Here is a 121,896-nt window from a genome sequence, read left to right as displayed (position 1 = left end):
CGAGCGAGTTCTCCAGTTTGTGGTGGGGGCGGCGCACGGGGAGGGAGTGCAGGGTCAAGCGCTGCAGAGCTCACCCTCCCCCGCCAGGTAGGGCAGGTGAGTGGGCGAGGCCCGGGTCCGTGCCGCGGTGGCGCAGTGCGGCGGAGGTGTCCGCGCGGGGAGCCGGACGGCACTGGACGCTGTCTCTGCGGCCACGGCTCAGCCAGTGGATGGCCTTGTCACTGTATCCGGCTTTATCCAAAGGGGCGGCGTGCGCGACGCAGGTCGACTTGCTGCTTAAATTCAAGGACAAGGAGAGACAGTCATTCGGTGAAAGCCCTCCCACCGCGCGAAAACGAAACTTCCAAGGATGCCAGACTTCCGGTGCGACCGCGCCGCCCCTCTCCCGGGGCTCCGAGCCCTGAACGCCGCCTCTTCCAGCGCGCAGCTGGGGCGCAGCCAGGCCCCGCCCCCAGGTGAGAGCCGCGCCCGGCTCCTCCCCGCAGCCAGGCCCCACCCGGCGCCAGGCCCTGCTCTGCTCTGTTCGGCGGCCAGGTGAGTGGTGCCAGGCCAAGGCCTGCTCTGCCACCAGGCCCCGCCCCACCTCCAGGCCCTCCCCCATTCAGTCCCGCCCCACCACCAGGTGAGCAGTCTCAAGCCAAGTCCGCCGGGCCCCGCCCACCGCCCTCTAGGCCCCGCCCACCGACTGCAGCGCCTGCGTAGTACGGCCCGTCGGGCCGGGGCCGGGCGGTTCGGCCGGTGCAGTCGGCGGGCGCAGTGCGCGTGCGCCGTGCGGCCGGGGGCGGGCGGCGGCGGCCGCGGAGCGGGGGCGGGGCGGCGCCGTCTGGCTCGGTTGGGCCGGGGCGGGAGCGCGGCGCGGGACGGCAGGGCCTGCGGGCTGCCGACGGCGGCCTAGGTGGCCGGCAGGTGAGGTCCGTGCGCCGTGGGGAAGCAGGCGCCGCAACGGGGTCGCGGGCGGGGCGCGCTGAGGGACGGTGGCGCCCGGGGAGCAGCGGGCCGAGGCGCATTGTCCGGGCGGCGGGTGGCGCCTGCACAGCGCCCCCTGCCGGCCGGGCCGCGGGCGGGGGCCTCGGGCTCTGACCGCGCGCCTTTGTTCGCCGCCCCCGCCAACATGGCCGCCGCCCCCGGCCAGGCCGGTCGGCCCCGCGCGCTTTGTTCCGGAGGCCTCGGCACACAGTGGGCGGGGGGCGCGGGGCGGGGGGGGGGGGGGGCAATGCGGCGGGCCCTGGCGGGGGGCGGGGCGGGGTGAGTGTTGCATAATCCGGGCTGGGCGGGGAAGAAGGAATGGGACCCTCAGGGCTTGAGGGGGAGGGGTTCGAGTCCCCTGGGGCGGGGGTGGGGACTGTATCCCCGGTTGGGTGGGAGGGGATGTAAAGGGGGGAGGGGAACGCGCCCTCGGGGCGTGGGGAGGGGCCGGGTTGGAGGGTGGGAAAGGAGGTGGGGGAGGGAATGGGGCCTGCTCCCTGGAGCGAGAGGGGCTCTGGACCGAGACCTCAGAAAGAGGAGGGGGTTCTCCGGGTTCGGGACCCCCCTGAGGCCTGGCGCTGGTCTCCCACCCAGGGCTGTGTACCTACGACGGCGTAGCCTCCCCGGCGGTTGCCCTGGGTCCTGCAGCAGTAGGCTTCGTGGAGAAGGTGGTTTTTCGGGGCTCCCCGTAACACCCCCCGCCTCATTTCCACCGCCCCCTTGGCTGCCTGTCCGCGCGCCCTGGTCAGCTCTGCGCGGGACTGGCGGACGGCGGGGTGTCTGCACACGCACACTCACACACACACTTTTCTTTTTCATCACGAGTGACCTTGAACGCATTCCGCGAGCATTTGCTGAGATTGATTGCACGGCGCGGAAACTGCGCAGTGCCTTCGGTTTGGCTCTGTTCATCTTTCCAACTGCGGATGCGTCCTCGACTTTACCGGACTCGATTTTAGTGATGGCCTCATTAATAAATGCCACGAAATAGGCACCCCAAATCTGTTTACGCATTTGCTTTACGTTTATTTGCTATTTCTGATTTGTGGATTGGGATTCCTGGTTTTGGAGAGGGTTTTCCATGCATGTTGAAGTAGCAAATACGGATTTGCTGTACGTTAAAAAGCAACACCAAATACATTTAAGTGTTAACGGATTACACTGTATAACGTGACTTGTGCCAGAGACGACATACCTACCAAAATGCGAATTCCTATATAACTTCTGTTGGAATTTTCTGGAAGGAACTCTACGGTCTGAAAGCATTGATGCAGAGTACAGTAATTGCTTTCTACACAGCTTTTGTTAGTAAGTGAAAACTAAACCTACACTTGAGGGTGTATACCTGGACAGATTGAGTTTGTGAACATTCTTAAAGGTTGTGAACTTTCAGAGGCTGTGAAATTTCAGATGGGGGTCAAGTGAAATGAGGAGGGTTCTCCCCCATCCCCCCAACTTTGGTTAATGTGCAAATACCAAAAAATTGTAGTAGGTACTGGTTTACAGAACCTTTATTATCAGACTTGATAATTAAATGTAAGAGTTGCTAAATATGTTTGTCAAAATTATGGGTAGTAGATGTGTGTTTCTTGTGAGAAATAAAATTGAATTTCTTTATTTTGACTCTTTTGAGTAGCAAAATGGTTACTTTATTTTTCTTAATATTTATTTGTTTATTTTGGCTGTGCCGGGTCTTAGTTGCCACACACAGGATCTTTACTTGCGGCATGCGAACTCTTAGTTGCGGCATGCGTGCAGGATCTAGTTCCCCACCCAGGGATTGAACCCGGGCCCTCTGCATTGGGAATGCGGAGTCTTACCCACTGGACCACCAGAAGTCCCACAAAATGGTTACTTTAAAATGCCGTGAAATGGGTAAGGAAAAGAGGCCCTCAGTCATCTCTATGATTGACTTAGCATTCTTTTTTTAAGATTTTCTGTGGGCCCCAGAATTTTGATAGTACTGTTTCTGACAGTACCTTTATTTACCAATTCAGACCACAGTAACAATATTTACTTAGTTTTGGAATATATATCTGAAGCAGTGTCTAAGGTGGTATTCTTGGTGATACTAGTGCTAAGAAATGCTTCAGGAAAAACAGAGGGGTTCTTGGTTACCTTAGTTTGGGAAACAATGCTTTGTCCTTTTCCTTCTCCCCAAGGGTCACAATTCACATTATCAGGTTAAGGGCTCTGAGAAATAGTACCAGCAGTGTTTTCCGTATTTGGCCCCAGATCCCTTCTTGTTTTGTTTTTAGTGTAATAACTAGTAACACTCTTGAAATCCAGGTAATGGTGAAATGTTGGTCATTGGTGTCCTTACTGGTAATGGTACCACTCCCATAAATTGTGGACTGGGAGGTTGATGTGATTTGTGTGTGCCTGTGCATCCTGTGGGAAAGAGTACCTCAGATTTGGCTCTTATCACACTGATAGTGTATAATTATGAGTTATTAATTTGAGGCCTTAACTAGAAGAAATTTAATTATGTAGTGTTCTCACTTCCCAATGACTTACCTGATTGCATACAGTTAAACTCCACTGGCTGCACTCCTTAATTGTTAGCATTTTTTTCTGCCGGTATGTTAGAAACACATAAAAAGGATACCTGTTGTTCCTGAAGAATTACTGTGGATTATTTTAGAAATTAAAAATAATGCTGTTGGGTATTTCTTTTGAATTAGCTGTTAGCAGGAGTCTATAATTTGCTGAGAAAGAACAGTTAATATATATCATGTAAATACTTTCTTATATTTATTAGATGCTTAATTGTGTTTTCTTTCTCTTTTCCTTGAATGAAAAGAAGTTGGAAGCAGGGAATCAATTGTGAAAAAGATAAGAGCTCTGGAGTTGGACATGGAGATCGAATGGCCTTCAGCTCAGAAGAGCCTGGGTTGAAATCCAGCCACACTCCTTACTGGTCCAAAGCCACATACATGATTCATCACATAGCCTTTTTAAGCTTTCTATTCCTTAACTGTAAATTGGGATGAAACCTATCATATAAAGCTATTATGAGACTTAAATGCAGTGGATTTGTAGAGTTCTCAGTACAGTTCCTGAAGTGCAGCAGCTGGTGCCAGTCATCGTTGATTTCCTTCTCCATCCTGCTTTTGAACTTTGCTATAGTTATTAGCATTTATTTTTCAACATCAGGTTGCTTAGTTGTGCTGGTCTTCAATTAAATTTTTTTTTATGCATTTATTTATTTATTGGCTGCATTGGGTCTTTGTTGCTGCGTGTGGGCTTTCTTTAGTTGCGTCGAGCGGGGGCTACTCTTCGTTGTGGTGCGCGGGCTTTTCATTGCAGTGGCTTCTCTTGTTGCGGAGCACGGGCTCTAGGTGCGCAGGCTTCAGTAGTTGTGGCACGCGGGCTCAGTAGTTGTGGCTCGCAGGCTCTAGAGCGCAGGTTCAGTAGATGTGGCACATGGGCTTAGTTGCTCCGCGACATGTGGGATCTTCCCAGACCAGGGCTCAAACCCGTGTCCCCTGCATTGGCAGGCGGATTCTTAACCAGTGCGCCACCAGGGAAGTCCCAATTAAATTTTTAATTAAATCTACTGGGTGCTTATTATATGGCCTTAAAATTGCCATAAGTCGTGTATGGACATAATACATAAAGATGTGCCCTCAGAGACCTTACAGCTGGGTAGGGAAGATACCCATACATATGATGAGGAAATTCGATGCTTTTGATATCTGGGAAGAGGGGATGTTCCAGCAGGGTTAAGAATATACATTAGGAGAGGAAAAAAGTCTAGATGGAGGGACAACAGGAGCAGAGTCCTGAAGAGAGTGTTTGAGACCATTCTGGGTTTGAATTACAACCAAAAGTTTGCCCTGTATTATCGGTTACTCCTGTGTGACTGATTCCTAGGGTTCCTGGACATCATAAGTTCTCTGTGGGTATTGATCATACCACTGCTGGCACCACTTATAGTTTGTCAGGGCCAGTCTGTCTAGGGATGCATTTGGGGCCAGATTTTAAATAATTGTACATACCACATTAAGGTGGTTGGTGTTTATCCTAAAGGTGAGGGGAGCCATTGAAAGGCATTAAACCGTATGAAAGGTGCATTGGAGGAATCTGTCAGTGTAGGAGCTCTAGTTTACAGAGTGTAGGCTGTTCAAGAAGGCAGATGAAGTCATTTGAAGCAGGGGCAATTTGTCTGGAGTCCCTAGAATTTAAGTGTGTTGACATTTTTGGGGGTGGGGGGTGGGTGGTAGAGGGAGGAAGGATCCATTCATCATGGATATTGTTTTATCCAAATGTTGAGAGTAAATGAAGAGGTTAATAAAGCATTTTCCTACCATTTTATATGTTTTTAGATTGTAGTAAGAAGGCATGACAACTTTTGAAACTTAGATTATATTTGTTTGTTTATATTTGTTGTTCAGCTTGCTTATAGTTATATCCTTATAACCTAGGTTTAATTTTTGGATCTGTCTGCAAATGATCCACGTATTTATCTATAGATGATCTATGTAGTTACAGACACGTATATATGACCTGTATATCTATCTGTATATTAACTAATCATGTATCTAAGTTAATATTCCTAGTGTGAGTTTTAGGTCCTGACACAGGATAAGAATGTTCTTTTTCCTATGTACAGGGTTGATTTGTTGTTTCTTTTTGCTTTCTCTCTTTCAGGATCACTGTGGACCCAAGGAATTTTATGTATTTGGTGTGTTTTAATCAAGTAGTCATCATTCTTTTCCCTCAGCTTGTTCTAATTTGGGCATGGCTTGGTCCTTCCAAACTCGTTCTCTTCCCTTGGATGCGACCCCATTAATCTTTGAACTGTTTCTTGGTCATGTTACAAGATGTCTTAGACTCACTTTGTGCTTTTCCTGCCCAATATCTATCAGCCAGTTGTTTTAGCTCTTTTTATCAGGCAGTGGAATTTAGATAACAAAATCTGGTGCTGTGTGTCCTTACTGCTACTGAGATGCCCTTGCTTTCATAGGATAGGCTTGGGAAATAATAAATTTTGATTTTGTGTTGATATTTCCAATTCACATTTAACTTTATAGGGTTTTTACTTTTTTATCCTTTCTTCTCTAATGTTAAAAATTTGCATTCTTAGCAACAATAGTTACTTTCCTTTATCCTACAGTATAAATATAGTAGTTTGAAAACATTAATAACAGTAGAGTGATTGTAGGTTTGTGTTTTATTCTCCTTGTTTTAAAAATGTATCCATGCAAGGATGTACAGTTGACATTCTGAATTATAAAATCATTTGAAAACATTTTCCCTCTGATTTTTGTAACCAATTTGATCATTAGTTTGGTTTATTTGAATGAAATCTTTAACTTTTTAAGGATTTCTTTAATGTTTTAATGTATTTTTTCAGTGTGTAAAACATTTATATAGTTCCAGAATCAAAGCTGCATTACAAAGGTATGTTCACATTCTCCCTTTTCTTCCTATCCCTGCACTGTTCCTCTCCTGCCCCACTTTTATTAGTCTCTGGTTTATTTTTCCACTGTTTTATTTTTGCAAATATAAGCACAAGTATGTTTTGTATCTGCCTTTCTTAAAAATAAGTTTGTGTACACTGTTGTTTCTTCCTTTTTATTTAATATATTCTAGAGATCACTTCGTATACACTCTTTTCCATTCTTTTGTGCTTGTAGTTCATTTCCTAATTATGAACACTTGGGTTGTTTATATTCCGTTGCTGTGAATAACCTTGTGGATATAGTGTTTTGTATTTGTGCAGGTATAATTTCAAGATAGTGAGATTGTTGGGTAAAAGGTAAATATGTTTGTAATTTGTTAGTGTCAGAAATTACCTTTTAAAAAGGCAGATCTGATTATGTCACCTTTTATGTAAAACCCTCAGTGGCTTCCCGTTGCTTTAAGGACAGAACTTCAAAACGTGGCCTTAAGGATGTGCATATTTCTTATCCTTTGGGGCCTTGACCTCACCTGTACCACATCTCCCTTTGCTTTCCTTGCTCCAGCCATGCAGGTCCTTCTCACATCTCCCGTGCCCATCATCATCTCTGCCACCAGGGAGTGTGGCACTTGTTCTTTCCCTCTTCCTGGGATGCTTTTCTCTCCGTGTTTCAGTTATTTCTAATTTCATTTAGAGCTTGTCTCAGGCATCACCTTTTTATGAAATTCGTTTTGTGTGAGTTTGCACATTTTATAATAAAGGTAGACTAGGGAACTTCGATATATCCATCACTTGCTACAGTAACTAGCAGTTTTCTTGACTTTACTGAAGTCAAGTTCTTCTATTAGAGACATTGTTGTCCTTCCTGGTGCTTATCAAAATTACAGGGTTACATTTGTTCACATGACTTAATGGATTTTTGTTTTCTCAAAAAGGCTGAGCTTCATTAAAGCAGAGATTCTTCTTGTTTTTGTCCATAATTACTTTTCTTGTCCTTAGTTCAGTGCTTGGGTTGTGAGTGCTCAAATCCCCTGGGCAGTAGCTAGAATTGTCCAAGGGCAGGTTGAGGCTGTGTGGTTAAATGTGTGGTCTGCTGCATAGGGATCTGTCAGACAGTCTTATTCAGGGATCTCAGTTAACACAGTGTAGGAGCTGACGACGCAGCTCGTTGATAAGGCTGTTGTCTGTGTGCCTGATGCTGGAGTTTGCAGAGTCCATAGGACAGGCATTTGAGAAAGGAAGGTGGGTGTACAGTGGGGGAGAACCCAGACTGGAAGCCACAGCAAGACAGACGGAAAGCTGTGTCAGTTCTGTTGCCTCTGACCTTGGTTGTGTGTGTATCCTGAAAGAGCTGGGCCCTTTGTCATGGAGGTAACCACACACACTTGGCCCAGGAGGCAGAGACTCTCAGGGAGCCTAGGGGAAGGTAGAGTAGATGTTGCAGCCTCGCATCATTGAAGCAAATGGGGAGTTCAGTGGGTGCAGGCTGCAGATGTCCTACCAGATGTGTGCCCCTTCACTTGCTCCCTCCGCCTGCTGCACAGTAGTCTCTCTTGTGGCCCGCCCAATCTAGAAACGAATGGGAGTGGAAATCTTGGGGAATGCGATTTAGCCTAGCCAAGTGAAAACGTTGCAAAGCAAAACGATGAGTTCAGGGTTTTAAATTACCAGGTCAGGTTCCACATAAGGGACCTGAAAGTTTCTACGACTGCCCTAAAACTGCAAATTGAATTCCCCGTTTGTAAGTGAAAACATTGGTTGGTAAGGAATGGGATCCTGAAAATTGGATTAGAGGCATATGGTCAGATTCTGATTTAGTTGGAGACCTTGAACACCTAAATTCTGCTGGGCTATCTTTCCCAGTAGAAGCAGCCTTTCCATTCCTTGCCTGAACTTAATCTCCCTTTGCCTGAAAAACCTGCGTTTGGCTTCCCCTAGGATCATCCCAGGAGGCCCCAAAGGGTGAGGTGCAAATTGTGACCCATGAAGAGGTAGGTCTACCCTCCAAAAGATTGTCTAGTTTGCCATGAGAGAAATAGGAACCTGGGGAATATTTATGGGAATGGATGTTAAGGGTGTGAGTTGAAGGTAAAGGGAATGTAAAGTTGGGTTAGGCCAAATTTATTGATGTGGACCCATAAGGAGAGATTCTGGATTCAGTGTTATAGCTTGAGGGCTTAGAAAGGGCTCTGCTTGGTTGATTGCCTGAAACAAACCAAAGGGTGGCCTGTACTAAGTGGAGTTGAGATGTCAGAACTACCTTGGTATACTGTAGAGGAAGGTATCCCAAGGCTTAGGGAGATTGGAGTGTTGGAGTGGATTTGTCATGAAAGACTTACCCTTCCTGGGAAGGTTCATGACTCAGGCCTTATCCCACAGCCATAAGACATCTGCAAGACATCTGAACGTTTGGTACGATAAACCCCAGTACCCTTGAGAACTCTGGTCACTCTTCTCTGTAGATCAGAAATCACAGTGGGAACTGCTGACACTGAACTGGAATCTGTAAATGCTGTGGTGACAGTTGGATCCTGGGTTGTCAGGTCTATTAAATGGTCTTTTTTATTTAGAATCAATCTCTGGGTTGTAACTACTGGTAATTTTTTGGTTACTCTGGTATTTTTGTGTAACCCTATGAAGTTTTTCCTTAAATTGACTCAGTAAAAGATAAAAGCAATTTTATATACTTTCCGTTCATAATTACTCTTCACCACAAGTTTTAGTCCATAAAGTAGGGTTCATCTAAAATACATGAGCCTTTAAATATATAATTTATATGACTTGTGGGACTATAATTTGGTGCAATCTTTTTGGAAGGTGGCGTCATTGAAACAATATAAAATGCCTGTACTCTGTTTGGCCTAGCAATTCCACTGCTAGGACTTTATGGTATAGATGTATTTGCACAAATGTACAAACCTGTATGTGTAAGATTTTTCATTACAGCGGTGTTTGTGGTAGTGAAAAATTAGAAACATCTGTCTAATATTGAAGTTAACAGTAAAGTAAGTGATCTTTGTATCCATACACTGGAATGTTCTGTCACTATTAAAAATAAGAGGGAAATAAAAATAAGAGGAAAAAATTTCCTATATTGCATGGAAAATGTAATGTTTAGTAAGAGAAGCAAGTTGTAGAACTTAGTATGTGTGTGCATGTATGTGTTTTAAGATGTTTGTATATCTATACTTACTATGCTTTAAGAATTTGCATATGTCATTAGATTCACAGCAATCTTTAAACAGTGGTTACCTCTGAGGGATGTGAGAATGATGAAGGAAGGGGGAGGAGGGCTCCATGTAAACAGTCCGGCTGCATACAGCTTCTTCTTTTTTTTTTAATTTATTTTTTTTGAATTTTTGAATTTTATTTTTTATACAGCAGGTTCTTATTAGTTATTTTATACATATTAGTGCATATGGGTAGCTTCTTAATCTGAGTTAATAGTAAGTAGCAAATTCCCCTTTGGTTTAAGGATAGTTGACTTTTCAGAGTCTTGCCTTTTTGATTTTTCTTTTTTTCTTTTCTTTTTTGGTGAAATGTTCTGAAAGTACAGAAGTAGTTACAGATCCATGGTTTGTGACATACCAACCGTGGAACTCTACTCATTTTGTCATTAATTTCATTCACTTGGTCGTGTATAGTTGTAGTTTGTTTATTCATGTAATGATTTATTCATGTATTATCCATGGTAGTAGTTCATACTCCTGTTGATAAATATTGGGTTGTTCCCAGTTTGAGCCTGTTGAGGTTCCCCAAGGACAAGAAGACAACAAGTTGGGGTTAGATTTTGCTGTATTGGGAGAAATACTTGTGAGAAAGCCAACAGCCCCTTGCAGGACTGATGGATGTAGAGGAGGAAGAGGTTGGAGGGAACGTTTGGTACGATAAGTCTTCGGACTTCAGTGCAGTTCTAAGAAAGTTTAAGCAAGGCCAGTGACATGTCCTCCAGCCAAAGTTGGGGTCAGAGGAGTTCCCTGTCCTGCAGGAATGGACATGCTTTAGCATCCTGCCTGTGGCCAGTCATTGGCTAGAACAGCCTGTGGGAAGTGTTGTGCTGGGGGAATGGTGATGATGGATTCAGAACAGAGCAGCTCCCCATGTTAGGTGATCCAACGGGCTCATTTCCATGACTGTCACGGGGCTCATGTGAGCAGACATGCTGTGAACATTCAGGTGCATGTTTCTTGTATGCTTTTTTGTTGGGTAGACTTAGGAGTAGAATTGTTGGATCATATATTATGCCTATGTCCGGTATTAGTAGATAATGCCAAACTTCCAGTGTGGATATACCTATCAGTTTCTATTCCAGCTACAGCAGGGGTCCCCAACCCCCAGGCTGCGGACAGGTACCCGTCCGTGGCCTGTTAGGAACCAGGCCGCACAGCAGGAGGTGAGCGTCAGGCGAGCAAGCGAAGCTTCATCTGCCGCTCCCCATCGCTCACGTTACCGACTGAACCACCCCCCCCCCCCCCAATAAATTCTCTTCTGTGAAACTGGTCCCTGGTGCCAAAAAGGTCGGGGACCGCTGGGCTACAGTGAACGCATTCTTGTGACTCCACGTCCTCGCCAATGGTCTTTTAAAATTTAAATCATTTCATTGAGTGTGTGGCAGTATCTTGCTTTAGTTCTTGCCTCCTAAGTTAGGTGTGGTCATGAGATTTGTCTTGGCCAGTGAAGTGTGAACTGAAGAGACTTGTCACACAGACTTTAAGAGCAGTGGTGAGATATGCCACATTCCTTTCCTCCTGCCAGTGATCATGTTTCCAAATGGAGCTTCTGGCAGTGCAGGTCTTTTTGTGTCTAGAGCAGGGGTCCCCAACCCCCGGGCCATGGACTGCTGCCAGTCCCTGGCCTGTTAGGAACCGGGCTGCACAGCAGGAGGCGAGTGAGCCAAGCTTCATCTGCTGCTCCCCATCACTTGCATTACCACCTGAGCCATTCTCCCCCCCACCCCCGTCCATGGAAAAATTGTCTTCTGCGAAACTGGTCCCTGGTGCCAAAAAGATTGGGGACCGCTGGTGTAGAGCAAACAGAGAGCAGAGGGTGGGGGAGAGGGCAAGGGTGGAGAAAAGAGGGGGAGGGAATGGGTGGGGAGTGGGAATTTTTTTCGTCTTAAGCAGCTAAGATTTCTAGGGTGGTTTGTAACCATAGCATACTCATTAACCTATCTCGTCAGATAAACTTTTTTTTGTTGTTTTAAATACACTTTATTTTTAAGAGCAGCTTTAGGTTCACAGCAAAACTGAGTAGAAAGTACAGAGTTCCCCTGTACCCCCGGATCCCACACAAGCACAGCCTCCCCCGTCAGCAGCATCCTGCACCAGATTGTACATTTGTTAGAATGGGTGAACCTACATGGACACATCATTATCATCCAAAGTCCATAGTTCACATAGGGTTCACTCTTGGTGGTCTATATTCTGTGGGTTTTGACATTTATAATATGTATCCGACATTGTAGTGTCATACAGAATGGTTTCACTGCTCAAAGAATCTTCTGTGCTGTATTTGTTTTTTTCTGATTTCTGTCTTCATTTCATTGTGGTCATAATACTATATAAAAGCTTATGAAATTTTTTGAAGCTTGCTTTATGGTCCAACATACGATCACTTTTTGTAAATGTCCTGTGTGTGCTTGGAAAGAATGTGCTTCTGTCTTTGTTGGATGCAGTGTTCTGTATTTCTCAGTTCAACTTGGTTAATTGTGTTAAATTCTTCTACATTCTTACTTTTTTCCTTTTCGTTTGCTGGTTGTATTGGTTACCAAGAGAAATGTATTAATACTCATATTTTGCATTTGTCTGTTTTTCCTTACTTGAGATAATTTTTCTTTATCTATTTTGTGGCTATGTTACTAGGTGCATACAAAGTTTAGCATTGTGTATTTTCTTTACCAGTTGAGTCTTTTAAAATAATTGTCTTTCCTTAAGGCAAAAGTATTATTAGAGGTAAAGGTTGATTAGCTTAATATTAATGTAGTTGCATTATCTTTTCTCTGATTAGTAGGTGCAGTGTATATCTTTTTTTTTAGCCTTGTACTTTCAGTCTTTGTACTATGTTTTGGACGTTTCTGTTGTCAGCAGTATATAACCGGGATTTAACAAATCTAGTCTGACAATATTTCTTATAATTGGAGTGTTTAGTCTATTGATATTTAAATTCAACCCAACTGTTGACATAGTTGGGTTTAAGTATGTTGTCTTAATAAGTGCTTTCTGTTTATTGTACCTGTTTTATGTGTCTTTTACTCCTTTCTTGGCTTTCCTTGGATGCCTTTTTTTTTTTTTTACCTCTGCTAACCTCGAGGTTACTTAAAACATGCATCTTTGACTTGTCAAAATCTAGTATTTGGTTGTTTCCCCCTCTTCCTGGACACTTAAACTCCATTTATTTTAGTTTCACTTAACGTAGCACAGTTTGTGCTATTTTAATTCTGTGTATATTTTGTCTTAGGACATTATTAATTTGTACAGTAGTAGCCATTTGGATTTACCCTTTTCATTGCTCTTTGTTCCTTGTTGTAATTCCAGTCCAATCCAATTCCATTTTCCTTCTGCCTGAAGAACACTCTTAATTTCTCCCCTGTTGTGTGACTCCTAATAGTGAATTCTTTGAGTATCCCTTTTGAAGGATATTTTTGATATGTACAGAGTTCTAACTTGTCAGTTTTCTTCTAAGGTGTTGAAAGAAGTTATTAAATTAGATTTTCAGCTTTCATTTTTTTTCTTAAGTAAACTGTCAGTTTAATATTTGCTGTCATGGATGGGATCTATCTTTTTTACTTCAGGCTTTTATGGGTTTTTTTTTGTTTGTTTATTTTTTTGGTTTTTGGTTTTCAACAGTTCTTATGATGTGTCTAGGTATATATTTCTTTTAATTTATATTTTGTGTTTATAGGTCTTACTGTATCTGTGGTAATGTTTTTTACTCTTTTGAGAAGTTGGAGGCATTATCTTTTAAAGTATTTCTGCTGCCCTGTCCCCCCTACCCTCCACTCCATTTAAATGCATGTGAGGCCTTCCCAGTCTCTTACCCTTTGCATGCTTCGTCCTGGGTATTTCTTCTGATCTCTCTTTGTTCACTAATTTTTAACGAGACCAGCCTATTGATAATCTATCCATTGAGTTTATTGTATTTTTTCACTTCTGGAAAATCTGGTTCTGTGATAGTTTTCTACCAAAGTTTTATATCTTATTTTTCTATCTCTGAACATAACAGTCACAGCTATTTTATTTTTCATTTAATAATTTTATTTATTCCTGTAATCTTCTTCCCGTAGCTTACTTTAAATTATGATTTTGTAACTGCAACACCTGGTAGCCCAATGGGTCTGCTTTTTTTTGTTGTTTATCTGTCGTTTCTGCTAGTTTTTATTTTGTCTCTTTCTGGGCTAACTCGCATGGTTGCACATGTAGTAGATTACATTTTTTAAATCGTTTGAGATAATTTGGGGTCAGGATGATATTCCTAGAGAGGATTTATGCTTGCTCTGCCAGACGTCTGAGGGAGCTGGCAGCTTGGGATCACCTCTGCTAAGTTTTAGGGTAAAGAGGAGTTGCGGCTGGACTTCTTACCATTCCCCCAGCTCCAAAGAGCAATTCAGGATTCCATTTCATAGAGACGTGGGTTCACCAGCCCCCTCCTTCCTTTGGTAGTCCCTGGGTTCTGGTCTTTGGCCCCTCACCTTGCAAAGTTGTTAGCCTATAGCTGCCCCTTAACACTTGGCAGTTACTCTCAGGGAGAAAAGTGGTTGCATATATGGGGTTTACCTACCACTCTAGGTCCTGCCTTTGGAAGCACTGCTGTCTTCAAGTTCTTTGATGCCTTCAAGCATATGGTTAGTGTATGTGTCACTGTGTGTGTTCAAGTTTTTGTTACGGAAGTTTTCAGTCATATACAGTTGTTCCTCGATATCTGCGGGGGGTTGGTTCTAGTATCCCCAGAGGATACCAAAATCCATGGTTACCAAAATCAAGTCCTTTACATAAAACGACGTAGTTTTTTGCATGTAACCTATGCACATCCTCCCATATAATTTGTCATTTCTAAATTATTTATAATATCTAATGCAACATGAATATTGCATAAATGGTTGTAAATGTAATGTACAAGCTGTGTAAATAGTTGCCAGTGCTTTCAGGAACTTTCTGGAATTTTTTTTCCCCTGAATATTTTTGATCTGAGGTAGGTTGAATCTGTTGACGTGGAACCCACAGATATGGAGGGTGAACTGTACAATAGTCAAGAAAATAGTGTAAAAGATCCCTCTTTGTCTCCGTGACACCATTCCAGTGATCTTCCTGACCTTGAAAGCTTCCTGGCTTCTGGTATGGCAAGATGTTCCAGGCTCTTCGTATATTTCCTCCCCCTCACCTGGAATTAACCTTTTCTATAAGAAACTCTGCTACCCAATAGTTTTTGTTAAGGGTGTTCTTTTAGATTTTATTTTGATATTCTAGCTTTCAGGAGAGTGGTCTAAATTACCAGTCCATCACTACCAGGATTGTCCATTCTTTACATTGATTCCTGCAGGTGGCCTTTAAAGACACATCAAAGATTCAGGCTTGCTTTTTGCCAGTGGTTTTAGGCAGGGGGGGTTGTGCCATGGACGTTTTCTCAGTCTGGTGAAACCTATGGATACCTTCTCAGAATGTTTCTGAATACAGTGAATAAAATACAAGGGAGCAAAGAGGAAATGTTATATTTAAATAGTTATTAAAATATGAAAACAACGTTAATTTAGTAGTATGGCTTTTTTTGTTACTATGTTAAGTGACAGATAAGATATACAGAAACAATTTCATATCTTAAGGTACTAAAGTGACAGCTCTTGATGTTTATCAAAAAGTAAATTGAGGTGGTCTTTTATCTCCTTTCACATATTGATCAACAAATAATTGATGATAGGGAATACAAGAGAGCATAGTAGATCCGTGTGTCACAGCAGTGTAATCCTGACACACTAGCTACCCAGAGTGAGGTCAGACTTTATAGGCCGAACCACTGTCCTCCATAAAACTGCCCTCACTACAGACACCAACAATAGACTTGGTGGTCCACAGGCCACCCACATTTCTGACCACCTGGCTACGAATTCGGGGGTCCTCATGACCTTCTCATGTTTGATAATTTACTAGAACAACTCACAGAACTCAGGAAAATGCTATACTTATGATACAGTTTCATTATAGCAGAAAAGGATCCAAATCCATGACCATCCAAAAGAAGAAGCATGCAGGACAAGGTCTGGAAGGGTTTGAATGGGAATCTTTCTTCTGTTTTCTTCTGTGGAGTCAGGAGTATCACTGACCTGCACATGGATATGTAATGGTGCATGGAGTTAGAGTATTGTTGACCAGGGAAGCTCTCTCCAGCTTCTATGTCCAGAGTGTTTATTGGGGTTTCGTTATGTGAGCATGGCTGATTGAATCATTGGCCATGAGGTTGAGCTCAGTCTTTAGCTTCCCTCCCTGAAAGTTGGGCTGCTATCAGGGGATTCAAAGCTCCAATCCTCTAATCCCGTGGTTGGTCTTTTTGGTGTGGCCAGCCCCATTCTGAGTCATCTTGTTAGCACAAACTATCTAGGAGCCCACCATAAATCACAAACACTCCTGTCATTTAGGACATTCCAATGATTTAGAAGGTACTTCCCAGGAACGGGGTGGGGGGTGGGGTGGGGGGGGCAAGGTCCAACCAAACTCTTTGTTTTACAACAGTCACCAATTCTGTTGTCACAGTTGATGACTAATGCCCTGATGGCTGATCCACTCCGGTCATGTCTTGTTCTGTGGCAGGCCTCATAACTTAATTTAGAAGTAGTTGATGAGGGCTTCCCTGGTGGCGCAGTGGTTAAGAATCCACCTGCCAATGCAGGGGACATGGGTTCAATCCCTGGTCTGGGAAGATCCCACATACCGTGGAGCAACTAAGCCTGTGCGCCACAACTACTGAGCCTGCGCTCTAGAGCCCACGAGCCACAACTACTGAAGCCCGCGCTCCACAATAAGAGAAGCCACCGCAATGAGAAGCCTGCGCACCTCAAGGAAGAGTAACCCCCACTTGCCGCAACCAGAGAAAAGCCCACATGCAGCCACAAAGACTCAATGCAGCCAAAAAAAAAAAAAAAAACAACGAAGTAATTGATGAGCTTAAAAGCTGTTTTGAGATCTGTAATAAATGCAGTGAGGTGGAAAGATCTGTGATTTCTATTGTTGAGAAAGTCAGGGATACTGGTAAAATCATGTGGTTTCATATGCTCATGATGGAAGGAAGTGCTTGCTATATAATTCAGGTGAAAGTTAGGAAAATGAAGATAGAATTTTTCCCTCATCCAAATTCATGATACTTGTGAATTTTGTCCATCCTTAAGAACTCCTATATTAGAACTTGGTGGTTAGATGTCTCATGATTTAGGCTGTTTAATAATTTTGCTTTTTATATTGATATGAGAGTTTGGGGCCCTGAAGGCCTTCAGATATACACTTGGTATGTACTACAGCCAAACACTGGATAATTAACAATGCTGTGTTCAAACAGCCCTTCGTTTTAATCTTGAGGTTTTAGCCAAAGGGACAGCCTACGCTGGAGACCTCTGGAGCACTGTTTCTACATGCCATCCATTGAAACATTTGTGACTGGACTTTCTGGTGAATTCTTTTGGGTACTTAGGAAGGTTCTGAGTTGTAATTACAATGTTTTTTCTTTCCAGATTTATATAATCTAAAACTATTGACCCTTTTTCTCTCAACATTTTATTGTGAATATTTTCAAGCATATAGAAAAGTTGAAACACAGTCGAACGTTTGTATACTCACCATCCAGATTCAGGAATTGCAAATATTTTGCCACCTTTTTTTTAAAATAATTTTTTAAAAAATTTATTTTATTTATTTTTGGCTGCATTAGGTCTTCGTTGCTGCATGCGGGCTTTCTCTAGTTGTGGCGAGTGGGGGCTACTGTTGGTTGCGGTACGTGGGCTTCTCGTTGCACTGGCTTATCTTGTTGTGGAGCATAGGGTCTAGGCGCGCGGGCTTCAGTAGTTGTGGCACGCGGACTCAGTAGTTGTGGCTCACGGGTTCCAGAGCACAGGCTCAGTAGTTGTGGCCCGTGGGCTTAGTTGCTCCGCGGCATGTGGGATCTTCCCAGACGAGGGCTTGAACCCGTGTCCCCTGCATTGGCAGGCAGATTCTTAACCATTGCACCACCAGGGAAACCCTACCACTTTTTCTTAATCTATTTTTAAAAATCACATCTTAGGACATAAGCTACAGACTTTTGAGTACCTACAGTAAATCTGTGTTGTTGCCACCGATTCCAAATTTTGCTGTTCTTCTCTCTCTGCTGTTTTCCCCAAACTTTTTAAATGAAACTTGCTATACATTGAAAAGTTAAACCTATAGCTGAGTTATACCTGTGTGTTTTCCATTGAAACTCATTTGCTGACATTTTGTTATACTCACATTTTTTGTTGTTAAGCCATTTGAAAGTTGCAGTAAATTGCAGACATGATACTTTTAAAAATGAGGACTTTTTCTTTGTAACTACAATATCATAATTAAGAAATAAAGAAAATTATTTCTTGTTTAATATTCAGGTCCTTTTCAGATTTTAGCCATATGTCGTTTTTCACATAAATATTTGTGATAACATATATTCCTCCCCACACTTTGAACCCTTTGTGACGACAACTTTAAGACACTTGTTGGCAGCCCAAACTTCAGCTTAACACTTGATGTGTTTAGCCGTTTGTACTTTTCCACTAGTGCTGAGACTTCTTTGGAACATGGCACTTCTGCTTAAGCAGTTTTATAAATTTATTTTCTTTTTATAAATAACACTGTTTGATGATAGCAGCTGGCAGCAAATATTTTGATATGTAACTTTTTTTTTTAATATTTATTTATTTATTTATTTATTTAGGCTGCTCCAGGTCTTAGTTGCGGCATGCATGTGGGATCTTAGTTCCCCCCAGGGATCGAACCCATGCCCCCTGCAGTGGAAGCACAGAGTTTTAACCACTGGACCACCAGGGAAGTCCCTGTGTTTATTTTTAAAATAAGAAATTTATCTCAGCTATGCTACTTGCAGTCTGTATGCCCACGTACGTTTTAATTTCGGTGCAGTAGGTTTTTATTTTTTATTATTTATTTTTTTAACATCTTTATTGGAGTATAATTGCTTCACAATGTTGTGTTAGTTTCTGCTGTATAACAAAGGTGCTGTAGGGGTTTTTTTTATATATAAATTTATTTATATTTGGCTGTATTGGGTCTTCACTGCTGCACCTGGGCTTTGTCTCGTTGTGGTGAGCCAGGGCTACTCTTCGTTGTGGTGTGCGGGCTTCTCGTTGTGGTAGCTTCTCTTGTTCCGGAGCACGGGCTCTAGGTGCGTGGGCTTCAGCAGTTGTGGTACACGGGCTCAGTAGTTGTGGCTCGCGGGCTCTAGAGCGCAGGCTCATTAGTTGTGACTCACGGGCTTAGTTGCTCCACGGTATGTGGGATCTTCCCGGACCAGGGCTCGAACCCGTGTCCCCTTCATTGGCAGGTGGATTCTTAACCACTGCGCCGCCAGGGAAGTCCTGGTGCCGTAGGATTTTAATTTCCAAAATGGAACAGGTATAGTGTGTGCCTTATGGTGGTTGTGTAGAGTCTGAATTGATGCATGTATAGCAGTGTGTGACATACAGCATGTGCTTGGGGACACTTGTTTGTGAAATTGTGAGAATCTTGTGATCCCCTTTGAGATGGTTATAGAAATATTTTGAGTTTCAAAACTAAATTCATGACATGTTTTAAAGATTGTTTAGCCAAATTGCATGCTTGGATAGTTGATTATATTTGATACAGATGGACTTATAGCAAAGGGAAATAAATCCAGGATCTTCTTTTCCCCAACTTTCTTTATGAAAAATTTTAAATTGAAATAAAAGTTCAGAGAATAACATTAGTATGTTCTTTGTATAGATTCAAAAATTAATATTTTGTCATTTTCACTTTTTTGTTTGTGTATGTGTCACTTTCTTTCCGTGAACTATGTGAAATTCACTTGCAGACATTAATTCAGCCTACCTGTAGAAATTTCAGCATGTATTTCCTAAGAATAAATATATTCTCATGTATAACTACAGTGTCATTATTGTGCTTTTAAAGGTTAATGGTAATTCCATAATGTGTCATCTACTATATAGACCCTATTTAAATTTCCCCAGACTTCAATGTCTTCTATAGCTTTTTCTCCTCCAAACCATTCATTCAGGGTTTGCTTGCTGTCTGCTTTTAGTCTCTTTTAATCTAGGGCAGTATGTCTACCTTTTTTTCTTATGACATTGACCTTTTAAAGAGTATATTCCATTTGTCTTGTAGAAACTTCTCACATTCTCTTGTATCACCTGTATTTCTTAAAAACTGGGAATTAGGTCTAGAGGCTCAAGTAGATTTAGATAAAGCATTTTTGGCAAGAATGTTTTATAATGATATGATGTACTTTGCATCACATCACATCTGGAAGCCTCTAAAATGTGGTTGGCTCACAATTAGTGGTGTTGAATTGTTTGATCCCTCCATTGTCAAGAAGCATTTATAATCAACAGGTAATTTGGGGTGATTCTTTGGTACTGTGCAACATTATTGTTTAACAGCCTTTCACTGAATGGTGTTAGCAATCTGTTGGGTTTAGTCCTGAATACAGAACTATCTTTTTTATTGGCTTCAATTTAAGCTCCATTTGACAACATTTTGTGTAATATTTGAAAAAAATTATGACTCCTGCTATCTTAGAAATGAGATTGTGCTGTCTCAGGATTTAAGATAAGATCAAGCAGTTGGAATAGTAATTGCAACTCAAAAATGGGGAAGGACTTTTATCTGGAATTTTGTTTTCTTATATTATTCAGAAAGCTCCTATATCCTTCTCTTCTGCAACTCTTTTTTTCAATCTGTGTCTTATACTTTTTACAAGTATTATAACAAGTTCAACCTGAAAATTTTAATGAAGTGGTAAGCAGTAGAAAATCATACCAAGGTAAGCTTCAATCTGCTAGTGAGAAGGGTGCATACTCTTTAGACCATCAGTAAGCTAAAATTTTCATGTTATAGAACCAAGTTGATTTAGTAAGTTAAGAAATGTTGATACTTGTGTAGATTAAAATATTCTTCAGTCTTTGAAGCAGCTTTGTAAAGAGTGTCAGAGAAAAGGAGCAGAGTCATGGGATGTTTTTAAAATTGGGAAATACTGCATTATTTATTGTATACTGATGAGAACAGAAATTGATAGAGAAGATAGAGATGGGATTGATAAAACATATGAAAGGGTTGAATTTAAACACAGTTTATCTGTTATTATAGTAGCGGAGGCTACCAACCAGCTGGTGAATTTGGTGGTGGGAAGATGAGTAGTTCTCTTTTGTTTGCTTCTGTCTAACTAGCAGAAAGGAACCGTATCTGCTGAGGGTGGGCTTGGTATTGTCAAATGCCCACTTGAGATATGAGATTATAAAGCTGAAGTTTTTCAGCCCCATTTAATGGCTGAAATTGTGGGTGCAGTAGGTAAGGAGTTGGGTTAGGGTTTTGCCAGAAAGTGACAGGAAGAGAAAAGCAAGGGAGTCACTATAGTGGTTGACCATCTGTGGAATCTAAGCTGAGTAATGAGGGAAGTTAGTCCCCAAGGAAGATAAAGGTCAAGCTGTAGTTTGGAGGTAGTGGTTGCATCAGACTTGCTGGAGTGGGACTGCTGGTGTAGGAAAAGTGGAATGATCAGAGGTGGTTTTGTGTGTGAGATGCTTGAAACAAAGATTCCAGAGGTATTGTAGTCATTGGTGACGAGAAGGTTGAGGTTGTGGCTATGGAGATGGTTGGCTGGAGTTGGGTAGGTAGTTTGAAGTGAGGATGTCAGAGAACCAAGGGGGCACGTTGTTCAAAGGATCATATGTTGCCAAGAATGTGATGGAAAACAAGATCTTCAAGAGTGTGTGCAGATGACTAGAGGATTAATAGGTAGATGACTGCAACGAAAAGGGGGGCCTGTTACTACTAGTGCTATGGCACTTGCCTCCACGTTGGGGCGTTGGGGTAGGAGAAATTGTGTAAGTAAGGTTGTTTGGGGAACACAACCACTTTGGAGAGAGCTGCTGGATGGAGGGGACCCTAGATAGACTTTTGCTACAGACAGACTGCCTTTCAGAAGGCAGCAGAGAGGTTTGGGCAGATGGGGGAAGAGGGCTGTAGGGTTCCAGTAGGGAAAGATACATCAGAGTTGGAAGAATTGAATGGGGAAGCTGAGATTTCTGGTGCCGAAAGAGGTAGACTGATGCGAGGCTTACATATCTGTTGGGTGGCCTTGGGAAAGACGAGTGTACTTCTTTGTTGTCATGACAGCCTAGACTTTGTTGTCATGACAGCCTAGACTTCGTTTCCTTAGCTCAGTGGGTGGGGAGGCAGGCTGGTTGTAGCTCCTAGGAAGAGCACAGGAACCTTGCATGGGAAAAGTCACCTTCAGAAAAGGTGCTGCTTCCATGTTTTTTTCTGTACAGGCGTACCTTGTTTTATTGAAGGTTTGTGGCAACCTGGCATTGGCAGATGATGGTTAGCATCTTTAGCAATAAAGTATTTCTAAATCAAGGTATGTACATAGTTTTCTTCAGGTATAATGCTACTGCAAACTTAATAGACTACAGTATAATATGAACATAACTTTTATATGCATTGGAAACCGAAAAATTAGTGTGACTCACTTTATTGCAATATTTGCTTTATTGTGGTGGTCTGGAACTGAACCCTCAATATCTCTGAGGCATGCCTGTATAACTTATTGCCACTTGAAATACTGTCTCTTTTCCTTACTTATTTGTGTACTGTCTGTCTCCTCCTACCTAAGCTTCAAACAGTAGGCATTCTGAATATTCATTAAATGAATTATAAAAGCCATTTGTTTTTAAATTTCCCTTGAAGTTTTATATAGTTAAGAATTTTTACCAGTTGAAATGATTCCTCTCTCCCTTGTTATTTAGGCTTTTTAATTATTTTAACTATTTTGTTGAATTTTAGTCTCTAGAAAATGCATTCTCTTCAATTCTTAAACCTGTGAATGCATGGCTGTACGATGTAGACATGATGACTAATAACGAGAACTGAACGTAGACATGTGGTTCAGTGAAATTTGTGGTGGATATTTTTGTGTTTTATGAGAATACGTTTCCATATATGTTTTAGTACGTGGACTGTAAACTGGACCCAAATTTCATTTAAATGATAAACTGACTTAACTTTTTTGCATGGGTGTGGAAATTTCTTTGAGGCTCCTCCAGAGTTACTGCATCTTCCGCTCTGGTTTCCCGAAGCTTGGGAGCAGAAAGGGAACTGCGAAGTCTTATTGGCTGCAATCCCTTCTTTTGCCCAAGGCTGCTGGTTTACTGACCACACCTCTAGCTGTGGCTCAGACTTGAAGTAGTTTCCAGTGCTGCCTCACCCTCCAGCTGTTGTTCCACCATGCACCTGCCACACCTCTGTTGCCCGCTCCAGTGCCTTGCTGGGTCTTTTTGTGTCCCATCAAGAATATGGGCCCTGCCAGTCTAAATCTTTTCTGACATGCCGGTGTCTACCCTTTTCTGACTTCTGCCAGCAAAATGGATTGGCTGCCAGCAAAATGGGTTGGGATACAATGGGGGAAGCCAGATGCTGTATTATGTTCAGTTGACCCGTGAGGAACTGCACTTTTCCTTGTTGAGGGGTCTAGTACCTCCTTTTCTCCTGCTCCTCTGTGTTGTCCTTGGCACTGAGTTCTGAGGAAATAAAGTTAATTGCTTCCCGGCAAAGTGTATTTTAGCTGATGTTACGTTTAAAATTTGTCATGTTTGATGGCTTACTCGGAGTAGTTTGCTTTTGTGATGCTCTAGTAATGAATGAACTATTATTTCACTGTCTTACAGAGTACTTAGGATTTCACGTATTTTTGCTGAACTTATTAAAAAAAAGGCGCTTGGGATGATGGATTAACAAGAACATTGAAATTCTGTGAAAAGTTTCAAATTGGAGCATACTGCATTTTCACCCTAGTCCAGCAGCTCTGCTGCTCACTTAAATACAGATGAATGAAGACCCCATTCGGGAAGACACCTGGCCAGCGGTCCAGAGCTGATGCAGGTAGGCAGTGCAGTTCTACACTTTAGTACAATAAATTTAAAACAGTTGTAAAAGTGAGAAATGCTCTCATGTAATTCCTAGTGGTTTGCTATTCCTAAAGCTTTGTGATTTCCAGTATTTTAAACACATACACATGTGAAAGAAACAGGTTTAGGTTTTGGAAAGGTAGGGATCATATTAATTTTTTTTTTCCTGTGGTCTCTTGCAGTAAGTTATAGCTGTCCAGTAAATACAGCAAGTGAATTGTAAATACTTATAGGATTATAGTAAACAAAGGGTTTATCATTTGTTTTTGAAAGAAGATGTGAAAGTGAGATGACTAGCTGAGTATTAGATTTAGTGAGATTTAGGATATTTATAGGGAAAAAGGTAAGCTCAGTTTTTTGTGTATTTATATGAAAGAACTTTACTGGAATGAAATGTATGGAAATGAAATGAATATTTAATAGAAATTAATTCTTATTTTTGTGGCACACAGCCGATACTAGAAGTTTAGACTTTGCATGATTTTTGTCCGCCCTAAAAAGCAAAGGTAAAAATCTTATAGGCTACAAAATAAAATAGGTAAGTAGTATTTTCTTTAAGATTTATGTTTTTCTCCGTTCCAGAAATACATTTGAATATTGGAAAAAACCTGTCATAACATATTAAGGTTCTTTGATAAATGAATCTGAGAATTCTGCTAGGAAAATTACTATTAATCATACAAGTGCTTGCTATGTGATTTAGAATTTATTTATTAACTGTAGTGTTTGGAATTCCTTTGTAGAAGAGCCACAGGGATTAAGATTTTTAAGTTTCTCTTTTCTCTTTGATTTTATTTAGTTCCTCTCTTGTAAAGATAATATTGATTTAACTGTTAAATATTTGTCAGTAAGATTAACTTGCAGTAGTGGCAACTGACTGAAGTGTAAGTCACCTGAGAGGTTACTATTTAAATTCCAACTGGGCTCATCAGCTCTGTCCTGCTCTTTTATTAGCTGTATAAACATTGGTGCATTTTGTATCTTCTTAAGCCTTGGTTTTTCTCACCTAAACAATGGGACTGTTATGGTATGTATCTATTGGGGTTATTATGGAGAATAAATGTGTTTATGTGTGTCAGGTGCTTAGGTAGGTGCCTGGCACATTATAGCTGCTCTGCAAAAAGCATTTTTTTTTGTTGATCGTACTGTTTATAACGAAAAGTTTATTCTATCTCATTAGTTGCAAAAATTGCTGTCAAATTTTTGTTGATCAGTGAACGCCCCATGTTTCTGTCATTTGAAATAGTAATTCGTACCCTCAAGTTCTTTTTATGCACACCATTCTAAATTCAGCACTCCTATTTTCTTCACTAATTTAGTCAAATTCTTAGGAGAGAGAATTGATTAAAGTGATGTGTAGTATGGTGTAAGTAATTGAAGGAGCTCAACCAAGAGATGTTACTGTTAAGGGAGAGATTGTCTAATCCTAGCCAGTACTTTGATCTTACATTTTCTTACTCTTTGATATTTTTTAGAGCATATGGCATAGTGCTAAAGACAAAGTAGGTACTCTGTAAATTCTAATCAGCCTATTGTTGAATATTTTAACATAAGAAATCCTGGGGTCATTTATTGTTTTTCACTGTTGTGTATTATACTCTATTTTAGAGAGATTACTGATGCCTTGATCAGTATTACTTATAAACTAGTCTTAATCATTTTTCCTGTTAACATAGACAAGGGCTTTGTTACTTTTAAATCCCTGTATCAGTAACAAATGTGCCCATTTACAAATAAAGAAAATTCACACACAAAGGGGGGTTTCTTTTTCTCATGCAGCAAGAAGCCTAAATAGGCATTCCAGAGTTGGTATGGTGCCTCAGCTATGCCCTTAGTCTGGTGCCCTCTGAAAGGCTAAAGTGGGGGCCTTCAGTGGATAAGGCTCCTAGGATGTTTCTCTTCCTCTGTGGGCCATTGTGTAGCTGGACTTACTACATGAAGGCTCCCAGAGCAAGTATCCCAAGAGAAACAGGCACAGTGGCATGGTCTCTTCTCTTGGAGCCTTGGAAGTCATACAGGTTCACTTCTGTTGCATTTTGTTCATTGAAGCAGTCTCAGAGGTCTGCCCAGGTTCAAGGGAGTGGGCATGTACTCTGCTCCATGGGAGAAGTGTCAGAGAACTGTGGTCATGTTTTAAAACCACCACAGTGGGCAACTCCTAATACCCGACAGTGTTTGACATTAGGGTGTGAGTGATCAATAAAAATTTGAAAATTGAATTTTTGACATTCTCTTTATGTACCTATTCAACATATTAGGGATTTCTATTTTTTTTTTTAATTAATTAATTAATTAATTTTTGCTGCGTTGGGTCTTTATTGCTGCACACGGGCTTTCTCTAGTTGCGGCGAGCGGGGGCTACTCTTCGTTGTGGGGTGCAGGCTTCTCATTGTGGTGGCTTCTCTTGTTGAGGAGCATGAGCTCTAGGTGCGCAGGCTTCAGTAGTTGTGGCACGTGGGCTCAGTAGCTGTGGCTCATGGGCTCCTGTAGAGCACAGGCTCAGTAGTTGTGGCACATGGGCTTAGTTGCTCTGCGGCATGTGGGATCTTCCTGGACCAGGGCTCGAACCCATGTCCCCTGCATTGGCAGGCGGATTCTTAACCACTGCGCCACCAGGGAAGTTCCAGAGATTTCTATTTTTAAAATAACTTAGGTTTATTTATATAAATATGTTGGAATTTAATTGGTTACTAAAGTGGTAGTTTATATATACCTAATGACGTTGGGCAGCAAGTCCTTTTATACAGTAAAACTTTTTTCATATTTTTTTTTTCCTTTAGAAAAGTTAGCCTTCATTTTTACTAGTTTACCAAAGGTTGCAGATTTCCTCCTTTTATGACATTATACTGATAGGTACAGGGAATGGTAGTAATAGATATCCATGTGCCTAATACTCAGATTAACAACTATTTTTGCTATGTTCAAATATTTTTAAAACCTTGATTTTATTTTTATCAAATCAATAAAAATTCATGGGTGAAATGTCAAGTAGTGCCGAACACTTATATCAAAAAGTAGGCACTCCATTTATTTTGATGTTTACCTTCAAAATTTGTAAATGAGTATACAAATTTCTCTTGATCTGACAAATTTAGATATGTATTGAAACCTGTTGAGGATGATGGCTTTTTCACATAACATCTTTTTCTCCCATTAACCTTTTTTTTTTTTTAAATAATGAAGTCAATATTTAATTTTTTTATTGAAGTAAAGTTAATTTACAATGTTGGGTTAGTTTCAGGTATACAACAAAGAGATTCAGTTGTGTGTATATACATGTACGTATGTATGTATTCTTTTTCAGATTTCTTTTCCATTATAGGTTATTAACAAGATATTGATTATATTGGGACTTCCCTGGTGGTCCAGTGGCTAAGACTCCACGCACCCAATGCAGGAGGCCTGGGTTCGATCCCTGGTCAGGGAACTAGATCCCACATGCTGCAACTAAGAGTTTGCATGACACAACTAAAAGATCCCGCCTGACACAACTAAAGATCCCGCATGCTGCAACGAAGATCCCGACTGCCGCAACTAAGACCCGGCGTAGACAGACAGACAGATAGATAAATAAATAAGATATTTTTTTAAAAAAGATACTGAGTATCATTCCATCTGCTATACAATAGGTTCTTGTTGTTTACCTATTTTATGTATAATAGTGTGTATATGTTAAGCCCAAACTCCTAATTTATCCCCCTCCCCCATTATGTCTCCTTTGGTAACCATAAGTTTGTCTTCTATGTCTGTGAGTCTATTTCTGTTTTGTAAGTAAGTTCATTTGTGTCATTTTTTTAGATTCCACATATAAGTGATAGCATATGATATTTGTCTTTGCTTCAGTTAGTATGATAATCTCTAGGTCCATCCATGTAGCTGCAGATGGCATTATTTCATTTATTTTTTTATGGATGAGTAATATTCCATTGTATATACGTACCACATCTTCTTTACCCATTCATCTGTTGACGGGCATTTAGGTTACTTCCAGGTCTTGGCTATTATAATTAGTGTTGCTACAAACATTGGGGTGCACGGGTTGCAGTATCATTTGGTAGCTCTGTTTTTAGTTTTTTAAGGAACCTCTATACTGTTCTCCATAGTGGCTGTACCAGTTTACGTTCCCACCAACAGTGTAGGGAGGGTTCCTTTTTCTCCACATCCTCTCCAGCATTTATTATTTGTAGACTTTTTGATGATAGCCATTCTGACTGGTGTGAGGTGATACCTCATTGTACTTTTGATTTGCATTTCTCTAATTAATGCATGTTGAGCCTCTTTTAATGTGCCTGTTGCCCATCTGTATGCCATCTTTGGAGAAATGTCTGTTGAGGTCTTCTGCCCATTTTTTGATTGGGTGGTTTTTTTGATATTAAGCTGTATGAACTATTTGTATATTTTGAAAACTAATCCCTTGTCAGTAGCATCATTTGCAGATATTTTCTCCCAATCCGTAGATTGTCTTTTTTCATTTTGTTTATGGTTTCCTTTGCTATGCAAAAGCTTTTAAGTTTAATTAGGTCCCATTTGTTTTTTTTTTTGCTTTTATTTCCATTACCGTAAGAGACAGAGCCAAAAAAATATTGCTGTGATTTATGTCAAAGAGTGTTCTTTTCCTCTAGGAGTTTTATAGTATCCAGTCTTACGTTTAGGTCTTTAATCCAGTTGAGTTTATTTTTGTATATGGTGTTAGAGAATATTCTAATTGCATTGTTTTACATTTAGCTGTCCAGTTTTCTCAGCACTACTTATTGAAGAGACTGTCTTTTTTCCATTGTATATTCTTGCCTCCTTTGTCGTAGATTAATTGACCATCAGTGTGCGGGTTTATTTCTGGGCTTTTTATCGTGTTCCATTGATCTCTACGTCTGTTTTTGTGCCCGTACCATACTGTTTTGATTACTGTAGCTTTGTAGTATAATCTGAAGTCAGGGCGCATGATTCCTCCAGCTCTTCTTTCTCAAGACTGTTTTGGCTATTGGCAGTCTTTTGTGTTTCCATACAAATAAAATTTTTTGTTGCAGTTATGTGAAAAATGCCATTGGTAATTTGATAGGAATTGCATTGAATCTGTAGATTGCCTTGGGTAGTATGGTCATTTTAACAATATTGATTCTTCCATTCCAAGAACACAGTATATCTTTCGTCTTCAGTTTCTTTCATCAGTGTCTTACAGTCTTTGGAGTGCAGGTCTTTTGCCTCCTTAGGTAGGTTTATTTCTAGATACATTCTTTTTGATGCAGTGGTTAATGGGATTGTTTCCTTAATTTCTCTTTCTGATATTTTGTTTTCAGTGTATACAAATGCAAATGATTTCTGTATATTAATTTTGTATCCAGCAACTGTCAAATTCATTGATGAGCTCTAGTAGTTTCCTGGTAGCATCTTTTAGGACTTTCTATGTATAGCATCATGTCATCTGCAAACAGGGACAGTTTTACTACTTCTTTATTAGCCTTCTAAGTTTTGGCTAAAATGGTACTTATTGTTTCTATCATGATTACTGCATAAGTACTGAACTTTTGAGTCAAGTAATGCAGTATGATTATTTTTTTGCACATTATGTTTTTCCTGGAGTTTAGTGATTGCTTTAGTTTTTTTCTATTTGTTTAAGTTTCTTTGCAAGTTGAAGTCTCTTAAACCCTCCAACAGCTTTAGAAAACTCCTCTCAGTATAATTTCCTGCATGCCAAATGTGATAGATAATCCATCTGTCCGTGTTTTTCTTAGAGGATTTTTTCCTAGCGCCTTCTGTCCTTTTCTAATCTGTTGATTATTCTCTCGACCTGATGCAACATTGTCATCCTTGGAATTTCTTTTTCCTCTTTTGTACGTTAGATTCTCCTTTCCTCCTGGTTCCCATGCATTTTGTCTCTTAGTGTGTACTCTTGCCTAGGTAAAGCATGTACGTCTTCGAAAGTTTCAAGAGTAGGCAGTGAATGAGTTGATTGTTAAAGCTGCAAGTGGAATGTATAGTGATTCATTCATATTCTTTACTTTCCACTTCTCAGATTTCCTGAAATTGTCTCTAATAAGAATTTTTAAAAATGCACATAGAAGATGGAAGTTTTTTTGGACCTTGTATCAACATTGTTGTTATTCTACTCTCATGCTTTATATTTGGCAGGGAGAAGATTCTAGGTTGGAAATAACTTTTTCTTTCAGAATTTTCCAGGCATTGCTCCTTTCATTGTCTTTGAGATCCAGTGTTGCTATTTGGGGAAGTTGTATGCCATTTTCATTTCTGAACCTTTGTATGTGTCCAGTGGTTATTTTCCCTCTTCTCTAGAAACTTATTTTTTTTTATTTTTTATTTTTTGTAATTTATTTATTTTTGTTTATTTATTTTTGGCTGCATTGGGTCTTCGTTGCTGCATGCGGGCTTTCTCTAGTTGTGGCGAGCAGGGGCTACTCTTCGTTGCGTTGTGTAGGCTTGTCATTGCGGTGGCTTCTCTTGTTGTGGAGCACAGGCTCTAGGTGCGTGGGCTTCACTAGTTGTGGCATGCGGGCTCAGTAATTGTGGCTCACAGGCTCTAGAGCGCAGGCTCAGTAGTTTTGGCACATGGGCTTAGTTGCTCCACGACATGTGGGATCTTCCCGGACCGGGGCTCGAACCTGTGTCCCCTGCATTGGCAGGTGGATTCTTAACCACTGTGCTACCAGGGAAGCCCCTGTAAGTTGCATTTTTAAAAAGCCTTTCTTGAATTAGCTCTGCCTCTTATGAATGTCTTAGTGTCTCTTTGCTTTTTGTCTCTATTTGTGAATGTTTTCTCTTGTGAATGTTTTCTTCAGAGATGGATTTTCAGATTTCCTGCTTGTATGATGAGAGTATTTAACACCTCTCAGATTTCCTGATTTCTCCCTTAAAGTTATAAAGTCATACTCTTTTTCCGTTTGTTGAAGTGGCACCCCCAGAGACCACTGCTGGTCATGTAAAGCCAGGCTAATTAAAATTGCTGATCAACAGGGAGACTGTCACCTTGACAGCCTCCCAGGGAAATTTCACAAGAGAGAAAGGTGCTCACAGGGGAGGAATGAGTGAGTTAATAGGATTGGAGGCAATGAGTGTGGTGTGTAGGGGGATTGGTATTTTTAATCCAAATGAGTTGCTGGAACAGACATTGGTCTTTATCCTTGGAACATTTGAGTCCATGCAAAGTTAAGTCAAAAGTTGGTTATTTTGGAGCATGTGTCTGAATGAGCTTGTTACAACAGTTTGAGTGTATATAGTTTTACTTGCCTGTCATGGTTTAGTACAGTTTAAGTAATGGTTTGGTGAGTCATTGAACAGTTCATTTTGTAAATTAGGCTTTTTTTCTCATTTCAATCAACAAATAGATGTAGCTACCTAATAAAGGGTCTTGTTCTGTTTTCCAGTGGAAAATCTGTGATCCTCAGATGGGTGATATAACCCACCATTGACAACTAACTGACATCGGTGCCCAGTGAATATATACACACCTACCTACTCTTCTGTTATTTGCTTTTTCCACTTAACAGTATGTGTAGGTGACCTCTTCTTAGCAGTATATAGAGAAATTGCTCATGACTCTTTACAACTGAACAGTATTCCATTGCGTGGATGTACCAAATTAGTTTGTTCAGTAGTCAGTTATTTGGACATTCAGGTTGTTTCTGCTCTTCTGCTATTAGAAATAGTAACTGCGATGAAGAGCCTTGTCCATTTGTCTTGCCAGTGCCATTAGGATAGATTTCTAGAGGTAGAACTGAATCAGATCTTAAATGTGTATGTAATTCTGTGAGATGTCACCAGATTCCCCTCAATGGGCTCTGTACCGTTTTGCATTCCTACCAGCACGTAATATGTAAGTGTTTCTCACAGCGTCTCACCAGCGTTGTATGTTGTCAGCAATGTAGATTTTTGTCCATCTGATGGGTGGGAATGATATCTCAGTGTACTTGTACGTGTGAGGCTGCATGTCTTGTGTTACTTGTAAATGCCTCTTTGGCCTTTTTCTGTTCTTATCTCACCCATTTTTTTCTTCTCTACTTGCAGAAGCTCTTTTAATGTCAGAGATATTAATTTTTGTCTGTGGTTATGAGTAATTTATCTTATACTCTCTATTGTGTGGAGTCAACTTCTTGGAGAAAATCTTCCTTGAGTCCCTTGTCTCTTGCTCCCATCTGTATGGGTCTCTTAGCCTACTTCTCAGAAGCTGCGCTGAACTTCTAACATGGTTTCTCAGATCCTCTGTGTTTACAGTGCTTCCCTCTCAATTTCTGGAGTATCCTCCAATAATTTTGAGAGATTTGTTTAAGGTTTAAATTTTGAGCCCATACATGACTGTAAATGCCAGTTGGTAATTTATCTGGTTACGAGTTCTGGATTCAAAAAAATTTTACCTCAGTTTTGAAGGCATCACTTAACCTCTTGTTGTCTAGCCCAGTGTTGATGGTCGAAGAATAAGTCTAGTACCTCTTTATTTTTTTTCAAGAATTAAAGAAAAATAGACTACTTTTGTAGAGCAGTTTTAAGTTATAGCAACATTGAGCAGAGAGGGTACAGTGATTTCTCATGTACCCCCCACCTCTCCCCAGTGCTCCCCAGTAGCAGCATCCCACACTCCATTATACGTGTGTTACAGTGAAGGTACTACATTGACACATCAGCATCATCCTAAGCCTGTAGTTTGCCTTAGTGTTCACTCTTGCTGTTGTATGTTCTGTGGGTCTTGACAAATGCATAATGACACAAATCCACCATTACAGTATCATACAGAATGGGTTCACTGCCCTAAAAATCCTGTGTTCCAACTATTCATCCCTACCTCCCCCTTAACCCTTGGCAACCACTGACCTTTTATTGTCTCCATAGTTTTGCCTTGCCCAGACTATCATATGGTCGGAGTCGTAAAATTTCTTCCTGTCTTTTCATGGCGTGATAGCTTTTTTTTTTCCAGTACTGAATAATAGTCTGTTGTCTGAATATAGTACCGATTATTTATCCGTTCACTTACTGAAGGACATCTTGTTGCTTGCTTCCAAGTTTTGGCAATTATGAATAAAGCTCCTATGAACATCCATGTGCAGGCTTTTAGGTGGATGTAAGTTTTCACCTCCTTTGGATAAGTGCCAGGGAGGATAATTGCTGGATCATATGGTAAGAGTTTTGTGAGAAACTTCCAGATTTGGATTCCCACCAGCAACGAATGGGAATTCCAGTTGCTCCTCATCCTCTCCAGCATTTGGTGTTGTCAATACATATTCTGGATTTTCACCATTCCGATAGGTGTGTTAGTGGTATCTCATTGTTTTGAGTTTGTATTTCCCTGATGACATCTAATATAGACCATCTTTTCATACATTTATTTGCCATCTCTGTATCTTTGGTGAAGTGTAAAGGTTTTTGGTTCATTTTTTAAAAGTTGTTTAATCAGTTTGTTTTCTTGTTGCTGAATTTTAAAAGTTCTCTTTATGTTATGGATAACAGTACTTTATCAGATGTGTCTTTCCCAAATATTTTCTTATCGTCTTGACAGTGTCTTTCACAGAGCAAAAGATTTAAATTTTAATTAAGTCCAACTTATCAATTATTTCTTTCATGGATTGTGCCTTTGGCATTGTATCTAAAAGGTTCTCAGAACATAACCGAGGTTATCTAGGTTTTCTCCTGTGTTGCCTTTTAGGAGTTTTATAGTTGATGGTTTTTTGTTTTACATTTAGGCCTATGATCTGTTTTGAGTTCATTTTTGTGGTGGGTATAAGATCTGTGTCTAAATTCATTTTTCTACATGTGGATGTCCAGTTGTTCCAGCACCATTTGTTGAAAACACTGTCTTTTTTCCATTGTATTGCCTTTGCTCATTTGTCAAAGAACAGTTAACTGTATTTATGGGTGACTATTTGTGGGCTCTTCATTCTGTTCCATTGATCTCTTTGTTCTTTCACCAATACCACACTGATATGATTAGTGTAGTTATATAGCAGGTCTTGAAGTCGGGTAATGTCAGTCCTCCAATTTTGTTTTTCTACTTCGATATCCTGTTGGCTATTTGTGTCTTTTGCCTCTCCATATAAACTTTAGAGTCGGTTTGTTGATACCCACAAAATAACTTGCTAGGATTTTGATTGGGATTACATTTAATCTACAGATCAAGTTGGGAAGAGCTGACATCTTGACAGTGTTGCTTCTTCCTATCCATGAACATAGAATATCTGTCCATTTATAGGGTTCTTTAATTTTTTTAGTCTTTGAGACTAAAGAGTGAAGCAGTCATAAAGCGCAATTATGAAGTTTATTGTGGGGTGACTTATACACAGGCAGGATCAGCTTGGACGACCATCCATAGGTGTTTGCAGCTGCACTCCATACCACCAAAAGGAGTATAGGGGGATTTAAAGGAGCCAAAGCTAAAAATGGAATCTGATTACTAAGGGAGAAGCACACCCACACAGATGGGACTGGGGTTTTTCCTCCCCGCCTCAGGGGTCTCATGTCCACTAACCATCTGCATCAGCAAAAGATATTCTCCCAGTTTTCATATCAGGTGAAGGCAAGGGTAAGAGTTGATAGGAAACTTAACCTGCTTTGGGTGCATTTCTTGTGAGTAAGCTAAAGCTCAGTCATGCAGAAAGGGGAGGGGGTGGGACTGTGGGCCTAAGATGGAGCTGACAAAGAAGAGTCAGTGTGGTTCAGCCACACAGAGCCCTTGGCCTGTTATTCATAGTTACTTTAAGTTCTCAGTTGGATAATTCCAGCATCACTGCCATATCTGAGTCTGATTCTGGTATTTGCTCTGTCTTTTCAAACTGTGCCTCACAGTTATTGATGAAAGCCAGACATGATATTCTGGGTAAAAGGAGCTCTGGTAAATGAGCCTTAAGTGATATGGTGGTGTGGTGTGGGAGGGAGAGATACACTATGTAGTTCTGTGATGAGGTTTTAGTCTTCAGGGAGTCTGCCTCACCGGGCTGTGACCTTCACTTGTGCTTCTCAGTTTCCTCCCCTCTTGTGTCCTACAGGGTGGCTAGGGGGCTGAGCCTTGAAACTCCTGTCACACCAGGGGACAGCTAGAGAGTTGGAGTTGGGTATTTCCCTTCCCTCTGGTCACTTAGGCCCTGATACAGTAAGGCTCCAATAAAATAGTTTCTCTCAAGGGCAGGCCTTGGTAAGAACAGAATACTTGGGTGTATTTCAAAAGGGGTACTTCTCCCTTCCCTCTGCTGAAAGCAAACGGGGGTTTTTCTCTGCTCTTCACTGTGAGAACCTGATGGTGCTTCTGGAGGTAAAACTTACAAAAATGTGGAGCCCCTTCCTTCCCATGACTAGGTCCCCTGGAGTTTTTATTTTTCAGACTTGTCCACACCAAGCCTCTAGCAGTTGGTCAATTGCCTTTCAGGTTTTCCTACCCAGGTACTGGTTCCTGCAGAGGATTCTGCTACCGTGAATTGTGATTCTCTGTATCTGCTTGTCTGTGTCTCCAGTTTTGGGGACAGTGATTCCTTGTAACCTCACTTCTCTCACCAATCTAAGAAGAGTTGTTGATTTTTCAGCTTGTTCAGCCCTTGTTAGGACAGAGTGATAACTTCCAAGCTCCTAACATGCCAGACTGGAAATGGAAAGTTCTCTCTCTTCATTTATTTTAATTTTCAAGAGCTCTTGTTGTCCCTTTTTATAGCCACTTGTTCCCATTTTATGACTATAGTATCTTCAGTTTTCCTGAGGATACCAGTTCTTTTATTTAATCTTCATAGGTCTTGGAACTACAAACAGTGATGCTTATTTTTATCTTTCTCATACCACTGGGTTTTTTGTTTGTTTTTTTTGTTTTGTTTGACTATTGATCATTGTCCATTCATACTTAAGAATTAAGGATTAATTACGAACAACTTACCTTTTCTTGAGTGATCAGAAGATTGTTTTTGTCATGGTACTCATCTAAATGGGAAAGTCAGCTTTGTGGGGAGTGTGGCGATGTCTGGGGCCTGTTAAGTGTCTAGGATTCAGGGAGCGGCGTGGGTGTTAGGCCGGGGGCGTACCAAATGCTAACGTCAGCTGCCCTTCCCTTGTATAGTTAGTGTGGAAGGGAAGGGAAGGGATCCTGACACCAGGTACAATTCCAGTAGATCTTGATCGAATCCTGTATTTTCACGTCTACTTTTGCATTTTTTATATCGTTATACTCATCTACTGTAAGCCTAGGGATGTTCCAGGGATGCTCTGGATAGATTTGCTCTCTGTTCAGTCTGTATCTTATCTTCATCTATGAGCTGCCCACTTCATGCAGTGTATATAAGCATGCTAGGCGAAAGTGGGGGAAAATGGCTGTCTAAGCAATCGGGGTAATGTCTCGCTGTTTTTATCTGTGAAGTAGAATGGACAATCTTACACAGACCAATTGACCATATATCTCCTTTTTCATTTAACGTCTTAGAATTGTAAATGCTATGTAAGTACAGAAGTTTATGTCTAAAAATTGCATGTCTTAATGTAAGGCCAAGGAGAGCGAACTTTGCAGAAAACCCAGAAGCCTTCTTCCTCCACCCAGTTGGATCTTGTTACTTAGCGTGAATTTTGATCAATATAGTAAGCATGCTTTTGCATCATTCCACAGATATTGATAGGTTGTTTTCATTTTCATATTTTTATTCGAAATATTTGAATTTTCATTGTGATTTTGTGTTTGAACCATGAAGTTTTAGAAGATTGTTGTTTAATTTGCAAATACTGGGGTGTTTCCAAATACCTTGTTATTTATTTCTGACTTGATTCTGATATAGTTAGAGGACATACTTTGTATGATTTCACGTTATTTTAAGTGTATTGAGGGTTTGTATTCTGAGTAGCATATGGTGTATCTGGGTTAATGTCCCGTGTGAACTTAGAAAAGATCTTTATTTTGGCAGTACTGGATTGGCGTTCTGTAAATGTCAGCTAAGCCTAGTTGGCTGTTTGTGATGTTCAGGTCTTTTATATCCTTTCTGATATTCCTAGCCACTTGTTATATTAATTACTGAGAAGCGTTCATATTTTTAAATATAATTATGTCACTTTCCCTTGTCACTTCTGTCAGTTTTTGCTTTATATATTTCAGTATTCTTTATTCATTTATTTATTTATTTTTGGCTACGTTAGGTCTTCGTTGCTGTGCGCAGGCTTTCTCTAGTTGCAGAGAGTGGGGGATTCTCTTTGTTGTGGTACACGGGCTTCTCATGGTGGCTTCTCTTGTGGAGCACGGGCTCTATCTAGGTGCACAGGCTTCAGTAGTTGCAGCACGTGGGCTCAAGAGTACAGGCTCAGTAGTTGTGGCACATGAGCTTAGTTGCTCCGTGGCATGTGGGATCTTCCCGGACCAGGGATCGAACCTGTGACCTCTGCATTGGCAGGCGGATTCTTAACCATTGCATCACCAGGGAAGTCCATATATTTCAGTATTCTATAATTAGGTTCATATACATTTAAGATTGTTATGGCTTCCCTTTTTTTGTTTTGTTTTGTTTTGTTTTGTTGGCCGCACCCTCACAGCTTGTGGAGTCTTCGTTCCCCCACCAGGGATTGAACCCAGACCCTCGGCAGTGAGATCTTGGAGTCCTAACCACTGGACCACCAGGGAACTCCCTGGTATGGCTTCTTGATTGATCCTTTCATCGTTTCGGAATGTCCTTTTTGATCCCTGATAACTTTGTCCTGAAGTTACTTTGTCTGATGTTAATAATCGTCTCTTCCTTCTTTATATGGTCTCTTAATTGATTCACTTAGATTATGTTTAATGAAATTATCAATATTGTTGGGGTTGGAAAGATTTTTGCTACCTATAGTATTCTGAATCCACAGGTAGGTTATTTTGTTTATCTTAGCAGCACCTTAAAGATTTATTCCACTGTTTTCTGGTTTACATTGTTTCTGACAACAAATCTGGAGCCAGTATTTTCTGTTTCCCTAAATTTAAGGTGTGTTTATTCTTTGTCTGCTTAAAATATTTTATTTGTCATTGGTTTTCAGAAATTTGATTAGGATGTGCCTTGGTGTGGTTTTTGCCTTTGTCTTTATCTTACTTTGGCTCCATGGTTATGTACTTACACATCTGGAAAACTTTCTGCCATTATTTTTGTCAGACTTTTTCTTCCTTCACCCCTCGGTCCTCTCTTTCATGGAGTGCATTTCATTTATGTTGGGCTAGTTGATATTGTCCTACAGGTCACTGAGGCTGTTTGTTTCCCCCAGTTTTTTCCTTTGTGTTCCATTTTAGATATGTTGTACTGTAATGTCTCACATTCACTGGTCTTTTTATCTGTGGCGTCTAATCTGCTATTAATCATATCCAGTGATTTTTTTTTTTTTCTTTCATTTTGGATCATGTATTTTTCACCAGTTTCATTTATTTATTCTCTTTTCCCCACCCCACCCCCATTTTTCTATTTTAAGTGTTTATGTCTTCCTTTAGCTATTTGAGCATAGTTGTTAATAGTTCTTTTAACATCTTTGCCTGCTAATTACATCGTTTTGGTAGTAACCCGCTTGGTTATGGGGTTACAGTCTGCCGCTTTTCCACAGGTCTAATAATTTTAGTTGGGGTGTTGGACATTTGAAGTGTGTTGTGGAGCACTGGGTTTTATTGATGTCCTTTAATGAATATTGGAGTTTGTTTTGGCAAGCAGGTGCTAGGATGGGTCTATAGCAGCTTTTATTCTTAGGGCTACTTCATCCTTCTGGTTAAGGGATTATCTTTTTATGGTTTTTACTGACTGCCCTGTGTGTTCAAAGAGGTGGCTAGATGGACTTTGAACAACTCTCATGCCTTTGCAGGTTAATATCTAGCCAGACTTAAGACCACCCCTCCCCTTCCAGATGTTTGGAGCTCCCTCTGAGATCTCTCTCCTTGCCAGCACTCAGATCCACAACTCCCAGCCACCTCGCCCTCCGCAACTCCCATCTGACTCTCAGTGTAGCAGAACCACAGTGTTCTTGGTCTCCCCTTCATGAACCATCATCCACAAGTCGTTGTCGGGATGCACTTGGTTGGTGTGGGGGCCCCTGCGTGGGTTTTCTGCTCCCTGGTTCCATAGTCCTCTGCTGCCTGTTGTCCTGATGTTTGGATCCAGGTGTGTCATATCTCTTGTCCCATTTTGTAGTTGTTTGTGGCAGGAAGACAAGTTCTGTACCTTTTAGTACTTTATGACTAGGATTGTCATTTTTTGTTGTAGTTTTTGTCCATGTGATTTTGGTTTTGTGTTTTATGGCCGATTTAGGGAGATAAACTGCTGTCCCTGTCATTTTATCTTCCCAGAATCCCTTATAGCTCCTATTTAAAAGATAAGTAAACAAATGGTTTTGTTACATGTTGGCTGTTTGTGGGTTTTTTTGGCCACGCCTCGTGGTTTGTGGGATCCTAGCTCCCCAAACAGGTATCGAACCTGGACCCTCGGCAGTGAAAACGCAGAGTCCTAACCATAGGCCACCAGGGAATTCCCTTGTGGTTTATTTTAATTTCATACTTTATATAGCAGTTTTTCATAAGTTAACTTTTTCCTGAGTTTGAACTATTTTTTATTCAGTTTTCGTTGACTCATACTCACTTCTCTTTTAGGCCATGCTGGTGTATCTGCAAGCATGATGAAGAAACGGACATCCCACAAGTAAGCAATCCTGAAACTTGCCTTTTTAGATAGCGAATTGTGGTCTTTGGTTACATGAGATATGAGGTCATCTGTGTGAGGCCCTGTCCCTGTATGAGCAGGTCTTGCCTCAGAGCAGCCAGCGTCACACATAGCCTTGCTGCACGCTGAGTAGTGGTGTGCTACCTAATCCCTGTGCCTTGAGGACCTGGCTAGCACTCTGCCAGGCACACTCACTTCTTTAGAAGATTTTCAAATGAATGAGGAGCTTGTAATTTAGAGAAAGCATATGTATGTTGAAAGATAATTTTAAGTGACAAATGTGTTATAAATCCTAAATTCTATAGGTACTAGAGAATAGAAGCAACTTTCTTCCTCCCTGAAATCTTCTTTTGTGTGTCATGTAGTTAGTCCAAAAAGAAAATTGAGATACTATCTTAAATAACAATATCCACTGGTACTGTATTTTATTTAATAGATTTTACAAGTATCCACAGTATCCACTACTGTGCAGTAGTGACGGCTACTGCACCATGGAACCCTCTCTAACAAATCAGTTATGATTGTATGAGTCTTAATCATGGATTGTTAAATATGGAAGACTCTCCTTGACCCTAGCACCTCCTAAGACTCTTCCTATAGCAATTATTTTCGAATTACTTATATTGAAATGCTTGCTCCTCTTGGTCACCGTACTGTAGTGGTCAAAGAGTGTGAGTCCTCTGGGCTTTCGTGGAAGGTCTGGATGAATAAAGGTGCCTTTCAGTAATTGTTGGTGATTAAACATGTCTCTATTTAAATGAATACTTCTATATGTAATGTAAATATTTGTGATATTCAGTTTAAGAAATGACTTGGAAAGTAAAAATATGAAGATAAGGCAAGTCCTGAGGTTTGATAAAGCGTTTCTCAAATTTCATTTATTTGCCCATCACCTTCACATCTTCTGCCATATTCAGTAATCTGATAATTTATGTAATATATCTCCACTCATTATCATATCATTACCATAAATGGTAAACCACCTCTTGGCACAAATAGAAGGTAATGAAAAAAAACTTAAATACAGTGGGAAATGAAAGTAAATTACACATTAACTTTGCAAAACCAGAACTGTTCATCTTTTTTCCCCTAAAACACAAGGCTTGAATACCTACCTGTTCAATTTTTGAAGTTCATGTGTGTACAGCTAAAAGGGTTTCTCACCCTGTATGTTGCATGATGCAGGGAACTTGATCTAGTGCTTTAATATGAGATGTGCTTGTCTCACTTAAAGAGTAGACGTTTTGAACATATTAAAAGGGAGAAGTTGAAATGAGAAGAAAAGTTATGATTTTCCTATTTTTTCTAATCTCAGTGCAAATTTCAAGATGGGTGGGATGGAAAAAAACTGAAACAAAAGTCTCCACATTTCACAAATGAAAGGTGTTAATAGTTGTCCTTGGAGGGGTGAGTGGGAGTAATGGCTGGTGGAGAGGCTGGCCTTGGAGTGGGAAGCCCCACTGGCTCAGCTGTGGGCCTTACCAAGTTCCCTCATGTGCCTGGTGCTCTGCTTAACTCATGTAAAGTCATGGTGTTGGACTAGAACAATGAGGTTTTCAGCTTTTTATCATAGAATGCTTTCTAGATGAAGTGTTTATAGCAAACAAATACAGGAAAGCAGAACTGGAGCCTCACTCTCCTTGCCTGCCCCCATTGTGGCTCTCCAGAAAGTAAGGCACTCGGGACTCCTCATGTGCAGCCACTGACCTGTGGTCATGCCTCCTCTCGCTTCCCGTGTTGGTACAGGGGGACTGAGCAATAATAACTCCACACGCAGATGCCTCTGCTTGCTTGAGAGAGAGTGTCACAGGAACGCCCAGGAGACAAATGCTGGCAGAGCCACCGTCCTGAGAACGGCACCTCCTGTCCCCGTGGGTGCTAGGGGATTCGGGTAATGGGTTCTGAAGTGCTTGGAGCAGTGCCTCTGCACCCAGAAACGTTGTGTAGCTGAGTCTTGTTCTCATTTTTTAAAGTAAATAGAAACAAACTTTTGTACTTCTTGCGGGCTAGGGTCCTTGGTGTGTTTGGGGGACAGGCTGGTGGACAAGCCTTTCCTGGCTTCCCAGGAGGTTGTTTGGGAAATCTGCACTGAAGTTACATCTTGAAGGGAAGTGTAGTTGGGGGACATGTAAGGTGAATTTAGCTACAGTGATTCTTTTTTTTTTTTTTATTTTTTTTTATTTTTGGCTGTGTTGGGTCTTCGCTTCTGTGCGAGGGCTTTCTCTAGTTGTGGGAAGTGGGGGCCACTCTTCATCGCGGTGCGCGGGCCTCTCACTATCGTGGCTTCTCCCGCTGCGGAGCACAGGCTCCAGACGCGCAGGCTCAGTAGTTGTGGCTCACGGGCCTAGTTGCTCCGCGGCATGTGGGATCTTCCCAGACCAGGGCTCGAACCCGTGTCCCCTGCATTGGCAGGCAGATTCTCAACCACTGCGCCACCAGGGAAGCCCTACAGTGATTCTTTGTTTTAGTTTTCAAATGTAAATCTGACTCTTTTCTTCCTAATTGGAATAGTGGATAGATTTACATTTCAGGGTACTGCTGGAAGGTATGACTGGGCTTTGGTGTATTTCCTACTAATGTACATTTAGAAAATGGATCAGGAGCTGTTACACGCTAAGTTGAGGATTTCCAGGGAATGTTTTCCTTTCATTTTATAAGATACCAGTACTAGTCACCAACCAAAACTGTCACTGTGCTCCTCCTCCTCGTGTCCCTGGTGTAGTCTCGTTTAGTGTTCATGGCATCCCTGTCAGGTAGGGACCATGAATCCTTCTGTGCACAGAGAGATTAAGTAACTTGTCTGAGGTCATACATATACGAAGTGACTGAGCTAGGATTCAGAAATAGGACAGTCTGATTCTAAAGCCTATATTAACTACCACATTCTATTTCCTGAACTGTGTGTTTTGTTGTCCCATATCTGAAAAATATATTATTTCTGTCCTAAACACACAGACTAGATAACAGTTGGAGCAAGCATCTAAATGATCCATGGTATTGACAATCTTAAATTGGTCAAATATGTAATACTTTTTAATCAATTTGCCAGTAACTGTTATTAACACCAGTGAAAGTGACTAGTGCTTTGGAAAACCCTTGAGGCATTTGGATGTTTGCCATGGACATCTCTGATATCCTCAGGGTGTACAGTGTGTAGACAAAATAGTGAAAAACCCATAGTGATTTGGATGGAAAACTTGACTTTCTCCATCTTGTTTTTATATTGCCAATTTAAGCTGGGAATGACCGTATCAGCTGTAGAACTTTTATCAAGCAACAAGTACTAGAGAAGCAGTTTTTTCTCTCTCGACTTGCTGGTATGCATTTTGCAGAAAGATAATTATTTTGCCGTAATAGTTTCTTTTGAAATCTGCTGGAACACAGAGTAAGGAAACTGCTTTTATCTTACAATACGAAATAGAATAAGGAAAGAGGTCAGTTATTAATTCATACACCAAAGTACGTGGTGTGTGGCAGTCATATACTGGTTCATAGTAGAATTGTAATAGTTGAAAAATTAACTTGAAGAAGTATGGTGCCTTTAAATATTGACTATAAAAGTAAGATATTTACTGATGAGAAACAGTAGTCAACTTAAGTCAATAAGGGAGTCTAGATAAAAGATGAAAGGTCTTAAAACAGATTTTTTTTTTAATTGGGGTATAGTTGATTTATATTATGTAAGCTTTAGGTGTACAACATAGTGATTCACAATTTTTAATGATTATACTCCATTTATAGTTATTATAAAATATTGGCTATATTCCCTGTGCTGTACAATATATCCTTGTAGTTTATTTATTTTATGCATAGTAGTTTGTACCTCCTAATCTCCTATCCTTATTTTTCCCCTCCCCCTTCCCTTCCCCTATTGGTGACCACTAGTTTGTTCTCAGGAATTCTTTTCTTGATTACCAAATAATTAGAATGGTACTTTGAGAACTTATTTAAAGTATTGAGCAAAGTACAGAAATGTTTTCTGCACTCTCAGTTTATCTTTTTTGGGCACATGGGTGGATAGAAATTAGTATTTGTTCTGGATCAGCTCTACTACCAAAGGTATGGTGCCAGCAGCAGTAGCACTTGGAAGCTTGTTAGAAAGTCTTTGGTCCCTCTCCAGACCTGCGGAATGGAGCCCAGAGTCTCTGGGGCAGGGCTTGGGTATCTCTTTTCAAAAGCTCTCTAGGTGATTCGATGCATGCCAAAGTTTGAGAAGCACTGGCCTAGACCATTATCAGAGCTGATATCTTAAAGCACATTAGATAACTAAGTCAAGTTGTTTGGAAATGAGTACACAAAATTACAGCAATGAAGGATGATTGGATGCTGTGTACTTGGTCACCATTTTCTCCCATTGAAACTACAAGAAGGACTTCCCTGGTGGCGCATTGGTTAAGAATGAGCCTGCCAATGCAGGGGACACGGGTTCGAGCCCTGGCCTGGGAAGATCCCACATGCCGCAGAGCAACTAAGCCCGTGAGCCACAACTGCTGAAGCCCGTGAACCTAGAGCCCGTGCTCCTCAACAAGAGAAGCCACCACAATGAGAAGCCTGCGCACCAGAACAGAGTAGCCCCTGCTCACCGCAACTAGAGAAAGCCCACGCGCAGCAACAAAGACCCAGTGCAGCCAAAAATAAAAAAATATAAATAAATAAATTTATTTAAAAAAAAAAAAAAAAGAAACTACAAGAAAAGCCATTTATAGCTTCTGGAGATAAGAAACAAGGAAAGTGATTATAGATGTTTAATTCTTGTTTCTCTGCTTTTATCCTTGAATTGTTTTGGATCTTGACTCGATGCAGCTTTTTTTTTTTTTTTGGTTTTATTTATTTATTTATTTATTTATGGCTGTGTTGGGTCCTCGCCTCTGTGCGAGGGCTCTCTCCAGCTGCGGCAAGCGGGGGCCACTTCCCACCGCGGCACGCGGGCCCTTCACTAGGTCTGGAGCCTGTGCTCCACAACGGCGGCCTCTCCCGTTGCGGAGCACAGGCTCCAGACGCGCAGGCTCAGCAATTGTGGCCCACGGGCCGAGTCGCTCCGCGGCATGTGGGATCCTCCCAGACCAGGGCTCGAACCCATGTCCCCTGCATTGGCAGGCAGACTCTCAACCACTGCGCCACCAGGGAAGCCCTCGATGCAGCTTTTTATTTGCCCTTGGCTATGTAATTCCATATGTCCTCAGTTGAATGAAGTGTCTTGGTATTTGTTTACAGTATTGCTGTTTATTTATTGAGTACCTAGTAAATGATAGTTAAGAACATTTTAGACTTTTTTTTCCAAGGAAAATACCAGAGACTAAGGACTGTTAAAAATAATGTATCCAGGGAGAACATAAAACAAAATCACCATATTCAAGGAGCTGTTATTTTAAATTTTAAAAGGCCGTTGCTTTAAATCATTAATCTCACATCCTTATTTGTACTGCTCTTATTTATTTATTTATTAAAAAAAATTTTTTTTTTTGGCCATGCTGTGTGGCTTGCGGGATCTTAATTCTCCAACCAGGGATTGAACCCCGGGCCCTCAGCAGTGGAAGCGAGGAGTCCTAACCACTGGACCACCAGGGAATTCCCTGTACTGTTCTTAGATTGAACTGTCTAGAGATGACACAAGTGTGTTTGTGTTCTTTTTATATCTTCTTCCGGTAATCCGACATGTTCTTATTGTTTGCTTTTATATATACTATTCCAACTCATGTAAGTAAGCTTTAATTTTTATTAAAGTTTGTTTTATACATATATAATTATTTATTTATTTTTGGCTGCGTTGGGTCTTCGTTGCTGCGCGTGGGCTCTAAGTTGAGGCGAGCGGGGACTACTCTTTGTTGTGGTGTGCGGGCTTCTCATTGCAGTGGCCTCTCTCGTTGCAGAGCATGGGCTCTGGGTGCGCGGGCTTCAGTAGTTGTGGCTCGCGGGCTCTAGAGCCACAGGCTCAGTAGTTGCGTTGCACGGGCTTAGTTGCTCCGCGGCATGTGGGATCTTTGTGGACCAGGGCTCGAACCCACGTCACCTGCATTCGCAGGCAGATTCTTAACCACTGCGTCACCAGGGAAGTCCGTCCCCCCTTAAAGTTTTTCTTACTGATTTTTGAATCTGAATTAGCGATTAGAAATTAAAGTAAAATGTTAGAGTTTGTTTAATATATAATTTTTAACTTTTCTAGTATGGAAAATTTCAAATACACACAAAAATAAAGTAGTATATAATAAATCCCGAATTCCTATCATCCAGCTTCAATAATTATCAACATTTTGCCCAATATTAGATACTCTTAGTATATTTCTTGTTATTTAGGGAAGTTCTAAACCTTGTCTTCTAGTAGATGCTATAGTTGGAAGAGCTTAAATCAGTTTATCAAAAACATATATTTCTACACTCTTAACATTAAATAATATCTAATATTTTAACATATGTTTAAAAATATTTCAAAACATTCTTCTTCGTAAACTTCCGCTGCAAGGGTATTTGAGCAGTTTAGGCATTCAAGGTGCAGTAATTGGAAAGCTTGACTAATGATTTTAAAAAGTAGTATATTATTCTAATTACTCTTTTTGTCTTTAGTATTCATTGAAGCATCCATCTTTTTTTTTTTTGGCCGCGCCACGCGGCATGTGAGATCCTAGTTTCCCCACCAGCGATCAAACACGTTCCCCCTGCAGTGGAAGCACAGAGTCCCAACCACTGGACCACCAGGGAAGTCCCATCCATTCATTCTTTTTTACCTCCTCCTTTCAATCAAATTAAGTTGTTTATTAAATAAATTGGGCAGAAATGGTATCTATATTAGATGTCCTTTAATTCTTCTTTTAGAACTAGTGAAATGATGTAAAAAAAGGCAACAAATAAAATTTGGAATTGATAACACTAATATGTATAAATCTGTTTTTATATATAGTTTCTTGCAGAATTAGAACATCCATTGCATTAATTTAAGAGTAATTAAAAATTGTGTTTTATCTGCCAATGAAAGTAAAATACTTAAGTCATAGAAAAATTTGAAAACACAGGTAAATTCAGAGGAAGACAACTTATTTTTAATGCCATCATCCAGAGATTTCACCTGTTAATAATTTAATGTATGTTTTAAAAGATTTTTTCTGCTTATCTGTATGGATAATTGTGTGGCCTACTGTGTGCCCTGCCGTGCACAGTACTAAGTGCTTTGGAAACATTATTTCATTTATTCCTTGCAACGACTCTGAGGGATGTATGTACTGAGTTGAATAATGTCCTCCAAAAATCATGTCCACCTGGAAACTGACTGTAATCTTATTTGGATATAGGGTCTTTGCAGATGTGGTCAAGTTAGGATGAGGTCATACTGGATTACGGAGGTCCCCCAATTCAATGACTGGTGTCTTTATAAGAAGAAAATTTGGACACAGACTTATAGGGGAAAAGGCTATGTGAAGACAGAGATTGGAGTGATGTGTCTACAAGCCAAGGAATAAAATGTCATGTTTTTTCTGTGATTTTAATAGCTATGTAGTTATTTCATCATATAGATACACTATTACTTATTGAATCAGTGAGACCTATTGAACATTTTTTTATTTCCAGGTTTCCCTGGTATGAACACTGCTCAGAACATCACTGTAGCTGTAGCTTTGTGCTTGTCCACTGTTTTCTTTTGATAAATTCCTAGACATGGAATTACTGGGACAGTGGATTGCCAGATTGTTCACTAGGAGGGTTGTATTTATTCTGTAAGCAGTTAGAAAATAGTACTTCATTGTAATTTGCATTAAATTTGCGGTTTTTTGTTATTGGTGTAGAAAGATCATCCTACCAGCAGACCAGAACACTGAGAAATCTCTGCAAGATATACATCAGATGGGAATAGATTTATATAAAAACTAAGCTAAGCCAAGGAACTCCCAACCACTTTCAGCTGCAAAGGAAGACCTCCAAAAAGTTGAAAAAGTTAAATGTTCAAACTAGACCCCTAGAATCTGTTCAGGTCAGGGAGAGCAAAGGCTGGCTGCAGTCGTCTGAATCATTATGGGTGAGAAACCAGCTGCATTAAGCAGTAGATGCTCACCTTACCTCCCCTGACTTGAAGTTGCTACTCAGTCTCGGCTGCTCCACAATTCCCTGGGTCCTGGCTGCTTTATCAGAACCTGTACTTAATACTCAGACACCAGGGACCCTGACTTGGCCTGAAGAAATACATCTCAGCTACAGATACCACTTAATCTTTCCTTGCATCTGAAATATGAACACTAAGAATCATCAGGCACCTGAGGAACACTTATAGCACCAAAGAAAGTCATACATGGAACAGGGCAGCTAACCAGGAATCTACAAGTGTTAAGAAAGCTGCCACTCAGACAGCAACAGACTCGACAAAGACAAGGCTAAACCCAGAAGTTCATAAGGAATCAGGAAAAGTGAAAATTATCCTCAGATATCAGAAGTTGTGTTCATTAAAAAGAAAAATCATTCAAGATAAAGAAATAATCAGTTCATAGAAATTAAAAATATTATGTAAGGTATTCAATAGATAGACTGAAATTCAAGCCTGTTTTACCTAATTCAAGAGATTGACCAAGTGCTAGTGAGGGATAATTAGAAACATATGTCACAAGTCCTGGTAACATTTCAGAATCCAGTAACAAAATTCTAAAAGCAATTTGAAGAGGAAGATGGGTTACCCTCAAAGGAGCAAGGATCCGATTGGCATCTGGTATCTCTTAACTCTGGAAGGTAGAAGACAATGAAAATACCTTTTTGCAATAAAGGTACTGAGGGGAAAGGGAATTTGAGCCTGCCTTGTATACCTAGGCAAGTCAAGGATGAGAACAAAATAATATTTTGAGGCTTGCAAGAATTTGGAGTTTGCATTTGTTAACCCTATCTGACTTACCAGAGGACGTGTCCAGAAAGACCAAATATATTGGGTTGGCCAAAAAGTTCAGGTTTACGGGAAAACCCAAACGAACTCTCTGGCCAACCCAGTACATGAGAAAAAAATAAATGTTGCAGAAGGCAGCAAAAATCCTCTTGTTTACTTCTAAATAAGGAAATGTGCTTTAAAAATTATTTTTAAGATAGTAGCAAGATAAATAACAGTTTGGAACAGAAGACTAAATTTCAGCAGTGTGGTGAAAGTGGCCAGGAAGGGGTTACTAGGTGCTAAGGTGTTTGTTTTTAAAATTCTTTCCTTCTTTTACTAAGAATTTTTTTGTTATTTTTAGTCTTGCTTGGACCAGGGAAGGAAAAGTATAGGTTTTGATTAATTGTAGATTTTAATAGAAAATTGTAAGCTTAAATAGGATTTTTTTTTTTTTTTTTTTGGCCGAGCCATGCAGCTTGCGGGAGGCTTCCCGACCAGGCATCGAACCTGCGCCCTTGGCAGTGAAAGCATGGAGTCCTAACCACTGGACTGTCAGGGAATTTAAATAGGATATTTAGGAAGTTAGAAGTAATTGCTGTTAAGTCTAGAAATAAGATCTATAGATTCCTACAGCTTCCATTAGAAGCTTTATTTGGTGCAAAGAAACCTTGTTCATCCTAGCTGTATAGATAAAGGAAGAAAGGGGTTAGGAAATGAGACAAAGCATTGCAAACAGAAACACAAAGCAAAATGTTAGAATAGACCAAGCATATTATTTACCACAGCAAAAGTTAATGATTAAGGGCTTCCCTGGTGGGGCAGTGGTTAAGAACCCGCCTGCCAAGGCAGGGGACACGGGTTCGAGCCCTGGTCTGGGAAGATCCCACATGCCGCGGAACAACTAAGCCTGTGCGCCACAACTACTGAGCCTGCGCTCTAGGGTCCCTGAGCCACAACTACTGAGCCTGCGTGCCACAACTACTGCAGCCCGTGCGCCTAGAGCCCGTGCTCTGCGGCAAGAGAAGCCACCACAGTGAGAAGCCCATGCACTGCAACGAAGAGCAGCTCCCGCTCACCACAAGAAGAGAAAGCCTGCGCAGCAGCAGCAACGAAGACCCAACGCAGCCAAAAATAAATAAATAAATAAATAAATAAATATTTTAAAAAGTTAATGATTAAAATTCCCTTTAAGAAAGTGAGGAAATAAAATCCATGCAAAAAGGAGGGATTGTGTTTCTTCAGAATTAAAGGATATAGGAGCCTCTTTGAATAGGGATGCTTGCTGGCTAGATTTGAGTCCCTTGTGTTGTTCAGAAGATGGAGGAGAGCCTTGTGTACTACCACTGGAAGTGACCAGGATAAAAACTGCTTGTTCTGAAATGTGATTAGAAAGCGTCAGGCGTCTCCCTCTTCAGAAGCAATTGCGGTTCCAGAAGAATGCCACTGATGAGTATAGAAAGGATTAGTGACTGAACTAGAAAATCACTGCTCTGAGTCTTCCAGTTGCCCTTTTCTGCTATCAATGGCTAAGTTTATATTGGTTTTGTTGAGAATCATGGTAGTAGAAAATTTCATGCCTCTGAATCTAGGATGGAACCTTTTCTGTTGTAGTCAGTGTTTTCCAGAGAAACAGCACCAGTGGTGCGTGCATAGAGAGACTGGAGATCCAGGGAAGAGCTGATGTTGCCGCTTGAGTCTGAAGGTAGAATTGCCTCTTTGTGTGGGGCGAACACTGTTTCTTAATACCTTTAACTGATTGGATGAGGCCCAACTATGTTATGGAAGGCAGTCTGTTGATTTACATTTTAGTTTCATGTAGAAAAATACCTTCACAGAAAACATCTAATGCTTGACTTAGATACCTGAATACTGTGGCCCAGCCAACCTGACACATTAAAATTAACCATCACACTGGTGAAGATGCTGAATTTGCTTATAATTTTGGTAGTAATAATGGAATGTCTGTGTGAATTACAAAATGGTGCATATGACTGAATTCTTTCTTCAGTGAGTTTTGGGAACCAACCTCTGCCTTTGCTGTGAAGAAAGCCTGATCCTGTACACAGGATGAATCACAAGGACTTTTGCCTAAAGATCAAAAGAAGATAGGTAATTGTCTATTTGAAGAAAAACGTAATGCTAGAAAAGATTCTTGTATTCTAAAGGAGGAATGTAATCACCTTCACCAGCCATATCCCTACAGAGGGCCAGTTGGATGTAGTGGCACATTTTCAGGGATTATGAAAAGGTCTTGAGGTTCACTTTCTTTCGGGTTTGAGTGTTAGTAGTAGTTACAAGTTACAGACTCGATAATATGTTATCAAGGTTTTTTCCTCTTCACTAAGTTTTATACTGAAGTCTTCTGAAATTAATCTTATTAATTCATTTATTTTAGCTTATATAGATTGGTTCCTTGCTATGTACAATATTGAATTCAGCTCTTGCTTTTCTCCTTTCTCTCTCCATTTAATATCAGGTACTTTGTTCCAAGTAATATTCTTTTGTTTAGTGAGCTTCTTATACTTTACGTATTCTTCTTTCCTACCCTTTTTCAGAGTGGTGTGAACTCTATTTTCAGAGCAGGTAATAGTTAAATACTACTCTATTTCTCTTGTCCCTGTGTTTGTTCTGTAGTAAGAGATATTCATTGCTTACTATCAGCTCTGTGCTGAAACTTTTCTAAGTGTTCTTTCCTTTTTACCCCCTTAATATTTATTTATTTATTTATTTGGCTGCAGCAGGTCTTAGTTGCGGCACGTGGGATCTTTAGGTGTGGCATGTGGGATCTAATTCCATGAGCAGGGATCGAACCCCGGCCTGCTGCATTGGAAGCACGGAGTTGTAGCCAGTGGACCCCCAGGGAAGTCCCCCAGGCGTTCCTGATTATCTGAAACTCTGTCCTATACAGTCGTCCCTTGGTGTCCGAGGGGGATTGGTTCCAGGACCTTTCACACCATACCAAAATCCATGGATGCTCAAGTCCCCTATATAAAATGGCATAGTATTTGCACATAACCCACATAAATCCTCCCATATACTTCAGATCATCTCTAGATTACTCATAATACCTAATACCGTATAAATACTATGTAAATGGTTGTAAATATAATATAAATGATAGGTAAATTGTTGCCTGCGTGTGGCAAATTCAAGTTTTGCTTTTTGGAATTTTTCTATCCACGTTTGGTTGAATCTGAGGATGTGGAACCCATGGATATGGATGGCCAACTGTTAACTTCTCCAGGAAGCATTTGTGAGAACAGTATTCCCCGCGTTCTTATGTGTTCACACAGTTTTATCTGTGTACTTTTACTTGGAGGTCGGTATAGAATTCTTGGCTGCCTGTAAAACCCTCGTCTCACATTTTCTTTCCTGAGAACCTTAAGTTTGTCACTCGGTTATCTGGTGGCACACGGTGTCACTGTGTGATTTTCTTTTCCTTACACATGTGATTATCTTTTCCTTACACATGATGCAGTTCTTTTTGCTTGGATGCCCACGAGATGTTATTTTCTTTAAAGTTTGTTTGTTTCACTAGACTGTCTTAGTGTCAGTAGTTCTGGGTCAGTTTTCCCAGGGGCGTGTTTGTACATTTAAGTCTTTTATTTCTGGATATTTTTCTTGAATTATTTTAGTATTCTTTCTGTTCCTCCGATTTTAGCTTTTGGGTGATTCTGTTATATGGAAGTTGGAATTTCATATCTGTTCCCATCTGTCTCTTTTTTATTATCTGTTTTCCTTAAATGCCCCATAGTGTCAATTTCTTCCATGTTCCTCTAGTTTAGCCTTCATTTTTGAAAAGTTTTCAAATTGCTGCTTGTTTCTTGACTGTGTCTGATTTTTCTCACATCTTCTCTTGTGTAGCTGGCTCTCATCTGGGCTCTTATGTTTTTGATGTAAGTTCCTCTTTCATGGCCTCTGTTATGTGCATAATGTTAGGTGATAATTCCCATCTGCCTTTGGGCATATTTTTGGGTTTGCCTCTGTTGCCCATTGGTGCCACCACGGTCCTCTCCCATGAGAAGGGGTGAGGGTATTCCAGGACAGCTATCCTCGCTGCAGAGCTCTTCAGTATTCCCATGGCATACTCAAGTTTCTCTGTATAGTCTCCTCTGTGATACCTGTTGAGGTCGGCCTCCTTTGGGCCCACCCCGTAAGCATCTGAACCTCATCTTTCCTTTACGCGCGGGCCTCACCCTGCTCAGGATGTTACTCTCGGTGTGTGTCCTCAGCGCAGGGCTCTGCCTTTCCTGGAAGGCCGTTTGGCTGGGTGTTTGCAGAGACTTAAGCGCTGGGTTAGACACAGTGTTTTCTGGTCTCAGGTCCTGCATATAACCTTTTGAACCCTTTTACAGTCCAGCTGGAGAAGTTTTCCTTCTGAGGTGTTCCCTAAATGGTGTTCCCTATCTTGCTTAGGTAAAGGACTGTGTCAACTGATTCTAGGCCTCCTTGAGGCAGCTTTAATATCTTGTTGTAACCTGTTTCTCTGTTTCACAAAACCACTAAGTTTACCAAGCTGGTCTACTTAAAATATGTACAACTGTAGTTTTAAATATTACAGGCTACAATAAATTACTTGTTTTTAAAAGTTTATTTGTATTTATGCCATTTGTTCACCACTTTTATTTGTGGTTTACCAGATGAGAGCTTTATGCCCATAAGAGTGTGGGAGTGGGTTCTTTTCTGCTCCCTAAATTTTTTCATTCTTGGCATATAGCGGCATCCATGTGCCAGCGTGGCTTTGGCCTTCAGCTTGCATTCAAGCCAAGTCTTGTCCCTTGTCTCTGGATTTCTACATGAAATGAAGTTTTTTCCCCCTGATATTGAGAGCCAGGTGTATTATTTGTAAACATTGTATGTAGATTTTTCAATTGTTGGTAATTGAGAAAGAATGTAGTTTGGTGTTGCTTCAATAATTTTTAATACTACATTAAGTATTTGTTACAAATTTAAGTGTTGAAGGTTATGTTTTCTAGAGAAATAATGATAGTATAAATGCATGGGTAGAAGCCAGCCTGGACTCCAGTTTAAGAAAAAGTTAAATGTCTAGTTTATTCTTATTGTTTAAGCCAGTGGGGACAAGATTATGTGGGCATTAGAATGGGTGAAATTGAATTTCTTGAATTAATGAGAAATGGATTTCTATTTTGTAAAGCCATATGCATGTGCGGTTATTTCATGTAGTCAGCCCTTGTCTTTCTTTGATTAATCTGGATAATTGTGAGTTGATTGAATTAAAGGCAACTCAGAAAGCTGAAAAACTGATACTTAATTTTAAGGCTAAGTTGCTATTGACTAGTTGTGTTTTTCTGCGTGTCCACAGTTAGGGTGCACAAGAAGCTTCTATTGCTAGAGACGGGCCCCACCTGTGAGCCACCACTGCATGGCTGTGGGACTGGGAGATGGCTGCCTGTAGCCACCTGAACCCCGAGTGTGGCAACATCAGCTAGCATAGGACTGGATCATCTGTGATGGGAGCATGCTAGCTAGCAGTAGTTGTGTTGGTAGGAGTGCATACTTTTGAGATGATACCTTACGTGTGTATATGTGTGAATACAGAAAACATCGGAGCAGTGTGGGGCCGAGCAAACCTGTTTCCCAGCCCCGGCGGAACATCGTAGGCTGCAGGATTCAGCATGGGTGGAAAGAGGGGAATGGCCCCATCACCCAGTGGAAAGGAACCGTTCTGGACCAGGTGCCTGTAAATCCTTCTTTGTATCTTATAAAATACGATGGATTTGACTGTGTTTATGGACTAGAACTTAATAAAGATGAAAGAGTTTCTGCGCTTGAAGTCCTCCCTGATAGAGTTGGTAAGTTCTCTTTACTATTTGTGCATTATATGCTTTAAAAATGATTATTGAAATGGATGCTTTTTGATTATTAGCATTACTGGTATTTTTTTTATTGGAGCATAAGCACTTCTGATACACATTTAAATCAGTCACCTAAAACCACAAAAACTGCTCAGCAAATGTTCTAAAACCAAAGTTCAAGGAACTGTGAAGGATATAAAGACGTATAAAATTGTTCCCCAAGAAGTCGACAGTCTAATAATTTCTAATATGATTATTTCCCACATTTTGCTCACTGTTTATCTGGACTCTGGTGAGTAAGAGTATTTCTCATTAGCTCAAATATTCAGTGTGCTCATTTCATCAGATTATAATAGCTCAGAAAAATTTCATGTATTTATTTTAGGATCTTTATGTGAAGTGAATTTTTATCATTGTGTATTATTACGTAAGTGATAATTGTACCTTCAGCCAAAATTTAAGCAACCAAAACATGTGAACTCTATTATACTACATTCTGGGGGTTCGTTTGTACAAGGTTTGTGGGAAGTGAATGGCTTTTTTAATGTCATACAAATCAGTTTCGCCTTGCATACCTTAGGTTCCTTAAGGCATAAGGTGTCAGTTAAATAAGAATGACTGGTTTTATTTTTAAGAATAAAATAAAATATGATTTTATTTTTAAGATCAACAGAATACACCCAAATTGTTACTTTCTTCAGAGTATTTACTTTGAAATGTTTTCTTATTATTACAGTGATGCTGCTATTGCTTGAATCTGGTTTATGCTTTTGGAATTGTCCTTAAAAGCCTATATATTTACAAATAGAGCCTCAGCAGATCTGCACTTGGAGGATAGAAATTTGGGATCAAATTGTCAAGGGAAGACGCTTAACCTAGTCCCCTTTCCCCCTTTGTTTTTGCCGTTGTGTCCCTGGAACACATGCTTCCTCATCAAGTTAACTTTGCCAGAGCAGCAAGTTATTTTTTAATCCTTGCTTCAGATAGCAAACACTGTCTTTATTCATCCTGTATAAATATAGTTCAGTTTTCACAGAAATCTTTCTTTAAATTTGTATTTTTAACCAAAGGTAACTAATTATGTAATAGTAAGTCTTTGGCATTTTAGTCGAAGTTCGGCTGAACACATTCTTCCTCGTGAGGCACATCCTCTTTCCTCTTGATCTTGACATCAGTCCATTTTCCACATTAGAAATTAACATTGAAGAATCTTCCCTTCAGGGCTTATAAAGTATTATCCACACCTTTATATCAATTATTTGTGCTCAGTAATTATCATACATTCTTTTTCTGACCCAGAATTTTAGTTTCTGACCCCTTCAAGGGCAAGGCTGCTAGCTTACTTGAAATTTACTGCATTCTGCCACATGACCTGTGTTAGCTCTGTTGTCATCATAGGACAGAAGAAACCTTTTATCTTGGTAAAAAAGTGATTTGACTAAACCAAAATATCCGAAGATACATGAGTATCTGTGGTGATGGGATTTAAGGGTTTCTTAATGTTTTTCTTTCTAGTTCTGGGCCATCTCTGTTTCCAACAGTAGACATGGATTGCTTTTGCAAACAGAAAAGCAGTTTTAAAAAGGAAATCCAAAGGCCTGTGTGCAAACCAGCAATATGTTACATGCCTAATTTAATTAGGAGTTAACTATGGTATTCCCTATGATACTTTAGTCTGAAAAATTATTTGGACTTCATTTATGTTCCATGTAGGAAGAAAATGGTCTTTCCTAATTTGCTTAAGGCAGGCAGTACATTAGACTAAAGTTACAGTTTTGTTTTCCTTAAGCTAAAGGTGGAGAGAAAAGTCAGTCAGTCAACCCAAAAGCATGTGATGTCACAGAGTACCAGTTCCCAAAGTGTAGTCTGAGGACCCTTGAGGTTCCCAGAGGCCTATTCAGGAGGCTTATGAGGTCAAAATTGATTTTCATAAAAATCTTAAGATATAATTTGCCTTTTTCACTCTCATCCTTTCACAGTTATACACTGGAGTTTCCCACTATTTGGAAGATCTGCATAACTCAGTGAATACAATATTTTCTATATGAGCCATGCATGATGTTACCAAATCATAGTTTGGTGAAAGAGCCATTCAAAGACTGACAGATTTTTTATGTTGTGGTAAAAACACAAAACATTAAATTTACTACCATAATTATTTTTAAGTGTACAGTTCAGAGGCATTAAGTATATTCACATTGTTATGGAATAGGTTTCCAGAACTTTTTCATTTTGCAAATCTGTAATTCTTTCCCCATTAAAACAACAGCTACTCTTTTCTGCCTCCCACTGGCCCCTGGCACCCACCATCCCGTTTATATGAATTTGATTACTTTAGATACATCATAAGTAGAATCATGTAGTATCTGTCTTTTTGTGACTAGATTCTTTCCCTTAGCAGAATGTCCTCAAGATTCATCCATGTTGTAGCATGTGATAGGATTGCCTTTCTTTCTAAGGCTGAATAATATTCCATTGCATGTGTATACCACATTTTTTTTCCCATTCATCCATGATTGGACACTTGGGTTCCTTCTACCTTTTGGCTATTGTGAATACTGCTGCTGTGAACATGGGTATACAAGTAATCTCTTCGAGCCCTTCTTTCAGTTCTTTTGGGTATTTAACCAGAAGTGGAATTCTGAATCATATGGTAATTTTGTGTTTAATTATCTGAGGAGCCTACATACGTAATACTTTCCATAGTATTAACATTTTACAGTCCCACCAACAGTGCCCAAGGGTTCCAGTTTCTCCGCATCCTCACTAATATTTGTTATTTTCCGTTGGTTTTGATTTGCATTTCTCTGATGATTAGTGATGTTAAGCATCTTTCATATGCTTTTTGCCCGTTCGTATGTCATTTTTGCAGAAATGTCTATTCAAGTCCTTTGCCCACTTTTTTGATCAGGTGGCTTGATTTTTTTGTTCTGTTTGTTGAAGAGTTGTAGGCGTTCTTTATGTATTCTGGAGACAAATGAATTTTAATTTAATAGTGTGACAAGTTTATTGATAATGATTTCAGATTCTACATTGCAATTAACCTTTAAGGAAAGCTACCACTTGTTGAGTTTTGATGTGGTATCATAGAAGAATATCTAGAATTATCTGAAAAGACTAATAAAATATTTTTTCAACAGCATATCTTTGTGATTTTATACACCAACTAAAAGTACATACAACAGATTGAATGCTGAAACAGATATGAGATTCTAGCTGTCCATTTTTAAAGCTAGACATTTCTTACTAACTTTTTGTTAGAAAATATTTTTCATTAAAAGTGTGTTTCTGTAGGTATTTTAAAATATTTCCAGATATGTCATTTATAATTTCTAAAATAGTTGGTACTGATATTTATCATCCATATAAACAAATGTACAAAAACTTTTAAGAATGTAAAGGAGTCCTAAGATGAGAAAGTTTGATAACTTCTGGTATGAAGAAAACTAGTGGGATTTTGCTTTATTTAGTGTCATGCACAGTGGGGAATTCTGTGTTATTTTTGGTAATTATTGCATACTTAAGCAAAGAAAACTACCGTATGTGTTTGCAGTGTCCTTCTGATAAAATTGGATGGCAGCATCTTTACCAAGAAATTCTAATCTTTGTTCCTTTGAACTTTGACAAAAATAGAAGCACTCATGAACACGATAGAAGTGCTAATTTTTTTAAAAAGATAATTGTCTAAAATGCGAGGAATGGAAAAACCTTAAAATCAGTAGGTTCCTCCATAATTTTCCCAATATTAAAAAAGAAAATGAAACTTGTGATTTCTCACCTGTGTCTTTAAGGAATGTAGAGCAGGGCTGCAGAGGGCTGTTGATAACACCAGTAGGGAGGCCTGTGTTCCTAATCACACAGGCCATCAAGAACAACCTGCTTTCCTCTGAAATAATTTATACAACAAATGTTGAACCCATGTGATCACAGTATTGGAAACAAGATGGGAAAGGCCTTTGCTTTCATCACTGTGCAGTCTAAAAGCAAGTAAACAAACATGTAAAACAAGATAACTGCAGAGAATGGTAAATGTCTTTAAGAAATCAAGCTCGGTTAGGTGACTGATTGTTGGGGCTATTTTCACCGGGTGGTCCTGGAAAGCCTCTGGGAAGACATCTGCTCAGGAAGAGCCAGCCCCAGAGGATGTGGGGGCCGTAGTCAGCCCAAGGGTATCCCAGGAAAAGATGCCCATGCTGCTGAGGTGTAGGCAGTCAAGCAGTATGTGACGAACAGGAGGGCAGAGGGCTGGCAGGGGATGATGGCCAAGGGGCTGTGGATCTGGAGAAGCAGTTCGTTATTCAGATTATGAAAGGAAAGTGCTGGAGTATTTTAAGCAAATGACCAACACAATCTGGTATAACGGCCACAAATATCACTCTGATTACTGTAAAAAATAAATTGTAAGGGCAAGAGTAAAAACCTGTGCCTTGAGTAGGTTGTTAATACCTTGGTTTTCATAAATGGTCAATGGTTATATAAGATATTTAAAAGGCAAGGTGGGTAAAGGGTACATGGGAACAATATTATTTTTGGAACTCTTCTGTAAGTCTATAATTTATCTCATAATTTAAAATAATTATCTATTAAACAATAACAAAAAACACTTTATACCTTGAATAAACAACTAAAAGTTTTAATTAGGTACGGTACCAAGAACAGATGAATTCAGAAAAAAAAGAAAAACAGATTCTTTCCCGTAAACCATTGTTTGCTTTTTTGTCCCCAGCAACATCTCGAATCAGTGATGCACACCTAGCCGACACAATGATTGGCAAAGCAGTGGAGCACATGTTTGAGACCGAGGATGGCTCTAAAGACGAGTGGAGGGGAATGGTCTTAGCACGCGCCCCTATAATGAACACATGGTTTTACATCACCTATGAAAAAGATCCTGTCTTGTACATGTACCAGCTCTTAGATGATTATAAAGAAGGCGACCTTCGCATTATGCCCGATTCTAGTAAGTATAGATGGACAACTTTTATTTTTGGTAATTCAAAAGGAATTTGAATTTTAGAGCAAGATATTTGATTAACTCTTATGCAGATAACATTTAAAAATTTTAATTATTAGGGTTAAGTGATTATTCTTTTAGTCATGCACCAAGCATAGGTTGTGAAATTTTCACCCTTTTGCCAAGAATAATTTACTTTCCCTGTTCTGGACCTTGGACTTTTATATGAATGGTGTATATAATGTGGGGTCCTTTGTGACTAGCTTCTTTAACTCAGCTTATGTTTTCAAGGCTTATCCATGTTGTAGCGTGTGTCTGTACTTCATTTCTTTTAATAACCAAATACAACTCGATTGTATGGATATACTATATTTTGTTTATTCATTCATCTGTTGATGGATATTTGGATTTTTTTTGCTTTTTGGTTATTATGAAGAATTGTGTACAAGTTTTCTGAGTGGACATTTGTTTTCGGTTTTCTTGGGTATATATGCCTTGATATATGCCTTGGAATGGAATTGATGAGGCATAGTGATCACTCCGGGTTGAATCATTTAGGCAACTGCCAGACTGATTTCCAAAGTGGTTGCATCATTTTACATTCTCACCAACAGTGTGTGAGAGTTCTGATTTCTCCACATCCTTACCAACACTTGTTAACTTGACTTTTTGATTCTAGCCATCCTAGTGGTAGTGAAATGATATCTCATTGTGGTTTTGGTTTTCATTTTTTTGATGACTAAAGATGTCAAGTATCTTTTCGTGTGTTATTGGCCATTTGTGTGTCTCGTTGGAGAAATATCTATTCACATCCTTTGCCTGTTTTTCAATTGCATTGTCTTTCTGTTATTGAGTCGTAACAGTCAATAGTACAGGTACAAGTCTCTTGTCAGATATGTGACTTGCAGGTACTTTCTCTTATCCTCTGAGTTGTCTTTTCACTTTCTTGATAGTATTCTTTGAAGTACAAAAGTTTTTAATTTTGATGAAGTCCTATTTTTCTAGTTTTCCTTTTATTGCTCACGCTTTTGGTGTCACATCTAATAATCCCTTGCCAAATCAAAGGTTATGAAGATTTGCCCCTATGTTTTCTTCTGAGAGTCTTACAGTTTTAGCTCTTACATGTAGGTCTTACTTGGATCTTTGATACATTTTGAGTTAATATTTGTTTATGATGTGTCATGTCCAACATGTCCAACTTCTTTGTTTTGCATGTGGCAATCCAGTTGTCTGAAAACCACTTTTTGAAAGGACTGTTCTTTCTCCTACTGAATGGTTTTGGCACCCTTGGTAAAAATTACTTGACTATGGAGGTATGGAGATATTTCTGGACTTTGAGTTCTATTCCGTTTGTCCATATGTCTATAGTTATGCCAGTGTCACACTTGATTACACTGCTTCATAATAAGTTTTAAAATCAAGAAGTGTGAATCCTCCTTTCTTCTTTTTCAGAATTGTTTTGGCTGTTCTTTGCATTTTAGAATCTTAGAATCAGCTTGTCAGTTTCTGCAAAAAAGGCAGCTGGGATTCTGTTAGGTATTGTGTTGAATCTCTAGATCAGTTTGGCGGGGGCGTATTGCCATCTTAAGTTATTAAGCCATTGACCCATGCGCATGAGGTGATTTTTCATTTATTGAGTTTTTTCCATTTCTATCAACGTTTTGTAGTTTTCTGAGTATAAGTTTTTGCACTTCTTATAGTCCTAAGTATTTTATTCTTTTTGATGCTATTGTGAATAAAATTATTTTCTTAATTTCACTTTTGCGTAAGCCTTTTTTTTTTTTTTTTTCTTCAAACTACTCAATAGCTTTTCCTCAAAGACATGAATTCTTGGCCCTAGACAGATGTGGCCGACTGACAGACACTGGATATATTAGCAATGTAACACCATCTCTGTTCCTTTTTTTTTTTTTTTTTAAAGTTCTTCCTGTGAACAAGCCACTCAGTGAATCTACTCATTTGCTCATCTGGCCCTGACTTCTGCCTTCTTAGATTTTTTTTTTTTTTTTTTTTTAAGTGTGTGTATATTTGCTGTAAATGTGTAATGGAAAGTGTTATATAGGCGGGAATTTAAATATGAGAGCATACCATAAAAGCATTTCTCCAACCTATATGAAGTTCTAAACTTTTTTGTAGAGAAATGTCCAAAAGCAAGTACTGTTGACTTGATAATACAAAGTATGAGGTCATTTGCACATTAAATCATTGCCTGTACCGACCACGTCTTTATCCTCCCACTCCTTTCTTTCAAGTGGTATGGAAGTTTATTTGCTGTTACTTGCTGTTGTGATGTTCTGATACAAAGAGCTCTGCAGTGACCTCTGAGTCCCTGGCTTCTTCACTCATGGTTACTATAAAACGTATGGCGATCATGTGTTTGTAATTTCTTTGTACACATGAGGTGCCACAAAAGTGTGATGATGTGGTATGATGTTGCTGCTTGACGGAAGAGCACTGTTGAAGAAGAGTTCAGCTTAGATTTCCTCTTTACTTCCTTTTTTTTAAAGAACTGATAACACTGTTCTCAGGTGGTTTGTTTGTGTTGTGTGAGATCAGAATAGCAGGTTTCAGATTAGGCCATTCAGTGAGAGAATTTATTATAATCAAAGAGGCAAACTACTGTTAATACAGATACATGATATGGTCCAAACCAGGATACATGTGAAAATAAAAAGGTGCACTGCTAACCATTGTGTCAGGACGACTGGCATAAGCGCTGACTGTCTTGGGCAAACCAGGATACCTGGTTGTCCTACTTGAAGGCTCTCTGTTACTACATGGATAAGAGCTTGAGTTATTCAGGACCTGTTAGGGGTTTCTTAAAATAGAATTGTAACTGCCTAGCTCCATCCCCTGGCTCCCCTTTTTTGTACTTTGTTTCTTTATTGTTGGCAGTGATGGTTTGTTCTCATTTTATGTGTATTCCTAGAATTTACAGAGCTCTTGCTAGGTCATAGGGCGGGCAGTGTTTTCCAACGCTCAGATTTTCCTGGGGACTTCTAAAGAAGTACAGGTGCCTCAGCCATCCTCTGAGATTCCGTTGTAATTGGTCTGAGGATGGAGTTCACTTGGCACCTATTTTTATAATAGCACAGGAAATCTCTTTTATTTTCAAACTGGGTTAAGAGGACCATGTGTGATGAAATGAAGTTGAGGGAAAAAAAGCTTTAAGGATTCACAGGATAAGACAGGAATACTTAGGCATTTTAAGTGTGTAGCACATTCTCAGTAATCCCAGTAGGTATTACCTGCTTTGAAATTATTTCAAAGTAAAGCAGGCTTATTTTTAAGAAGTTATAAAACGCAACATTGTAAATCAACTATACTTCAATAAAATTTTTTTAAAAAAGAAAGAAGTTGTATAATTACAGTTGATTCTTGAACAGCTTTGGGGTTGGGGGTACTGATCCTCCGCGCAGTTGAAAATCTGCATATGACTTATGGGCAGCCCTTCGTATCTGCGGTTCCTCTGCATCTGTGGATTCAACTAACTGCAGATCGTGTATTTACTATTGGAAAAAATCCCTGTGTAAGTGGACCCATGCAGTTCAAACCCCTGTTGTTCAAGGGTCAACTGTATTTAAGTTTTTTTCTTGACCCTTTCCTTCTTTTAGTCCATCCCTCTTTAGGTAATTATAGCTATAACTAAATATAAGCCAAAGGAATTTCTGGTTATGATTTTCAAAGTCGTTTACATGTCTAGCTCTTGGGGGGTCAGCACACTGTTTTTGTAAATAAAGTTTTATTGGCACACAACCACACCATTCATTTATATATCATCATCTGTGGCTGCTCTCATGTGACAACAATACAGCTGAGTAGTTGGTACAGACACCGTATGGCTTCAGGCCTAACATATGTATTGTCTGGCCTTCGAAGGAAAAGTTTGCTGACTCTTGGTCTAGAAAATCAAGATGAATTCAGGATATTAAAAAAAAATTTTTTTAATTATTAAAATAGATATGTGAGTTGGTGTGTATCTAAAAACTGACTCTAAATTCTCTTATTTCCCCCTTTTAAATACAGATGATTCACCTCCAGCAGAAAGGGAACCAGGAGAAGTTGTGGACAGCCTGGTAGGCAAACAAGTGGAATATGCCAAAGAAGATGGCTCTAAGAGGACTGGCATGGTCATTCATCAAGTAGAAGCCAAACCGTCTGTCTATTTCATCAAGTTTGATGATGATTTCCATATTTATGTCTACGATTTGGTGAAAACATCCTAGATGTCATCACGAACTTTGCCAAATTTGTGGAACTATTAAATGTATAATTTGTAGACATAAAGACTTGATTGCTTTCCAGTTTAATGAAAGCTTAAATGTCCCTGCGAACCCACAATCTCTGCCAGCAGAACTGGTTTTGTTCTGAATAGTACAGATTTATGTGAACACAAAGCATTTTGTGTAAGGAACTCCTTCCTCTTAAAAGAAGTCTGTCTGTTTGGAAGGGAGTTACAGGCAAGTCTGGTAAAAGTTAAGCTAGTATCATAGTCATTTAAAACTGTAGTAGATCTTATCCACTTTCCCCTTCACGCTTAACACTGTTATTCTGCTGCCACAATGCAAGCATAGTTTGGTATTTTTGTTATTGCCTTTTTTTGAGATATATATGTATCTATATCTACCTACCTATCTATATCTGTGTGTATACATACATAACGTATATATACATACACATAGATCTGTGTGCGCGCGCGCGCGCACACACACACACACACACACACACACACACACACACACACTCTTCATGGGCAGTCCTTTCTTTGTGGGTTGGAGTGGGGGTTACATAATTTTCTCCAGTTTAACAGGAGTGCTGACCCAAGCCACTTGTATTTAGTGTATTCAGTGTATTACTGCTGTTTATTTAAAATTAAATTTGGGCACAGGAAGCACATCGGGACATTCAGCTTATTTTGAAAGTCAAGTTCAGAGCACCATTTCAGTCTGGAGGCTTTAAACTGTAAATTAAAATACGAATCACCTGTGAACATTTAATGACCCACATTACAATTTTACAAAACAGTTAGAAATCTGGGTAAAAGGCTGCCTTTAATTCTGAGCTTTGTACATTATTTGTTTACTTTTTTTTTTATCATAAATACTTCTTTTTAAGCAAAGCCCAGGTACTTGGTCCACATAGTGTAATGCAGGTATATTTTGGATGGCACATTTGGTCCATTATTTGTACAAATGTAGTAATCTGGAATTTTAGTACACGGATTTAAAAGGCAACAGTATATCAGCAGTTTATGTGTATTTGGTAAGTTCCTGGAAGAAGGTAGTGCTTTTATATTAGAAATGTAAGTTTAAGAATGACGTTGTTGCCTTTTAACAAGTTCTCTGGGATACCTTTATTTTTATTACTGTTATTACTGATATATGATTATGGTCAGAAGGCTTTTTCCCCCTCGGCTTTTCCCCTCAAAGAATGTCTAGACAAATAACAGCTTAAATTCCTGACACCTCTTGTGGTGCTGTATGTTCTTACTCATGGTGTGCTGTTGATGTGGATTCATTCCATTTGGTGGATCCTACCACATCAGGGTCAGTCACCTGCACTGGCTTGTGGGTGTGACTGATAGCAGCCCTTAGCCATTGAATCCTTTCCCGCAAGGTTGTTTTAACTAAAATAGAACTGCAAAAGTGGTTCATTTAGCAGCAGAACATCAGCCTATCACTTTGTTTTGGATGATCCCTGGCAGTTTGAAAGCTAGGAGAAAGATGACTTGTGAAACCAGTCTTGTGGAGGTTGAAAATCTTACCTCAGATTTGGGCAGAAAGCTTAAATGCATATGAATCTCAGTCAAACACCAGGTCTGTGTGACGTCTCTCATGGCTGTTCTTGACGTTAAGAGATTCTGTAGTTTCAAGGCCGCGCTCTGCGTGGTTTGTGTGATGCCCATTTTTGCCTTCAGGAAGGCTGTGCCTTGTTGTGCTGGTGGGTGGTAACCTCGCGCACCATGTAAATAGAGCACCCCAGTTCTCTCCAGCGTGCCCAGTGCCTCACTGAGGGCAGCCAGGGGTGAGCTCCTCCGTGCAGTGGGTACCCAGGTCTTAGATGTTCCTCCTGTGCTTGAAACAAGTGTCATGCTACAGATCTGTCATCTGTTCTCCTGGAGGCTCTTGTAAGAGTTCCTGCATGTGAATCTCAAGGTTGAGCCCAGCTCCCCGTGCCCAAGTGGACACGTGTGGCCCAGAGAGGGAGTTGTCCAGCGTGCACTGCATGAACAGGACACAGTGACTTCAGACTGAAAAATAAAGTCCTTTGGAGGCATCCTGAGGGTTGGGTCAGTTGAGTTGAAACATTTCTGGCATTACTTAATGACTTGCATTGTGGTTTTTCTGCAAGTACCTTTAGCAACTTTTAATACCACATGATCTCTCTAGATGAATGTGACGTGATTTATTATCATCATTATTTTAATCATTGTTCCATTTATTGCCTTTAGGGTTGAAGGAAGGGGAAGGGGTCTTTTTGTTGTTCTTTTTTCCTTTTCTTTTTTCCCCATTCTTTTTTCTTTTGGTGGCTTAAACCACACTTCCTGACGCCATGACTATGCTCCCCAGCCGAGTATTTCAGGCTTCGTCTAGGCTCATGTTTCAGATCTGCATGCACTGCTTGCATTTTCCTGGTATCGGAATGTTGGTTCCTTGTTCTAGGAATACAACATTAATTTCCAAAATTATCATGGGACTTGTGACAACACAAGACATGAATCTCTGTATAAAATGTATTGGCCTTTCTCATTGACCTGCTATAGTATTATTGTGTCGTGTGTGTGTGCGTGCGTGATGTCTGGCTGCCATGTAAAGCTTCAGAGGAAAACCTTAAAAGCAGACCATCCTTTTTTGCATGCTCTATTCTAAGTAGAATGTTCAATGTAACTAACTAAAATTGCATGTTAAATATATTTAGGTTTTTTGTTTTCTATCTTTGTTTTTATTTGTTTTCAGTTTCTGTATATTTGCTTAACTGTGCTGTTTCAGTGGTTGTAGGATAAAGATGCACTGGTGAAGCAAATGTAGTGCCAACAGAAGGTGATTTTCCAGTTGTGTATGTCATGCAGCATTTGAAGGGACTGTGCATTCTTAAAACAGTCACAGTTGCTTCTAAACCAGATTTCATTTCTATTATTGTTTTACGTGCCAAACCCTGAAGTGCATTGGGCTTGAATCTCTGAACGCTGTGGACCCATTAGAAGACTGTTTTGATTGTCACAAATTGTAGTGCCTGAAGACATCCTTGAAGCTGATTGTCTTAAAAAAAAAAAAAAAAAAGTTCTCCAAAGACAAAACAGGAATTATTGTAACAGAAAATAATTATGGTCAAAATGTCTGTGGTTCCTTGGAAATGCTGCGCTTTTTGTATTTTCCATCATTAGTGCAGTTCGAACGAATGTGTATAGTTCAGAGGTCTTCGTGTTCGCATTTTAAAATTAGGTAAATGACCTCACCTTTCAAGCTTGAATTCATTTTTAATTTTAATTTTATTTTATACAATGTGTAGACAGTTCCCTGTTCTCTGCATTTAGAAGTATAAACAATATAAATCTGTTCATTCTGTAAGTAATTTTTATAATTATGATGTAACTCTATCCTATTCCTTAAAACATTTAAAATAAACCCTTTATGTGCAACTTTTGACTGTAAATTTTGTGCTTATGAGCAAACTGATGTGTTAAACGTGCTTCTGAAAAAGTTTTTGAAGTTTTACTTGAAGATTTTAAGAGACCTTTTTTCCCTCTTTTCACCAAAGGTAAATGTCAGATATATATAGGAACAGAAAGAAATAGAATTTTTATTTGAATGATAATTAATAGTACCTATAAAGAAAGGGAGCAATAATCAATAGCCCCAATATATTACATAGTCCAAAATATGAAAGTTTGTGATTAGCAATTAATGAGAAATTTCAATTTATCATAAAATTTTAAACTTAAAAGAATTGTTTAAATAGAATTAAATAATGTGTGTTTTATACTTTCACATCTTTTCTTGCTATAATTATATATTGCTTTTATTAATACTTAAATACCAACTAGTGAAATTCAGCAGTGAAAAATCTCCATTTTTTTTTCAATAGTAAGGACAAAGACATGTAGGTAATACTGGAACTATATGTACTCTATATTTTATCTTCCTGGATAATTTTATCAGTGAGGGGGAAAAGTAGAGTTTATGGTATGCCTGCCCTTAATTAGATTCATTTTTTATGTTTCCCTGTTTGGCCCAAGGATCCGTGGTTAAAGCTAGGACGGGACAGGTCGCTTTTCTTGCTGCCAGAGTGGCTGGGGAGGCTTGGCATGGCAGCTGCAATGACCACTGCTGAGGCCCTGGCCAAGGGGATGCAGGACCACCTCTCAGACTCTGGTGAGAGGAGTCGCAGACAGGTGTAGGGAGGAGATGAACCTGGAAGCACACGTGTTCACCCTGGGCGAGATCTTACAGTCATCTTCCTGAAGGTAAATCACTCATTGCAGTATCGAAGGTACAGCTCAGGAAATATTTTCCCCCAAAATAACAAGGCAAGCTTAGTCTAAAGGTTGGCGGTTGCTGGCTGCTGTTTGTAAACTGAAGAACTAGGTCTAGAGCAGTCGCCACTATTGGAGAATTGCAGGGATGGGCTTGTTTTCCATTGTTTCTTCACTTGGTACAGTCACAGCTCTGTGATAATAAAGCATTTGACACTAATAAAGCACTAGCAAAAGTGCTTAATAAGTACCTTGCCAAACACTTTGTTTTTTTGTTTTTGTTTTTTGACCATGCCATGTGGCATGCGGGATCTTAGTTCCCCAACCAGGGATCGAACCCATGCCCCCTGCAGTGGAAGCGCAGAGTCTTTTAACTACTGAACTGCCAGGGAGGTCCCTTCATTTAATTCTTAATACTGTGAGGAAGGCATGACGTTTTTCTATGGTGAGCTGTTGTAAAAGGAGTGAGGGTTGAGTACCTTGTCCAGGATTACAGAGGCCATCAGGACTCAGACCCTCAATGCTGTGCCCGGGCTCCAAGCTGCTGTGTTCACGCCTCAGAATTAAATTACTTCAGTGGGGTGATTTGATTTGAATAGTCCATGGTCCAGTAATTTCTATGGATAATTTTCTGTAACCTTATTTCGTACATTGATAGCAAAAAGTGTTTTATTTCCAAGTTGCATAATAAAAGGTTTTATGTTAAGTCACTAGAATGTAGAAATCTCTTTATAGTGAGAATTGTAACCCAAAGTTATACTGAATATAGCTAATAAAAGATAAAAATAAATATCTTTTATTTGGAGAGAAATTATACTGGAAATATTTAAATAATTTCCATCACAAGAATGTAGATACTATTTTATATTTCAAAGACACTTTAAACATGTCATTAAGTTAATATTCTTATAAAACCTAGACTTCTTATGCGCCTTCCTAGTTTTTACAGTAATTGTCCTATGTCATTAATATACGTGTGTGTGTGTGTGTGTGTGTGTGTGTGTTTAAGTTTTTAGGCTGCTGAATTTCAGAAAATTAGGTGAGTCTGTAAACTGTTTCTCCAGACATTCTAGGATAGTCTCTGCCCCTGTATGGGCCCTAAAACTCTTAGGTTTTGGTAACTCAGTGGCAGATGGTCTTCGGGTACTGCCTTGGCACATCATTTTGCCTAAAAATGACATTGCATTCTTTCTGCTTAATTTTTATGTGAGGGCACTGGACCAGGTAGCGCATTGACCCCTGTCAGCTCTCCCAATGGTGACACAGAAGCGTGGGCCCTTTCCATGCATTTCTTTTTTACGTTGGCTGTTAACAGTAGGTGAGTAGGCTGCCGTGTGTACTGTGGGTGTGTTCCTGCTTCCGCTTTATCTCCATCCTCTTTCATTACTTTCAACTTATGCTTTGAAAATTCATGCTCTGGGGGAACATTAGAGCTTGAAGTACCATGTGAACTACCTAAAAATCCTTTTTATAGGATTGGCACGTTACACGTAACTTTAAATTCTGTGTCTTCATGTTGGAACCAAAGCAGATTATGATGTGAAAGGGACAGAAGGAAGACCTTTTAAAAACCTTGATATTAACATAAACAGTTAACGACTGAAGATTGAAATTCAGCATTCTGAATTCTGATACAGATTGTGAAAGTAGCTTTAAAGCTTTTGCCTTAGATTTGTCTCCTAAAGGATTTTTAAGAAATCTGAACACGACTACTTGTGCACTGCGCATTCCCACTAGAAAAACGAGAGGAGAGTGGTCCCTGGTGACTGTGGCTTTTTTCCCAAGAGTTGCACTTTGTTGCGGACTGTGTTTACTCTGTGTGTGTGTGTGCATGTCTGTTGTTTACGGGGGACCTGATTTGAACAAAGTGTTGCTTCGAGTTGCCCTGTAATACCGTGGCCAAGTTGTTTTAACCACTGCATTTGTCTTAATTTATCCCAAATCTGACTTGTCACAGGAGAAGGACAAGATTGTGGTCATTTTCAGAGCAGTCCAGCCAGCAGAAGAGAGCAGTATGTTAAGGACTGAAAAACATGTCTGAAGGGATGGAGTCCACAGCCTGCATTGTCCTACAACTAGAATTACTGCCTCTGAGCAGTCTGTGGGGGAGAGATCACACAGAGCACAGGAAACTAACACCTGTTACCAGCCCTTAATTCACATGCATTTGTAAGACAAACAAGTAAACAAAAACAGAAGCGTCTCACCCGTTGTCACTGGCCCTTTTTTAAAATTTGGTAATTATATTTTTTAAAAAGGGTCATGCTCTGATCAGATTACATGCGGTAGACCACTGAAGGATTGTTTTCTGATACTGCTCTACATATTATATGTGTCCGTCAGCTCAGGCTGCTGTAACAAACACCACAGACTGTGGGGCTTAAACAATAGACATTTATTCTTGCTCAGGTCTAGAAGGTGAAACTCCATGGTTAAGGTGTCAGCAGGATGGTTTCTCCTGAGTCCTTTCTCCTTGGCTTGCAGACAGCTGTCCTACCTCCAACTTCACATGGTGTTCCGTTCCCTCTGTGTGTGTCTGTCGTGATCTCTTGTAAGAACATCAGTTACATTGGATTAGGGCCCGCTATAACCACCTCATTTAACCTGAACTGCTTCTTTAAAGGCCATATCTCCAAATACAGTCACATTCTGAGTTGCCAGGGGTTAGGATACCAACAGATGAATTTTGGGGTAATGCAATTTAATCCACAGCACCGTGTTAAAATTTAGTTGGGCTTTCTTACTGTTAAGCTTACAATGGAAAAGAAATCTTATTGTCAGAGCATTATTTTTGACAGACTAATTATTTTAAAAACAATACTAATTTTCTATTTTTATTTAAAAGGGATGGATAAATTTAGTGTACTAAAAAGAGCATTGAAAGAAGAGCCAAATCTCTGAGTTCTAGTTGCCCACTTCCTATCAGTATCATCTCAGGCAAATTGTTTAGCCTTTCTAACTTCTTTTCCTCATCTGTAATTGGGGAGAATCCTGCCCTACTCACTCAAATGATGAGTGGATCCAATGACGCTGGATGTGCGCGTGATGCAAACCTGAGCCCGATGCAGAGGGGGCGAGTCACCTTCGTGCTGGGATTTCATTGGGTGTCAGGGCCTTACACAGACAGCAGCTCTGTCATTTCAGGCCTTGCCATGTTTTGCTTTGATTTTATGATCTTTGAGATCTTAACTTTTAGTTTCATATAGTTTCACTTATATAATGTCAATCGGGAAGATTTCCATTTTTATATTTTTTCAGAACACTAGCATCTCCCAGCATATGTAAAAATTGTTGTAGAAAGCACCGTTGAAAGGTCAGTGGGATGTTCCACATTTTCCGTTTTATTGTGACTGAGAGGTAGACTATAAAGATAACCTTCATGAACAAAGGTCTGCATCTGTGTTTTGCTAATGTTCTCACATTGCCGTAGGGGTCATGAACACTGAACTGCCTCCTTAGTGCTTTCGTGAGACATGGTGCTAGAGTTGGCAGTGTCAGCCAGTGGCCCGATTTGGAGTAATTTAAATAGCAGTCTACTTTCAGAGTGTCTTGCTGCCTAAGAGGGAAGTCGTATCTTTAAAACAGGACAGTTATGCCCGATGAAACGTAGCCGTTGTGTGTAATAGGAGAGTCATGACCCCTTTCTTCACTCCCACCCCAAGTGAGGCCTTGATGCACTGTGTCTTTAATCGCCGATGTTGCTTTTTCTCTAATATAATCTGAAATCAGTCCCTCTTTGGAGAAGTTTTAAAAGTTGATTATGGTTTGGGGGGGGCGGGGTTGTTTGCAGGTATTAACTTTCACCTTAGTATTTGATGTCCCATCTTTAATTAATTTCTGGTATGGCTATTTAACATTGGTCCCACACTCAAGTAAAGCCAGCTGCTTTATTTAAACTGCAACAGAATTTCATTTTATTTTCATGTGTGCTCAAAAGAAATAACCATCAAATTGTCCGAGAATGGTAGCTGGCAGCTGGCGCATAACGGTGCCATTGCCTGTGTTCTTCAGTGGGACGCCTGGGAAGGTGTCGAGGGTGTGGGCACCAAGAGCAGGTTTTTGTCCTGCTGGGAAAGTGAAGATAGCAGGCTGCCTTCCTCTAAAGGAGGTGAGGGTTTAATTAAACTTCTTCAGAGTGGAATTTCAAATGTTGCTATGTTGCAGGTCTTTATTATAACCTGTAAGCAAGTCAATTCTAACCTAATTCAGCTTTAATACTCTTCAGATAGTAGCAAAAACATACACTTGCCTCTAGGATATTTTGTAAATGTGGATAATATACAAATAATTTCATAAGCTACCTAAAATCTTTTATGGAACAAAATAGGTATACATAGTTATTTTGCCCTTGAAAATTCTCCATCCTTTAATAGTGAAGTTTTAAGAGTCCTGTGGAAGATTGCTCTTTCTTTCCAGATAATGTAAATTGATATGGTATGCTGCCACCTCGGAGAGGCATCTCACTGAAATGGCTCCTAAAACTTGTGGTCACTGTTGTGTGGTTAAAATTCACCAGTACGTGAGTTATATGGTGGTTATGACTTGGGATTTTGGGGGGTGCGGTGAGGTGCAGCAGCTGGACTTTGCAGGATAAATTCACAAGGCCTGGTAGAATTAGCCCTGGGCAGGTATTTGGAGTCTGGTCTCTGTTCTCTATTTTAAAACATCTCTGTGCTCAGTTTCTTTCTTTGCATGATTTTTTTTTTTTTAAACATCTCTGAACTTCTAATTTGTTTATCCAGAATAATACTATGATTTCCTGTTTTTTAAAAGCACTTAGGAAAGAGTAACTTGTTTTTGCAAAAATGCCTCAGAATAAGTGACAATCTTTACTACTTTTAAACTAGCAAGGTAATTCAGATAGCAATAAGCTTGTGTCTGTTCTGCACGTTACTACATCGAAGTCTTCCCACTGCTCGCCTGGTTCAGTGAGGTGCCTTATACCAACAATTACTTTGGCTGATGAACATGAAGCTGATGAAGGTGTTTATTCCTAACCGGTGTTCTCCCTGCTACACTGTGCTCCATGGAGGAGCTTACAACTGCCATTTAAGCATTTTAGTTGTCTGTGACACCAAAGAGTGGTGTGGTGTAGCTTTTAGAAAGAGAAAACAAAGTAAAATGTAAATTGCAGCATATTCTCAGTTTACAGTCAAAATCCTCCCAGCCGACCATTGGCCAACAGACCGTTAATACACTGGAATCCACCAGGGCTGTTTCTGCCCAGCCTCCTCCAAGTGAGGGGCTTTCTGTGAGACAGCAGGACAAACTTGTGTTCCACGTTCCAGCAGGATCCATTGGCTGTGGTCAGGACTTGCCTGGTTGGGTTGTCATACCTGCTGCTTCTCAGGTTTTACATGCACCTTATCTTATAGTTTTATCATGAAGTGCAAGGTTAAGTTTCAAATTGTGTACCATTAATATCAGAAAAATCCAAAACCTTTTCCCCAGTTTCTGTGTCTTCATAATTTAAAATATTCTAAAATTGTTTGTGATTTGTTTCCTGTTTAAAAACAGTTCTACCTACAATTTCAAGCTGGAACAGAGGTGAAGGCATGATTTTTGGCTAGACACACATCTTAACAGTAGCTCTGTATTCTTATCTCTACCTTCTTTGGAGAAAAGACCAACTTTACTAGCTTCACTTTTCTGATGTGATATTGTAGGATTTACTGGATTTCAAGACATTTTAAGTATTTTGAGGAAAGACACTATTAAGATGAGACTTTTGTGTATCAAGGTATTTTAATGTTTTCCTTATACTGAGCATCCTAGGTTTAACTTAATAGTTTATATGCTCATTCAGCACTGAACTGAAGGTAAATTAGAAGTTTTTCAAAATTTATTTGAGGCCGTTGTTCTAAGTCTGATTGTTAATTTTTCCAAGAAAATTAAGTTCCTTTTATAGCTAACCATATTACCAAAATCCCTTTGCACTTAAGTAAATTGTCATACCTTTATTAAGCATCTTATTTCAGGATCATGTTAATATAATTTTGTGTTGATTTATTTACTTTTTATGATCTTTAAAGACAAGATTTTAAGAATCTTGTGTCATGAATTTTTTCAGATGGTAAAGTCATACCTAGTTCCCTAGGTAGCGTCCAGAGTATCCTTTTGAAAAAGTTCTGGTCTGAGTGACTTTGAGCAGAAAATCCCCCCAAAAGGGAAGTATATGAAAGTACATTATTGAAAAAAGGAGTAAGCTAATTCATACAGTGCCTAGGATACCTTTAAGCATTAGAAGAGACACTGAGCAGATTCATCTCAGGTTCACCTGAGAGTCTGTCTTTCAATGGCTCTCCACTTCAGGCTGTCTGCCAGCTCCTGAGTGCCTGCAGAACACCTATGAAGCTGAGTGCTTGGGTAGAGGCCCACGATAGAGTCAGGAGGCATCTCCACTGTTCTGGCCTCCACCAGGGCCTCTGACTGCCTGCTGCACAGCATGTTCATAACATCGTGATTGGTGTCACAGGCCAGTTGAGTTTTGAGGTTGTCACCCATCACCCCTCATGGCATCTGCAAAGTCCAGGGAGCAGCCCGGGCCTGAGGGCCAGTGGCGAGTGTAGTCCCTGGTAAAGTGATTGTATCCTGTCTGCTGAACACAGGTGACACTCAAACCTCAGAGGTCAGGATATCCACCTGCCCCCAAGGACCCTGCTGCCCAACCCCTCCCCCCCAACCTCTACCCCCTGGCTGCTTCCTGGAAGGAGGAGTAGTGAGAGAACTGCTCTCTTTGCACAAAGATCTGTTGCATAACTACTGTCTCAGTTACACTCCTATTGTGGATGGTCAGGAGGCCCCAGGAAAATGTTCACAGACAGAAGTGTCAAATCTGTATCCCAAGTGACCATGCTGGGTTTACAGCCTCGGGAGTTGGTCCTACATGACTGTCAAGAGTGTGTTTGATGGTGGGGTTTGCTGTGACAACTAGGAGCACTTTTCGTTTTTCAACATGGGAATTCTTTCTCTGAGTGGTTCCTGGGAAGGCCACTGAGGGTCTAATTTCTCCCTTTCACTTTAGCACCACACACTGGTGACCAGGATTGCAGAGAAAAGGGCAGCTGCCCAGCTCCAGGTTGCCTGTTGGAGCTGGTGGCTAAGGAGGCACCGTGTACTGTAATGAAATGTTGGCTGACGTGACCATTTTCTCTTACATGTTAGTCCCCAGTCCTTTCGTGCTTTTATTTTCCTTGCCTTATCAACAGTTAGCACACTTTTAATGGTCTGTCATGAGCCTAAATAAGCCTTTATAGAAGATTCATTTACTTACATTAAGATTATATATTTAAAAGGTGAGGTTTTGTAGCTTTTTTCCTCACTGACATTGTGCTTGTAACTCACCATTAAGTTATTATTCTGGAGTAGAAAGGGGTTAAAGAGCTAAGAAATAGGAATTGATTACATGTTAATTTTGTTAATCATCAGAAATGGGTGGTCTTTAAGAGTGTTCAGTAAGACTGAGAAATTGTTTCTGCTAACCCATCTTAGGCTAGTGTCTTTGCGTGCAGCGTGAGAGTCCAGCTACATGATCATCTGTGTGAGGGTTATTAAAAATACAGATTCCTAGGCTTCACACAAACTAAAGTTGACGCTCAGGAAACTGCGATCTTAGAAGAACTCCTTCCCTACCCCTAAATAATTTTGTGCATACTCAAGTTTGAGACCTACCATCTTGGATCTTAGGGAGTACTTAAAAATCATGGGAGTTTTTGTTATTTTAATATTTCCAAGGCTGTATCTCAGGGATGGTGAGAAAATGCTTTTATGTTTCTAATGATTTTGACTTAAATCTTCCTGTTTTAAACCTTCAGATTAACTTTCATGTCAATATACGAATCTTATTCGTAGAAGACTTTGGAACTGGGGAAATGATTAAAGTTGTTGTGTTTGGAGTTCTGTGAATGTGCTTATGAGATTGCTCAGATATCAGCACATGGCATTCCTGTGTTTTGCCCATTCATGAGCCAGGCTGTGTTAGTTCTACCTCGGACCTCAGCCTGGTGACCCTTGTCTGCTGTTGCCCATTTAGGTATGACTTTCTGGTGGAAAGCAACCCTCAGGCTTCAGTATTCAAATGATGTTGATAGCTTCATCAGAAACAAAACTCAAGTCATTTTAGACTACTTCTGTTCTATTCCTGAAAGGATACTCAGTAATAGTTTTAAAACAAAACAGAAAACTTGCAGGACACGGAAGTACCTTGTGCCAAAATGATTTTCACCTGCAGGATGCTCTCTCATGCTCTCACACATTGATTTAACTTTGGAAAATGAATTGATGTCATTTTATAACTTTGACAGATGCTTATTAATTAAAAGAAACTATTATAGGAACAAAAGAATAGTATTTTATCACAATTCATTTGCCATGTACACTTGGAATTTCTCTAAATAACCACTTAGCTGTGTGTTTCACAGAATTCTTATTTGTCTGTAAGAGGATGGAACTCAGTCTTCAAACCATCTGAATGATGACATGGGTGTGTGTATGCAGTGGCTTAATACCAAATGCATCCATGTTTATTTTCCAGATAGCTCACATTGGCCTGATTACTGGACTATTATGCATAGATAGAGAGATCTTAATATGCTCAATGTTACTTCTTAGAATCTGAAGTACAGAGCTTGAATTGGTTAACTAACAACCTTTTATATTAAATTCCTTGTTACCTTCCTGGAAGTTGGACTTTTGCAAAAACGATAGTAAGTGGATGATTAAAGAGGTGTTTGTAAAAAAAAAAAAAAAAAAATTGGATATCACTTCCTAATAAGTGTTAATCACAACATAATATCAAAATATATGGGATGCAGCTAAACAGTGCTCAGAGGGAAATTTATAGCTGTGAATACTTATATTAAAAAGATCTCAAATCAAAGTCTAAGCTTCCACCTTAAAAAAACTAGAAAAAGAAGAGCAAGAATAAATCCAAAGCAAACAGAAGGAAAGAAATAATAAAGATAAGTTTGGAAATCAGTGAAATAGAAAACAAAAATAGTAGAGAAAAATCACTGAAAGCAATTGTTGGGTCTTTGAAAAGATCAAGTTTGGCATACCTTTAGCTACACTGACCAAGGAAGAAAGAAGACACAAATTACCAACATCAAGAATCAAAGAGGTCACATAACTACCAATTTTCTGGAAATTAAAAGAATGGTAAGGAAATACTGTGAACAACTTTATGTCAACACATGGACAATGCAAGTGAAATGGACAAATCTTAAGACACAAATCACCGACACTTTGTCAAGAAGAAATAGAAAATTTCATTAGATCTATGACAAGTGGAGAGATTAGACTGGAAACTAGACTTCTCTCATGAAATAAACCTCAGGGCCAGATAGCTTCACTGGTGAATGCAGTCAAACATATAAAGAAGAAATAATGCCAATCTTTCAGAGACTCAGAAAATAGAAGAGGAGGGAATACTTACTTGTTCTATGTTATGAGCCCCCTATTATCCTGATACGAAAGCCAGACAAAAGCATCACAACATTACTACAGACCAGTATCCCTTATGAATACAGAGACAAAAATCTTCAACAAATCCAATGACATTTAGAAAGGCTTAGGTTCATGGCCAGGTGAAATTTAATACCAGAAAGCCAATGAATGTATTCCACCATATTAATAGATGGAAGGACAAAAGACACGAGTCATTTCAAAAGGCAGAGGGAAAGCATTTGACAAAGTGTGACACCATTCATGATAAAAACTCTCAAAAACATGGACTAGAAGGGAATTTTCTCAACCGGATAAAGGGTATCCATAAAAAAAAAAACAGCTAACATCATACTTCATGGTGAAAGAATAACTTTCTCCCCTGAAGTCAGGAATGTCAAAGTTGTCCACTTTCATTCCTTCTATTCAACTTTATACTGTAGATCTAACCCTGCAGTCAAGCAAGAAAAAAATAAAAAGCATCCAGGTGGAAAAGGAAGAAATAAAGTTATCTTTATTTGCAGATGAGATGATTCTATCTTGAAAATCTTAAGTGATACACACATAAAACATTAAAGCTAAGGAATTCAGCAAGGTTCTGAGAAAGAAGACATATACAAAAATCAATTGCATTTCTACATATAATTACATCAACTTGAAATTAATTCCATCAAAAAGGATAAAATACTTAGGAATAAATTTAATAAAAGTATGAGACTGTACACAAGAAGATCTAAATAAATGGAGAGACATTCCATGTTCATGGACTGGAAGATTCACTATTAATATGGCAATTCCTGTCAAAATTCCAGCAGGTTTTGTTGCAGGAATTAAGCTGATCCTAAAACTTTTATGGAAATGTAAAAGGACTCAGAATAGCCACAAGAATTTTGAAAAATAAAAACAAATTTGGAGAACTTATACTTCCTGGTTTTAAAACTTAACCATAAACCTACAGTAGTCAAGATAGTGTGGTATTGGAATGAAGATATATCTAGATACATCTAGCTATCCCAGTGAGACAATTGAGAGTCTTGAAATTAATCCTTACATTCATGGGCAGTTGGTTTTCCTCAGAGGTACTGAGGCAATTCAGTGGAGAAAATATTGCCCTTTCAACAGTTGAGGCTGGAAGGATTGGTTATCCATATGCAAAAAGATGAATTTAGATTGTTCATAATATACAAAAGCTAACTCAAAATGGACCAACGACCTAAATGCAAGAGCTAAAACTATTGAATTTAGAATAAATTATAGGCAAGAATCTTCATGGTTTGTCAAAGATTTCTTGTATATGACACCAAAAGCACAATCTAAAAGGTAAAGTTGATAAGTTAGACTCCATCAAAATTAAAAACTTGTGTGTCATAAGCCACTGTTAAGGAAATGAGAAAGCAAGCCAGACTGGGAAAAAACATTTATAAATCATATTGATAAAAGATTGGTATTCAGAGTGTACAAAGAACTCCTTAACAAGAAGACAATCCAAGTAATAGTGCAAAGGATTTGAATGGACGTCTCTCCAAGGAAGATCCACAAGTGGCCAATAAATACAAAAAGATGTTCAACATCCTTAGTCATTAGGGAAGTGCAAATTAAAACTGAGATGCCACTTCCCACCCAGAATAACTGTACCAAATAACAATACCAAAATAGCTGTAACCCAAAAGATAGGCAATGACAGATGTTGGCAAAGATGTGGAGAAATTGGTGCAGACCCTTTGCATAACAGTTTAGCAGTTTCTTAAAAAGTTAAATACAAATTTACCATAAGACCCTAGGTACCTAGGAAAATACACATGAAAATCGAGAAAATATGTCTACAGAAAACTTGTAAACTAATGTTTATAGAAACATTGTTCATAATAGCCCCCAAATGGAAATACACCAAATTACCATCAACCAGTGAGTGGATAAACACACTGGTAGATCCATACAATGGAACACTACTCAGATAGGAAAAGGAATGAACTGGTACAAGCTACAATATCAGAAACATAAAATGGAGGGAGACAGATGGAAAATACCACATATTCTGTGATTCCATTTATGTGAAATTTCCTAAAGAGTAAAAACTACAGAAAGTAGATTATTGGTTGGTTGCTGGAGGCTGGGGTTGGGAAAGGAGACCACCTGCCAGTGGATACTAGGAGTCGTTTTGCATTGAGGGAACTGTTATTGATGATTGTATAACCATTTACTAAATTTACTAAAAAATTATTCACTTAAAATAGGTGATTTTATGATACATATGTGAATTATATCTCAAATAAAGCTTTTAGAAGACTCCTGAGATGATATCTGAATTCTTAAAAGAAGGAAAGGTGGGAGGGACAGTTTGTGATTCTGAGTTTGGGCTGCCTGCCTGGGAATTTGTTTTTCTGATGACCTCATGGGCGATGCTTTGGTATCCAGTCCGAGGACACGGGGCTAGACCAAAAGCGTGGTGTTACAGTTTGTGATTTGCATTTGGACGAGGTAGATTGCCGAGGGGGTTGGGGGTTGTGAGCTCCGTGAGTGTCGTGCGCCTTTGTCCGCTGGGTCAAGTGCTGGGAAACAGCATCAGAACTGAAGTCATGAAAAACTAAAGTTTTCTCTATTTAGGAAAATAACTGGTGGGAACCATAACGTCATCATCACAAGTGGATCCTCTTGCTAAAAGGCTGAGAGGAGGGCAAGAAAACTAGAGAAAAAGCTACAAGTATTAATAGTTGTGGAGCTGGGCAGCTCACGGCCCAGGCTGAGACGCCCTTTGGGCGAATGCTCGCATGTGGCATGTGGGCACCACGGGGCAGCAGTGGTCGGTGGTGAGTCGGTGCTGTGAGGCCTGCAGGTTGACCAAAAGCTAAAGGAAGCACCTTGACGCCAGGTGGCCCCTTCTGATGCTGACAGTCTGTGATTCTTCCGGAGACCGAGAGCGGGCTCAATCTGGAAGAGGGAGTGGGCCCATGAGAAAGGCAGAACCAGAAGAGGCGGCCAGAAGGGAGTGTGAAAAGCCAAAAACCAAAACCAAAAAGATAAGAATACCAAAAGCAAAAGCAGCTGAGAATGAGACCTTATACACTTTATTTTCACTCCCAATGACTCGTTACTGGAAATATTCTGCTTTAGGCTAGTTTGGAAATTAAACATCTTACGTGCTGTGGGGCTGAGCCTGCCCTCAGAAAGTGAAGGCAAGTGGTGAGGTGAACCCAGGTCACTCAGGCTGGGTCGAGAACGCCTTCTTGTCACCCTTCGAGTCTCGCCACTACATCCCTCCATCAGAGCTCAGCCCACTGCAGTGAGGAACCTTCCAGAGTCCACCTTGGGGTGGAATGCAGACTTGTGTTTGTGCACACCTGAGTGCATGTGCTCTGGGATGCTGCATTTGTTGGCTGGAGCAGGTGTCAGAGCACACAGGTGGTAGTGCGAGGGACAGGAGAATGTTAGTCTCATGTACGTTTGTGGTTCTAGGGGGTTTTGTGAAAGTAGTCTTTTTTTTTTTTTTTTTTTTTTGGCTGTGTTGGGTCTTCGTTGCTGCACGCAGCAAGCGGGGGCTACTCTTCGTTGCGGTCCGCAGGCTTCTCGTTGCGGTGGCTTCTCTTGTTGTGGAGCACAGGCTCTAGACGCGTGGGCTTCAGGAGTTGTGGCACGTGGGCTCCAGTAGTTGTGGCTCGCAGGCTCTAGAGCACAGGCTCAGTAGTTGTGGCGCAGGGGCTTAGTTGCTCCGCGGCATGTGGGATCTTCCCAGACCAGGGCTCGAACCCGTGTCCCCTGCATTGGCATGTGGATTCTCAATCACTGCACCACCTGGGAAGCCCTGAAAGCAGTTTTTGAGGAAAAATTAGCTATGGAGGCAATCCTACAAGTCAGCCCAACACCAGGGCAAATTCATGTGGGAAAATGTTTCATCAAAGTCCGGCAGGAGGCTGGTGGGCAGGCGGCATGTCTTCCCCCGCCAGAACATGTGTGTGGCTCAGTACATTTCTTCATTGCTGCCTCCTACCCTTGCACAAGTGGACACACTGACAAGAGAAGGGAGCAAACAGGATGTCTAACCCTTTCCTGCCTAACATACCTGGACTTTGAGGGAGAACAAATAAAACACTTCAGAGGGGGGAGATTATTCGAGGACCAGAGTATCAAGCTGGGAGTTCCTGCTGGAAGCTATTTGGGATAAGAATCTGTGAGGATTTCACAAGTCTCTCCTATTCGAGTTCTTTGCTAGAGAGATTGCCTTGCTTTTTTTGCATTTTTGTTGCCTAACCACTTCCGCATGTGCTACTGTATGAATTTCTCCACGTCAGATTCCAGTTCCAGTTGCTGTCATTGCAAGGGGATTCCCACTTCGCAGTCATAACTGGGAATACCTCGCTATTCCCCTTGGGCCTTTTGCATGTCCTTTGCAAGCCGCCCCGGCTCTCCTGGTGTTTCCTTGGCCTGGATGTTGTACTCACAAGCTAGTGGTCAGCCAGTGCCAGCCCCAGCCTTGACCCTGAGGGCAGTGACTGCCAGTGCCCCATCTCCTCGCAGGCTTGGATGTGCTTGCTCCTTCAAGATCCAGGCAAGAAGGACAGTTGGGTCCAGATGCAAAAGGAAGAGAGATACCTTCCAGTCTCCAAGAGGACTAGCTCTCCGTTCTTACATGGCCACGTTTACACGGGAGAGCAACCCAAGGTTATGTCGACTACACTTGGCCATGAGAGCTTTGTTTCCCCCGGTGTGCGCCATGTATTCGAGAATCTATAGTGTTAAACTGAAGCCCTAAAAAGAATGCCTACACTGTAATGAAGACGAATGTTCATGCTTAGGAACTGGTTACTTTCTTTGCACAGCATAAGAACATAAGATTTTGAGGCAACCAGGCGACATCCACCTCTGTGCTCGTGGCAGCTGTGGCTTTGACCTTGGCCTGTGCTTTTCTTTATGCCCCATGTCTCAGAAACCTTGGGGTGGTAGCCATTTCAAAACTGCTTTGATTTATTTCACATCCGTGTAGATGTATTGGTCTCTCTTAATATCAGCGATATTCTTGTCTAAATTATGTACAAAAGAATAAAGCCAAATATCTGTCCTAGGTAATAATGTCTTTATTTTGGAAAAATTGATCACAGCAACAATGAATTAATGGTTAAATGAATAAATCACTGCCTCCATCCCTCTCGTCCTCTAGGGCCCACAGCCATGATGGATTGTAAAGCCTCCTCCAGAAGTGCATCCCCTGCTCCCAGTGACTTTGTGATAACTTGAGATGGTCTTTTAAAATTCACATTTGAGGGCTTCGCTGGTGGCGCAGTGGTTAAGAATCCTCCTGCCAGTGCAGTGGACACAGGTTTGAGCCCTGGTCCGGGAAGATCCCACATGCCATGGAACCACTAAGCCCATGGGCCACAACTACTGAGCCTGCACTCTACAGCCCGTGAGCCACAATTACTGAGCCTGCGCTCTTAGAGCCCGCGAGCCACAACTACTGAAGCCCATGCTCCTAGAGCCTGTGCTCCGCAACGAGAAGCCACGGCAATGAGAAGCCTGTGCACCGCAATGAAGAGTAGCCCCCACTCGCCACAACTAGAGAAAGCCCACGGGCAGCAACGAAAACCCAACGCAGCCAAAAATAAATAAATTAATTTAAAAAAAAAAATTCACATTTGATAGTTGATCCTAAAGAAGTCTTTAGAAATACAGTTGCTTGGTGGTTGCTACTAGACATGAGTTTTACCAGTTTATCTTTGAATGAAAGTCTCTCAAGAATAAAAGGTGGTTTGGATTTGTGGATGGGGGACCTAGAAAGAGAAGTTTGCAACCTGTGGCTTGGAGAAGACTCTGGTGGAGAGATGTCATGGACCCTCAGTTATCACTTACCCCCTCGTCTGCTGATGGCTACCAACACAATGGTGAGCAATAAACCCTTTCCAAGTGAGTAACAAGCCAACGCAGAACTTACCAGGGTAAAGCAGCTCTGGCTTTGGATTTCGGGAGAATATCTTGGAAGAAGCCAAGGCAGAGAAATCCTGTGCAGGACAGGAATGTTGCAAGCATTTCAGAGTTAGATTTCCTCAGTCCTTTAACAGAGTAGAGATATCTTACTAACATCTGACAAAGTAAGGACTCCAGGGAGAACCATGTGTGCCTGCATTAAGACACTTGGCAGAAGCTCGAGCCCATAGTGCTACAGGCTGTGTCTCTGCAAAATTCCTATGTTAAATCCTGAGGCCCAGTGTGATGGTATTAGGAAGTGGGACCTTTGGGAGGTGACTAGATCATGAGGGTGGAGCCCCCTGTTGGGATTAGTGCCCTTACAAAAGAGACCCTAGAGATCTCCCTTGCCCCTTCCTCCATGTGATAGTGGACAGCAGTAAGTCATCCATCTGTGAACCAGGAAGCAGCTCCTCACCCACCTTCTGGCGCCTTGATCTTGGACTTAAAGCCTCCAGAACTGTGAGCAGATTTCTTGTTTGTAAGCCACCCAGCAGCCTGAGTGGACTAAGACATAGCAGTAACTCAGATTTGTCAGGCAACAGAACACCATGTGTGTACGTGCTGGGAACTTGGTTGCTCTGTGTGTGTGTTTCATATATAAGATATAATATCCTTACAATAACTTCTTCTGACGGTTAGGCATTATTATCACTCCCATTTTACAGATGGGTCCACTTGAGTGTCTTGTAGTAACAATCAGGCCTGTGCTATGGAAAGCTGAGCTTGCACTGAGCATCCAAGACAAGGCTGTCCGGTAGAACCTTGGGAGATGTTCTGTCTGTGCTGCCCAATGCAGTAACCACACGTGGCTTCTGAGCACCCAAAATGTGGTTCGTGGGGCTGAGGAACTAAATTTTTAATTTTATTTCATTGTAATATAGATAGCCACGTGTGGCCTGTATCTGCTGTTGTGGACGGTGCAGGTGAGGCACTAGCATAACCTAACACGGATGGTTGTCCATCTCATTGCTGTCCTGTAAACTGTACAGGTAAGTACTATGTGTTCGTTGGTACATAAAATAAATTCCATGCCTTAAAAAGGTGGGCATCTGCCTCCCTTGCATTTCTCCCCATAAGTTCAGTGTGACTTTTGGGGGGGCTTCAGTTCAGATGTGAAGGGCCCTCGACCAGTGAACTGTGAGAGCCTCAGTTTCTGCCGTTGGGCCAGCAGGGACCCTGTGCAGAGACTGAAATAGGTGGGTGGTCTCATCTTACAGATGACGGGCAGACCTCGAGGTCAAGGGTCTCTCCAGTTGTGGACACCTGCCTATTGGAGGGCAGTGCAGAGGGGGTGGTTCCTGTCCTTCCACGAACTCACACCTGCCAGCGTGATCATGACCTGACCCTGTCAGTCAGCATGCATGCAGCTGATCTTCATTCATTCAGACCACTGACTGTTTCTCAATATATACAGATTTACAAAACAGGCTCTCAAAAGTCGGGCTGAAAAATCCTGATCTTTCTCAGGAGAGAGGGCTGTGTATTTTACCCACAGGTTTTACAGAGAGTCTTGATGTATGTTGGAATCAATCTTATTTTTCCCTCTCTCACCTGGTCCCAGAGATTGAGAACAGGGTCCTGTGTGTGCTCACAAGTGTGTAAGTATGCACACAAGTGTGAATGTGTGTCTCTGCATGTTCAAGTGCGTATGCGAGCATGTGTTTAAATGTGCATGTGTGTGTGTACACATCCACGTGTAAAGTGTATGCAAGTGCTGCACGTGAACACATGGGTAGTGTGGAGGCCTGTCTCTGGGGACTGAGGGTGAGCACACAGGTGGGAGGAAGAGTAGACCCGCTGTGGAGGCCAGTGAGGAGAGGTGACGGCCGCAGGCTGATATGCTGATGAGGACTCGGCACCCAGAAAACAGAATGTTCCTGACTAAAGGGCTCTGTTTAAGCAGAACAGCTGCCCAGGGCGTTGCTCTAAGATTTGTCAGTTGGTTGGAAACTATTAGGTTGAGAGCACGATTCTCCTGGAGTGTGAATGCAGATTCTGATTCAGCGGGTGTGGGGCGAGGCCTGAGAGTCTGCACTTCTTTTTTTTTTTTTTTTTTTTAAACCTAGTATCTTTTTTTTTTTAACTTATTTTATTATTATTATTATTTTTTAAACTTATTTTTATTTTTAATTAATTAATGTATTTTTGGCTGTGTTGGGTCTTTGTTGCTGCACGCAGGCTTTCCTCCAGTTGCTGTGAGCGGGGGCTACTCTTCGTTGCAGTGGGCGTGCTTCTCATTGCGGTGGCTTCTCTTGTTGCAGAGCACGGGCTCTAGGTGCACAGACTTCAGTAGTTGTGGCATGAGGGCTCAGTAGTTGTGGCTCACGTGCTCTAGAGCACAGGCTCAGTAGTTGTGGCACATGGGCTTAGTTGCTCCGTGGCATGTGGGATCTTCCCGGACCAGGGCTCGAACCCGTGTCCCCTGCATTGGCAGGCGGATTCCCAACCACTGCACCACCAGGGAAGTCCGAGAGTCTGCACTTCTAACCGGCTCCAGGGGCAGCTGCTGCCCTCGGAGTAGCCTGAGGTGTAGAAGACAGGGCTCCACAGAGAAATCTGGGGACCCTGGGCTGCCCGAGCGGCCCCAGACCGTGGGAGAGGTAGCCTAGGCAAGGTGAATAAGTCTCACACAGGCCCCCCGTGATTTGTGAGACAGGATGGCGAGGTGTGTGGAGCCTCTGCTCCGCTCTGAGGGTCAAAGGCTAGTGAGCTTGTGACATGGTGACACCCCTCGTGCTGGTTGGATAAACTGCAGTAGTCACCAGGATGGGCGCTTTACCATCCACGAGAGGGTCTGAACAGTTACAACTTTGGAGAAACAGGTCACCAGGCCTGGAGCGGGTAAGAAACCTCCACAGATGAGGGAATGAGTCCGCCTTGAGGAGGGAAGAATCGGAGACTGAAAACGGAAAGGGCTTTGGAAAGCCTGGTTTGCCCTGAATGTGTTATCTGGACAGCCCCCAAGGCCGATCTTGGGGTTCCCAAGGGAGGCCCCAGGAAAGAGGTTACCGAGAGCTACGGCAAACCACTGGGAATGCAGTGGCGTGACTTTCTATCCTTTGGGCTTCATCCTAAGTGCTCAGTGCCCATCTTGCCCAGCTGGTTGAAGCCTGTAACACCACACTTTGAGGTCGATTACAGATATCTGAGCCTCAGCCCCTCCCTGGCCAGCTGTCTTTAGAGATTGTCTCTGGATTGTGGGTCACTTGGTTAGATCAAATGATGGTAAGTGGATCACTATGTCTCTCTAATTTGCTCTAACAAATTAAGTCACTCTATTGCTAATAGGAGCTCAGTAGTATCAATTTATATTAAAATGATAATGAGAAACACAGTAGTTTCTTATTTTCCAGACACTTTTCTAGAGACTTTACATATATTATCTCATTAAATCCTCCCAATAGACATTACCATCTCCATTTTATAGATGTGGAAACTCAGGCTGAGAGATGATAAATAACTTGCCCAAGGTCATGCAGGTAGGAAGCGGTTGGATCTGCTTCACGTATCCGCTACATACACAGCTCTCAGGCCACAGCGTGAAGGGCACTTGGACATGCTTGTGATTATGCCTCAGGATTGTGTGTTCTTAAAGGGACATTTGAATTTTGGTATGATAGTAAGAGGGGAAACCTATTTACTCAAGAATAATATAGTCACACTCATTCCACACCCACTAAGGTGGCTCTAGTCAAAACGACAAGTGTTGGTGAGGATGTGGAAAAACTGGAACCATCGTTTACTGTTGGTGGGAATGCAAATGGTGCAGCTGCTTTGGGAAACAGTCTGGCAGTTCCTCAAAATGGTAAACAGAGTTACCACGTGAACCAGCATTTCCATTCCTAGGTTTAAACCCAAGAGAAATGAAAACATGTGTCCACACAATAGTTTGTATACAAATGTTCATAGCTGCATTATTCACAATAGCCAAAAAAAAAAAACAAAAAAAACAAAACTCAAGTGTCTATCAACTGATGACGAGATAAGCAAAATATAGTCTACCCATACAGAGGAATATTATTCAGCCACAAAAGGAATGAAATACTGGTACGTGCTACAACTTGGATGAACCTCGAAAACGTTATACTGAATGAAAGAAGCCGGACACAAAGGCCACGTCATAAGTTTTCATTTCTATGAAACGTCCAGAATAGGCAAATCTATAGAGACAGGAAGCAGATCAGAGGTTGCCAGGGGCTGCGTGGGAATGGGGAGTGACTGTTCAGGGGGTCTTGGGGATCTGTGTTTGGACTATGAAAATGTTGTGGAACTAGATAGTGGTGATGATTGCACAACCTTGTAAATATATTTTTAAAACCCCACTGAAATAAAAGTTCACTTTTAAAGGGTGAATTTACAGTATGTGATGTATATCTCAATTTTTAAAATGTCTATGATTGAACCTGGAGAAGACAGAGGCTGCAGCCCTGGTCGCCACGTGGAGACTACTGGCCCAAGTGCTGGGGACGTGGACAACACACCGGCTGTCAGGAGGCACCACGCTCTGTTTCAGATCAATGTGTCTTCTCGCCTGGGACCTCCAGGGACCAAACTGGCCTCTGGTTCATTAACCTGTTAGAGTGAGCTGATTGCTTACCAAAGGAGTCTTTGGGCATCTTACCAATAAAGGGAAAGAGTTTTTTAGGATTTGTAAAGGATGGAGTTTAGGTGAAATTGGAATGAAGCTGTGGGTTGATAGGCTTGCCCTGCAGAGCTGTGTAGACCTCCTTGGGAACTGCAAGAACGTGTGTCCAGAGACCCCTTGTGTGAAGCTGTGCACCTGGGTTGCACATCTGGGCTTCATCCCTGAGTCAGAGACCCAAGTCCCTTGGGGATCATGGGCTGCTTCATTCTCACAGCTTTCATTCCAAACGGCAAGTGTCTGACAGTCCAGGATTTTAGAGACTCAAGCTTCTCAGTGGGAACAGCAGCAGTCCTTCACAGGGGGTGTTGTCTTGACAGGGCACAGCTGTCCTGTGAGAAGTGCTTTTCTTATGAATTCTGCAGCTGGTCTTCTGGGGCTGCCCTCTCAGCCCAGTGAGTGGCAGGGTGGGTTTTTACTTTTACGTGGAAGGTTCATGCCAGTTACCCAGGGCCCAAATCTGAACAGGAGAGCCACAGCCCCTTCCTCGCAAAGCGCGCAGCCCACAGGGGAGGATAGACTCAAACTACCAGTAACACTAACTATCCTACCGCATTATGTGGTTATATATACTATAAAAGATATACCACACATACAACTATGCTAATTGGTTACACAGTGTAAAATGTGCTCAGCGTGAGTTAACCTGGCCTGACGGGGTCCTGGGGTTGAAGGTGGACTTGCTGGGACAGGACATTTAAGCAGAGCCCTGAAGGGGAAGGAGGGTTAGTGAAACAGCATGTGCAAAGACCCTGGGGTAAGAAAGCACATGGCTTATTATGTTAGAGTAACTGGAGGGTGGGCAGTGAGGCTGGCAAAGAATGCGAGATGGGATAGACCGGCAGGGTGAAGTTTGGTCTCAACAACCATCTCAGGCACTATAATTAATGGTCACTATCAATGTACTCAGGCCATGTCAGAGAGGGTCCAGCGAGAGCTACACCTGCTTTTGTCCTGTATCCTCTCTCTAACATACACATGCACACACTTTGCATTTCTCTGTTTTAATTCTCTTACAGACTTCTTTGTGAGGTCAGCACTTACTGATAAAAGCTTTCCAACTTCCTCATGCCACGTATTCATGATCTGTCAGAGAGCCCTCCGTGCATTTTGTTACTTCATTCGAGGATGTCACAAGGATTTCCATTTGTAGTTACATACAAGGTCTATGAGGCTGCCCATTGGCTTCTTCTGAAAACAGTGGTCCCTGCTCACAGAGCCATTGCCTGTGGACCAAATCTCTGCAGGGGGGAAGGCAGGGGGAGGGGTGCACGAGACCTGTGTTTTAGTGGATCCTCTGTAGGCAAAATGACCACATAAGAATATCTGTTCTGTTCTGGCAAAACAAGTGGTGAACAGTGTGGGGGTGCAGGGAAGGTAGCTCGGGGCTGTGTGTGTGTGTGTGTGTGTGTGTGGTGTGGTGTGGTGTGTGTGTGTGTAGTGTGTGGTGTGTGTGGTGTGGTGTGTGTGTGTGGTGTGTGTGGTGTGTGGTGTGTGTGGTGTGTGGTGTGTGTGGTGTGGTGTGTGTGTGTGTGTGGTGTGTGGTGTGTGTGTGTGTGTGGTTGTGGTGTGTGGTGTGTGTGGTGTGTGTGTGTGTGTGGTGTGTGGTGTGTGTGTTGTGTGTTGTGTGGTGTGTGTGTGGTGTGTGTGTGTGTGGTGTGTGTGGTGTGTGGTGTGTGTTGTGTGTGTGGTGTGTGTGTGTGTGGTGTGTGTTGTGTGTGTGTTGTGTGTGTGTTGTGTGTGGTGTGTGTGTGTTGTGTGTGGTGTGTGTGTGTGTGTGGTGTGTGTGTGTGTGGTGTGTGTGTGTGTGTGTGGTGTGTGTGTGTGGTGTGTGTGTGTGTGGGGGGGTGTGTATGTGTGGTGTGTGTGTGGTGTGTGTGTGTGTGTGGTGTGTGTGTGTGGTGTGTGGTGTGTGTGTGGTATGTGGTGTGTGTGGTGTGTGTGTGGTGTGTGTGGTGTGTGTTGTGTGTTGTGTGTGTGGTGTGTGGTGTGTGTGTGTTGTGTGTGGTGTGTGTGTTGTGTGTGTGTGGTGTGTGTTGTGTGTGTGTGTGGTGTGTGGTGTGTGTGTGGTGTGTGTGTGGTGTGTGTGTGTGTGGTGTGTGTGTGGGTGTGGGGTGTGTGTGTGTGGTGTGTGTGTGTGGTGTGTGTGTGTGGTGTGTGGTGTGTGTGTGGTGTGTGTGTGGTGTGTGTGTGTGTGGTGTGTGTGTGGGTGTGGGGTGTGTGTGTGTGGTGTGTGTGTGTGGTGTGTGTGTGTGGTGTGTGGTGTGTGTGTGGTGTGTGTGTGTGTGTGGTGTGTGGGGGGTGTGTGGTGTGGGGTGTGGGTGTGTGTGGTGAGTGTTTTGTGTGTGTGTGTGTGGTGTGTGGTGTGTGTGTGTGTGTGTGTGTGTAACAGTGGTGGGGGTTACAGGGAAGCGACAACCAGAGACTGCCAGCCATTCACCATGTGCTCTTAGAGGCTTGAAGGACCCTGTAGCTGTGAAGTCTGTGGATAGAGCAGACACAGGTGCCTTGAGCCAACAAGCCTCATGTAATGTACATGAGGAACTCTAGATCTCTCATTGGAAACTAATCATCTCTTAGCAAGAAATCGTTTGAACAGTCAGCTCTTCATGTCCTAACGGAGGACTCATCTCTGCCTTCATGCCCTGTTGCTCAGGGCATGGTAGTCAGGCTTCAGATCTCTACCTTTAAAATGGGCTGATTACCCCAGTAGGGGCCTCTTTAAGGGGCTATCACAGGGAGTGGATGTGACCCCCACCAGAGTGAACCAGGAAGGGGCGAAGGCTCTGCAGGTCTGACTAGACCACCTGTCGAATCATGATTCCGAACTGCCTCTTCTCCCTGTGATTTCATCACATACAGTAGGAAAATTATCTGCCAAAATACCTTACACAAGATAGAAATTTTAGACAAAACACCACGTAGGTTGTTTTCGGCAACAGTGATAGAAAACATTGGCTCGAACGAGAATGGATTACCTCCCATAACTGAAGGTTCTTAGAAGGGGAGGGGTGATGAGGTGTAGTACTCCAGGGCCGCCTCTGCCTTCCTCCATGATTGACTCTAGCTATAGTCTGATAGCACAGTGGGTGCTGCAATCCCAGGCATCTTGTCCACTCCTGGTCCTGTCCCAAGAACTCAAGTCTTTCTGAGAGACAGTAGAACCCTGGGTAAGAGGATGAGCACATAGGAGGGAAAGTCCACACAGACAGGCACTCTCCCTAGGGACCCGCCTTGCCTGCTGGGAGGTCCGCTGGGACAGATAGAGGGGCTGGAGGGGTCTGAACTTTGCTCTCAAAGAGTGCACGCGTGCCAGCTTGCTAGCGATCAGGGTGGAGGGAGACTGGCCACCACCTTGCTGCACTTCCCAGCCTGAAATGCATGCCCGGTAGGACTGCTAGTGCCAGCAGCAGCTAGGCACTGAATCTCAGGTGGACGGGCCCTGGGAGAAAACTTGGTTTAGCTGTGCAGAGACAGCCTGGAGGGCCTGGGGTGTGGTAATGGTCCAAACCTCGGAGCCCATTGCCAGTGTACGAATGGTGGGTGTGGTCCTCCATTGGAGCCCATTGTCAGCATGTGCACAGTGGGGCACAGGTCCAGCAGTGGCAGAGTTTGCTGGCGTGCACACTGGGTGGTACCACAGAAACACACGTCTTGGGCGGACAGCCTCTGGGGAGGAATATGTAGCAGTTCCTTTCCTGGCAGGAGTGCTCCAGTCCCGCCCACCCCACACTATGGCTTGGAGCCGGAGCTGGAATGAACAGGTCCTGGGAGAGAGCAGCCACAGAGGCAGCCCAGGTCCCAGGCGGCAGCACAACCACTTCAATTCCTGCAGCTACAGCGCTCTGGCCCCCAGCACCAGCCTAGCACTAGGTCTAGGATAAACACAATGGAGAAAGGGATGTGACCTTGGGCTGCTTCTGGGCAGAACCATGGACTTCTGCACAGGTGGTGAATAGGTTTGCTGTGACCACAGGGACCTCACTTGCTTCAGCACTCACCTCCTTTGGGACAAAGCGTGAAGTCAAGGGCAATGGAGCCAAATTGAACCCAATCCTCAGGGCTTCTACTACAGTAACTGGGGAGCAGAGCCCGCCCCCAACAGGGCTGTGATAGCCATGGAGCAAAGAGGAGGCCCTGCCAAACATCCAGTGCTGGCTCTGGACACCACAACACCAATTACACCCACTATCAAGGGGATAATGGCCAGCACACACTGAGAAAAGATGTGGCTGGCATCCATACCAAAAATATTGGACTCACACAGTCTACACAGGGATGGTCCCACATAAAAACACCCCTTCAAGACTACAGTAGATAACTGTTTCTCCTAAAGTCATAGAGGCAGAGGAAGTTAAGTAAAATGGAAAAGCAGAAGAACCACTCCCAATTCAAGGAACAAGAGAAATCCCATGAAAGAACAAATAATGAAACAGACCTCACCAGTCTACTAGACCCTGAGTTCAAAAAGGAGGTAATACAAATGCTAAAGGCAATAGGAAAGATTATCGATAGAAATGCAGGTCACTGTAACAAGGAACTAGAAACTATAAAACGGAACCAATCAAAATTATACAGCTCAATTGCTGAGATAAAAACCGATCTAGAAGCAGTGAATAGCAAACTAAATAACACAGATGAACAAATAAGTGATCTGGAAGATAGAATAATGGAAATCACCCAATCAGAACAGCACACAGAAAGACAAATGAAAAACAAATGAAAGCAACAGGCGAGATCTATGGGATAATGTAAAGCATGCAAACCTACACATAATAGGAGTTCCAGAAGGAGAAGAGAGAGAGAAGGGGATCAAAAATGTATTTGAAGAAATTATGGCTGAAAACTTCCCAAACTTGAAGAAGGAAACAAATATCCAGGTACAGGAAGCACAGAGGGTCCCAAACAAGATGAACCCAAACAGACCCACACCAAGACATAAATATTATAAGTAAAATGGCAAAAGTTAAAAATAAAGAGAGGATTCTAAAGGCAGCAAGAGAGAAACAAAGAGTCAGTTACAAGGGAACCCCAATAAAGCTCTCAGCTGATTTCTCTGCAGAAATTTTGCAGGCTAGAAATGAGTGGCAAGATATATTCAAAGCCCTGAAAGAGAAAAACCTGCAACCAAGGATACTCTACCCAGGAAGATTATCATTTAGAATAGAAAGAGAGATAAAGAATTTCTCAGACAAGCAAAAACTAAAATAATACAACAATACTAAACCTACCCTAAAAGAAATATTGAAATGTCTTCTCTAAATAGAAAAGAAGCAAGAATCTATAGGAAAGGGAAAATCACAATAGGTAAGTCAAATATGTAAAAGGATTGAAGATCACTTAAATAGGCCAGTAAATAGATTCAAAAACAATAAAAAATTTTTTGTAAAAACAATTTTAACTACAATTAACAGCAAAAGGATGAACATGAAGATGTAAAATAGGGCATCAAAATCACAAAAATGTGAGGGAGGGGAATAAAAAATGTAGATCTTTTAGAATGTGTTTGAACTTGTATTATCAGTCTAAAGCAAGTAGATATAGTTAAGGGTCAACATACTTGAAAACCAGGGTAACCACAAATCAAAAACATACAATAGGTTCACAAAAACCAAAAAGGAACTCAAGCATAATAAAAAAGAAAACCATATCAAACCACAAAAGGAAAAACAAAAAATAAGTTTTGTAGAAGAACTACAAAATCAACTGGAAAGCAAGGTTTAACATGACAATAAGTACATATCTATCAATAATTACTTTAAATGTCAATGAACTAAATGCCCTGATCAAAAGACAGAATGGCAGACTGGATTAAAGAAAACAAAAACCTACAATATGTTGCCTACAAGAGATTCACTTCAGGGTGAAAGACATGCACAGATTGAAAGGGGATGGGAAAAGATATTTCATGCAAATAGAAATGACAGGAAAACTGGGGTGGCAATACTCATATCAGACAAAATAGACTTTAAAACAAAGTCCATAAAGACAAAGAAGGACATTATATAATGATAAAGGGATCAATATAAGAAGAGGATATTATACTCATTAACATATATGCACCCAATACTGGAGCACCTAAATAAATGAAATGAATACTAACAGATATAAAGGGAGAAACTGATAGGAGTACAATAATAGTAGGAGACTTTAACACCCCACTGACATCAATGAACAGATTTTCCAAACAGAAAATCAATAAGGCAACAGAGATCCTAAATGACAAAATAGACCAACTGGACTTCAGCCTTAACAATTTAATAGGATAGAAATTATTTCGAGCATCTTTTTTTCCCTGTACCTGCATCGTCCTGTTTTTCATGCCCTCCTCTCTCAGCTGCTAATTAGGGGTGATGTCATCTCCGAGCTGCTCTCCGGCAACCTTGTAGACTGTGTTTGGATATGACTTTGAAATAGGCAAGTTTGTAAAGGTGGCTCAGCTGGAGAAATGTCCCCACAGAGGCCATGGCCCCCAGCAGGGGGCAGCCGCCTTTGCAGCGTTCACTGTCTAACCATGACACTGTCTTAAGCCGGCACTTGTAGCAAGAGCAAGGCTCATCATGCCAGAAAACCGAAAGGCAGATGCATGTGATTTCTCTTTTTTTAAAAAAAGGAGCGTAGTTTACAAGAGCTGTAATTTGGGATAAAAATGTGTCAGATAGTATCCCTGCATCAACAACATATGGGCAGCTTAAGCCCCTTATCAATTAAGAACAGCTGGTCAAGTGTCTTCCAGAAAAACTTACCTTGAGGCTTAGAAGATGAAGAAAATGAGGCGTCTCCTAACTTTGGGTCCTGGACCCAGCTGGTGGGAGCCCCAGCAGAGACCCAGCTCGGGCCTGGAGACAGCCTACAGGCAACTATTGTCAGAGTCTGTTTACTGCATTAGGTTAGTAACTCTTATTCCTGCACGAGTTAAAGGCAGCAAGTTGGGAAACTCATATTTTTAGTTGTGTAGCCATTGCCCTACCAATGTCCATTATTCTAAAGCTGGTCTGAGGCCATCCCGCTGCCTCCAAGAGCCACTGGACTCCTTTTTCTCACCAGACCCCGAGATCCACCCTCTGCCAGTGTGTCAGGATGGCACTGGCTGCATGGCTGCACTGAGCCCCCAAATCATGTTTGTTCTAACAGTGGATGGCATCCTCCCTTCTCGGTGTGGCCAGCGGGAAGAAGGACAAGCACGCTGGGCCCCTGGAAGGCCCAGGGGGCATAGGAGGAGCACCCCCTCCCCTTGCAAGCAGTCCCTGAGCCAGCGGGACACCAGGACACTTCTGTCTCCTTCCTGGGAAGGGAGAGAGGCCTGGTGGGCATCCCTGGGCTGCCACGAAGCTGTGTCGTGGCCTCTGTGGGGGTGTTTATCTTAAGCTGCACATTTGTCTTGTGTGGTTTTCCAAATCCCTTTTCTTCTTTACAGTAAAAGCTTAAAGAGACACGTGGATGAGATAAGAAAAAATCCATGGAGGGGCCAGAAAGAATACCAGAAGCTATCGGTAGCTGCCAGGTGCTGTTGTCCCTACATGTCAGAGGTTGGGCTGAGAAGATTTTACAAAAAACATTTGCCTTTGACTTTGTTAGTTAAGACTTGAAGACAATTTTCCTTAATGGTGGATGTCATTGGCTTCTGGGTATGATTGCTTAGTGTTGGATGTTGATAAAAAGATGAGCAGGACTAAGAGTTTTATGGTTTTCTCATTCAAATGCTAGCTCCTGAGGCCTCCGAGTTTGGACGGACACAGAGCCTCGTCCATAGGTGGATGTGAGGGCTGAGTGAGAGCAAACATTGTAGCTGTTGTGTTCAAGCTTCCTGTTCTTACTCACCCTAGTCAGGCCAACTGCTCTCCCAATGTCTGGCTGAAAGAGCCCTCAGCAGAGACCTGAGAGGTTGGTGAAATGGGGATTCTTAGTGAATGCTAAAAGTGAGATCTGCATATACATCTCTCCATCCCTGCCCAAACTGAGTACAGTTGATTTACAATGTTTCAAGTGTACAGCAAAAATGATTCAGTTATATATATATATATATTCTTTTTCAGATTCTTCTCCTTTGTAGGTTATTACAAGATATCAAATATAGTTCCCTGTGCTATACAGTAGGTCCTTGTTTACCTATTTTATATACAGTAGTGTGTATCTGCCGGCTCTTTATTAAGTCACCAGCAAGCTCACAGACCAGTCATCTCCCTCCCTCCTCACTCCAGAAGGGATTTAAACCAACTAATAGAAATAGACAAGTTAAAAAAAGATAACATGAAATCGGAAAAAGAAAATGTGAGTGGAGAAACCCGACTGGGTGCATTGGCTTGTCCAAGCCTGAGTCCCCAGGGTAAGGGGCCCTCACTGTCGGGGGTTCCCCGAGGCTGTGGGGAGACTTCTGGTTCATTGGGTTCCCCTCTGTGCTGTGAATCGGTGTGAGGACCCTCAGTTCTGCTTGGCCACTGAGCATGGGGCACCCATGCTCCTGGGGAGTCACAACTTTTCTTCCTGTTTTTTCTCTGCCTTGAACCATCTCCAAATCCTATTTAGATTACAGTTATCTTGAAATAGAAAGACCAAGAATCACCGAGCACATTGGAAGTGAGGAAAGTGCTCTCAATGGGCAGCATGGCCTAGAGTGGACATGAAGGCCCGCCTGGGAGCAGAGGGGAGGCACAGGTGCTGCTAGCAGGTGGGTGCTGAGGTCAGGCCCATGGGGCCTGGGAAATGGTGTCAGGAGCCCAGAAAGTCCAGCCTCAGTGTAATGATATCTGAAGCAATTAAGAAGTGGTTTTAAAGCAATCAATATCGTCTATACCAGGTGTATTTTGTAACTTAACATAATTCTGTAAAATACAGTTCACAATTCCTAGACAACCACACAAACATTAAAGGTTTGTGTACAGGTGGAAATAGCAGAAACACGTGGATCTCTTTAAGATGAAGGGGAAAGTCATCACATCCAATGTGTCCTTGGAACAAGAGAGTATAGTTAAACTAAGTCTTGTTTCTATTTCTTCAATTCGATTAGTAGAATTGCTTACTTCATCATGACTAGCCCTGGATCATCAAAAATCTGTATTCTTTAGCGTCTCTGATTAGCAGAAGAGAAGGTATTTCCAACACCACTTACAAACACGAATGCTTCTGTGGCACATAACGGATACCTCCTGCCAGCAGTGACCTTGAACAAGAGCAGTGTTCTCAGACTTCTGTTCTTGGGATCCCTTATACTCTTATAAACTACTGATGATGACAAAGATCTTTCATTCGTGTGGGTTGGAAGTATTACTATTTACTGTATGAGAAATTAAAAATAATAACTTAATTTTTTTACATATTAGTTCAATTAAAATAACACTAATAAACCCATTACATGTTAACTCACATATTTTTACAAAAATGATGTTTTACCAGTAATTATTTTGTTTGGAGAAGAGCGTCACTGTGTGTCTTTTTGTAAATCTCTTTAATGTCTGGCTTAATAAAAAATAGCTGGATTCTGATATCTACTTTGGCGTTCAATCTGCTGTGATAGGTTGTTTTGGTTGAAGTATATGAAGAAAATCCAACCTCATGTAGATCTGTAGTTTGAAAAGGGAAGAGAATTTTTAGAGCCTTCAGATAGTTGCGGATATTCTTCTTTGATACTACACCAACACTTGACAAGTGGTAGCTTCTTAAAGGTTAGCTGCGATGTGCAATCTGAAATCTTATCGATGGGCTTTTTATCCTCTGTTACACTACAGTCAATTAGAGCATCTTGTACTTTGAACAGATCCGTGCATGGTAAATCTGTGCATGGATTTATATGACTATGCATTGACCACTTGGAAAATATTGGTTCATTGAGTTAAACAGAACTTCCAAATTTTGACCTAGTTATTATACAACATGAAGCAAATCACATTTGTTAATATCACCACCAAGCTCTCAAGTGTTTTAATGACTGCAAACCTGTTGAGCTCATGGCTCTGGGTATAAGCTTTTCAAAATTTTAATTTTTGCTTGAAAGATTGAATGTTATCACAGGCAACAAGTAATGTCAGTTGTTTTTCTTGAATCGATAGGCTCCATTTATTCATTTCTGAGAAAATGTCTGCCAAATGCCCAAGTCTAAATATTCAGTTCATCTGCCAATTGTTCTTTCCGGAAGAAATGATGTTCCATGAAAAAATGGCTAGTTTGGCTTGCTAGCCAAACAATTGCACAGTGTTTTTCCTCAAGAAAACCATAGTATTTTGGTATGCAGCAGAAGTGCTTTATGCAAACTTCCCATTTTGTCATACAGAATGCAAAAGACTTGTACTCAGAGTTTGAGATTTAATAAATTAATAACTCTTACAGCATCATCATGAATATTCTTAAGTGAAACACTTTTTTTAAACTGTGTGAATGCATGTAAGTGAGGAATATGGTTACTACTAAGTACCGTTTGGTGCCACTGGCTTGATTTAGGTTGTACCAGTGGTTTTACCCACTGCTGCTTTTGTACCATTCGGGCAAATGTCAATATAGTGAAGGCAAATACCATTTTAGTGTTATTGTGAAAACAGTTTCCACCCTGCAAGCCATCTGAAAAGGTCTTGGGTCACACAGGGTTCTGGAGAACGTACGTTGAAAACTGCTGAGATAGGGGTTTATTTTTATTATAAGCTGTCTGCAAGCCTTCTGGAGATAGGTAAGCACCAGACAGGGGGTTCTTCTTATTCCTTTTGTATCACAGAGAGGAAGATTCCAGGAAGAGCCTTAAGTGCCACTGGCCAGGCCTGCAGGAGGCTCAGAAAGGAAGCGTTCGGGTTGTCCTGCTTCTGTGGGGGGTGGCAGCAGAGAGAATGGGGTTAGAGATGGGAAGCCTCAGTACCTGAACAAGTAAAGTACTTTTGGGCTTCACTCTTTCTCGTTTTAAAAATAAAACAAAAGTCCACATTTCTGATTTCACACTTTTTTGTTTCAAAGAGAGGAACTACATATATTATTTTGTTTCTACAATACTTTATGGGACTTTTTGGAGGATTTAATAAGTTAACATAAAATAGGTAATGCCTGTCAACGTTAAATAGGTAACAAAGTGCCTGGCATACAGCATTGAATAAAACACCATCATCATTAAGCGTCCCGGGCATCCAGTGCCCTGCGTGAGCTGGCACAATCCACCTTCCATCATCCTCTCCATCCACCCTCCTGACAAATGTCCACTGAAGCCAAATTGAGATGCTTGCTATTCCCTCTCCCCAACCTGCTTGGGCCCACCATCTACCACCTCTTTCTTGGGCCCATTCTCCTACAGATTCTTCCAATCCTCCTCCTTGAAGTAACTGTTCTTCCTCTAGACTTGTGTTATGGGCTGAATTATGTCCCCACAACAAAGATATGTTGATGTCCTGATTCTCAGAAACTCAGAATGTGACCTTATTTGGAAGTAGGGTCATTGCAGATATGATTAGTTAAGTTAAATGAAGCCATACTGCAGTAGGATGGGCTCATGATCCAATGTGACTGGTGTCACAAAAAGGCCATGTGAAGGTGGAGGGCTGGAGAGATGTGTCTACAAGCCAAGGGACACCAAAGATTGCTGTAAACTACTGGAAGCTCGGAAGGGGCAAGCAAGTATTCCACTATGGTTTCAGAGGGTAAGGGTTTCTCTTGGGTCCCAGCTTCATGCTCTTTGAGTTTTGAACTCTCTGACTTTATTGTGCATACCTGTATTTTGTTTGTTGAAGCTTCTTGGTAAATCACCCTTTTGTCTGTAAGGGGAGAAACCTGTGATTCCCTGGGTTTTAGGGAGCAGTAGGATTACAGGGCTTCCTGTAGATGATCTGTTTTAGGGAATCCAAAGGCAAAGATGGGTTCTACCTGGTCTAAAACTCTTGCTCCACTGTCCTCAAAAATTCCTATTTCCTATATGTATACCCACTATGGACCAGGAACTTGTGCCTTTTTGGAAAATGAGTGAACTTTTGGATAATTTGGAATTGTAATGGCCACTTTAGGGGAAACTTCAACTTAGACAAGTCTACCTGAAAAGAGGATCTCAAACTTCTCAGAGACAATAGAATGCATTCTTTGCTTGGTATGCAGAAGCTTCTAAAAGACAGAATGTTTCCAAAACTAGCTTTTCTAAAAGAATCCTTACAGCATACAAACAACAATCTTTAGCAAAAAACTTTGGTCATCTGAGCAGGTAAACTTAGCTTAGTCCAGTGGCCAGGAACACAATTTGGATCCAGCTATTCTTTTGGGTTTTGTATTATTGTACCTGTGACATGGCTAAAATTTTTATTTTTTATTAATATTTATTTATTTATTTTGGCTGTGCTGGGTCTTAGCTGCGGTACATAGGATCTTCCTTGTGGCATGCTTGAGGGATCTAGTTCCCTAACCAGGGATCGACTTGGGCCCCCTGCATTGGGGGCGGGGAGTATTACTCACTGGACCACCAGGGAAGTCCCTAAAATTTTTAAATAAAAGCTATAAGGTCTCTGTTTGTGTCTGTCAATATGTTTACCTATGTAAGTATCTATATTATGTATATGTGATAATTTTAAAAGCGTTCTATTTAATTGGCTAAAAGAAGACTAAGTGCTCGTATGAAGTATTCGTAAAAAACAGAAATATAGAATCTAACTCAAATATTTTTTAAGTTCACATGATCTGGGATAATCTTGGATAAATAAGAACTAGTTTAAGTTTGTTAGTTTAATAAAACAGGCATGTTTTCAGAATTGTCAGCATTAAGTATAGCACAAACATACAACTTTTTCTACCTGGGTTTACTAGTTAAATTAGCTCATGCTACCTCTATATTACAAAATTGTCAGCCAGAAAAATAACTTAAGATGATGGTTAGCTGTTTGATGTCTAATCTAAGCATAACTGTTAAGAAAAAATAATTTAAATAAATTTAAGTAAGATAAAAGTTTATACTAAGTTTAACTAAATAATGGATATACTTTGAATATCTAGGTCATATCCAAATAAGATAGTATACTGAGATGTTGATCACTAAACATAAAGATAAGTTTATCTACTTTTGGCTTTTTAATTTTTATAGAGAGACAATGGGTATCTGGGTCTGTTAATAAATATGTCATTTGCCACATTAAAAAAAGTATGCTATGAAAAACATGTTTCTAAAAAGTATACATTTTTATAATTATGTACAGTTGGCACCGTGTATCCTTGGGTTCTGCATCCATGGATTCAACTAACTGTGGATTGAAAATATTCAGAAAAAAATTCCAGAAAGTTCCAAAAAGCAAAACTTGATTTTGCCACATTTTGGCAACTATTTACATGGCATTTACATTGTATTAGGTATCACAGGTAGTCTAGAGATGATTTAAAGTATACAGGAGAATGTGTGTAGGTTACATGCAAATATACATCATTTTATATAAGGGACTTGAGCATCTGCTGATTTTGGTATCCACGGGGGTCCTGGAACCATTCCCCTGAGGACACACGACACGGAGGAATGACTGTATTTATACATTTGCTAATTTACTACAGGATGTTAATATGTGATAAACAGTTTTCAACTGCCTGCTTCCTAGTTTTCACTGGGAAGGAAAGATTAGTAATAGTTAAACTTAGCAAAGGGAAACAACTCTGCATACAACGTATGGGAAGAAAATGGGATATATTTTTTTATGAAGAGTATGCAAGGAATATAGGATGTGTTTTTGTTAAGGGAAAAGAGAGCAATGTTGTCTAAAAAAAAAATGACTGGTTGTTCCAGAATAAGAAAAGAAAAAAAATAATAAGACAAAACCTAAATGGATATAGAAAATTTCAGGAGGTTTATGGAAAATAAATTTTATGTGTGAGGTCAAATCTGGCTAAAATTGAATAGATATATTATAAGGTTTTTTAAAAACAAGCTTTAATAAATAGTGTACTTATGTAATACTAAAACAATGTTCCTTCATCTGCTAAAAGGACAAAGTTTTATTAGACTCAGTCTGCTCTTGGTAAGACTCTGAAAGGTTTTTCTTTACTTTTCAAGTAGTCTGCCTAGAAAACAAAGATTCTGTTGTTTTTGAAAATAATTTCCTGTGCTTCATGTTGTCTTTATCAAGACTGATTACTTAAGAAAACTGAGTCTTCTCTGTTAAAAAAGCTAGGGTTTTTTACAACTACAGTTGACCTTTGAACGACATGGATTTGAACTGCATGGGTCCACTTATACTCACATTTTTTTCAGTAGATAGGTACTACACGATTCCAGGTTGGTTGGATCCAAGGATACAGAACCTCAGATTTGGAGGGCCAACTGTAAAGTTACATGTGGATTTTTCACTGCATGGAGGGTTGTGCTTCTATGTTGTTCAAGGGTCAGTTGTATATAACTTTCTGTATTTGCCTTTGAAATCTTTTAATTGTCACTTTGGTTGAATTGATAAGTGTTGTTTCACAGTGACCTGTGATCCTATTTGATCAAGTATCTTAAACATTTTGACCTTTTTGTTTTTTAAGTTTTTTTATTTTTTAAATTTATTTACTTATTTATTTATTTTTATTTTTGGCTGCATTGGGTCTTCGTTGCTGTGCGCAGACTTTCTCTAGTTGTGGCGAGAGGGGCCTGCTCTTCATTGTGGTGCTTGGGCTTCTCATTGTGGTGGCTTCTCTTGTTGCAGAGCACAGGCTCTAGGCACTCAGGCTTCAGTAGTTGTGGCACATGGGCTCAGTAGTTGTGGCTCACAGGCTCTAGAGTGCAGGCTCAGTAGTTGTGGCATGCAGGCTCAGTAGTTGTGGCTCACGGGCTCTAGAACGCAGGCTCAGTAGTTGTGGCACACAGGCTTAGTTGCTCTGCAGCATGTGGGATCCTCTCAGACCAGGGCTCGAACCTGTGTCCCCTGCATTGGCAGGTGGATTCTTAACCACTGTGCCACCAGGGAAGCCCCATTTTGATACTTTTGACACACTTCCCAAAATCAAATTCTGAGTGAAGTCTTTTTGACCTCAAACTAACTTTGGGATTTTCCAGAGGGTGCCTGGAAGATTTCAAAAGTGTTGTTCTCTCTCCTTATAAAAGAGAAATGTTAATTTATTAGGCTTATTTGATATGTTAAGTTACATGGGAAACAAAAACTAATGTTTAACTTTCTTAGATTTTATTTACATGGTTGTATATTATTAATATAAGTAATTCAGAAATTATATGAAACTCCTAAAACTCTGATATGTCCTGCTGTAATGTTATCAGTCATAATTTCCGTTATTATTTTATAGTATTATACATCACAAAGATAACAATTTGCTTCTCAATTGCATCAATTTTTTGGTGAATTTTAACCATGGCTCTTTTTAAGTCTTTCGTCACTCACAGACAGTTATTTTTTATTCTCTATTCTTCTCTGAATGCACTTACAGTCAACTACAGGCAAAAATGCTTCATCTTCAAAGAGATTCATGGAAAGGACACTGACAAGTACTCTAACCACTGGACCACCAGGGAATCCACCCCCGTCTTGTTTTTGGCAACGTTGGGTGGCTTTCGGGATCTTAATTCCTCGACCAGGGGTTGAACCCAGGCCCCAGCAGTGAAAGCGCCGAGTCCTAAACAAGTACTCTAAAGTATACGTTTCTGATAACTTTAAGATCGTAACACTGAACTGGGTAAGACTTTATAAAACTCTAATGAAAACTGGTTGATTCATAAAGCTGCTAACCCAAGATGAAGCAAAACAAGAATTAACAGGAGACTGAATGAACTGATGAAGATGATTATCACTTTTATGATTTAATTTAAACATTGCTGGTTCTTTCGTGTTTTGTTTTTCAGATTTAAAGGACCTCTTCTCCTGTCTCTTAAGCTACCTATAACTTACAGCGATTTAATAAAGTATACTTTTGTAAACAAAGTTGAAACATTTATCTTTTTCTCCCTATCTGATCCCTCCAGAATTCAGAAGCTCTCGTTAAATATCCTTATTTTTCATGGCAACACAAGTATTTATATAAACAATAAAAATCTGTTCTCCTTGTAATAGGACACAATTAGACAAGTCCTTGACTTAGCTTCTTAGCCTAAAGAGACTTTAAAGGTCTAATATGAGATTCCTTTGTGGACTTAAAAAATTATTCACAACCTAAAAGTTGAGTTATGTTTTATTTGGCAGAAATTTTTAGGACTTAAGCCAGGGGGGCAGCCTCTCAAGTAACCCTGAGACAACTGCTCCGAGGAGGGAAGGGGGTGGGGGGGAGCCAGGTTATTTAGAAGTTTTGCAACAAAGGGCAGGTCGTGGGGAACATCAAAAGATTATTGTAAATTAAAGAAAACCACATATCCCAAGTTAAGGAATTTAGCGCTTTTCTATGTATGGGAAGATGCAAGAATCTGGGCTCACTGAAATCATTCCTTTGATATTCACCTCAGCTCTCTGGGGCCAGTATCCTGTGTTTTCATATCCTGAGTTTCCTCAGGGCTCCCATTGGAGGGCTGCAATTGCTGATGACCGTGACATCCTTTCTTAACTGATATGGCAGGAAATATTCCATTTCTCACCTTATTACCAGACAGTTTTAAAGAACTTTTTTTTTTTTTTTTAATTAATTAATTAATTTATTTATTTTTGGCTGTGTTGGGTCTTCGTTTCTGCGCGAGGGCTTCCTCTAGTTGTGGCGAGCGCGGGCCACTCTTCATCGCGGTGCGCGGGCCTCTCATTATCGCGGCCTCTCTTGTTGCGGAGCACAGGCTCCAGACGCGCAGGCTCAGTAGTTGTGGCTCACGGGCCTAGTTGCTCCGCGGCATGTGGGATCTTCCCAGACCAGGGCTTGAACCTGTGTCCCCTGCATTGGCAGGCAGATTCTCAACCACTGTGCCACCAGGGAAGCCCCTAAAGAACTTTTTAAGGTTGACTCTATGGAGCCAATAAAGCCCTTTGGACATTATGAAAGCTGTAGCCCGAAATGTCATATTTAAAACTATGCATATAATGACTATTCTTACTACATTTATGTTAATAATCCAACTTTAATAAGACTAGACTTATTTATTTTACAAATTAGTTTCACTGCAATTATCTTCGATTAAAATGGGATGACTATAAAAAATTTTCAGTAGAAAACTATAGTGTACCCATTATTCTAGTCCAGTTAATTGTCTTTGAGGTTTTGTTATCTACTGTCAATGAAAAAATTAGTCAATCTAAGAAAAAAAATGGAAAATATTATTTGAGCCAAATTGATTATTATAACCCAGGAACAGCCTCTCAGAAAGCTTAAATTAATTTAGCAAAACTCCAAAGTTTCAGGTTACCAAAATCTGCAGATACTATTTTAGATGGACATTCCCAAAACAGAATTATTCCTAAAGAGTTTGCCAAAAAGCTCTTCTCATTTACCTCTATTTTATTTACTTAAAAGTTTCATCATATCAAGTTATTTTCCTTGCTGACAAACTTTATAACAGGAATAATAAGATCTTATTTGATTTCTAATAAACCTAAGTATAATAAAAGTATTATGCTTAATGTTGATGGCTCTAAAGACATGTCTGCATTAATTAAGTCAACAATCTTAAGCTAACTTTAATACCAGATATTAATTCAATGCTGAATATTTCCCAGATTATATGAACCTGAAATTCATTCTGGACAGCTTCCTTTATATTTCTGAGTATTTATATAAATGAAACAGGAGGGAAGGAGGCAGGGCACAACATTTGAAAGAATGACATAGCCCGAGGATATGACATAAACTGATTAGAACCAAATGGGTCCAAGATAGTGGACGAGTTGACTTCCACTAGACCTTGAGCCTCAGTATACCCTCACATGAGCAAGCTAAATGACACACCCACAGGCGCCATGACAGTTCCAAGACCTACCATAAGGATCCAAAAGTGGGTGGTGGCCCAATTCCTGGAAATCCCCGCTCCTTCCTAAAGTAGCTGGCATACTCCTGCCACTCATTAGCCTATGAAATTACCCACCCCTATAAAAACTGACAACCCCATAGGCTGGTGTCATTCTCACCTTCTGAGATGGCCCACACTCTGTCTGTGGAGTATGTTTCTCTCTAAATAAATCCACTTCTTACCTATCACTTTGTCTCTCACTGAATTCTTTCTGTGATGAGACATCAAGAACCTGAGCTTCATTAAGTCCTGAAACCAGGTGTGTGATCTCAGTTGGAAGACCGGGTTTTGGCTGGGTTCGAGTCCTGGCACGTGGGTTCAAGTCCCAATCTGAGGTGCACGGTTTCATAAGTGCACCTTAAGCCAATTAAATAAGGCTCTTTTACAAATTAATTTTGGCAATACCACACATTTACAACACACATATATAGATACATACAAACACACAAACACAGAGACCCCATAGTTCCCATTCCAAAATGTCATCTATGAATCAGTTAAAATAATTTTAACATAATACCCATCAGTTACAAAAGAGGTTGGATTCAAATTGTGTTTCTGGCAAATGGAACAAATCAAGGTTATCTGATTAGGTGGCTAAATCCTCTTTTTTTTAAATTTATTTTTGGCTGCGTTGGGTCCCCACTGCTGTATGCGGGCTCCCTCCAGTTTCAGCGAGCGGGGGCTACACCTCGTTGCGGTGCACGGGCTTCTCATTGTGGTGGCCTCTCCTGTTGCGGAGCACTGGCTCTAGGCGTGTGGGCTTCAATAGTTGTGGCACACGGGCTCAGTAGTTGTGGGTTGCGGGCTCTAGAGCGCAGGCTCAGTAGTTGTGGCGCACGGGCTTAGTTACTCCACGGCATGTGGGATCCTCCTGGACCAAGGCTAGAACCCGTGTCCCCTGCACTGGCGGGCAGACTCCTAACCACTGCACCACCAGGGAAGTCCACCATTTTTACTAATATTTATAAAGACACTTAAGATTTCTATTTGTCCTTGACAAGTCAAGTTCTAAATTATCTACCCCCCACCTTTGGTTTTACCTTCCTGAAATTGCACTTTTAAAAAGATGGTAGAGGGAGGGGGAAGGCTAAGCTGGGATGAAGTGAGAGAGTGACATGGACATATATACACTACCAAATGTAAAATAGAGAGCTAGTGGGAAGCAGCTGCATAGCACAGGGAGATCAGCTCGGGGCTTTGTGATCGATCATCTAGAGGGGTGGGATAGGGAGGGTGGGAGGGAGATGCAAGAGGGAGGAGATATGGGGATATATGTATATGTATAACTGATTCACTTTGTTATAAAGCAGAAACTAACACACCATTGTAGAGCAATTATACTCCAATAAAGATGTTAAAAAAATAATAAAATAAAATAAAAAGATGTTAGAGATAAGAATACCTGGAGAAGACCAGGTACAACATTTGCATCTCAAAGGCATAGGAGAAGAAAGGCAAGTTCCTCCTAGGAGGAATTTGTTCCCTTAAGGCCGGAAAATTTTTCTCAAGACTTACAAACCTTTTAAGATAAATAGGTGAGGTTTGGGGATTGGCAAAAGGGTTGGTGGGCTTTGGATTGTTTCTGGAGCCACACCGCCGGTCCTTTAAAAACTAAATTGTAAAACAAGGATGGTTGTTTTTAATTCCTCAGAGAATTGGGTGGCCATGTCAATGATATCAAAGGACTGGCACACCCATTCACCTATGTTGGAATGTTTTACTTTCCTTCATTTAGCTTAGGGGAGCAGCCCCACCCCCCCACAAAAAAAAAGGAAAAAAATTCCTGTTACGCTCTGAATATCAGCTTTGGTCAGCTTAGTCAGACTGGTGGCCTCCTCCCATCTTGGTAACCCATTTAGAAGCACTTTTGAGGATCCTTCCTGGGTTTAAGAGATTCTTTAACTATGACCCTCAGTTGGGCCTTTGAGCTGAAGAGGCTTGCCTACAGCCTCAGGTGGTCCCATTTCTAAAGGTAACCACTTAATAGTGTCTTTTGAGTGGAAAGGCAATTCGGACAGGATTACTAGAATAAGTACTCAAATAAATGAGGATAAAGGGGAGCAGTAGTTGAAGTTTTAGGTACCTTTTATATCATTAACCTTTAGTTAGCCTTCTACAACAAATCTTTCAATGAGGCTATTTTGGAATTTTGAAGCCTTTTGGGGCTTCTGCATACTAATTATTGAATAAAATAGGTACAGTAGTTTGAAATAAGATCTCTCTAAAATTTTAACAATTTATAAGACTTTCCAATTCAAAGGATCCAAGGAACCAGCTCTACAAATATTTTCCCCCGCTAACCTAATTTTAGAAAAGAGAAAAACTTACCGCTGTTGTTTCCAGTAGACCCTGCAGACAGAGATCCAGAAGACTGCCAGGTTTAACTGTGCACAAAATGTTTTGGAGTGCCAAAAGAACCCAATTTTGGCCATTTCAGGGTCTGATTTCCTTTAATTCCTAATCAAGTACTTGCAAGCATACGTAGTAAACCCAGCTGGTATTCCCATAGGTGGCTGTCTGCCCGGGAGCTGTTTGGCCTTTGAGGTAAAATTTCCTGTTATTAATTTGGTAGGCTAATTCAGGTATGAGATATGATCTGAACAACTTTCTGAGGACAGTGTGGTGAATCAAATGTGTGCTGCTTCTGAGTCTAGCTCCCCAAGGAGTTACATTTGGGTCAATTCAACTCTCTTATAGGTCTCGGTTTCCCCCTGCGACAGTCTAAAACTGCCCAAGTGCTAATGTTAGGGGAAACACGGACTGAAACCACCCATCCTGGCCAGGCAAAGACAGTAACAATTTGCACGAGTTATTTTACGACAGGTGATGCTGGTAAGGAACACAGAACTAACAAGCCACCACCAACCGGAAGAATACGGGAAAGGTCGAAAGGAGAGAGGAGACACCAGTCCACGTGTCCTAACAACCTCCCAGAATCCTCCTCGCTGGAATCCACCTTGGCTAAGCGGTTGCACGCGCCACCAGAAAGGACCCTGAGTCAGAATGATTGGCCAGAGACAACCCGGAAACTAACCCAATTACCATAAAACCTAAGACTGCGAGCCACGTGGCAGAGCAGTCCTCCTGGGTTCCCTTACGCTTATGCTCTCCACCCAGGTGCCTCTTCCCAATAAAGTCTCTTGCTTTGTCAGCACGTGTGTCTCCTTGGACAATTCATTTCCAAGTGTCAGACAAGAGCCTAGTCTCGGGCCCTGGAAGGGGTCCCCCTTCCTGCAACACTAAGTTATCAGCCTCTGTCTCAGCCCGCACGCCCTCCTTCCACTCCCCCCAGCCCTCCACAATGGTTGTAGTAGTAAGTCGCCTTGTTCTTTGGAGTTGAATAATTCAGTCTCTCATTTAACTAGCAAAAGTTTTATTCAGACCATATATCAACTTGTTTAAAACAAATTTAACAAAACCCCAGCCATCTATGTTTCCCTGGATGTCCTGAACAGATGCCTTTAGGTCCCTGCCTAGGAAATGCACTGGTGCCCCTTATGACTTCAAGTCTTAAGTAAAACAGCTGGAATAAAATTTTCAGGACCGTCACTCAAACAATGAGATCCAATAACAGGAGAACTCATCAGAACACCTGAGGAGTACTGAGAAGCCAGTGCTCTTAGGGGAAACACTGACTGAAACCGCCCACCCTGGCCAGGCAAGCTAGTAACCACCAACATGAGTTACCTTACAACAGGAGGTCCTGGTAAGGAACTCGGAACTAATAAGCTACCACCAACCAGAAGAAGGGAGAGGTCAAAAGGAGAGAGGAGACGCCAGTCCACATGTCCTACCACAAAATTTTATTTGAGCCAAATTGAGCATTATAACCTGGGAACAGCCTCCCAGAAAGCTCCGAGAACTGTTCCACCTGTTTGAGGTCAAAGCATAGTTATTTAAGTTTTTGAGACAGAGGGCTGTATGTTAAATAACATATTATTGACAGTTTATGCAATCCAGATCTATGTGTAATGGGTCATCAGGGCCCCTTACAGGATTAAGAAGGAAGATTATTTCCTAAGGAGATCTCATTAATGCAGATGCACAGTACACAATAAACGGGAGGGAGGAGCCCAAATGGGCAAAGAAAAATTTTATGTTTAAATTTTTTCTCATCTTGCTATAGAATATGAATTTTATTTCATCACTACTTATAGAACTCAGAGAACTCACCACAACAGATTATATGTGGACAACGTTCATGCCTGTTGCTGTACAGAACCGCTGAGGACATGATCAAAGATTGTCAAACTGCAAACCAGGAAAATCCATCAGATTGAAACTGCCAGCCTCATTCCATCATCTAAAGATGCTTCAGACTCAAATCTAGAAAATTTCTCAGCTGGCTTCTCTCCAAAATTGGAAACTGAATTTATAATTTGCTTGAACTATTAACTTTTATTTTTCCTTTGTTTCCATAGAAATGCCTCATTAAATTACCTGTTTGCCCACATCATACAGAGGCCTAATTTAGATGGAAGCTCACCTAACTCTGCCTCCTGAAATAAAACATCCTCATGTTCATCCTGTCCTAAGTAATCATGAGGATATGTGTTTGCTAACACATCATGTTGTGTCTATGTAAATTACTAAAAAAATAATGTAGATTGACTTAGAAAAGTAAAATCTGAATTTGATTATAACCTATCTAAGTTATTCAGTTGGTTAAATCTTGGCTTCTGGGAATCTCTGCTCAGGGGAATTTTTCAGTCCTTGGTTATCATTCTCCTTATAGTCATCATATTAACCTCTCTAGTGCGTTGTATTCCCTTAAGGGTTTTAAATACCTTTCGGCAGCCACTCACACATCAAATGATATCTGTCAGGATTAGACAACTTGAAGAACTCAACGATCTGACATCCCATGTCTATGATGACGATGCAACTGTTGGTAACAGTGACTACATGACACTCTGTCCTGACAACTCAACTAGCAGAAACACTGAAGATGTGATTCTTCAGCCTGGCTACATCAACAGTGGGAACCCAGAGTAATACTATACTAGTTGGTCACACTCTCAGCCTGCTGAGAGAATGATTAAACCTTTGGCAGTTGGTTGGTGATTGATCCAACTTCCAGTCCCTCTCTCTTCCCTGGAGATCAGGGGGTGGGATTGAAAGTTCTAACCCTCTAAGCACCTGGTTAGTTCCTCTGGTAACCAGCCCCCATCGTTAGGTGTATTCCAAAAGTCACCTCATTAACATAAAAAAGATACCTTTATTGTTCTCATCACTTAGGAAATCCCAAGGGTTTTAGGAGCCCTGTGCCAGGAATGGGAGACAAAGACCAAATAAATATTTTTTATTATAAATCACAACATCACACAAGGTCATAAGGGTGGGGCCTTAAGCCAATAGGACCATGGCCTTATAAGACAAGGAAGATCTCTCTCTCTCTCTCTGTCTCTCTGCCATGTGTGGACGCAGTGAAAAGGTGGTCTAAAAGCCAGGAAGGGAGCTAGCACCGGAACCTTGAACTTGGACTTCCAGCCTCCAGAACTGTAAGAAGTAACTTTCTGTTGCTTGAGCCACCCAGCTTGTGATTCTTTGTTACGGCAGCCCAAGCTGAGTGAGACATGCTGCCATCTTCTCTCACACCTGCACTTTTCTGTTCCAAGCCATCTGGTGGAGCCATCCAACTGCTTCTAGAATTATCTAAAAGCATCACTGGTAAGAAGCTGGTGGGACCAAGGAGCACTTCCTCAGTCCAACACTAGGCCTGTTTTGACTGCTAAATGTTAAGTCCTCTCTGAGAAGCCAGTGCCCACTGAGGATGACCTTGCCCATGGCCCCACGGCTCATTACTGACAAACCCAGGCTTCTGTTTGCCACTTCAATGTCCCTTCCCTTCAATGGGCCAACCACTCTTTTGAAAACGAGTCATGAAAACCTCATGATACCAATCCCTAGTAACACATATTTAAATACAGGAAAATAAATAACATAAGCATGAGTGTTTAAAGCCAGGGAATTTAAAATGTAATATTTGCACACTGAGATGTCTAATTTGTTTGCTATGCTGATCAGAGCAGAAAATGTTTCCATAGTTCTATTTGTATATTCATAAGTGGTAGTAGACAGAAATGAATCATCGTTTATACATTTTGGCAGTGAAAAGAAAAAGTCAACTTTATGTCAAGTAGCCTAGGGTCCCATGTTTTTCACATGTTCCTCTTTTGGCATGGAGAAGCAATTCAGTGTGTCAACAAAAGGCAGGACTGAGCAGAGGTGCACTGATGGGAACTTCTCAAATATTCCAGAAACGTAGAGTCATGATTTTACTGTAGAGTTTCTCCCCAGAGAGCCTTTGAAGACCCCATGTACCCAGCCAGCCAGTAGTTAGCTCCGGAAACATTCTGCCTTTCAGTCGATGTCATGGTTATAAGCAAACCAAGGTGTCACAGCCGTTGATAATCGTTCCAAAAGAAATAGAGCCAGAGACTAGTTAAAGGCAACTTTCCCCTGCAACAGGGGAAGGAAACTTTCCCCTACAATAGGGGAAGGAGTTAAACTTAATTCCAAAGGCAAGGACAAGTGCGGATTTATGGCCAAGAAAGGGGGGTTGAGGCACCGTCGAATGGAAAATTACTGAGAGGAGACATCAAGGGTGAGGTATTCTTGCTAAACCTACTTAGGAGTCTTGTTGAAGGCAGGCTAGAGTGGTCAGTTCACGGGTGAGGGATGACTTAGCAGGATTCTTTGCTAAGACTGCTGAGGCAGGCTGAGGATGGGCCCCGAGTGAAACCACAGAACACGTCTCAGGGCTTGGTGGATCTCAGTTTATGTTAGCAAGGAAAGAATTCAGTGAGAGGCAAAGTGATAGATAAGAAGTGATTTATTTGTATAGGACGCTTGTGAAGGATACAAGCGGGCAGGCAAGAGGGCTCTGCCCTGAGAACTTAGCGGGCTACATTTTTATAATCAAAGGAAAAGCGGGGAGGGGGAGAAGACCATGTTATTCCTCATTCTTGAGTAGACCTCAAGCTTCCATAATCAGCTCCTCCTCCACATTGGGCGGGGGAGTTTTTTGGTCCCTACATAGTCAAACCAGGACTGTCATGATGCTATTCGAATCAGCAGAAGGGTGGTAACATATGCTAAAATATGGTAAATCATCTCAGGTTTCAGTATAATGAGGGTCTTCGACTTTGGTATGTCACCTTTCCCCTACATTTTAGCGCACACAGAGGAGCATGTCCTAGGGGTCTTAATTACCTAACCTCAACCAGCAGGATGCAGGCATCGTTGACTTGATGTATAGTTTTGTTGTTAGTTTCATTATTAAGCAAGCCTGCTTTGTTTCAGGATTTTCTGATTGCTTTCTTGAGTGATCATTAACTTACAATGTTCTCCCAAAGCCCCCTAAATTTCCCTCTCTATCTATAATCCCTCAGTGGGATTTTTAAACTAGCTATTTGATTATCCTACTCTATCCCTATCAGAAGGATGAGGCCTAGTAGAGAAGAGGGTTCAGAGGAGCCTGTCTAAAGTTCAGTCAAGTAGAGTCTTCAACAGAACCGAAGCTATCAGACAGGAGAAAATGCAGAAAAGATTGCCCTTAAATTCAGGTGGGAAATGGATGATAGGGTAGAGTATGTAAGTAGCAAACTATTTTTATAGTGGCAGGGGTCAGGGAGATGGGGCTGGGGAGGGAGGGCAGGTGTGAGGAAGCCCTCATGGGGCTGTTCTCGAGCATCAGCAGTAAGAATGCTGCCTGGCTCCGTGGAGATTATCCAGGACACATAAAGCTGATGAGCAGATGCCAGCAATCCAGGCACTCTTTGATGCCCTGGAAGGAAGTTGGGTATGAACTGATGTTGCACAGCCCAGCTGGGCTTAGGAGTCACCTAATCTAGTTTCCAGGACTCCATTTGCGGCTGCTCCTGTGCTCGGTGGAGGAACACGTGCAGCAGGAGACTTGGTTCCAGAAGAGGCAAGGAGAGGGTCCTGGGCTTCCTTTCATGGGACCTGCAGCCCCCTCCCACCTTAAGGACCAGCCAGTGGGATGGGGTCAGAAGCGAATGACACAAGATCACGCTTCAGGAAGGGTCCTGGGAAGTCCCTTCCTAGGCTGGTTGAGAACACCCATTAGACGCAGAACTGGAGCTGTGCCTGTGTCCCTCATGAGGAAGGCTCTTGAGAGCAGGGTCCCCTGCTTCCACACACACACACACACACACTCAGAGCAGCCACAGGAGAAGGGTCTCTAGGTGAGGAGGGGTGCTGGCGCACTGTTCTCCCCAGGATCTCTCTTTCCTGGAGGGCTGTGCCCACTTCACCATGGTACCTGAGTGGGCTGTTCTCCCAGAAAGGGACATCCACCCCCCGCCACACACGCCCCAGCACTCTGAGGGCACACAGTATTTATACGAATAATTGGGAATTTCTTGGTGGGCTGGTGGCACCGTTACTAAAATGAATGTTCTCTACTTTGCTCACTGTGGTGATAAAAGAAGAAACGCCAAACATCACAAAATAGTCTTCATGATATTTAGAGTTTAGCTACATTCATCTTAGTTCTGAGTTTTAAGAAAAGTCAGGCACCTCTATATGCAAGAATTATAGTTCTCCTAGTTCCTCTCAAAAAAAAAATTTTTTTTTGTCTCCGATTCGCCTATAAATTCCCCCGAGTCTTCCACGAGGACAGTGAATCAAGGTTTTGGCAGCGCGCTTCATGGAACATCATCAGTCCTCCGGCAGAATTTCCCTTGGCTGGTAGCGAACAGTGCCTGCGCATTTTCCTCCCATTTCACTGGGAAGCGGGGTTGGGGGCGGGGCGCGCAGAGAACCGGGAACAGCGAGCGGCTGTTCTGCCCGCGTCTCTTCCGCCCGCGACCCCTCCTTCACCGGCGCTCATTCATTTCGCGCCGCTTCCCTTCCCTTCTCTCTCCATCGCATGCACTCTGTTGTCCTCATTCACCTTGGTTTTTCTCTTGTCCCCACGGGAATATAAACTCCGCGAGGCAGGGCGCGGGCCGGGACCCAGGGCGAGAGGAGCGCGGTCGGCGCCCAAGGGCAGGGTGGGATCCTGTCCTTACTCACATATTTGATGTTTTGTTCACCGCTAACGTTTTTTTTTTTTTTTTGCATTAATTTTGAAAACTTAAAATATTGCATCAGAGTACTATTTATCTTGATCACTGAGTTTTTTGGCGCTAAATCCCTTGAATTCTGCGCCCCGCGCGAGTGCCTCACCCATTCCGGGCAGGGAGTTGAAACTATTTTGCTCGCTGTTGAATCCCAGTGCCGGGCACAGTAACACTCTGGTTCTCGGAATAACACATTCCTTAAGAACCGCCTCCAGTTTCTTGCAGGGACCCTCCCAGCCAGAGCGCAGTACTTCGGGGCAAACCCCAGGAAAGAACAGGGCCCAGGTGTCCCCAGCGTCGGGTCCCTACCCCCTAAAGGTGGAACCGCTCTTACCCTCCCGCGCGCGTCGCCGGGACCCCCGGGGCAGGCGGGGAGCGACCGTGCGCGGGGTGGGGCGAGCGCCAGCGGGACCTGGGGCGAGGGTGCGACAGGCGGGGCTCGGGGGAGGGTGCGGAGGGGGAGGGCATGGGAGAGGGGGGAGAAGAGTGCGTCGCCGGGAGCGCGGAGAAGGCTTGCCGCGCACGACCGAGAGCTGCGCAGGCGGGTGGGAGGTGAAGGGGGCTGCAGAGGAGGGCGTTGGGGCGGGACGCGGGGGCAGGAGGGGTGGGGGCGGGGCGGGGGCCCCTCGGCTCCCTGGAGGCGGGTGCTGTGTGTGCCGCTGCTGCGGCCGCTGCGTCTGGGGTCGCGGCTGTCTGTGAGTGTACCCCCCTCTCCCCAGTACGGACGCCCCTACTCCAGCCGGAGGCCGAGGCTCAGGCCCGTGCTGAGGTCCGAGTGCCCGGCTGTGCGAAGGGACCCAGCCAGGCCCTTCGGCTGGCTGCAGACGGACGGTGACCGCCACTGGCCCCAGGTGACCGTCCGCCTGCAGGTGATCAGCCACCTGCGCTCACTGCCGCCCCTCCTCCGCCTCGTTTTCCCGCAGGTGTCCGTGCGCTTCGGCTCACCGCCCCGCGTCTCCCGGCAGGTGTCCTCCCGCCGCGGGTGTCCTCCCGCCGCAGCTGTCCCGGCTCCCGGCCATGGTGGACGTGCTGGGCGGGCGGCGCCTGGTGACCTACGACGGCACGTGGGTGGAGGCCGAGGCGGCGCTGCAGAACAAGGTGGTGGCGCTGTACTCCGCCGCGGGCCGGTGCGCGCCCAGCCGCGATTTCACGCCGCTGCTCTGCCACTTCTACGCGGAGCTAGCGGACCAGGCGCGGCCGTCCGCCCGCTTCGAGTTGGTCTTCGGGTCCGCCGACGGCGGCGCGCAGGAGATGCTGGACTTCATGCGGGAGCTGCACGGCGCCTGGCTGGCGCTGCCCTTCCACGACCCCTACCGGCAGTGAGTGGGGACGGTTTGGGGGCTCTGGGAGCTGTTGGGCGCGCCCCCCAGCCCCCTTCCCAATCCCTCATCCCTGTGCTTCTCCCAGCCGTCGGGAGCTCTTTGATAACCCCATCTCCACCCCAACCCGTTTGAGCCTCTCTCAGCTACATCGTCGTCTCTGCTTCGGCTTCCCAGGGAGGCTCTAGCGGTTGGCTGACAGGGAGCATCTGCATCACCGTGGGCTCTTGGTGAGCCTGGGCAGTGGCCTCCTCTAGCCTCTGACTCAGTGGGCCTGAGGCTCCGGGAATCTGAATTTATAAGGAGTTCTGGTGATGCTGATGCTGCGGTCCAGGAAGCCCGCCCTGGTAAAGCACAGCCCGGGGACGCCCCATCCTACAGCGCAGGGAAGAAACCGCCCCTTATCTGGAGAGCGGAAGAGGGAGACCCAGAAAGGCCGTTCAGGTCAGAACTGGAGACCATGGGTTGACTGCTGTGGGCCAGTAGTACGGGACTGGGGACCAGGTGCTGCGGGGGAAGGGTCAGGACTCAAGGGCTGGAGGAACTTAGTGCCAGGCCACGTTGCAGTTTCATTTTTACTGGCAGTGACTGAAATTTCGTTAAGGCGTCTGCTGCTCCTGTAACTGTAGAAAGAAGCAGGTTCCTGGATTCTTGAGGAGACTTGTCAGAGGGGACAAAAATCCTTGCTCTCTGAAGGGATCTTGCCCCACCCTTGCTTTAGAAAAGATGTAACATGGCAGGGAACCTCAGCTCTGCTGGATTTCAGAGTTTGTGAGCAAACTGGAAATTGACCCTAGTGCTCTATTGGCTGTGGTCATGAGCTCCATGGAGAGGAGGAGGGAGAAGCGGGGGGAGGAGGGGAGGGGGAGGAGGGGGGAGGGGAGGGGAAGGGGAGGAGGAGGGGTAGGGGAGGGGGAGGGGGAGGGATGGGGCACAGACACCGGTTGTCTGGCATGTTGGGGTCTCATCTGGTGTTAAGAGCCCACATGTAGGTTTATTGCTCTTCACAAAGTGCATTACACCACCGTCCCTTAACAAATATGGAGGTGAATTTCTGGGTTTTGTTTTATAGCAGCATGTGTTGCATTTCTCTGGGGATTAATATTCAGTTGTGACATTTCCTCCCCCCCCTCCCTAAATTAATTATTCTGAGATGGCTTTCCTTCTGGACAATTAAAAATGGAAGCTAACTTTGGAAAGTTCCCTGGAGGAGTCATTTTCCTCCAGCACATGCTTTTGGTGATGCCGAGGAAGAGGTGAGGCCCAGGCCCTCGAGGGGCGGGGGGTGCCTGCTTCCCGAGGCCTCACTCACAGCAGGATTAGGAAGGTCTTCGATGATAAATCCAAATGCCCGTGATTTACTTGGCAGAAGGATTCATATACCTTCACATCTAGTGGTGGTTGTAAAATGTTTGATTTGCTTAGCGTTCAAGTTATGCACAGCTTTTGAAAGAACATACTTCGTTTTGAAAGTGACAGAGTGACAGTGTTAGTAATAAGCTCAGGCCCTGGGCAGAGCCCAGCTGTGGGACCTGTTCGTGGGGTGACTGTAGGTAAGGTATTCAGCCTCCTCCGAGTATAATGATACCTCACAGGACGGATGAGGACTGCGCTGATGCAGGAATTCAGAGCGTTGTCAGCTGGTTGTGTACCAGGACTTTGTGTCTGTTGCCCATTTCACGGTTTTGAGGCACAGGGACTGGTGCTCCTGGCTCTGGAACCTGTCCTTTCTGCTACGGCTTCCTCTCCCAGGGGACACTGAGCCTCAGCACAACCTTGCTAGGAGTGGGGTGGGCGGGGGGCCGTGCTCCCTCCGCTTCCCGGGTTACCTGGTCAAGGCCCATTCAGTCCACTACAGGTGCTGAGCTGTTCAGGGCGACTGCACTCGGCCAGCTCAGGCGGGCCAGCCTGACCTTGGAGGAATCTGGAGGGGGGGGTTCTTTGGGGGGAAGTTAGCTCCTTGTGCCTCCCCCTTTCCAGACTGAACTTTGTTAATCCTGTCATTGCAATTTAGGAGTTAGGGAATGTGGTATTCTGTGGGAAATTCTTGGAGCTAGGCCCTAAATTCTGTTTATCCCAGCCTGCATTTTGGAATCAGATCATGAGCAAAAATGGAAATAGCTGCCACCAAGGAGAACTAAAGAACGTAGGAAGCCTCCAGGAGGCCTTTGCGGAAGTTCTTGATTTGTGCAGAGCATGGCATCTGCTTGGTGCTGTGAGAAGATGGGTCCAGGACCGTCATCACCAACCAGTCATGGTGAGGGACCCCAGGCTGTCTTCCCTCAGCGGCCAAAGCACGTCATCTGCTTGTCCACTGGATTTCTGCTGACCAGCCTGAGGCTCAGGAGGAGATAGATCACCACAGAACCCACACACACCCCCTCCCGCCTGGGTTACCCCGGGCGTGGCTGGAGGTGCCGCTGCAGATGCACCTGCAGGAAGAGAATGCCTAGAGCCACTCACCTGTCCGTGGATCTTGGCTGTCCAGTGCAGCCGGCATACAAGACCCGGCCTAGAGAGGCAGTTGTTTACTGATGTCCCTACAGCTAGGGGCAGCGCGGGCCAAGGGTGGGCTCTCAGGTCCCGCCCAGATGCCTGTGTGCAGGTGGGCAAGAGGCCTGAGAGAGGGGACAGCATCGAAGACCAGGTTCTGTCCTGCCTTCCTTCCCTTTGTTATGGGCCCAAGAGCCAAGTAACAGCTTCTGACTTTGCCAGCAGGAATTTCTGTCATTTGCTGCCTGGCATGTGAGACCCACTCAGTCCGTGTCTCGCACACTCCCCTCCAGCATTTGACCCACGATCACCTTGTTTTCTTCCCTTTCCACCTGTGTTCTGCCAGACTGGTAAACTGATGTTCCAGAGTACTCTACACACTCTTCCACCTCCACAGGTCATACACACGCTGCATCCTCCAACCCTGGAGCCCCCGCTTCTCTGCCTAGTAGCTCCTCCTTTGTGCCACTGGGGACACTGGGAGCATGTCTGGCCCCAGAGGCCTATGCCCTCTATAGCTCGAGCCAGTGCCACCCCTGTGCTAAGAGTATGTGTCTGGGGTGGGGGCATGTCTCTGTAGTCTCCAGTGTTGGACCAGACATTGTTCAGTGCTTGGCGCCTGCAGGGCACTTGTTTGATGGATGCTCGGAGCAAGTAGAGAGATTTGCTCGGTAACGGTCTGCCAGTGGCTGAGATGGAAAGAGACTGAAGACAGAAGTTGCCATGGCAACCCAGAAGCAGTTGTGCCAGGGATAAGGATGTGCTGCTTTAGGTGGAGGGAGGGAGCCAATGCTGCAACTGCACACAGAGCGAGGAGGAAATGGGCTCTCAGATTTCCCCGAAATGGTTAAAATGCTCAGAGTTATCACTTCATTCTGCCCAGCAACAAGGCTCTTTCCTTTCTGAGGCTTGGTCTATTCTCTCTGGACACAGTGCCCAGAGGAGATGGAGATGACTTCGGGGGAGGAGGGTTGTTATGTGTCTTTCCTGCATGGTTCCAAGGTTACAGCTGTCCCCAAGCAGAGGCTGCCAGGGTGGGGATTTGAGGACCCACACTGGGTGACTCTTTGAAAAGAAGCTGGAGCAATGAACTGTCTTCAAACCTCCTTCTCACTCCTCAAAGCCCCACCTGGTTCCTGATATCCCCGTGTCGTCCCTTTTTCCTTCTCAATCTTGGTAGAGCTGTGCTCTGTTTTTCAGTCTAAGAATCGGGTTTGGCTTTGTTGCTCACCCCATGTTGATTCATTTCCTTGTCCAGTGATTTCTGTCCTCAATCTTCTTTTGCCTTCTTTCTACTTTCCTTGTAATTGCTTCATCATTGTTTTTCTAGCTTCTTGAATGAAATGCAGAACTCATCTATATAGAGGCCTTTTAGTTTTGGATAAGAGCGTGTAAGACATAACTCTCTGTGTCTAATTGTATCTATAGCTTGGGACCCATAGTATATGGGCATTATGATTTCATATATAATATATGGTTATTTAATTTTTAACTGATTCCAAAAATTATTGCTTATTGGTTTCCAATTCCATTATATCATTAAGTGGTCTGTGTATCACTGATTATTTGAAATATATTAAGATCCCTTTATGACCGAGAACATGGCTGGTTTTGTCACCATTTCATAGATGTTTGAAAACAAGGCATATTTTCTCTCCATTGGGTGTAGGTACTGTGTTTTTCTCCCTGCTTGAATTAAGATTTGTCTTGCCCTTGGATACTGGAAAGCAGCAGGAAGGGCCTGATGGAGGCGTCACGGGGGAGATTTAGTAACAGGAGGGTCTCAAGTGCATTTTTCCTTCCACTCAGTTTTACAACCCTGAGGGCGACAGATGAGGGAAATCAGACTACAGTTAATGTGAGGCCCTGGCAAGTTGGCTGTGGTAACAGGACGGGGATTTTCACCCAGCTGTCCCGTCTTGAGGGTACTAATCCCTGTGAAGGTTATGGGGAGACTTGCAAAACTAAGAAGGCAGATGCTCCTTTCCTTAAATGAATACAAATAATTTTGTGAAATGGTCACTCAAGGGGTTACATGTGACAGTAAAATGTTTCTCCCATAATGTTAATCAGTGTGTCCTTGAATCTGTAAGGCAGAAAGTCTAGTAAGCCTTTGTATTTATCTAGAACCCATGGAATTTTAACTTTTGCTATGATACGTACCTGATGTATTTAAACCTCCTGAGATGTAGGAGGGATACAAATTTATTGGGTTATATGTGGGTTTAAAATTGCACTGTGCAATTTGGCAACCACTAGCCACATGTGGCTACTTAAATTTAAAACTGACAAAAACAGGGAATTCCCTGGCAGTCTAGGGGTTATGACTCAGTGCTTTCACTTCCGTGGCCCGGGGTTCAATCCCTGGTCAGGGAACTAAGATCCCACAAGCCACTTAGGGCAGCCAATACATAAATAAATAAATAAATAAATAAAATTAAATAAAACCCAAAATTCAGTTCCTCAGGCTCACCAGCCAGATTCCAAGTGCTCTGTAGTCACATGTGGCTGTGGCTGTGACATTGGGCAGCGCAGATGCAGAACAGTTCCATCACTGCTGACATTCCTCTGCGACAGCACTGTCTTGGACCCCGCTAGCAGCAAGAAGAAAAGAGCCCAAAGGAATCCTCAGCCCAGTGGGAGGGCTCACCGGGCAGGCTGGGTTCTAAGGCTTTGCAGGCTCAGCTGGCGCTGGGGAGGCACTGGTCCCTGCAGACGTGCAGCAGCCTGGCCTGTCCCACGCTGACCCTCGGTCGCCCTCTTCTCTCCCACAGTGAGCTGAGGACCAGGTACCACATCATGGCCATCCCCAGGCTTGTGATCGTGAAACCGAGCGGGGACGTCATCACTGACAAAGGGCGGAAGCAGATCCGGGAGCGGGGGCTGGCCTGCTTCCAGAACTGGGTGGAGGCAGCTGACATCTTCCAGAATTTCTCCGGTTGAACTGGGGGGAGATCTCCGGGGACCTGGACAGGTGTGTGTCACTCCTGTTGCTGCAGCGTGAACATGACAGAGAAGAGGAGCATCCTGTTTCCTTTCTCGATGCTGGTGGTTTCTTTCAGAGCAGAAGCACTCAGCTGTGATGGAAAGAAAATATTGCTCAGGGAATGCCCTCCCTGTAGCCTTGTTTGTAGTTATTTTTATTATTCTTAGCATAGCTTTCTTCACATGAGCTTAAGTGTGTTCACACTGAGCTATTGGAAATCTATGCAAAACATGTATTTATACAGGATCTTCAGGTGAAATAGCATATTTATTGATACATTTTCTGGAGATGCCTTTATTTTAATGATATGCTTTCACAAGTATATTTATTACTAAAATTTGCAGAATCTATCTGCTTTAATGAACAAACCTATTTCCACCTGGAGCCCTCTGATTTCCTTCTTTCTCCTGGCAAACCAAGTGCCCTTACGAGGAAAGTGAAGCACTCAAGAAATACCATTCTCAAACACTTCGTTCGGTTTTTCAAAGGGGATAGTTTTTATTTATCTTTTTTATTTTTTATTTTATTTTATTTTTATTTTTTTAACATCTTTATTGGAGTATAATTGCTTTACAATGGTGTGTTAGTTTCTGCTTTATAACAAAGTGAATCAGTTATACATGTACATATGTCCCCGTATCTCTTCCCTCTTGCATCTCCCTCCCTCCCACCCTCACTATCCCACCCCTCTAGGTGGTCACAAAGCACCGAGCTGATCTCCCTGTGCTATGCGGCTGCTTCCCACTAGCTATCTATTTTACGTTTGGTAATGTATATATGTCCATGCCACTCTCTCACTTTGCCCCAGCTTACCCTTCCCCCTCCCCGTATCCTCAAGTCCATTCTCTAGTAGGTCTGCATCTTTATTCCTGTCTTGCCCCAGGTTCTTCTGA

At 41.8% G+C, this 121,896-nt stretch overlaps 2 protein-coding genes across 3 annotated transcripts; both read left to right on the top strand.

Moving 5' to 3' along the window:
* The first annotated feature begins 813 nt into the window (after positions 1 to 813).
* SPIN1 (spindlin 1) lies at positions 814 to 66,057 on the top strand. Of its 2 annotated transcripts, XM_068551848.1 has the most exons (6): positions 814 to 906; positions 23,298 to 23,511; positions 39,085 to 39,133; positions 53,550 to 53,803; positions 58,533 to 58,766; positions 62,787 to 66,057. In XM_068551848.1, exons 2-6 carry the CDS (start codon positions 23,460 to 23,462, stop codon positions 62,984 to 62,986), a joined length of 789 nt encoding a protein of 262 aa, XP_068407949.1. In that variant the 5' UTR covers positions 814 to 906; positions 23,298 to 23,459; the 3' UTR covers positions 62,987 to 66,057. The 2 variants fall into 2 exon arrangements, with proteins under 2 accessions (XP_068407949.1, XP_068407950.1); XM_068551849.1 differs by lacking the exon at positions 23,298 to 23,511.
* Positions 66,058 to 115,222: 49,165 nt separating this feature from the next.
* NXNL2 (nucleoredoxin like 2) lies at positions 115,223 to 121,194 on the top strand. The gene is made up of 2 exons (XM_068553629.1): positions 115,223 to 115,524; positions 120,792 to 121,194. The coding sequence occupies exons 1-2, from the start codon at positions 115,223 to 115,225 to the stop codon at positions 120,958 to 120,960; spliced, it is 471 nt and encodes a 156-aa protein (XP_068409730.1). The 3' UTR covers positions 120,961 to 121,194.
* The last annotated feature ends 702 nt before the right edge of the window (positions 121,195 to 121,896 follow it).

The sequence above is a fragment of the Eschrichtius robustus genome, chromosome 10 (assembly GCF_028021215.1).
Source record: "Eschrichtius robustus isolate mEscRob2 chromosome 10, mEscRob2.pri, whole genome shotgun sequence".
Lineage (NCBI taxonomy): Eukaryota > Metazoa > Chordata > Mammalia > Artiodactyla > Eschrichtiidae > Eschrichtius > Eschrichtius robustus.
The sequence above is the reverse complement of the archived record's forward strand: the minus strand, read 5'-3'. Positions and strand labels throughout refer to the sequence as shown.

Coding starts and splice junctions, on each gene's coding strand:
- NXNL2 (XM_068553629.1), top strand. CDS start 115,223: ATGGTGGACGTGCTGGGCGGGCGGCGCCTGGTGACCTACGACGGCACG. Junction 115,525..120,791: donor TTCCACGACCCCTACCGGCA/GTGAGTGGGGAC, acceptor TCTCTCCCACAG/TGAGCTGAGGACCAGGTACC.
- SPIN1 (XM_068551848.1), top strand. CDS start 23,460: ATGAAGACCCCATTCGGGAAGACACCTGGCCAGCGGTCCAGAGCTGAT. Junction 39,134..53,549: donor AAGAAACGGACATCCCACAA/GTAAGCAATCCT, acceptor GTGTGAATACAG/AAAACATCGGAGCAGTGTGG. Junction 58,767..62,786: donor TCGCATTATGCCCGATTCTA/GTAAGTATAGAT, acceptor TTTTAAATACAG/ATGATTCACCTCCAGCAGAA.